Raw genomic sequence first — 131,946 nt, 5'->3', positions numbered from 1 at the left:
AAAATACAGTTTATTCCATCCACAGCCTGGCCAGCAGGTTTCCATCTAGAGATAATGAGCATTTTCCACTCATTACTTTTGTGATTCTTACAGTTTTAGACACAGGAACTAAATTTCATGTTGATCTCCTCATAACCTCTTGATCATTTTTGGATCATTTTCTGTCCCCAGTGTAACATAAACCTGTATATTGTCACATTGTGAAGTTGAAATGATGAAAATGTTAGCAAACAGACTCTGACATGACACAGTAGGTTATTAAGTAATTTAATTATATTATTTAGATTATTTTTTGGAAACAAATTTGATGAGAGTGGTGAGAGTGAACCAAAGGAGTGACGCTGTGAGCTTGAAAATCAAAACAATGAGCTGAAAGACACTAAAATGCTCCATACTGCTGTAAGGAACCGCAGAGTTGGGAGATAATTGTCTTTGAGTCCATCACTAGGAGAGGCCTCTTTCACATTACATAACATTATTTTCCATTGTTAATATAAGCACTGCAATGAGCACTGCAACATTTAATGTTTCAGCATTGTACAGCATTAGCAAAGAGCGTCTAGGCTCTGAACTCATCACTTCGCACAAGGAACAGCAAGCTCAGCACAGCAGGGAATGATGATAATAACTTCCCCCTTGGGAGAATGTAGACTCAGCTCCTACAGGTGGATGCTGGGTGGAGTGTAAGAGCAGACTTGAGCTTGCAGGCTTCATTTGACTGTTGCAGAAACAGGAAATGAGCAGTTCCTTGGTGTATTTTTATTTGTTTATTTATTTTTTTGCTCAGCAGTTTTCAAAATTGTACTTTTCTACAAACTCTGAAATTCCAAGTATACCTTTGTGCAGACTGAGAACGTAATTTAGATGAAGACAAGCCAAAGGAATATTGCCTTCTCAAATTCTTTTTGAGTTTCGTCAAAGCTGCACCTCTCCAATCTTCAACCTGTTGGTTATGAAACATCTGTGGCATGACTTTTTTTTTTTTTGGGTAGCGATTCACTCGATTATTTTTATTGTGAGCACAAACTGGCTGTGACATGTCAGTGAAGCAGCTGGTGGTAGACAAATACTCAGTGTACCTATGTGCACACTCTCTGCTTGATGATTCATTCATTTGTTTGTATTTATCTATTCATTTTCTTGCCTGCATCATTTTAATTCTCCTTCGCAAGTTCTGTCTGTGTGCATGAGAGGTGAAAACTGAAAAGTAACTTTTCATTACCTTGAAGAAACATTTCATGCAACAGCCGTCTCTTATATTATTGTTCAGCCTGGGGGAAGGAATTATCATTATGATGAAGATACAAATATAGAATGTGTCATTGTGCGCTGTGGTGCTTGTTGTGTACGTGTGTGTATGTTTGTGTGTTACACAGAGATAGCAGGGTGTCATGCTGTGTCACACCCCATGATTAGTGACATCAACAGCCAGAAAGACCCCACTCTCTCTCTCTCTCCCTGACAGCTAAGGGCCTAATGTATAATTAACATCTCTCTTTTCTCTCTCGTTCTGTCGCTCTCTTTCTTTCCCTTTTCCAAGCTAGGTGTTTCTAGAGTCACAAGATGTTTGCATTTTTTTGTTTACCACTTCTCGCCCTGCAATTCTCAAGATTGTCGTTTGTGACTTTAAAAAAAAAAAGGTGTTTGAGGAGACTTCTCAAACACTTAAATGTCATTTCCAGCATCACCCACTTTTATGTTTTATGTAACTTCCTGTCCTTGTTAGAGGTCTGGTATGTGATGGTAGATGTCCTGGACTGCCCGCTGGACTAAAAGAGTCACCACACACTGACTCTGAGCTCGCACCTTGGATGAAATTCATCTTAGGAGAATGAAATCATGTCCCCAGGTTTTAAGAGCTAGAGTAATTAGTCCTTATCTAAAATTAAATCTGGATGCGTCACCTGTCCTGGATCTTTGAGGACCAGTAAATCACATCCTAAAATTATGACGTCCTTTGAAACTATAATGTCTTCAGGACTACAATAAAGAAAAAAAAAAAGATGCCTTGGACAGTGAATTAATGAAAGTTGTCTGAAACACCTGCAGGTGTGATAGTGATGACGGTACAACAGAGATATTATGTAGGAGTGAAGAAGAAATTTTGATGAGAAAACAGAGAGCGTGCAAAACAAAAGAGATGGAGAAAAAGAAATGAAAAGAGCAAGGAGAGTATCTTGTTCCAGCCTTTAGAGTCACTGAGAGTGAATGCTGGTTAATTGTGTCCAGGTGCAGATTTCTCTCACATTTTCTGTCTCTTCATTAGAGAACTGCTGATGAGCCGTAGCAGCATCATACCTACACAAGTGGACACGCACACAGATTCTCACACTAATAAGCATATTCACAGGTTCTCTAATAGGGACAGTTGATTAGCAACAGGGCCAGCTTCCAGGACACCTAGATAAACACAGGTGTAGTCACTCACACATGCATATACACATGCATATGTTAGCCTCATAAATGAAATAAAATAAAATAATAAAGATAGTAGAAAAAAGAAAAAAAAGAAAAAGAAAATAAAAATAAAAAAAATGTCGTTTCTGTATTTAATTAACAGTTTACTAAGCCCATTTAGTTAAAGTGAGTCTACTAATGCAGGCTTTCTACTCTCATAATGGCCATATACAGTTTATATTGTAAACAGGAGATTTAAAAAGAATGAAAGCTTTAACACTAAAACCTCTTAGCAATTTATAAAACAACAAATTTTGATTCAGACTGAGGCAGACAGAAGAGGAAGCAGGGTTTCTCATTTCTAGCTGACGACCATCCAGCAGCACCATCCAGCATTTTATCACCCATAGCTAGCTAGCTAATTGAGCTAACGTTATTTACACAAGTTGCCTGCAAATGCTGTTTTACATGTAACTTCTTAATGTTTGAAGCTGATTCATTTTAGAACAACTCTAGGATGTCTTTAATATGAACTTGATGGCATCCTTATCAGATATCCTTGTATTGCAATGCAGAGCTAAATAGTAATATAGAGTATTGTAAGTATGATGACATGCCCAAATCTGATAAAGAATACTACAACACAGAGGATGTGTTATTGTGAAGGATTTTATTTTCACATAAACTGCAACACCACAAAATAACAGAGTAAATCCTCCTTGGTCTCTGAGGTAATGCTAGGTTACAGTTGTAGGTAGTAAGCTAATGTGTAAACCAGCTAGCCGGACATGCATTTGTAACATTTGTGCAACATTTGTAGTTTATATTAGAGCAGATAAACTGCAAATTGGTACCTCTTTATGATAAAACAACTCTAAAATATTTGTCAGTGTTTGTCATTTTTGGGATGCATTCTGCATATGAGTGGATACCTGGGACTGTGATTCATGAATATGCATCATGAAGGATGTTTTTATATGCTCCAATAAACTTTACTGAATCAGATGCTGCTGACAGCTCCAATTTCTGTGAATGCATCAACATTTGAATTTGAATTTTGGCATTAAGTATTTCATGAACCTCTGACCTTCTAGTCGACGCTACCTGTTGTAGCCTGTTGTAGTCTGTGTATGTGTGCTTGGGAGCCAGTGCCTGTGAGAACATTTTCATGTCAAGTCATAATTTTGATTGGTTTTACTTGCTTGTGTGTGTGTGTGTGTGTGTGTGTGTGTGTGTGTGTGTGTGTGTGTTTGTGTGCTTACTATTGATTTTTGCTGAGGGCGTTTTGTTTTCCAAATCAGGTCTGTTCCCAAACTCTCTCCTTCTCTTCCTTTGCATTTCAATAATGCTGTTATGAAGAGAGGTAGTCTAACTTTGTTGCAGTGTCTCCTGCTGGCATGTGAGCCATGTTTTTCCAAATAGAGGAGGAAAGGAAATCAATAGTGGTGAGGACGCTGCTGCCAGCTCGTGTTGGAGGGATGGAGTAAAGTCTCGCAGCCATGGGGAGGAAATGCTCGCTCCTCTTTAGAACAGCTCAGGTAAACTGCCTCAGCCTTCATGGATGTTGACTCTTCCTCATTATTTTTATCTTATAAATCACTTGCAATTCTCCCTTTCTGTCCTCCCTGATACCTGCCCCTTGTTCCCCCATGTGTGTTGTGTACACCCACAAGCAGCTGTAGGCAGCTTCTGCGCACATTTCTGAGTGGGCGTTTTCTTCCACTCACATACATGAGAAAAAAACATACGCACAGACATGGACATGGGTGCACATAAACCACAGTGCACACATATAGACACAAATTCCGCCCACAGAGATGCTGTAAGAAAGAAGCCCTGTTCAGTAGCATGTAGCACCTCTCGCCTCTCATCCATCCAGCCCTCGGGCCGTTTCTCTGGGTCTGAGCGACTGGCACTCGCAACAGGATGAGATCTAAAGACAGCATCTAACGACACGCTGACAATACACAGACATCGCCTCAGGACAGTCTTAGTGCTTGTTTGATTTCCAAACACGTCTTTTTACAACGCACACACACACACACACATACATATATATCTATATAGTATATATGGTGAGAGAGAGATGTTTTTAATTGTTTTTGGCTCTGTACTGCAGCGCACTGATTTGAGGTAAAACAATGACTGATGTTAAAGTGCTGACTTTCAAGACTTTGCTGCCTCCTCTACACAGAGATCAACAGTTTTAGGAAAACACAGCAGGATAAAGTTTTTTAGAGCCAAAGACAGTGGAGCCAATGAAGCTCTGCACACCCATGCATGTTTTTAATTACCCTGACTGATTAGACCTGTAGTCGGGTGCAAGTTGGCTGGAGCTACGCTGGGAATTACGTGATGTCTCTAAACTCTGTGTACAGATAAGAATGGTAACAGGGTCAGTTGCCCCACCATAACAGGTAAAACAAAACCAACAGGAGGGTGAGAGAAATGTCCAGTGAAGAGGTCTAATTTAATATTTAACATCAATATTTTGCATATATCATAATTTACATATGATATGAACGATGCAACAGTATGTTGTTAGAATTTGCACTCGTTTGACCATCTACAGCTGCTTATACTTTTTTATCAGTCATATATAAAAAAAAGTATCCACTATCCATCATCAGTACTTTTAACTTCTTATACTTTGAAAGAAATAGTTCAACATTTTGGGAAATATATGTTGTTGTAGACAAACCCCCCAAAAAAGTGCCACTTTCTGACCACAGTGTACAGGTGGTCAGACACAGATGCTACACTGGCCTGAGGCAGGAGTGTCTTAAATATTGCTTCAGCACCTCGGTGGTCAGTACACACATCAAAGCTCACAGTTTTAGGCTTCACTTATCCCATTAGCTGTTGATTTATAACTGGTAATGCGATTATATTGCTCTGTAAATGAAAACGTATGAGGTTGTGATGAGTTATTATCCAGTCTGAGCTTTATTGGTCCTCCCACGTCTCTGTGGTGTTGAGGGTCACCCGGGGACCGACTGAAAGGGACAGTCAATCAAGAGACAGAGCCTGCTAGTCCAATGCTCTTAAGATTAACTGCGCCCTGTTTGAGATATGTGCCTCCTCATTGTTAGGGGGAGCAGAAAAGTTGCTCTGCTGCCAGCCCTCCCGAAGTTAAGGGAAAAGCTGGCGCTCTCCGAAACCCTGCTTCTCCTCCCTCTGTTTCCCATCTGTCCATCTCAGTGGACGCAGGCAGACGACGGCTTTGAATGGAAGATGGATGGAGGTAGTAAACGGCGCACTGGAGACAGAAAGAACAGGAGAGCGGGAGAGGGAGTGAGGGAGAGATGTATGGCAGCCCACATCGCCTCAGACAGAATGACAGATGAGGGGATTATGGAGCAGGGCTACTTTCCACAGTGATCAAAGTTAGGGAGGCTCCCTGCACAAACCAGGTGGACTCCCAGCCAATCAATCTGGTGGATAGGGTCAAAATCCAAGGAGGAGGAAATACCCTCCATTTCAATGTAATATTTGCCTCAATAGGCCAGAATTCCCTACTTAAATCTCTTCACTGGAAAGCAATGCTTCAAATGTCATTTCCATTTGTTGAAAAGGAACTGTTTTTTTGACACTAGAAGACATTTTTCATCCCTACCAGTCGGTGCACAGTGGTGTGGGTGCTGGAGGCTGCAAGTGGGCAATCTCTCCACTTTTAACAGACAGTTTTTCTGCTCTCATTCTCAATGTCAGAGTTCACTTTAAAGACACTCACATCAGAGTAGAAACACCCTCAACCCGAAATTTCTGCCTCGTCCTTCCCACAGGCCCAATGCATATTTAGTAGGCACACAAATCAAATTTTCCAAGACAGTCACATTGCCTAAAATGTATTACTGCAGTAATGGCGCATTTAGTCTAATGCACTTATGAGAATGTGTGCACAACTCTGTGTGTGTGTGTGTGTGTGTGTGATTGTCTGGAAGGAGGGTGCATACATACATGAATGTATGCATACAGGAGTGCATGTGCAGGTGTGCATGCATCAGCGTGTGAAGCATGCAGGTGTGATTGTGATTTTGGTAAACACACGGTGTGAAGTAAACCCTGAATAATGGATTCAGCCCCAGTAAGAGTAATCAGTGAACCCTGAGCTCAGCCTATTGAAGTTTAATAACATTCTGAATGTCAGAACACATGACAGCAGAGAAACATAATCCCCTCTCCCTGTAGAGAGAGGGCCGCAAACTAACTCTCCCTCTCTCTCTCTCTCTTTCTATCCCTCTCCCTCATCTCACCCCCTCACTCTTTTGCTCTTACTCTCTCTCTGTCTTTCTCTGTCACAAACTGTATACACACACATCAACATTGGTAAAGCCTTTCAGATTAGCCAGCTTGATTTAAACAGCATTTAAAGAGCAGTAAATAAGGGAGAGTTCCAGCTGAACAGAGTTCACATATCCCCCCATCCCCTGCAGGGTTTTGTCACCTTATCACAACCAGGTTCTCTCTGTTTGGTAATTGGAATGAAAGTTACACAACACCCTCCATGGCATCTTTGCATTTCGGGTTGTGTAACCGTGACTGTTTGTGTGGCTTCTATCAATGTTAAACACCTTTCAACCGTGAAATCACAACTTGTTGATAACTGACACCTTCAAATTGCTCCCAGGTTTCTGCTCAGGTCTTAATGACTAACACTAAGCTAACAGAGGACAATGATATTAAAAACATCATGATTGGTTGTACAATTAGATCAGATTGGGAAAACGATAAACACATGCATATTGATGGAGGTGTAACTATATATAACAATAGAAGCTCTCAGACACCTCTTGAACTTTCTCTCCCTCACACACACACATATGGTAACAACATCATAATATTCACACAACCCACGCAAGCTCTTCAGATAAAGTGGTGAGGTGGGTTTTTTTGAGGATCTCCAGCATAGGTCCAGTTTGTTTTTGGGATCAGACCATGTTTATCCAAAGAGATAAAAATTTCCAAAGTAACATCATCATATCATTTCCTCTCTTTGTCTCTACCTTTATTTCAAGTATGGATAAGTCATTTCACATGTTAAGACTAAACATTTTTTTGATATTCATGTGTGATTTCGCTATTTACTACTTCCTAACCCCCACTAGCATCTTAACCCTAACCTGAACCAAAACGGCATTAAATGACATGCACAAGTAAAGGACATTAAATGAGACACAAAAAGCTTAAAGAGTGTAGATATGAAAATGTCCTGAAAGTGGCGCACTGTTTGTGAACAATCCAATGAGATCACATCAGAAGGAAGGATGTTAAATTCTCCTCTCACCACACATCACAATTTCACACCAACATGTTGAAGAGTGGAATTGATTTATTCTCATCTTATTCTCCTCTCAGATCTCATATAAATGTGTGAGATAGAATTAGACTGGAAATATATTTGCTTTTAACAATGTATGTGTGTGTGCACATGAGGACTCTGCGTTGGTCATGCTTATATTAGGAAATGAACACTATGAGTCCACAAGATGCGGTCAGTTCCCTGCTAGAGAGCATTTTAGTGCCTTTCAGCTCTTTGTTTTGGTTTGCCCACAATTTTGCTGCTCTGCTTTACACTTGTTTCAAGTGGTAAAGCCAGCAAACGGTGTAAAAACTTTGCATCTAAAAAGTCTGATATTTCCTTCAGGAGCTGGTGGAGAACAATACAGAGACTTATAGTCATCAGGTGGTCACAGAGATGACTGAGTCAATGATAACATTTCTCTGTATCAACTTTGTGTGAACAAGTTCACTATATCAACTTGGTGGTAGGTGATAATGTGTCAGTGTTGTTTTTACAGCTTGTTTCCACTTTCCCAAGTGACCAGTGAAAAAAAAATACACACTTGATGCAAGTTCGTCACCATGAGTGCAGTGCTTATTTGTACAAAATCTTAAGCTGATCTATCCTCCAGTGAATGCACTTACAATTGTGAAAGTAAAGAGAAAATACACAGACAAGTATATGAGCAACAGTGTGGTGTCTCAGCCAGGTGTCTGTGCAAATGTGTTGCTAAAAAGCAAGTATATAACAAATCTTAATGTCGTATTAACATGTGACATTTATAGGAAACCTAAATGAAAATTATATTTATTCTACTCACACTGCTGATTTCCATAATGCAACTCAAAGCCAGTGGCTGATTACTGACATTAAATAGGGAACGTGTAAATAAAGTTTACACAAGGGGACAGGAATACTGTCTTGATGGATAATGATGCTGCATGTATCTGAATGCCTCATTATCATGAGTTTGCATTAATTCAGTACTTGAACGCCTCTTTATTTCGATCCATCTCCCTCCCTCTCTCTCTCTCTGTCTGTGCCCCCTCACTCTCTCACATCTATCACATCTTCTCTTCACACACACACACACACACCCCCACCCCCATCTTCACGTTTTCTCACTGTCCCTCTCTAATCTGTAAAACCGCACATTTGGCTCGGCACAGAGAGTGATGAGAGGAAATGTCACATTCCACTGCAAGCAGCGGACCATCACCCTGGAATGTCAATTGGCCGACTAGTTTTGGGGTGGAGGGATGGAGAGATGAACGGGCAGAGGAGTGGAGGATGACAGGAGAAACCCTGTTCCATTGTGTGTTTTTTAAAGACATGGCGTTTTTTGATGATTATTCTAATCCCACCAAGGACCTCTCAGCCTGAACTGGGTGCCTTATCTCCCCTCCGCAGTCATTCTCTCATTAAAACACAATCACAGGCCACCAACTCTAATAAACCTTCAACTTCCTCTTTGAAAAAGGAGGGGGGGGTAAAAATGCAGATTACAGTAGGTCTGTCTGCCAGTCCCTCTGTATGTGACATGGGGAACAGGAATGCTGCTTCTAATCACGTCTAGTGCCACAAGGCCATTTAAAAATCACTGGATTGGGTGATTTTCTTTTTTAAAAAAACTACAGCGAAAAAGGTCACTCTTTAATAAAGGCTATGGGGATTATAGAGTTCCTAGTGGGATGTAGGCTGTATGTACCTTGATTGTTTTTGGTTGCCTTGGAGAAGTGACTTGGAACACACTTCTGAAGTCACTGCTCTTGGGGCTAGTTGTCCAAAGTTAACATCAATCCAAACACTTTGGAGCAAGGCTGCAGGCGCCCGTGCTACAGCCTGCAATCCTTTTTGACTACCATATCCCACCCTCTCTCTCTCTCTGTGATACACACACACATGCACATGCATACAAACACACACTCCAGACAGGGCTTTAAACCCTCTTTAATCATGAGCTCAAGTGAATATATCAACCCCTGTAGCTTGGCTTAGATTCAAACATGGTGCAGTGAACTGGGCCAGATTGTCGCCCGTCTAACAACTTCAACATTTAGGTATACACTGTGCATGTATGACAATAAAGCAAATGTACTGACACTGTGAATCTCTAACAGATCTAAATTTACTCTCATTGCAGTTTTCAATAAAATATCAGTCTGCCCATATAATGAAGTAGAGAATAGCTCAACTAATGACATCTCCCCAGACATTAAACCAAATCCAGTCGGCTCCAAATCCAGTCAAGCAATGCATAATTTTAAACTTGTCATATTGTAACTAATCCATATAAACAAAAGTGAGCTCGCATTGGAAAAGAAATGTAATTTACTGATGTACTTATCATGGGAATTATTGTTGCTAAGATAAATCCAGTGGTGGAAGATTTATTCAAATCCTTCACTTGAGTAAAAGTGTCAATACCACAGTATGAATTTATAAGTTGGTTTAACCCCTTATATGTTATAATAGGTGTCAAGCATTTAAAATTTTACTTAAGTCAACTAAAGCATCATCAGCAAACTTAACACCAATCATAAAAAGTAAAAGCTCTCATTATACAGAGTTTTATATTATTATATACAGTATATATTACATTTGTGGCAGTTCTGTTGTGCAACTTCTTACGTATTAGCTAACAAATACACAGATGAAAGTATCTGCAATATGCTCATATCAGCTGATATATCAGCCTAGCTCTAGTATATACATGCAGTATTGTAATTAAAAACTTTGCCTTGACAAATCACTGTCTGTAAAAAGTTTTGCTCAGAGTTGCATCTCCTCGCTGGCCAAATAATGACACGATAAATGAAGCTATTGTTCGCCAGTAGTGATGATTATGCAAATCTAAGTAATGATTCGACATAACTGCAGTATCAAGCTTTTTTTTTTTTTTGTCTTCACTGATGACTGTGAGAGGAGAGTGCCAAGATGATAAATTAGTACAACATCTGTATTTTGGACATCTGCTTCTTTAAAAGTTAAATCACATCACTGATGTGTAGCTTGTTTTTTGACTGATGCTGGACCTCTGCAATGCAGCATCCAGTTTTTAAGTATTTTCCACTAGCTTTGATTTTTGTGTCCTCCTCTCTCTCCTTTTCTCCTCTTCCTTCTGAAATCAACAAGTCCACTAATCACCTTCCCCCAATTATATCTGACTGGAAATTGCAAATCAATAAAGACTGTCTGCCACCCTTTGCAGAATGCTGATGATCTAAGTGTGAATCACTTAGGAATCATTTTATAATGTCCCATTTGTCATCTCCAGCAACATGGTAATAATATTTATCTCCAGTGCAGCTCCTCTACATCTCTCCCCTATAAAGTTAGCCAAGACGGTAAAGCACATTTGGTTTAATTGCTTCAAGAAAACTATGTGGGGAATCTCAGGGCGATCCCTTCTGTTGTTTTCTAATAGTCATGTTGCCTTGTCCCGAGGCCACAGCCGCTGTTCACATGTCAGAGATTCAGCACTATGCCCTCTACAACCGGACACAGCTTAAAGATGTAAGGGGAGGAATTTATGGAAATAATATGCATTAAAAAAGATGAGAGAGGAGCCGGAGTCAGAGCAGGCAGCTGTCATTGGTAGTGATTCAGAGGTCTATGAGGCCTCTCACTTTGTTCCTAAATTATTCATGCAATCTGTCAATGCTGCTGTCTAGGCAGACTCCTCTCCCCATGTGTTCCATGATGACAGAAATCCTGCGCTATGTTCACTGCTATGTTCTGCAAATCCCTCACAGGAAACACACACACACACACACACACACACTGCACTCACAAAGCCCCAGCACATGCTTTTGTGTGTGTATGAGAGTACATGTATATGTGTGTGCATGTTAGCGTATGCTCCCACTCATGTATATATATATATATATATATGTGTGTGTGTGTGTGTGTGTATATATATATATATATATGGCTAAATAGTGGAGGTGCCTTAATGTGTTCGCTTGTGTTTTTTCACTAGCTTCAGAATCATTTTGGATCTCTGTTGTTACACCTTCCAGTCTTTGTGAGTGTTGTCATATGTCTATTGAAGTGTTTCCTTATGCTAAACAGAAGCACACTGTGGCATGTGAATATTCAGACACAGATGTACTCACACACACACCCCATGCTTACAACCACAAAGACGCGCGCACATACACACACACGCACACAAAGAAAGACAGACAGAGAGCTTCCTCTTTCTCTCTCATCCCAGTGAGAAGTAGCTTTGCAGCAGTTCCACATCTCTTTGTGGGGGACTATAAAAGACAGATATTCTTTAAATGCTGGAAAGCATGTATTATTGAAGCACTCCCTCAAATAGCCTCCTAAAGTTCCCTCCACCACATGATAAAACTTGAAATATATAAATATGTATACACACACACATATATATATATACATATACATATATATAATCCCCACTAAACGAAAAGATACATTTCACACTGAGCACACTGCGGTCACCTGTTGCGACGTTTAGGTCTAACAAAGTATATCCAGCCCACTAACTATGCACCTGCTGTGTTTTGAGTGGTACCATACTGCTCAAACTGAGACAGACGTGGCCATGCGTCATGGTGATCCAGGCCACTGTCACTCAGCATTAGGGTGGATTGTGTCTCATCTGTCAGGGATGACCACATGGACTTTTCCAGTCTATAAACTTTGCATAAACTCACGACTTTAGTAAAACAGTTTTGGCCTCAGCTTGCAGTATTTTCAGCATCCTGAACAAGCTGCAAATAAATGAGTCACAATGCTCATACTAAGTGCCTTATTTAACAGAATGGGGGGACTGTTTGTTTCTATAGATGCTGACGTCAAGTGTTTGTGCAGGAGCCTCAGGGAGGCTCAGGGAGGATATAGGCTGAATACAGATGCAGAGACAGACATTAATACATTTGCATGCATGCACACACACACACACACACATACATACACACACACCCCTTTAAATATTGTCCCTGAATACACAGGATGCCTGTGTCCAACAGTGATCTAATTAAGAAATGCCCACTGAGCAGATTATCAATGTAACGGTAACCAAGGCCAACTGCTTCACTTCCATGACAACCAAACATCAAAATTGGAGAAAGTCCCTGTGCACAGTGATGCTGAGATGCTTCATATCAAAGCAGTTAGTCACTGTGCTGATGGTGCCCATATTTCATGTTTCAGGAAAACACTCTTTATGTTTTTCTTTCATCCACATCACATCTAACTTTTCACTTCTCCCTGCTGTTTTATATTGTTCCTTTGTTACAGGACTTACTGTAACGATAAGACCCCAAGGCTCAACAGTAAATATGATCTCATCCACAGCTTTGGCTTCTGCTATTTCCATTCAGACGCCTCCTTATCTTCCACCGACACCTTTGCTTTGCAACAAACTTAAATTCCAAACTCATCCGCGGTGAGGTGCGCTCTCCTGTGAGAACGCCATGATGACTTGCCGCCAGGAAAATTATGACCACCAGGTGATGAGATGAAATGGACTGATATGACTGTATTTACTGAAATGTGCATATTTGTCAAACGGAACTGCCCTCTGAATCACTCTGTCCTCTTATCTCGTTCTCCTCCCCGAATCGCTCCTCTGCCACTTCTTCTGCTTCTTCTTCACTTTCCCTCAGCTACTTATTTCCTTCTTTCATCATCTTTATCGCGATTATTATCCCCTCCACTGTCTTGGAACTTGTTGTAGATACGATCTTTCACACTGTTTTTCATTATTCAGATGGTTATTATTCAAAAGTTATCTCTCCCGTATGTCTCCTAGCATCCTGTCATCTCTTCCTTTAAACAGAAATATCCATATTTTGCCTTCTCTTCAATATGCTAAACTTTGAGAGTCTGGTTCGACTTGTTCTGCCTCCTTACATCACAGGAGTCAAAAGCTCATGTTACCAGACCCAACAAATGCTTTTGAATACAACACAGCTAGCACATGTACTCTGACTTGTCATCTGTTGGTTTAACCCCTTGACATACAGGTTTCCCCCTTTTTTCCCTTGAGGCAGTAAGAGAGCTTTTTTTTTTAACCACAGGCTGCAGAGCAAGTTGTAAACACAACGCTGACAGAACCTTACAGAGCTGTTAGGGCTAACTCATTAGCAAACATTTGGCATTTTACACATTTAGGAGACACAGAGCAATACATTAGCATTAAACTGAACTTTCTGGTGACTTTCAAGGTTGGAAAAATAACCTAAATAATAATAAATCTGATTCAGGTTGTTCCCACTCTTCACTGAAGGCCCATCATGTTTACACTGAGTGAAATATGTTCTGGTTTTCTAGCTATAGTACACCTCCATCGTGTGAAAATATTCAAGGGGTCTTATGCATCACTTCCACAGAATTCAACCTGACAAATGTGGTATCTTTGGAAACTTAAGGTTCTGCACCAGGATTCAAAATAAGCGTCTGTGGGTTTGAAAAAAGTTTGGCTGCAGGGCATGAGTTTGCAACAACTCACCCACTAGTGGGTCAGTGAGGTTTGTGCAGATTGAGGAACTTGAGAGTCGCAGTTTGAGGAATGGAAAGAGATAAATCATAAATCAATGAAACAAAGACAGAAGAAATAAAACAGTTATATGACATTGGTGACAACTTTCTGGGGATCAAAGTGGTGCTAAATTTCCTCTGGCTGCAGGCAAAGCCATCTGTGGTGCCATGTTTTTGGTCACAAAAATGTAGGAATTTCTCTGGCCTGCATGCAGCTGAGCTTGGACAAACATGAAAACACACCTTCAAACATCTATCATTCACACAACACAGCATACAGATGGAGAATCAAGAGTGCACTCAGTCACATACGCACTATCATTGCTGTGTTTTTGGGGATGGCCTGCCATTATTACATATACCTCTTTCTATCTCTCTGTCCTTCAGGTATTTAAATATATAAAAACAAGCAGCACACCATGCACAGAGACCACTTTATACAACTTTGAGGACCATAGGAACAGGAGCCCCACAGCCAGGTGTGTGTCTCAGCAGGTGGTAACTCTCCGAATCAGTGAGCCAGTTGCATGACATCATGTCTCCTGCAGCGCCCCCCCCCCCAAAACCCTCCCCGCTTCCTGTTTCTCTTGTCCTTCATCTCCCAGCAGGCGATCCCGATCTGCTTCATTTATTTTTTTTTCCTACAAAGAATCACCAGAATATAAAAGGGCACCCATGTTTTGTTTTTTTTCCTCCTCTAACCCAATCAATCTGTGCCAGTGTTGCCTCATATATTTACTTCATAGAGGGGCAAAGGAGCCAATCCATCTCCTTTGACATCTTAAACCGTCAGTCATGCAGCACGGAAGGTCAGATTCTTTTATTCGTCTCATTAATCGTAAGTTCAAAGCTTGAATCATCAAGTGTCTTCTTCGGGGGAAAAGTAGGAGCTTTCAGAGGAAGAAAAGAAGGAGTTTTGTTGCCTAATCCTGCAAACACAATGCTGCTTTCTGGGTCGAGTGTCTTTGTCTTTTATGTTTTTTTTCTCTTTTTTCTTTATATCAAGGTATTTATGATGTGTCCCATGGTGCTTACAGAGGCAGGTGGCCGATATGTTTACCTTGGCTCTCAGGGGCACTGTCACACAAGAGCATACTCACGGGTTTATCATCATGTTGACACTCGAGGGGATTATACAAAGACAGAAACAAGCAAGGTTTGTCTGCCTCAGACCCACAGGAGAACACACAAACAGCCACACATACTGACACACACACCCTGAAAAACTCTTAATCCTCCGAAGAAGAGGGGCATTGAGCACTGCAGAAAACTCTCTCTCTCTCTCTCTCTCTCTCTCTCTCTCTCACACACACACACACACACACACACGTATGCACAGATTTGGCAACTTGAGCTCTTTCCCACTATCTTCCTCTCCTCTTCACTCTGCTTCAATTCACCACACTTATATCTGCGGGAATTAGCTCCCTGTGTGTTGTCTTTCAGGCTGGGCAAGGTAAACAAAATGCTTTTCACTTCAAAGACAAAGTTTCACATTTTCCTAATTGATAATCTTGCTCTTGACGTTGAGGTTTGCCAGGCTGGGTTTTGTTCCTATGACAACAGAGCTGCATTATTCCTCTGATGCTCTCTGGGACTTTCGCTGTTGTTCTATATTGCACAGAGAGCAGGCTGGTCTATTTTCGTGGAGACCCGGGTGAGTTGTTCCATAATTATGGAGGATAATTATTAAAGATTCACACATGTGCACACACTCAGTTGTGTTAATATGCTTTTCAGGACTTAAACTGAGGCCGTTCTCTCTGTTGCATTCCTCACCTTGACCCTCACCTAACGTAAATTCAAGCTTTAATCCCTAAACCTAAATTCTAACTCCAAACTAGTCAAAATATCCCCTCAGCGAAGGATTTTCTTCATATTTCTATCCCTGTGAGGAAATTTGGTCCTCTTAACAGCAGACATACCAGAAGACACACACATCCAAACACACACACACACACACACAGCCACAGCCAGTTCCCTCCTTTGCGATAACTCCTACAAAACGCCTGTCATCCTTACTCAGTCATACACAAGCAGGGAGTCAGCGCAAGCCGATGGATCAATTTAGTACAGAAAAGCTGTGGCATTCTTCAAATGTAATGGGCTTTGATGTAGACGCTGAGCTGCATTACAGAACCCCGCTGAAGCCAGTGAAACCTCTTTTCATCTGCCTGCTTCCGATGCAGAGGACGTTGGCATGAAACGTGCCTCGCTTCTGCTACGCTGTTTTTTTTCCCCCCTTCTTCTTGTTCACAGAGGAGTGCAGCTCATGCACTCACACATCCTCTTTTAGTTTCACTAATTTCTGTTCTTTTTCAGCTGCAGGGGAAATAACCACTTCCTCTCAGCTTGTTTCATGATTGTCTTGCTCTACCCGCCAGAATCTCACTCCTGACCCAATCTGTGACACTAACATGATCGCAGGAAGCCTGTATAAAATGGAAATGCCATATTCTTATGAGATTTCCTCTTGTTTGTGAAGTATGATTCCATTTGTGCAACATGCTATTATCCTTCCACAGCTACAGACTGCCCCCTGGTGGACACTTTGCTCATAGCATGTGTTTGCATAACTGCTTTTGAGTGTAGACAGATTTGTTCACATTTTTTTCTTGTGCTGTTGCAAGAATCACACTCTGCAGTGGCTTCCTCACAGATTAGAGATTGGTCAAACTGGATGAAAAGTGGTAACGGCTTGAATCTCAACAACATAAGTGATAATGTGTCTGACGTGCCTCAAGATAGAGGAACATAACAATAAAAATAGTTAACTTGGCTTTGTGAATCTAAAAATATCATCCAATTGCATATTCACTAGGAATCCCCATTCTATCCATTCTAATTTTAATTTCTATCCACAGGAGCAAACCCAAGGCATCTTTCACTCTGCTGCAGCTGCTGCACTTCACAGTTCTCTCAGCAATTATAACTGTCTCCATGCCAAAGTGTCTTTCCATCAGTATGTGAGGCATGTTTCACTCCCATCATCCCTCCTCTGTACCAATTTCTGTCATGCTGTGAATTGCAATAGATCCCCGCCAGTTTCATCTTAGCCTGTAATGTCACCTTAATGACCAAAAAATTGGCAGCATGACATTGGAATCACTCACACACAAAACAGGCACATTAAATGAAGATAATGCAGGATTTGCTTTGAAAAGCTTTATTTATAATAACATTTAAAAAGTCATCCGGGGGGGGGGGGCAAATAAACAATAATCAGATCAAGATAATTTACTGCTCTTGGCCTTGGAGGCGGAGGAATGGATACAAATAAATCAGATAGAAATCGCTTCCGTTTTCAGTGGGTTTACTAACATGAACGTATTTGTGCAGGAGAATAACAGGCCTGTTTGTAGTTTCCACGCAGCCCACAGACCACTGACCAACAGACCACATTGGCCAACATTTCCTGCAAAGCTGCAGCACACAGCAGAAAGCAACATAGCAACTATCATGGTTTTCACAGCCTTACTGGAGTACACTCGTTTTCACAGGGAATTGCAGCCAACAACAGGTCACTTATTACCCTCCATGTTCTGTATTAGAGACAATGTGGATTCAGTGCAAAGTGTTTTAACTGTGTTGGAGGACATTTTCTGATAGCTAATTATACTGCAACTGTGGTTAATGGACGCCTGCCAGGGTATAAAAGGGGCAAGAGCTGCAGTCTAAATGAGATGAAGGCTCATGACTGCACTGCAATGCATTAAAAGTTGAACCTATTAAAGGATTATAGGCAAATTTAAGTCTAAGTTGACAAACAGTTCATCAGAAACCGGGGGCGGGGGGGTACTTGATGCAGAGATTGGGTTCTGTTTTAAACAAAGTAAACTATTATTAAACCAGTTGCTGTGATCAACATATATCACCATTTCATTCAATAACAGGTGCAGTATCTTTAAGTAATGTAAATGTGATAAGTGATAACACAGAAATATGTATCATGCATCTTGAAAAACAAGAGTATAATGTATGAGAAGCTGCAGCTAAGCATCAGGAAAAAACACATCAAACAATTTCACTGTGCAAAAAATATGGTTTTCTCTGACAGAAGTGGGACAAGGGAGTGAAATTAATCTCAGTGGCCTGTGACTTGTAGTTATGTATTGCTGTCCTGCATTTACCACAAAGGATTATGAGGTTGATCAGTCTAAAATTCTGTAAGAATTTCAATCCCTTTTTGATTTGAGTAAGCTTTAATCATATCTGGTAGCAGGAAACTGACCTTTATAATGCACGCCATTTATCAGTGAAATCAACAGCTTTGGGGCCATGTTGTGGTAACTGGCACATTAAAGACTCTGATCTTCTTCCCAGATGGCTTCAAAAAACAAAATGGTAAAAACAGTGTCTCTGGCCATCAAATAAATGTTTGAGATTAGCCTCTTATTCAGCTTACCACTGGTGCCCCAGTCTATCCAGTACTTTGTCCTTCAGTGGGACATTTTTGTGCGTATCAAGCCTTGTGATTACATAATTTTTTCAAAACTCTATATACAAACTGTACTGTATCTCAAAGTGTGTTTTTTGGACTAATTCTGACTGTTTTAAGTGATATGTTGGCCACGAAAATATGGTAGTTCACTATCCACCATACAAAAGGCATGAGGGTCAAAGCCTAAATTCAGAGTCTGTGATGCTAACTAATTAACCAGCTTACTATCCCTGCAAAACACATAACATAGAAATATCTATGGCACACTTATCATTTTTCAAAGTAAAAAAAAAAAAAAAAAAACACAAGCTCTCTTGTTTCACCCAGGTATTTGTTAGTAAATTACATAACGTAATATTGCAGCTTTAACATTCTAAGGAATGTAGCACTATATCAACAAAAATCAATGGCAAAAATCACGCAGTCCATCCTCTATGCTATAAGACTTGTAGGTCTCCAGGTAAGTTGGCGCAGGCACTCAGAGGCACCATGACTGGTGTTAGAGGGGCCAAACAGACAGGGAGACAGTAGGGGCCAGAGGTAGGTGTTGTTGCCTACACAGAGGCACCGCAGGGGGACTCAGCCCAAGTACAGGTGTCCCTACACAAGAGATGTTAAATGCTGTGTCTTGCACCTTGAGGGAGCAGACATGACACTAGCTGTTATCAGTGCTGACACCATGCCATAACTAATAAACCAAAAGCAAAAATCAGCTCATAAAGATGATGACTGACAAAAATGACTCCTTCTTTACAGCTGACACACATACATACAGTGCTGCATCTATACCTCACCGTCAACACACATAATCACACAGGTTCATACTGTAAAACAAAGCTGAATTGCCTATTCACTGACCCCATCTCCTCATTTTCCACCGAATGATGACAAACAGCATCCAGTGACAGCGGCGTTCATTCATTAAAAAAACACATCCTCTATTTTTGCTCCCACTCCAAGTGACACTATAAATTATTATTGCAATATTTACCAATACTAAATAGGGCTCTCTTAAGATTACTAAATTACTAAAGTGAGCCACAGTCAATTGCTGTCAGGGCCAATAGATGCAACTTAAATGTAAGTATTACATAGTACCCTCCAGTAAACAACAATCACCCAGAATGATAACCAGCAAAACATGAAGTTTAATCCTCTGACGTGCATAGTCCTGAAAAATTCCCTACAAACTGTTATGTTATTGTCTATCCCCACACCAAACTATGTGCTATGTTAATGGAAAGAGTCTGATTTGAATAGGCAACACATGACAGTATAGTATACTGTACTAACTTGGCTGATGCTGCATGTTCTTCATGTTTGTAATAATTGGAGAAAGAAACAGTGACACCTAGTGTTGGTTTACAGACGTATTACTTAGGAAATGAATGGATTTTGTTTATCCACAAATAATAATTAACCACTTTTGATGACCTTAAATAAGAAGTATCTTTGGTCAACCCTGCAATTCTTACTGGTAGAGCAATTTTGGCCTTGAGCTGTGACTTTAAGACAGTCTCTCTATGATAAAGAGTAGTCCAAAAAACCCAACCCCCAAACTCTGTGGTGTGAGTGGATTCATTGGTTTCACTCCATTTGTCTGTATGTGTGTAATATTTGACTCTCAGCTAGTTGTGGCCACAGTACCACTGTGTTGTGAGGTCTAGCTCTGAGAGAAGTACTCAAGAACGAGGCGAAGGTGTCCCAGGCGGTCTTTGAGTGAGGTCAGGGACAGGACAGTGGTCTGATAGGCAGGGTCCAGCTGGAGGACAGACAGCAGCCACCAGCACCAGGCTGGACCGTTGGACGAGGCCTACAAGACCATTAAAAAGGATTAGAACAGAAACATATGACCATTACCATTATTATCATTTATGCCAGCAGCTCTTTATGCAGAAATTATTTGACAGTACTGCTCTCCATTTTTCAAGCACACTGCAATGTTTTCAATTTTTTAATTGTGTTTTTCCCAACTTCCATCTAACAAGTGATTTCCATTCATTTCACTGAAAGCTTGCAGCTTGCGCAGATCCTATCGCTGTGAACATAATGTCTGTTTTTATTAGTGTCAATGTTAATGTTACCACTGTGCCATGATGGAGCTCTGAGTACAGTTTGATTGGAAAAGTCTGCAGCACATTACCACAAAACAATAATTCAACTTTGACAAAAATAAAGAAAAGAATGACCAATCTAAAAACTGTTTGAAATTCCTGCAAATTCATTTCCATTCCAAACTGAAAGTAATGGAACAGTGGCTGGGGTGAAATGGGTGAAACAAATTTATGGATTTAAAAAACAATGTTGGGCTTTGGTTTCAGTAATGTGTAGCATATATGATTTGTACCACATGGACTAAAACATGTCACTACTTTTGTTTAATGACTGTGGAAACCTAAAGTTAAAAGTTAAACCTAGTTTAACCTAAGTTAAAAAACACTTAGAGAGACCTGAATAAATCAATAAATAAAGCAATATTAATATTGATGAATGATAGAAAACCAAATAAATTATCCCTATTTTTAAGTTTACCGTAGTTAGTAAGGAAACATCATTTCTGCAGTTGACAACATCACTGACTAATATGCGACATTCATACGTACAACAGTGGACAACAAATGGGATGTTATAGAAGGGTTACAGAGCTACTGTCACAATTATGTTGCGGCCCCAACCTGAATATTTTCCTCCTTATCTGGCATGGTGCCATATTGTCTGTTGATCTGCTCACGAATGCGGCTGCCTAGGCGCTGGTACCAGTCCTGAGCCTGCTGGTACACACTGTCATGTAGGTGCTGCAAAAGCTCCAACTCACTACCATCAACCTGAGTAAGAGAGGACACAGAGGTGTGGAGAAAGATAAGAGAGAGAGAAAGAGAGGGAGGAGAGGTCTAGTAACCAAGTTGTCTAGCAGTAACATTTTCTGTGTGTGTGCATCTTTTTTAAGTGTTGGTATAGTTTGTGATTTCAAGATGCTGACCTTGAGGTCCTCCAGGTACTCTATATCAGCAGTGTGGTAGCCATCTCTCTGACCTCTCTTTAGCACCCTGAATCTGCTGCCACCCACAGTGTCCACATAGGACCGTCCATCAGGCAGCAGCTCCAGACTGAGAATCTCCAGCATACAGCCATAGTCTGCAAACCTGTGCCACATAAGACAAAACCAGGAATCTTGTGTTTATATAACAAATATATATTTGAATGCAGTTTTTAGGGGGCCATCAAAATCCACAGTTTAAGTGTAGAATTTAAGTACATACATTTTGTGTCTCATTAGATGCAAAATTCATACATAAAAACAATATAAAAATATTTAAAAAACCCTGTCTACCTATAATTGATCAAAGATTGATAATTATAATTCTTTGACACCAAGACAGACATACAGTGGGGCTAGCAAGAGATATTTGGTGGAGGATGAAGATACACAGCAGATTGGTGACCATGCTGCTATTTTCCACCCCCTCAGGGTCACATACTGTACGACTGATTTAAGGTTTGCCCGCCGTGCTGCCTGCTTGTTGCTGTACCACCAACAATCTTGTCAGGCTCCATCTAACCTGCTGTGTGCTTCACAGTTCAGGAAATGTCAAACATGGCCTCTCCATGCCCACAGAGAGTCTGGTCAAAATAACTGTAAACACCTGTATAAATGCATCTACGTCAGCACCTTATTATCTACCCACATCCACAATTTTTAAATAAGCAGGTTGCTCTGGATAATGGAACAAAATGTACATGTTAGAGATAGAAATATGAAGGGTGTGTTTCTGTGTACTGCATACCCTTTGCCGTGCTCATAGCTGCACATGCCAAATCTCTTAGTGCCAGTCTCCATGCAGCGACGCATCATCAGCCGATATCGAGGCTCAAAGATATGCAGGGGGCAGGGAACTCCAGGATAGGCCACCGTGCAAACAAATATAGGGATGTCCTTAGTGAGACTGCAAAGGTAGAGACAGAAGAGAAATCAGTGAGACAGTCTGTAGAGTTGCTATAATAAATCTAAAGTGTGGATTGTATTATGTTAAACTGAGAGGTGCCTACTTGGACAGTTCAGCCATCTCAGCATCATGGACCTGTTTCCTCTCAGCCAACTGTGAGGGGAAGAGGTGGGTCATGATGTCCTGAAGCAGAACTGTGGGGTTGTACTTCCTGTTTTTGAAATACTAGGTAGAGAAAAGTGAGAGCAGGTTATCAACAGGTATATAATATAAATAGAAAACATACACTATATAATAATAAAATGTACATATTTAAACAACTCATTGTATTCCTGCAATAAGAATAAACAGAACCATCTAAATTTGTAGTTGACGCTTGATCATTTTTGGACGTAAAATCTGTGTTCTATTTTGTGTTTGCACCAATTAAGTGTGTTAATGCGTGGTTATGAATAAGATGTTGGCCCATTGGTGTTATTGATGTTTATTCTGTGTTTTAGTATTTCCTTCACCTGCCCAGCAGCTGCAGATGGAAATTAGCTAGCAGCTAAGTCTGGTTTTAAGAGTCATGTAATTTGCACGTTCCCCAATATAAATACATACATTTATTAACTGAGTATTTTCTTTAAATGTAGTCTTGCTGCATGTGCACAGAGATACATTAATGCAAACAACTGATACAACAGTGTTATTTGTCAGAGATGTGATCATTTAGCAGAATGTAAGAATGAGGAGCCAGGAAGTTCTCTCATCCTGTAACTTGATGTGAATGTGTTAGCAGATGAGAGAATCTGTTATGAATAATAGAAAATATTTTTTACCAAGCTGTCACAAAGTTAAAACAGAAGAGTGAGATGCATCTCACCCTGCCTGAGCTAAATTTGGCATCTGAAGACCACACTGCAGTGGTAATAACAAAGCTTTAATAATTAATTAAACTTTTAAAGTGTCTGTATGTGGTTACCTCTTGCAGAGGCTGTTTGCAGAGCGGGCAGCGGAGGTTGTGGTCAAGACTCCTCTCTATGCAGTTTTTACAAAAGGTGTGACCACAGGGTGTTGTCACTGGCTCAAAGAACAACCTTCACAGAACACAGAGGTACATGAGCTTTAATGTTAACAGCGGAAGGATATTGATGCTATTTTTACAGTATATGTAAGTGGTGACTATTTGTGTACATACTCTATGTTTGCAAAACATTAACCAGAGAGAGAGAGGAGAGGGACAACAGACTCAGCCTGATATCTGACTCTACTGCAGACAAGGGAGAGGCAACAATGCATTATTGATTCGAGCAGACACTCCAGGACACTGACCTAATGCAGAGAGGGCACTCAAAGTCTGACACAGTAAGAACTCCCAGAGTTTTCTCTCTGTGGTGACCACTTTCACCTGAAAGAGAAAGATGCAGCAAAATATGGTCAGTTTCAAGTTTTAGCGCTACTGAAGAAGCCAACGTAGCAATTATTATGCAATTGTTATGCAAGTGTTATGGTGAAGCTGTTTGTAGTGGCAGTGATAGAGATGGTGAGGTCAGAGATGACGAGAATCAGTTTGGGTGTGTGTCAGCATACCCCTGCAATGCCCATCCTCCTTCCTCATCATCATCTCTTCGTCCTCTTCAGCAGCAGGGAGGAAGGAAACAGCTTGGCAGAGGCTGAGGCAGCACTCAGTACCTGTGTCATGTTTCACCTTGGAGCCCGGAACACAAGATAGTTTGATCAGTTAGGTTTATCTTTACATTCTAACTCCTCCAAAACCAAGCATTAATGTGCATCCTCCTAACCAGCTCACCTGGTGTGCCTCTCTCCTCCCTTTACTCTCTCCCTCTTCTCTGAATGGATTTTTGAGGCCCTCAGGGTGTGTTGGCCCCTGCGAGCCACTGAGGCTGGTGATGGGGTAGGGCTCTTTCAGGTACTCTGACACCATCTGCAGGATGCAGGCTGCTTCCTCTGGCACTGCCATGCCCTCTGCCTCCAGGATCTGCCATTTGAATCCATGTCATGACACATTAAGGTATTAGGATAAATATGTTTTCACCATTGCTTTCCACTATAATGAAATGAAAACAGGTGATAAAAATCACTAATATGAATTTCAAAATGTTGCATATAAAATGCATGTAAACTATTTTACATTATTTTCGATTATTTTTTCGATATTCGGATAACACAACTGTGGTAGTTGTATCAATACTTCTGCTACTACCAACACTACTAATACTACTGCAAAGAAGTATAGTGTTGATAACAATAAGATAATAAAATGGAAGAATAAATTCACATGACAAATACCCCACACAAACTAGACTGACGTGAACACAAATTTAAAGTCAAAGAAAAAAAAAAAACAGGACAATCTCTACCTATAATAACCATCGATTGCACCCACACATACTGGAAACAAGCTTTAATCAGAGCAGACGATCATGCGAAGTAAGTTTGGCTTCTGAAAATATGAATCATGATGTGACCTATAATGAAAAACATTCACACATTCATAATAAGTCATGTAGCAAACTCATTACTTATCAGTCTTCATCTCTGCCCATGTGTGATGTTCTCAAATAACCACTCAATTAAAAATTAAATTGCAAACTGCAAGTAATGTAAACAAACCTTCTTGATCTGGGTTTTTGCCTGAACAAAGTCAGCTTGAAGTTTTAGGCAATGGTGGAACTGGATGAGGGCCTCTGTCTGCTGACCCATTTCCAGCAGTACATTCCCTTTACGAAAGAAGCCCTGAACAAACAGAACAGTGAGATCAGCACATTGCCGCCTGTAAAACAAATGACACATCTAATCACAGAGAACATAAAAATTCTAAAACACAACCTAATTAAAACTGAATTATGTTGCACTATGACAATACTTGTTTTATTTTTGCCTACTTTTGCCCTGATTCTTATCTGTGCCATGTATTGCTGCTTTTATGGTGAAATGTGAAATGCATGTGAAAAGTGTGAAAAGTGATGCGACACATCTCTGGAAATAAAACAAAATGACATAAATTAATATTTACTCCAGGCATTTCTGCATCAGCAGTGAGGCACCCACTGGCATGAAGTGATTAAATGACATTATGACATAAGTAGCTGTTTGCATAATCTCATGAATGACATAACATCAACAAAAGCTGCAAAAATTGCTCTAAAGGGGTCAGCTATGCACACCAAGTTAAAATATAAAAAATTAAATAAAAAAGGAAGCACCTATTTTTCCGTGGTTACATGTCTGCTATTACATGCATGTTACAAAACCAACTGACAAAGTGCATCTGGGGTTAAATATCAGCTATAACTTGCACAGAGGAGAACTGAAGTGAAATGACAGCTTTAAATTTGGTATTACTTGTGGAAGTACAACAGATTTCTTCGTGCTGTGTCAAAAAAAGACATTATAAAAGCAAAACGTAATGTGTTTATCCAACGCTGCCCTCTCTCTCACCTCAGCCCAGCTGGGACGAAGGCAGCAGAGGTAGTCGAGGTCCATCAGAGCGTCAGAGAAACGCATCAGACCCCAGTTAGCTTCAGCTCTGTACATCCTCAAACTCTGATCATCTGGCACTGAGGAAAAAAAAAAACAAGAGAGAGTGAGAAAAGGAGAATGACACAAGACAAAATTCTTGCTGCACATGACAGAAATCCATCTAAAAGCTTGTGAGCCACAGAGCTGATGCAATATATTAGTACTGACGCTGGTACTGGCCTGATTAAACAGATCATGCAACAGCAAGATGTAACTGATCCCCATCAAATGTTCCTTCAAGTGGTGTCATTATAAATTTACAACATTTTATAAACTTTCTAGAACAATATAATTAATATTACACAGTATAAATAATGTTACTGGCATGAGATTGGTAGAGAGAGAGAGAGTATAGGTACTGGAATTGGTATTGGAGGAGAAAAAAAGAAATTGCATGCATTTTCTTCTTGGTGACGATGCATTAGGTTTCTCTGTAAACAGGGATGGCCAAACTCACAAAGTTAACACTGTGAATTGCATGTGTGCATACTGCTGCATAACTGTAGTACATGCAGAATCACTTACATACAAGACTTACCTTCTGCTTTAAACTGAAAATGATATTCAAACAGCATGTACAAACTACGTTTTATGTAAATGTTTAACTGTATTTACGTGTCAAGTAAATGGAAAATCTTTAATACATCTGCTATAACAATTATGCGTGTGAACATATTCAAGGCAGAAAGGGTAACTATTACCTAAAGCTGTTCCAGTCAAATGTTTATTTACAGTATATAAAGGCTTTAATGACAGATACAGCCACATTACGATGCCCAACCTTAAACCTCCAATGACAAATGAAAAACTGCCGTACACAAATCTGTTGGGAAGTCATTACACAAGATCCAAGAGTGCTGAAGCAAGGGAGGCAGCAGTGTTTAATTGGACTGTCAGAGATGGCAAACATGTAGGTAACACAACAGTATGTTGATTCACTGTAGCACAAACACTCCTACGATCCCCAGGACGCCAACTGACTAGATTAACGCATCTAGGGCAGGAGTTGTCCCTTTTACTTTTTGGCTGCTGCATGGGGAAAATAAGGTCAATTGCACCAACAAAGGCAAGTGCAGAAGATAAGCAACTGCACGGCAGCAGAAAAGATCTGTTTGCGAGGCTGTTTTTAGGAATATAAAGCATTTTTCACTAAGCTATGAAAGTATTGCACATTGCTCTCTTTACATTCCCTTCAATTCTGTGCATGGGTTTTGAATGCAGAAATGTATAGATGCCTGTTCCAAAAACAGAAATGGTCGAAGCCTGTGTCCAATATTTCTCCCAGGCAACAGCTGTCATAGCTGCTATTACTGTTTCTTTCACTGCGTGTGACTGACAGAGGAGAAAATGATATAACTGATCTTTCTTATTCTGCACTTAACATTAATTTCAGTGTTTTTGTTTTGCCTGCATGGTTCAATGTGCACACACCAGAAAACATGACTCTTGCTATAAACATAACAAGGAAAAAAGAGCATCTGAAGACTGATAACTGACCCAGTTATACATTCAGGTCATCAATGGCCTTCCACCGTGGATACAATCAATCATAGGGCATCAAGGACTTGAAACACTAGTTTTCTCTCTTTTCACTCATTACACCTGTATCTCACTCCTGTGCATACTGTGTTCTGTGAAAGGGATGCGCTTGGGAACTAGCCAAGACTTTGTGCAGTGCGTAAAAAGTGGAACACCAAACTAGTCTGTCCTCTTGTTTTACTTGTGTTTTTTCATACAAGCAGCTCTGTGGGGACCTTTCCAGCATATACCTAACAACACATCAGACAAACTTCTGTACAGGGTCTGTGGCTGCAGTGATGTCTTCCACGTGTCCCTTACCTATGTCTAGCCCCTCATTTGCGATGCGTGAAGCTTCCGTGAACTCGTTGGCTTTGAGCTTCTCCTGTATATGGCACTTCATTCTCGTCTCGTCCGGGCAGCACTTTTCAACGACACTGATGAGCAAGACGTTGTTCTTCATGCTTTTCACCTCTCTTTGTTTTAACCTCACTTTGCACGCCGGGCACTTGGACGGGAGGCAGCCCCCCACGCATCTCCGGCAGAACGTGTGACCGCACGACATGGTCACCGGCTCGCACATCAGGAAGAGACAGAGCGGACACTCCAGCAGATCCATGGCTTGATGGGTTATGTCACCAGAGCAACGTCCCGCGGGAAGAAATGCTGCTTTTTGCGTCGAAGCAATGTGGACGGAGGGGCTTGTCTGTGTAATAGTACTGCATGAACCATTTAAATAATACACTGACACCCATACAGTAAATGTGTCCCCTTATATCACGTCTGCTCGAACCGAACTGGTTAATACATTTGCTAGGCTAATGCTAATTTGAGCTCTTATATGCTCACCTTATAAATATCCTTTTCGTATAAAATTGACATTATCCGTTTCAGCCCTAACTTAGTCTTTGGTTTGGGTCACATAACATCTTCCCTTTCCAGGCAGGTTGAATAAAAAAAAAAAAAAAAAGTCAGCTTCCAGTCCAATGCGCCGCTCCAAACTCCATAAACGCCACGCGAACCAGTGCAGAATATTTGACAATTAATATTTCGTTTTTCGACAGTCCGTGTCCTCTTTTAAAACCTGTAGCGACGTATGCGCAGCCACAAAGCTAGGTTACTGTGTAACACCATTACATTACATAAATAAAGACCACGTGACGCAGCAACGCGCGATACCATTGGACGAAAGGATGGCTTTCCGCCCTGTTGTGAAACCCAAGGATGCCGAGTTTCATAACATCATTCCTGCGACAAAAGTTTCTGTTTTTTATTCGATTTAATCAAACCTCCCGGGAATAATTGGTTTGATGGGTTCCTGTGTCTTGTCACGGTGGTAACGATATTTCAGCTGAATTGTGCAGGGCATGGAAATCACCCTGTGACAGTGCAGGGAATCCCATCAGAAGATAATAATAACAACCAGGGGGCGGAGTGGCAGGATCATGTCATAAACCCAGTTACATTCATCCTTACATTTTACTTACATACCCTGAAAATTAAGCCACGTGCAGATGTACGTGATGTAATGCAAAAAAAGGGATAACGAGTTCCTGTGAAGGGAACAAGGAGGATGAAATAGTAGTTACTGTTCAAGGGAAAAATAGATGTCTTCTGTGGTATGACAGTGCAATGCTGCAGAACAGAGCAGTGTTCTAACAAAACCTCTGTACATCTGTTATACAAGTTGGTGCATGTCATGTGAAATCTCTGTGACATGGAAGCCATTTGGGGTCAGTGAAATGAGGCAGGACCCCCGGGTTTGCCGGGTTTGACACTTCATAGCTTCTCATTGTTGTAGCCTGTTGCTTTGAGGGGTCCAGTTAGGCAACCAGACCATCAGTATGAAATACATGCTTTATATAGCATGTGCATGAAGATTTAAGATAATAGCATTAAGTTACAAATTTGCCTCACATGGTTTTCCTCAGTGCCAAGTACCCCTCTGACGTTGGAGTAGGTTGTAGTTAAATTCTATTAAGTTAAATTTACCCCAAACGTTATTGGTTCTTTTTTAATGAAAAACTGGGGATATCTCTGCTATACAATGAGACTTAGACTTAGCACAGTTGTTTTTCTTAACTAATCAATGTACACATACCTAATTCAAACTCCCTGCCACATAGACAGACCTGATTTACCTCAATATTCAAATTTATCCCCTTAAGCTTTGGCTGTGTTGCAGTAAGAAAATTAGGATCCTTCGGAGGACATATCTGTGTGTTTAAGTTTAAAAGTTTAAAATTGCAGAAGCTTAACAGACAGCCCAATAAGAGACCTGCATTTCTTTCCAACAATCATGTAGGAATAATCTGATGAAAGAAACTGAGACAAAGAGACAAGGCAACAAAACCCTAGTTATGCAGCCAAGTGCTTTCATGGAAATCCTTGGTGAAAGGGTTTGAGGGAGGGAGGAGTGACTATGTAACTACAGGCTAAATGCACTGACCTTTCCCTGACCACTCTCACTAGATTACAGACCATGCAAGTCACAGTGACTTAAATGCTTTGCAAATGTGAACAAAGGTCAATGCATATATTGGATTCAAGCACACAGAAGTGATTTGATGCCGTTTCCCTGAAAGATTCAAATGAATACCACTGTGTGATTGTAACAGCAATGTACTCATAGTGCAACTGGAAGTTTTTTTTATTGGTTTCATTACAAAAACTGAAAGTTGACAGCCCAATTGATTGTGTAATATTTAAAGTCTTTAAACATTTTCACAGGAACTGATAATATCTATGTGATAGCTTTTAAATAAAACACCATGCCAGACAGGAATTCAGGCCCAGTGAAAACACAGCAAATGTCTGCATACTCACTAAGTACAGCATACAAACAACAAACACAATTTAGATGTACAAAAAAGAAACATGACTGCTCAGCATAAAATTTAAGCAATTTCATCAATAATACTGCACATAGCAGCATCCTTGTCCCATATTTTGTCTCTTTTCGAAGTGGGGATGCTCTTGTCTTGTTGACCCACTGCCATACAGCTGGCACCTGCTTCCTCTACATCCATAGGTTCGCTTTTCATCCTGGGGGCCTGCCCAGAGGAACAACCAATACTAGCTACTGCAGATACATTCCTTGTTCCATCACCAGCGCCATCTGGACCCTCCATTTGTGGTAAGTCATCGGGTAGAGAGGCGAGGCACCCCTGAATCATCTCCACCACCCTCTCCAAATGTTTCTGGAACCTCTCAGCTGTCTCTAGCCTCTGTCTTTTCTGCACCTCCATCATCACCCTCAGTGTCTCCCTCGCTTGATGTGGCCTGTACTCATTTATCAAGTGGTGCATGTGAACAAACAGAAGCTTTAAGTCCTCCAGCTTCTCCTCGCGCTTTATACTGCCCGGGCTCTTGATAAGGATGTCGAGCAGGTCCAGGAAGTTCACGAGAATGGACATGTTGAGCTTCTTAAGCTCCCGTTTGTGGTCAAACTGCATGGGATGGAGCCTCTCAATGCCTTGGCTCTCCAAAGGCCGGATGATGAGGTCGTCACACTGGAACTGGTTGCCAAACATCATGTAGCTGTCTCTGATGGGCGCAGGTGGCTTAGGAGCCAGACCCTTGCGGATGTTTTCATCCGTGTACTCTTTGATGTACTGCATAGGTGGAGGGGGCAGGGCACTAACCTGCTGTGGTTCACCCATGATGCTGACCTGAAACAGTGACAAACAAAATGTTGATCAGTTTTCTCTACCGTACCAAATTAGAAAAGTTCTTCTTTTAATAAAGAAGAAGTAATTCACACTCTTTTATACTGCTAGTGAATTTAAAAAGCATCCCATGCTTTCTCTGTACAACAGTAGTAACAAAAGTGTTTGTATCCTTGAAATAAAAGTAAACAGCCATACAAAAATACTGTATCACAAGTATGCAACGTGCTACACGAAAAGAGTATAGAAGTGTTACAAAAACGCACACATGTGATGTAACACTTGTGGACTATTTGTCAAATAAGGGCAGCGAAATGTAACTTTAAGAGTACTGAAAACCCACTACTGCATCAATGTCTGAGAGAGCTTAACCTTTACTGTTACATTGAGATCAGGGGTTTTATCGAAATCTCGGGGGTACTTTTAATTTAATTTAGAGTCAGTTTCCACCTCTAAAGTTGGTTAAAATATAGCTCTGTCTGTTTTAGCCGACGATCGAGCTAACATTTGGCTGCTTCTCCTCACGAACGATATATGTTCAAACTTAACCTGCTAGCCGTCCGAGCGGGTGAAGGCTAACACAAGCGAGCTACGCTAGTTACGTTAGCGGTTGCTTGTCCGAATAATTGACGAACAGATGTTAACACTAGCCTTCTAAAACCTCCACTGATATTGTTGAATATGTTGGGTCTTCAATCTGCCACCAGACGTAAACACCGACTGCGTTATAAAGACAAACAGTGTTATCTGACTAGCAACGTAGCTGCTACTGTGCTAGCAGTATTGATGCTAACCTCTGCTAGCTAGTAATATCGTTATATTAAGCTTGAAGTCGACTACACATGCAAATGAAAAGGCAATGATGATATTTCAACACACCTCTTAAACGACTCTCCAGTTGGTGACAACAAATGTTTGATGTAAAATATAATGGAGGGTTATAATCGGACAATTAGCTCATAACAAGCTTAACTCCTTACATTCACTTGACATGAACGCTCATTTGTCCCCCTATTCCATTGGCTGATCTGTGCTCGTGACGAACAAAGTAAACGCTGATTGGTCGTAAATTTGAAACTACGGCCATGGTTTGTTCATAACATCATGGCTATTTGATAAAAAGTAACGTGATTCTGGACTAGAGGTGGTAGAGATGCGACCTGAGAAGGTAAGTTTCTGTTAACACCATCATTTGCAGCTTGGTGATTAGAAAACATTTCTGTTCCCTACAAGAACTTACAGTAGCTTCTAACACTGCAGTCTTCTAACGCCTATTTTAAACCACTTTTATTGTGTGAAATGTATGTTTTACACAACAAATAATGCAGCTGTTGTCATTTTTATACCAGTAGGCTATATCAGAGATTTCCTAGATAACACTGCCATAACCAAATGCCTATAACATTAACAAAAGCAGCAACAACAGCGATGATAATAATAATAATAATAATAATAATAATAATAATAATAATAATAATAACATCAACAACAACAACAATAATAATAATAATAATAATAATAATAATAACTCTAGTTATTATCAGAATCAGAATAATAAATTAAGTATTTCTGATTCTGATAATAAGAGTTAAAGATAAGACATTTCACAGTGATTCAGAAAGATTAGCTCTGTAAAGTGAGATATTATCATAAAATAACTGAAAATGTGTTAGTGGTCAAGAAAAGACATCCTGTGAAATGGATATTAAAAGACAAATGCAAAATATTACATAACAATCCTGGTATTAAAATATATTAAGATATGTAGATTATTTAATCAGCCATATGTGATACAGCTTTAAACTGCTTACCAATCTAAATGCAAACTTTCCTTTGTTTTTATGGTACGTTACAGTTTATACTTCATTCTTCCATTTGATTTGAAAATTGATCTTTTTTGGAAACTGACTCATTATACTCATCACTTCCTTATTTTTTGGCTTTCCCACCTGATATTTAGCTTTTTGTAATTGCTCTCTGGGAACATTAGTATTACACGCACACTCACCTTATGTTTATCTGTATGAGGACACTCGTTGACATAATGTGTGCCGTGGCCTCTTGCCTTACCTCAACTATCACAACTAAAAAAACTAACCCCAATCCTCGCCTGAACCCTAACCAAAACATACTTTTAACCTGAAACCTAAAACCAAGTCTTAACCCTCAAATAGGCCTTTACGGTTTCCCAAAATATCCTCATTCAAGGTCTAAAACTCAAACTGGTCCTCATAAAGATAGAGCTACAACTACACACACACACATACACACTCACTTACAGTAAACACAGACCACTGTCAGTCTCTTCCCTCTTTTAAATACTTGACACGACTAAAAATGCATTTATATTTCCCAATTAACAATAGTGCTCTTTGATAAATCCTTGTAGTTAATTTTATTTTGGATTGCTTTATTTTGAAATTTTATCAAATGTTTGAATTAATATTTTGTATTAATTTGTTTAAAAACAGAACTCAATGAGGAATTAATCATGCAAGATAGGCTACAACGTCTGCAGAGTTCAAAATATAGAACTTTACAAGGTAATTGAGATAGAAATATGAAAGGTGAATATTTTTACCATTACTAGATTTTTTTTTCTTCAACCCTGATTTTGTGTCATTGTCCTCCTTTTCTGTTTCTTCTGACCAAAAAGTGCCTTAACAAGGGTGAAAATCCTCCCGAGCCAGATGGGATTCCAGTCTCATCCAAATCTTTAATAGTAGGAACACTTTTCCAGATGGTGGTGCTGTAGCATTCATTAAATATTTGATTCTGTGGAAGGATGAATTATTTAAGATTTGAACTCAAACCCTGTCTAATTCTACTCTATTACTCTTACCACTATTTCCAAATTTTTAAAATTGCCTTTTTGTCTTTCATTTTTACTGAAACCTAACAGTGTTGTTGCTTGAAGCTATAATCAACATAATTTTTTAACAATCCCACTACAAATAGAATCTGTGATTATTGTAAGAGAGAGCGAGAGAGATTTAAATTTAAACAGTGGGGATTGATCAAAGAATATCATAGAAACATTCAGGCAAAACAATGTTATATAATACAAAATCTTCATTATGGTGGCAAAAATGTAGAAATCACCTTACACTGCCTGAATCCTCAGTTTTGATACATACGACAAACATATTGTAGGTTAAGTACATTTGTTTTCAAGTGTTTTCAAGTGTTGTAATTGTGAAATTTGGTTTGATGATATCAGTTTTTTTTTGTTTTTTTTTCGTTTGTTGAATGAACACCCTCATTCAGTTTTACATTATTGCAAAGTTTAATCATCATCACCAGGATACAGTCATTACATTCAAGTTGCATATTTTGGTGGAAAATGTTTAAAAACTACCAAGATTAAAGAATTGCCCTCCTACTACTGCACACTCCACACACTGGCTTATTGCAACATCGCCAGTGAAAGTACCTGTGTGTGTATGTACAGTGTGTGTGTGTGTGTGTGTGCACGTGTGTGTATATGCACGGTTGTGTGTTTGCTTGCACAAGACATTTTTTGCCGTAAGGATGTGGTTTACCGAGTGCAACAACTCTATGCCGGAAGCCTATCAAGTCAAACAATCCACTGCTTTTTGCTCTCTCTCTCTGTCACAGTGAGGCACTCAGTCTCTGCCCTGTGAGCCAAAACCCTTCAGTGTTTCTCATTGTGTTGTTCGCAGCTGTTACCATGTTTCCTAGGGTGATTTTGAAGGCGACTATGATCAAAAAATCTCAGCAAAAGAAAAGAACATCACCTTGTAACTACAAGGAGAGATTGTTTGTATTGGATACCCAAGACCTGAAGTATTCTGAACGTCGTTCGGGGGTAAGTGTGCCCATACTCTGCCACTATACTCGCTTCTCATTTGAAATGATCCTAATCAGGAGGCCTTCTTTGAACTAACTATAATTTGAATCATATCTGTGTTGTGTAGATGAAACATAAAGTAAATATATTCTTTCAGAAAAAGCCTATGATGAAAGGTTGCATCGAGCTGTCCAGGATTAAGTGTGTGGAGATTGTGTGTACTGACGTCCCTATACCATGCAACTTTAAGTACCCTTTTCAGGTGATGGTCACATTTGCTTGAAGAATACATACTTAAAAATAAATACTGATTAAATATAGTGTTGTATACAATAAATGTGATGTGTGATTAAGAACGTAGTAGCACAAAAACAAAGTGGACACTTTCTAAAACACAAATGTCTCCACAGGTTTTTCATGACAACCATTACCTCTACATTTTCGCCCCAGACAATGATTGCCGTCAGAGATGGGTCAGAGCTCTCAAAGAGGGTAAGACATTTTTATGACATTTCAGTTTAGTAGCAGTGTAATAAATGATAGTGGATTTTAGGGTTAGGGTTAGTTTAAGATCAATATTTCAAACTATGTCTTTTATTATGTCTGATACAGAGACAAAGAATAACAATTTGGTGACAAAATACCACCCAAACTTCTGGATGGAAGGAAAATGGAGGTGCTGCCAGCAAACAGAGAAATTGGCGACAGGTTGTCATGTGTATGATCCAGTGGGTTATGGTTTGTATTATTTCTTCATTTCCTCTTGTTTCATACAAACTTCCATCCAATCCCTAATTTGTGTATTTTATACAGAGGTGTCGTTCCATTAAAATGTATGTGAACAGTAAAGTAGTGTGATTCTTTTTTTCCTGGTGAACATGTGGTCAGAGCAAATCTGGATATTGATCTAAATTGCAGTTTTCGTCATCTGTCACATATCAGATCTTGCTTCTGTACAGTTGGGTTTGTGAGAAACATTCTTCAGTTTCATCATTTCTGATCTTTCCACAGCTTCTAAGAAGCCACTCCCTCAACTCCCGGATCCAGAGGTAGCTCTTTCTAAAGCATAAATAACATGCTGTTGTTGAAATATTATTAATGTGCAACTCGAAAATGTTCAATGAGAGGGGGTAGAAAAAAATCATTTAAAAAATATTATTCTGTCGATTGTTTGGCCGTAAGTTGTCATTGTTTTAATTTTTTTTTTTCAGTATTTGTTTTTGCACTTTGAACATTGTTTTTAAAGATGACCTTCCTAGACATCTCTCTTTTTTTTAACCCAGTGCCCTTGTGGTTTGGGCACAGATGCTTTTGCATCTTTGCAGCAGCTTGGTTCGTTATCTTGTATTGCTCATATCAGATGACTTCTAGGCCTCTTCTACTGCTGACATTTGCTACTTGTTGTAAATATAATTATTATTCAGTCTAAAAAATCCAAGTACCATTTTGAAGAAGTTAAAGTAATTTTGTCTGTCTCTTTTGAAGAACATGTAATGTATCTTTCAGCTTCCTTGAGTGAAAATTCACTTCTGCTTTTATCAGTATTGTACTGTGGTTGCTAAAGTCCCTTCTCTCTCCAGATTTCAGTAATATCATAATCATATTTTTAAGTGAGATTTTTTTGTATTTCTGCCAGATGGAACTGCATGATGGAGGACAGAGGATGGTCATCGCTCTGCAAGACTACGCACCGCTGGGCGACGACGACTTGCCTCTTCAGAAAGACCAGGAATATGTCCTGGTTAAAAGCACTCACCCTGACTGGTGGGCTGTGCAGGACAGCCAGGGGTAAGGCACATAGAAAAATAGTAATAGTGGTTGTTTTGTTGATGATTGAGGATGATTTGTTAATGTACATTTTTTCTGATCCCTCATCAGGAACACAGGCTATGTGCCCAGTACTTACGTAGCTGAAAAATCTGGCAAGAATTTTGAGAGATTTGAGTGAGTTTTGTTTAATTTCTGTTCTCTGTGTTACAAGTTGTTGATGTATGAATACCTGCAAATCCACCCTGTCCCCTGTAGAATTGGTTTAATTGTGGTTAATTTGTCGTCTCACAGATGGTACAACAAAAACATAACCAGAGGGGAAGCAGAAGATTTGTTAATGAAAGAGGTAAAAACGGTGTCAGTGTTTAAGGATCCACTGATTATTCAATTTTCATTAATTTATGCTCCCAGCTGTGATTTGACAAAAAAATGCTCCATATAATAATTCTGATTAGAATTAGCAGTAGGATGTTGCTCCTGTATGATGCGGTGCACTTTTGCTCTGACTGCTCCACCTACAGCGTTGTTGCATTTGCAAAATTAATGCAAATGCACCTGCGAAATGAGAATCTGACATGACATAGGACTTGAACAGTGCCTCACGACCACAGTGTTTCCTCAATGTTGAATTTCCTGCTGTAAAGTGTTTTGCTGCATTTTGCAAGTGGGAGCTTAAGCAGCTATCCATCATTATCTATTAGTAAAAATAACGACTGGGCCTGTGTTGGTATTAGCTACAGATTAAACAAACAATCAATAAACATGTCAAACAAGTATATAACAAATGTATTATTTATTACGTTTTGATGATTTTATTTGGTTATAATACGTTATTTTTAGGGAAAAGAAGGTTCATTCATGGTGCGTGACTCAAGGCAGGCTGGAGTCTACACAGTGTCAGTCTTCACCAAAGCACCAGGGTAATTTTACTTCCTTCTTGTACTGTTCTTATGTAATTAACTGGTCCAGATAATGATATATGATTAATAGATAAGTGTATGTGCATGTCTTATCCTTGGTGACATTTCACTGAATCATGTTTAAATCATTTGAGCCAACAGACAACTAATAACAGCTTGATAAGCCCCATCTGAAATCAGTGGTGTTTTCCCTGTGCTATACTGTACTACTGTACTATACTGTATTTACTTTTACATTTAAAACCCTCACTCAGGAAACACTTTGGTGTGATTTGTTGCATAAAAGCACGTCTTTCTTACCTTTAGATCTAATGGGGAGAAGAATCCGAGGGTGAAACATTACCAGATCAGACAAACAGAAACGGGCGAGGGCCCATTTTACTTGGCAGAGAAGTACCTGTTCAGCACCATTCCTGAGCTCATCCATTACCATCAACACAATGCTGCCGGTAAGTGCAGATTTTCACATTCACAACAGTATTAATGACATGAGCCAAAAGGAAGTTGAACTAAAAAAACAGCTCATGCTTCACAAACATTTTGACAAAGAGCAAAAGGAATGTGCTGCTCTGAGATGCTTTATAGATAAGTAAATATTAATATGTCTCTGTGTTATTTGTGTATGCATGTGTTTACCTGGCAGGCCTGATAACGCGTCTGAGACACCCTGTCTCTCTAGATGGAGGCTGCTCCCAGGACATTGTTGATCTCTCTACAGGTTTGAGGATGTACAGTTGTGTAAATGGCTCAACTGGTTAAACATAACTTGATGCTGAATATCTAGTTTTTGCTGACCTCTAGTGGTTAATCGTGTCTTTTTCTTTTTCCTTTACATAAGTGCTCTCAGGGTGTGTTTAGTACACCAAAACACAGTTATATAATTGTTTGGTATAATGCAGTAAACCCGAAACCCTTCTTTAATTTTAAAAGTTTGAAGTTCTAATCTCTGAACTTGCACATTTGTTATATATATATTCCCTAACGGCCTGCATCTGGACTTATTTCAGTTTAACAAGATTATGGGAGCTTTTTTCACTTCTCTTTTTCCGCTCAGCAGATCAGTGGGAAGTGGACCCTGAGGAGCTGACCCTGGGTCAGGAGATAGGCAGCGGTCAGTTTGGGCTGGTGCTGGAGGGGAGATGGAGGGAGACAAAGGTGGCAGTGAAGATGATAAGAGAGGAGTGCATGTCAGACGAGGACTTTAAAGAAGAGGCAAGAGTCATGATGTGAGTGCATTTTTGTAGTAATGTTTCCTATTCTGGCAAAATGAACTGCAAGCTAGTCGACTTATGCACGTGTGCATGTGTGTGTGTTTTTTAACAGGAAATTGTGCCACTGTAAGCTGGTTCAGCTCTACGGCGTGTGCACCCAGGGTTCTCCCATGTGTCTTGTGTTTGAGTTCATGGAAAACGGCTGCCTGTCGGACTACTTGAAAGACAGGAAAGGGCGTTTGTCCCAGGACACGATGTTGGGGATGTGTCTGGATGTCAGTGAGGGGATGGCTTATCTGGAGAGCTCCAACTTCATCCACAGAGATCTGGTAAACCAACTTTTTATAGTCCCACTTTTGTATCTCTGCTGTTAGAGTAGTTAATCCTTCCTCTCTTCCTCTTCCCTCTGTAGGCTGCCAGGAACTGTCTTGTTTCAAAGAACAATGAGGTGAAGGTGTCTGATTTTGGCATGACCAGGTATGTTTTTCACAGTTGACATATTATCTTCTGAATCTTTGTGCAAAACTTTTTAATCACAGTATTTGTTATGTTTTTAACTATTGTTAAAAGTCACTTTACATGTACTGCTGTATGATGATGTGTGTCCACTCTCTGGCCTGTAGATTTGTTCTTGATGATCAGTACACAAGCTCCCAGTGCTCCAAGTTCCCTGTCAAGTGGTCAGCCCCAGAGGTCATCAAATACTGCAAGTTCAGCAGCAAGTCTGACGTCTGGTCATTCGGTGCGTTGATCTGTCTGTCTCTGTGCCTCTCTGTTATCCTGTTTTGTATGTCTGATTTGCTGTCTTTCTAGTCATAGAACATGTCTTCTTTTAGCTTTTTTTTTAACCATTGAAGTCATTGTGAAGTTCCAGATGAAAGCAGGTCCTGCGGGAGCTTTGCAGGCTTGGCGATTGCACACCACAGTCATCTGTGTTTACTTACTCTGGTTATTCAGTGCTATAGTGAGCTAAACTTGAAGTTTAATAAGAACGCAGTGGTTTGGTACAAGAAAAATCATGGGACAAGTTTCGTGCCAAAACACACAAAGCAAGAGACTGTTTTGAAAAATATCTTGTTGAAGCCACAGTTACAGAAGCAATTTCAAGACACTTTCATAACATTTCGAGAAAAAAATCATTTTAACCAATTTATTTATTTGTAGGTACTCATTTGTGCCAAACACCGTAACTATTGGTAGAAATGTTTTATGTTGTAATGCCAGCTAGTGGATTTACAGTAATCTCCAAGAAGTAAATAGTCTCAGGATTGTCTCCAAAGCAGGAGTTTAATCAGGCAGCAACATATTGACTTGGCATGAACAGTTCCCTGGGACAAGATTCTGTATTCAAAAGTTGTGACTTGCTCGTATCCAACAGATGGTAAACATAGATATGTTTAATCACAACTTCTATTAATTGATTTCAAGACAAAAATACTTTTGTTTTAATGTTAAACTTATGTACTGTAATATATGGTGTATAGTGAGTTGATATTGCTAAAATTGTGGCTAAAAAGTACAGCTCAATAGCTCTAAAAACATTTTATGATTAAAAAATCAGTCCCTTGACTTCAGATTATGCTTCTCGTGATCTTTCAAAACAGTGTATGCAAAAAAGCTAGTGTAACATGAAATTAACCAGAGACACATGAATTGAATTTGGTTTATCTGCATCATGTAAAGGTCTACAGTGGCTTTGCATATTCTATAACAATTGGAGACTCCTTGTTCACCCCTGCTCAGGCGTGCTCATGTGGGAGGTGTACAACGAGGGACGTCTTCCCTATGAGAACCGCACTAATGCTGAGGTGGTGGAGTCCCTGAACAAAGGCCTGAGGCTCCTGAAGCCCCGCTTGGCCCCAGATTCTGTCCACTTGCTGATGGAGTGGTGCTGGAAGGAGGTGGGCACAGGACATTAACATATTTATATTCCTTGTCGAACAACTGCACCATTACAAAATAAGCAAAGTATTGTGTGAAAATGCATTTTTTTCTTTTCTCACTCCCAGAAACCAGAAGATCGTCCATCCTTCGCTATCCTCCTACATGAGCTGGCCTCCCTCTCAGACCTGTGAACCAACATCAAATCTGTGGATGACAATTTTAAAAATAGCTTTATTTATTTAATTTATTAACTCAGTTACCTACTGCTTGTCAAATGTGTGTGAATTTCTTTCATCCAGTCATTATCATTAAGATGAATATAAGAGACAAGACCATTTTCAGTCCCTGGATATTGCACTTTATCTGTTTCATACTTCTATATACAAACCTGAGAATACAGCCCATTCACACAGCTACATATACTGTAACTATTCTAAAGAAATCTCAGTATATTAAACAGGGTGAGATGGTACTGTTTTGTAATTAAATGTTCAACATGTTTAATTTTTCTTGTATGTTCTCAGCAATACAGCAGTGGTACCTTGTTAACTGAAAGTAGTTGATGCATTTGTTTTGCAAAAATGAAAAGAAAAAAAAAGCTTCCTGAAGTTGCCACAGACTGTGGGATATAATCATTCAGATTTATAATTCAACTAATAATACAAATCTGTTTTTTGACAATTAGTCAGTCCCTGAAAGCTAGAAAGTAGCTGTGTTTTTTGCCTCTTTATGGAGAACAGTGGCTATATCTAGCTTGATTTTAGATTAGTTGCAATGAATTCCAATACTTTATATGTGATTATATATAACTGGAATGCAATTTTATGAATATCTGGCATGACAACATAATGAGTGAATAATACATTTCTGTTATCAAGCCATTAAGCCAGCCACTCTGCTCTTCAGGTGTAGTGGCTCACAAAAGCTTATTTACATGTGTACCGTCACAAAATACATTGAAATATCAGGTCAAGGGCACGGACTGAAAATCTACATCCTCTTCAGAAGTTACAAGAAAATTTCTTGTGTATCACACACATCTAAATGGCTCTTTCATTTATCTAAATTAGAAGCATTAGGAACACTAAAAGCAGCAAAGAGCCTCTCAAAAATTGTTTCATGTGGGCCAGCTGATATAAACTGGATTCTCACTTATTTGGCTGCTCTTTCGAGGGTTCACCTACAGTACATCTGTGTGGCCAGACAGTCTGAAAATAATCTGCCAGTCAATCTAGTAAACCATGCAGTCATTTACCAGCAAGCTGATCATTTGTGGGTAGCCTCCTCACTTATCCTCCTACAGCGTATTTACTGGATCATACATCATACAGATGGGTGACAAATTAAAGGAAAAACCTGAAAAAATGAGTAGAGAAACAATTTGACCATGGGCCCACCCAAAAGGCAGCAGGGGGTCACTGAATGGTTTGATAAGTGTGAAAATGATGTGAATTACCATTGCCTTAAATTGCCTCAAATCAAGTGAAACCCCAATTGAAGATTTTGGACTGATGTGTTAGACAGCACTCTCCACCACCATCATCAAAACACCAAATGAGGGAACACAAGCTGTTTTGGCAGCTAACCTACAACATCTTTCTAAGACAATTTGTTTGTTTTTCCTTTTATTTGTCACCTGTCTACACATTTGTTACGTCTTTAACTATATGATTAATTAATCATAAAACAAGTGGGGCAAGAGAGGCTGAAGGCATCTTGCCACCAGGGATGAAAGATGACCTTTATTTAATTTTGTCCTGTATCATTAATGCAGTTTGTTGTTTAATACAACACTGTCTTCAATATCTATATTGTTATATATATATATATATATATATATATTATATATATATATATATATATATATATATAATTCTAAAAATAAAACTTAAATTAAATGAAACTACCACCACAAGAACCACAGATACACTCCATATCCAAATGCCAGAAACATATAAACAGTCTATTTGTATTTTATTCCCCCTTTTGAGAGCAATAACCTCTGGCCTGTTTTGAGCCAAGGATCAAAGTTCATATAATCACACCTTCCCCTACTCTCCCAAACACACTTTTAATGTGAATAATTAAAAGTCTTGAAAGCCGTATGTGTTCGCCACAGATAAAATATAAAATATTCCTGTAAAGAGTAATAATAAAGGCTGGAACAGGCAGAATCAACATGTCGGGGGGCTCCTCATCACCCCCTCCATCACTCCGCTGTGACTGTCCCTTTAAGAAAATGCACTTGCAGCCATTTTCTGCTCTTTGTGTGGGGTGGATTAGCACTGGGTAGGTACTGGGCGAAACTAGAGCATCAATCGGCACAGAAGACGAGGCTAAAGAAAAAAAAACGCCAGGAAAGATTGGACCGCCGTCGCAGACCGCGACACCGTCCGCCCGTCTTCGTATATCGCCGGACGGACATGCAATTTACAGGTATGTAGTAAATGTAGCGACGGATGGAGCCGCAGCGCTAAAGATGATCGGGCTGCTGGTGATGTGCGCTGGGTAGTGATGATGGCTGAGGGACTAGAGAGCTGTTTTTTCTCTCTTTCTTTTTCTCCCTCGCGCCGTGCATCTCCCCCCGGTTTACTTTACCAGCCCGTGCGCAAACACGATAGATAACTTAATGCCGATCATTGAGGAAATCGCCCTCCGCCAGCCGCCGGGCGGATGGAGCGTCCCGGTTTTCGCGGATTATTCTGACACATGAATGGGATCCCCGTTAGCTTGTAACATCGGCAGTCGTAGCTCACACTGAGATGGGTGGGGTGAGGAGAGTGTTCCTGTGTAGCAAGTGCGCTGATGAATGATGGATCACGGAAAGCTAAACGATTTTCTGACCTGATAACAGCCTGTTTTTTTTCTCGCCGCACGAATGAAAAGAGATATCCGCTATGATAAGAAGAGGAGCGAATTGATGCTTGCGCTGACTTGATTTCACATCACCGCTTTCAGTCTCTTTCATCTTTTTTTTTTTGCACCCCCCCCTCTCTCTCCTACATCGTCCCCCCACCCACCTCCTTGATCCAACCGGCCAACAGGGCACAGCATGTAACTGCGAGCAAAGCATCGTAGAAGCTTTCACAGCTCTCACAGGCCTGTTACTGATGCACAGATGACAGGTTCACTCACTTCCGTTTCACACGAATGCCTAGACACTGTTGTTTTTTTTTTTCGGGTAACGCCGAGCTCTCCATTAGATCATCGTCTATCCATTCTGTCGCTCAGAGAGTAGAGATGTATGAATCTGCCACTGTTGCAGACTCACTGAGTTGTAAATCTGTATGCCAGCAGCCCCTCACCAACAGCCAGTGATGTAATGATGAGGCTGCTGCTGCTGCTAATACTGATCCCTGCAAAATTAAAAAGATATCCCAGTGATAGTTCTTCTCAAGTAAAGTCTATTTTAATTGTATGGCTCAAAGTCACAAATTTGCCTCAGATGGCTTTACAGTCTGCTCATCATCAAGACACCCTCTATCATCAAACCGTCAGTTTGAACGAAAAAAAAAAAAACAACCTAAAAATATCTTAAATGGAAGAATAAAGGTCAGACATACAGTGTGGATGTGGTATGTAAGAGATTGTAGATCTCTACAGAGATTATTGATTGCTCATAGCATGCTGTTAAGGTTGTTTCCATCAGTGATATCACTGTAATGTCTTGTGCCTAAAGATGCATCAATCAGTCTGTTACTACAAAACGAATCACCAAGTAATTTGATAATCAAATGATTGTTTTAAATCATGAATCAAGGCAAAATACCAAAGATTCACTAGTTCTGGGGTTTAAAATGTGAAGATTTGGGCCTTTCTCTGCATTATATCATTGTAAATTTAATATCTTTGGGTTTTTGACTGTTGGTTGGACAAAACAAGACATGTGAAGACTACATCTTGGGCTCTGAGAAATTGCAGAACACATTTTGTGACATTTTATTGGCTAAATGTGTAAAAGAAAATGGGAAAAAATACTAACATTTTAATCTGCCATGGAGCTATAGTGTCAGGCTTATGTCCACATAATATGGCTAGTATTGCGACATCTGTATCTGTATGTATATGTCTTATTATGTTATACACATTATTATAGCGATCCCCTTCAGACATCTTGACCATGAGCAGCCATTAGTGGCTGACACTACCACAGTACTCTTGCTGGGTTTGGTTTTCATCTGAGTAAATTGAGAGACAAAGGCCTGTGGACATAAATAACCAACCAGCTGGAAGAAAAGGGAAGTAGATGAGAACAATGCTGACAAACTATGGTGAACAATTGTATTTTCACAAAGCATGACTCTGTCCTTAGTGTTGCATACATTTAATGCTACTTGTCACCATGAATCTAGAAAGGGATGTTCCCACGAACCTAAAAAGAATGGTAGTTAGGTTTTTGTTTACCCTCCTCGACCTGTCAAACGTGGTCATGTGAGCCTGGCTTGTGTCATTGTTGTCGGTCTAAAAGGTGAGAGTGACATCATGGGGATCATGAGACGACAGCAGTTTTGCTCTGAAATGACAATCAGCCTGTCAAATACCTCAGCCAGTCAGCCAGCCAGCGTCCTGCACACGATGACACACTGTAGACTGCACAGATGCTGCTGGAACACACATTTCACCAGTGTCAGTGTCAGTGTATGCGTGCTGGTGAACGTGTTGTTGTAAATGATCATGTGTGTGTCTAAATGCTCGACATTCCCTTTTCCCCCCACGCTGATCGGATCTCGTCTCATTGTGTGGATGAATATATATTACAGAGCTAGCCTTGGGGGGAGATCCCGTTGAGTGGTGTGACCCTGGAGTTGACACACTTTTCTCTCGCTTTGTGTCTCTCTCTCAGACAAGATGTATTACCCAAACCCCTCACAGCACATACTGCCCATGATTTCCTTCTACATATTATGTGTCATCTGTGTCCATGCTGCTTTTTGTACCTTTCCTATTCCGTCTTCATTCTCAGTCTTCGTTTATGTTGTTATACTTGGAGCACTTCCTCAGCACCCTTGGATCCTCCTGGATTAGTGATGTCATGAGGAGATCTGACCCAAGTTTTCGATGCATAGAAGCTTTAGTTATATTGTCAGCTTGGTCAGGGGGAGGGGGATTCTGCCATGCATACCATTGATGTTCTGTGTACAACTACTGTATGGGATTTCTGAGGAGAGTTGTTGTCTCAGTCGTTCCGGTGTAACACAGGCCTGCAGCTACGTTACCAAGTGTCCAGAAGGGAATGAAGGGGCCCTTTGCTTTGTAAAGATGCACACACACGCCAACTGTTGAACAGAGTCTGGTATAGGGTGGGAAAGTTTATTCAGCCAAACCGGGCTTCAGTCTGCGCCTGTATTCTCAAGCACAGATGGGAGTTTTAGTTTAGTAGCACTGAACGTGTTTGCCTGCCTGACAGAACCGCTCTTGTAGCAAGCTGCATGTTTCATTTTCTATAAGCTGTTAGCAGTTAAAAATAACCAAGTGAGTGAAAGAATCAGTGAACGTGTGAATCCAGGTTGTAAAGTCACAGCAGTATACAGGAAACGTAGTCTTCAAGACGACTTTTAATATTCTTTGCTCAAACATTATAAGGTTCCAGGAAGCACACAGGAGCGGGGTTGGCGCTGACATTTCATCCTGAGCTTTCATTAGTGTACACAGGCATCACTGACAATCTGCAGGCCTTTATTTATTTCATTTTCATACTTGCAAAATTAGTCATATCTTCATTGTTACTCATACTGTTGAGCAGAAGTGAAAAGAACTACAACTCCCACCTTGCCAGTGGTACTACATGCTACTATGGAAAATAACATCACTCATAATCAATGACTCTATCATGAATAATGATAGAGTTCAACAATATCACTTATGAAGAGAATGATAGAAAGAGACAGTGAGCATAGATTTGATATAAAAATCTAATAAACCTCACTCTGTATTAATTTACCTCAGTACCATGTGTATGTGGTTGCCAACACACAAAAGAGGCCATTTAAAATTTCAGTGTCACATAAGTATCATTAGAAGTTTGATGACTCAGTCATTTGTCTGAATTCAGCCCTAAGACTTGTGGTTGACCTCATGCAGCTAGAGCCATGTCAACTGTAGCAGTTTGATGTGACAGGAAACTGCACCCACTTCTTTTTCACTTAATTTGTGATCATATTAATAAACCTACATACAGTGTGGGCGTGTATGTATGTAGCAGTAATGTGTCACAATCTACTTTTGATGTAGGCACCTGTCTGTATGTGTTGTGATGAAGGTGTCTCCTAACTGGCTATGGGAAGACTGGCTGTAATCGTTCACTTTGTGTGATGTTCTCAGTTTGAAAAGCTGAATGCTAACATTGCGATCAGCTGTCAGCAGCTGCAGTTTTGACATTTAGATGTGTTGACTTCCATTTGTGTGTAGAAGTATTACTGTGTTTGTATTTACGTAGGCTCACCAGTCTGTTTGATCCTCAGTCTGTGGCTGACTGCCAGGACAAATAAAAAGCTGTTTGACTACATAAGGTGCCATAGCTCTATCCCTCAAAAATTTTACAACTTGGTGCACCACTTTACCTTCTGTTGCTGTAAGCTCTTTGTCTACCTGTAACAAGGAAAAGAGCGACAGCCATGTTGAGTTTTATCTGCTTCTTTTTTGTCTTTGCTGTTTGCCCCCCCCAGCTCTAGTTTTGCTCTCTCTGGCTGTGAGTATTAAGCTGATTACCGGTGCTGTCAGCCCTGTCTGCCAGGTCAGACGTAAAACACACATTTCTGAGAGGCACATGATATACAGGGTGGGCGCATACCCACTGCTTTGGCTGGACTGGTGTTTTAGAATGAGGAGAGGGCACTACTGGGACTGTACAGTTTGAGGAGGAACTAGCCATTTAAATCAGGTAGAGTGCAGTCCATAATGATGACCTGTGCCTGAGTTGAATGTACATCTAATCTACAATCTTTAATCTATACCAATCTTAATTTTAATCTACATGAAATGTTTTCCTACAAATTTAACAGTTCTCCTACAGCTTTTGTGATTGCCAGTGGATCCACTGTCTTTGCAAGATAGCACACTTTGTGTTTGTCAAAATGTCATTCATTGCCAGACCACTCTCTGCCTCTCTCAGATCAATGAGATTTTCAGGTCTCTGCATTTCAAGAATTAAATGCTTCAAGTGTTTCTCTAGTCAAATAAGGAGTTAAGAAGGAAACAGCGAGGGGCCTCTGCCCTTTACTTCCCTTGAGCGTTACTCTGGTGTTGACATATAGTGAAATGGGAGAGGATACAGGTGCAGGGGTGAACACGCAGACACGCTGCACCGCGCAGCCTGAAAAAAGGTTTCAAGAGGAAATGAGGTTGTCTAGGCATGTCAAGACAGTGTCTGCTCTATTTTTTGTGACTAGCATATATTAAATTCATTCATTTGTATCTTCTAAAACAATAGCTCTCTACTGGTTTTGTCAGATGTCCCCCACAGCCCTGCAAGATTAACTTAAGTACCCCTTTATCAACACCACCCATTATTTTCCAAATGTGTTCATTTGAAGTGATTTTTAGACTGCATATGGTTGACCTATTGATCATATTGTGATTAGGTCCATTTGATTAAGTTTTCACTTTGTGCTACTGCCACTTGGAATGGCTAAAGCTGGATGTTTTAACCAGCTACCCATGACCTTTAGCTAACTATTCATTGAACAACTGTTCATTCATTACTTTTTGCTCACTGTTGTCTAATGATTTTTCATGCACTCTTTTAGTTGCATCCTGTGTTCAGGTTCACTCTAAGCCCGGATAAGTTGAATTTACTTTAAAATTTTCGGGAAACCGGTTGCCTTAAAAAAATTTGAGTAATGTAAGATGAAAACTTAAGTACATCTAACGTAAAAGCTTGAGGGTACTGGAATTTTTATTTTTAGTTCAATACACTAAATTCCAAGTTGATTTAACTTCAAATAGTTCATAAGGTCAGTTGTTTTGCATAGTTATTACAGTTAATATCTTTAAGTTCAATGCACTTAAGTCCAAGTTGATTTAATTCAAACTCACTTGTAATGTTCATTTATTTTCCCAGATAGTCCATGAGGACTTGCGTTGAACCATGAACGTAACGTAAAAGTGGATGGTTTTTGTTTGATGTTATCTTCTTTCTCTCTTTCTTTCTTCCTTACTTTCTTTTTGTTTATATTATCTATCTGGTTGTACATGTGTATGAATGAGTATGTGTAAGCTATAATATAGAAAGTGGGGGAAAAAAAACAAAAACGTACCTATAGTTTTAAAAGCAGATGGTCCAGTACTCTGCACCTGTGAGGGCTTCTCATAACTCAGTGGATTTGAAAAAGAGATGTGGTGTGACAAAAACATAGATATTTTAGGTCATTTGACTTAAAATTATTCATACATTCACCAATGTCTATAGATTAGTAGAATTTACTCAGGATTGTATAGTAATGGCATCTAACTTAGATTGTTTAAGTGTATTGCAATTAAATCTTTAAGTAAATATAAAATCCGGGTTAACAGTGTGTTATTGCCAATTCAAAATGTGGATATGTTTTATACATCAAATTATAATCTGTTTTATCAAATCTACCCCACAATCTTCTCACGTACTCTCTTGCAACTGCAGAAGTACCCCCCCGCAACGGAGCTTCTTCTGCCTCCTTATCTCATATTGCTCTCTCTTCCTCTATTTCTGTCAAGACTGGGGTGTTGTGTGAGTGACGCCTTGTTACCATGACGACCCACGTGACCCTGGAGGATGCTCTGTCCAACGTGGACCTGCTGGAGGAGCTGCCCCTCCCGGACCAGCAGCCATGCATCGAACCCCCTCCCTCCTCCATCATGTACCAGGTACGCGTTCACACTGGCTCCGTCATGCACCATCATCCCCCTGTTGTTCAGACATTTTTAATGTTCCCCTTTCGCTCTTTTCTCCCACCCCCCTCTTCTGCAGGCTAATTTTGACACCAACTTTGAAGACAGGAATGCATTCGTGACTGGCATTGCCCGTTATATAGAGCAAGCTACAGTCCACTCCAGCATGGTGAGGCTTGTGCTCCAGTTTTTAAAACCACATGTCATGGTTTGCCATCCTATTGCTTTTTGATATCTGATTGGTTAAATCAAGTTTTTGTTGTCTGCCTTCAATAGCTGCTGTTCCTCTTTCAGTGAACACAAAGGCGACTGTGGGAAGCAGCATCACGCCCTTAAAGAGAGCCTTGTCTTTTGTGAATTGATTATCATTTGGCTCCTTTGTTAGGATTTGGCTAGGCCTGTGGCAGGACACACACACACGAGCACACTCATATAGACACACATTCCCCTCACACACTGATGAATCAGGCAGGCAGAGGACCACTAAACCTCTTTCCCCTGATGGTGAATGAATGGAGAGTGTGATTTGACTGGCAAAGAGGGGAAGTAGCGCTTTATTTAACCCTATTTAATCAGGAAGTCCCATTGAGGTTGAAGCTGGTCTATTTGAGGATGCGCCTTGTTTAGACGGAGTGATGGAGGAATCTGTTTCACCTACTTCAGAATGGAAGAAATGTTCCCCTACTCAAATATTTATTAAGCCCCATTCATCTTAGAACAATCTTAGAACTCTGCTGAAATGTTGGGTATACTTTGAGTTGTTAAGTGCCTTTGGAGAAATTCCATCAGTAGCATACACATATTAAACAAGTAGAGATACAGAGAATTTAGACATCCGCTCAAGGCTTTTATCACAATTTTGCTATAACTTTGTATTAAAAATGAATTTTGTCTTTGTTGGGTGTTGTTTATTTGTACAGAATGAGATGCTGGAGGAAGGACATGAGTATGCTGTGATGCTTTACACCTGGAGAAGCTGCTCCAGAGCCATTCCCCAGGTAACACACAAACACACACACGTGCATTAAATAAGATGCCTAATCTCTTACTTTTTATTGCATCCCTTTCCTTTGCAATCTGATTGTTGTTCAGCACACTCAAACTTAACCAAGTAGAAGGTGAATAATTTGACTCTACTCTGTATTCTCTTGTTGTGATTTGCTACATTTACAATCAAGATCATCCTGTCTTGGAAATACATTCTATCATAGTTCACTGGATTGGAAAAAATGTACCTCAACAGTTGTGTAGTGTTACCTGGGTGACTATATAAGTTTATTGAGACATGAAAATAGGAAACCTTGGTGGTGGGAGAGAGAGAAAAAAAATACCTTAATATATATATTTTTAATCATGTTAACGTGCTGTAATGTTGTAACAACTGAAGTAAACGTTGTGCTGCTGCTGCAATATCAACCTGTATGATGGCACCCTCTTGTGTTTGCTAGGTGAAATGCAACGAGCAACCCAACAGAGTTGAGATCTATGAGAAGACAGTGGAGGTGTTAGAACCTGAGGTGACCAAGCTCATGAAGTTCATGTACTTCCAGGTAAGACTCAGCTGTCCGACAGGACCTGTAATATTTTGTAATCAGTTGAACCAGAAGATCAAGAGACCTATGTTTTACAATGTATTCTTTGTTGATGATATATCCTGGTTCACCTGTCTTTACAGCGGAAAGCCATAGAACGATTCTGTAGTGAAGTGAAGCGTCTCTGCCATGCTGAGAGAAGGAAGGACTTTGTGTCTGAGGCCTACCTGCTCACTCTGGGCAAATTCATCAACATGTTTGCAGTCCTGGATGAACTGAAGAACATGAAGTGTAGCGTCAAGAATGATCACTCTGCCTACAAAAGGTAGTGTACCATGAATAAAGAAATCCAAAGTCTGTGTTGTTGTTTTTTTTTCATCTGAAGAGCCAAGTGCACATTTTTCTCCTCCTCTTGTCTCCAGGGCGGCTCAGTTCCTGAGGAAGATGGCTGACCCTCAGTCCATCCAGGAGTCCCAGAATCTCTCCATGTTCTTAGCCAACCACAACAGGATCACTCAGGTTGGTGTGCAAACTTTGCCTGTGACTTGATGGTCACAGGCAGGCAGTTGTATTTGTAGGTCAGTTCATAGTTCAAAACATCAGATAATAGCAAAATCCTATAAGCACTGATCATTTGACTGTGAATGAAATACTGTTTAACTGAAGGTGACCTGTTGTCCCATCTCTGTCCCTGTGTAGTGCCTGCACCAACAGTTGGAGGTGATTCCTGGCTACGAGGAACTTTTGGCCGACATTGTCAACATCTGTGTAGACTATTATGAGAACAAGATGTATTTGACACCCAGTGAGAAACACATGCTGCTCAAGGTACACACCTTTGACTTCTTAGCAAGCTGCCAACCGATAACAGTCGATAGTCGGATCTCTTGCCAGCTCAATGCCGTTTGTCATTGTGAAACAAATCCTCCGTGTGTGTGTGTCAGGTGATGGGCTTTGGTCTGTACCTGATGGATGGGAACGTGAGTAATATCTACAAACTAGATGCCAAAAAGAGGATCAACCTGAGCAAGATTGACAAGTTCTTCAAAGTAAGGCTTTTGTTTTTAAGTCATCTCTTTTATCCAGAAATATATTTGTGTGTGTGTGGTCAGCAGGTGAGATGTTGGTTCCTGTGTTTTTCAGCTTCAAGTGGTGCCACTGTTTGGAGACATGCAGATCGAGTTGTCACGTTACATTGAGACAAGCGCTCACTATGAAGAAAACAAGTCCAAGTAAGAGAAGCCATCCAGGCCATCTGCATACCTAGTTAACACAAATGCTCTCAACCATAAGCAAAATTAGAAATTCTTGACCACCGTGCCATCTGCTCCCACCCACCCCTCCCTTAACCTTCCATCTCCTCCATTCTGTGCACAGGTGGACGTGCACCCAGAGCAGCATCTCACCGCAGTACAACCTGTGTGAGCAGATGGTGCAGATCAGGGAGGACCACATCCGTTTCATCTCGGAGCTGGCACGCTACAGCAACAGCGAAGTGGTGACGGGCTCGGGCCTGGACAGCCAGAAGTCTGACGAGGAGTACAGGGAGCTGTTCGACCTGGCACTGAGAGGACTGCAGCTGCTGTCCAAGTGGAGCACGCACGTCATGGAAGTTGTGAGTAAAGCGAGGGATTGATTGTGTCCGTCTGTGGGTGGGGAAAACATTTGTGTGGGTTAGGTATGAAAAGTTTGAGGTTTTGCCATTGATCGTTGTAGCTTTGGTATATTCATAGCTCTCTGTTATCTCTTTCAGTACTCGTGGAAGCTGGTCCATCCCACAGATAAATTCTGTAACAAGGACTGTCCAGGCACAGCAGAGGAATATGAACGGGCCACACGTTATAATTACACCAGTGAAGAGAAATTTGCCCTGGTGGAGGTCATTGCCATGATCAAAGGGCTGCAGGTAAAACCCTGGTGACACTGTCAGGTGTTGTTTTGAAAATATGAATAGCTCAGTCAGTGATGTTCTTGACAGCTGGTGGTCAGAGGACATTTTAAAACTTTGTGCATATATGCGTGAATGCAGACAAGTGGCTCATTTAGTCAAACAATGAGAAATTATTCAGAAGGACGATATTGATATTTTTAATCTTAAAAGAGTACTTGAACATTTGGATATGCTGAGAGTTAGATGAGAAGATCGATGCCACAGTTGTGGCTTTGCTAATTATGTAGCTACAGCCAGCAGCCAGTTAGCTTAGCTTAGCATAACAGGCGAACCTGGCTCTAGCTGGAGGTTGTTTGTTTCAAGAGGTGTTGGTTGGTAAATTTTGTTACCTTCAGACAGGTTCAGGCTAGCTGTTGTCTCTTGTTTTCTGTCTTTATGCTAAGCTAAGCTAACCGGTTGCTGGCTATAGCTTCATATAGCTAGCTCCTCCGCTCAAAGTAGTGTTCTTTATTGTTACTTTAGTTTAATGTTTGACCTTCACTTTGCTGAATGACTGTATGTCCAGAGTTTGATACTAGAAGATTGTTTTCACATCCATCGGCTGACGGGGGAAAGTTTCTCTCCTCTACCTTTTAATCTGAGTTTCAAACATACAAGCATGATTTTGGTCCAGTATCCAACACTGGATGCATTGTGGAAATGTGAAACCTCCAATGTCTTCAAACTATGTGTGGGGGAAATCTTTGTTGGATACCACTGATAGGAGAGTGGTATCGATCTTTGCATCTGACTCTCAGCACGAAAATGAATAAGGATATGTCCCAAAATGTCAAATTATTCTTTTAATACTGGATTTAGAATCAGGAGTCCTCATAACCAGTATGATGATGATGATGATGATGATGGTGCTGTGTAATGCACTGTGTAGGTTCTGATGGGCCGAATGGAGTCCGTGTTTAACCAGGCCATCAGGAATACCATCTACGCAGCGCTGCAGGACTTTGCCCAGATGACCCTGAGAGAGCCTCTGCGCCAGGCTGTACGCAAGAAGAAGAACGTCCTCATTAGGTACGCACACATACAGATGATCTGATTAAATGTGCATTAAACTCAATCTTATGGCTCTTGTGAATTTTGGCTCTTAGACCTAAGAGACCAAAAGACCTAAAGCACTTCTAAAGTATAATCCAGCTTTCTTATGTAGTGTTCTCCAGGCCATTCGAAAGACCGTCTGTGACTGGGAAGGGGCGAGGGAGCCTCCAAACGATCCGTGTCTGAGAGGAGAGAAGGACCCGAAAGGTGGATTTGACATCAAAGTGCCCCGCAGGGCTGTAGGACCCTCCAGCACACAGGTTAGTCCATGGACTAAGATCATCTTAGCCTTAAGATAGGTTTTGGGAAATGAGGCCTGGACAAATCAAAATGTTGTTGGTTCTGACTGTTGGCAACAGCACTGACATGTTTACTGATTAAAATACCAATGCAACAGCACAACAAGAAAGAAGTCATGAAAGAAGTCATGTGCTTTAGAGAATCTACCTCAGGAAAAATACAGAAGTATTTTCAGCAAAGTGTACTTAAAGTATCCACACTAAAAATACTAATAATGCAAAATGGCTCCTTTCACAGTGTTTACAAGTTCTAAAAAGTAAAACTAACTTGCGGTAGTAAATGATGTTTGACTTCACATACACCTCAGCATACACAGCTTGGCACAACTTCACCGCTGGTAAATCATCTGTGCAGGTATTTTATCAACTGGTTAAAACCACTCCTACAAAATTCACTTTTTTTTTTTTTAATCACAGTAGCTCTGTAGATGTTCACAATTATTTTTGTTGAATGAGACACAAATCTGAATTACTCCATTTTTGCCATCTGTTAGAACACATATTAAATAAGTGTCCCTACTTTTTGACTTGGCAGTGTGATAGCAGAGTGAATTAGAGTGGACGGTGTAACCAAGCAACACCTGGTTAGATTTTATAGACACCAGGATAGATTAGAGAAGGAGCAGATTAGAGACATGAGAATAAATCAAACTATAACACAGTTTGTAACTGATGAATTGTTTCTCTCTGAACTCTCTGCAGTAAATCTAAATTATTCTCTGTGTTTTGGGACTTTCTGAGCTTCTTTTACTCAAATAATAATGAATAATTATTATCTCTGTGATCCATCTCTGTACTACATGCAAAGAATATTCAGAAAATTAGTCATATTTAATACTGTGATGGAAAATTACTAATATTGTTTCACACATAGGTGTGAAAGAATCCGCCTCCTTAAACCTGCTGTGTGTAATAAGAGTTTTCCGCTTAAAATTTTTGTACCTCTGACCTCCCCGTGCAGCTGTACATGGTGCGCACCATGCTGGAGTCACTGATAGCAGATAAGAGTGGGTCTAAGAAGACTCTCCGCAGCAGTCTGGATGGACCTATAGTGGTGGCCATAGAGGACTTCCACAAACAATCCTTCTTCTTCACACACCTGCTCAACTTCAGTGGTGAGTATACTGAAGCTAAAATGATCTGATGTATTTTCAAATGAACTGAAATCCTTGTAGATCTGTAGACATTTAAATTGATTCTCCTTCCTTTTCTGCTTCCTTCTGTTGTCCAGAGGCCCTGCAGCAGTGCTGTGACCTGTCCCAGCTGTGGTTCAGAGAGTTCTTCCTGGAGCTGACCATGGGCCGCAGAATCCAGTTCCCCATTGAGATGTCCATGCCCTGGATCCTTACTGACCACATCCTGGAGACCAAAGAGCCCTCCATGATGGAGTAAGACAAAAAAAGTCCACTGAGAAACTCTGAATGTGTTTGGATCTTGAGAAAACAGACTGTATTGTAACTGCCTTTCTCCCTCCCACAGATATGTGCTATATCCTCTAGACTTGTATAATGATAGTGGATACTACGCTCTCACTAAGTTCAAGAAACAGTTCCTTTATGATGAAATCGAAGCTGAGGTAATGTCACTCGGAATAGGGTTCGTCTTTAAAGGTGCTATATGTACGTTTTTGCTATTGGTACGTAACAACTGTTTACTTGCCAGTCTAGACATAACTCTTTTTTTGCTTCTATTTTATCACTTCTTTTCTTCTACTGAAGTTAGCATGCTAACCAGCTAGCACCATCCTGGCCCTTCTCGTAAAACCACTTTGAGATAGTGAGTTACTGTAGTTTCCAGTCTGCCCTCAGTCCAACATGAGAGGATGAGGAAGTAGTGCTGCCTTGCTGTCTTATAAACACAACAGTGGCTGAAATAAACAGCTGTTGTATGTGTAGCAATAGCAAAAACATCCATATAGCACCCTTAATAAATAAAATGCATTAATCTTTACATCTTTGCTGCTCTTTAGAAATAATACCTTCATAAGATGTTTCTTTTTTTTAGGTGAACCTTTGCTTTGATCAGTTTGTCTACAAGTTAGCAGATCAGATATTTGCCTACTACAAAGCAATGGCTGGCAGGTAGGAGAAGTGACTTTATTGATTAGCACTTTTTGGCACATGGTTTAGCACTTGCTCTACTTAAGATGTATAAATCATATTATCTGTTTTTTCACAGTGTCCTCCTAGACAAGCGGTTCAGAGCGGAGTGTAAAAACTATGGTGTCATCATCCCATACCCTCCATCAAACCGCTACGAGACGCTGCTCAAACAGAGACACGTACAGGTAGGGGAAAAATAGAAACTGATATATAGATTGATATAGAATACCTTGTTGCTCTTTTCTCTTCTTAACCATTCCTGCTGTCTCTTGCAGCTGCTCGGTCGCTCCATTGACCTGAACCGTCTGATCACCCAGAGGATCTCGGCAGCAATGTACAAGTCTCTGGACCATGCAATCAGTCGCTTTGAGAGTGAGGACCTCACTTCCATAGTGGTAAGATCACATACCAGCGATGCGCACTATTAAAACTGAGCTTTCTCCTTTCATAACCTCATCAAACCAACTTTGTGTTCAAATCAAAGTCTTCATAACGCTTCTGTTTGTCTCCTCAACAGGAGTTAGAGTGGCTGCTGGAGATCAACAGACTAACCCACCGGCTCCTGTCCAAGCACATGACCCTGGACAGCTTTGACGCCATGTTCCGCGAGGCCAACCACAACGTCTCCGCTCCCTATGGACGAATCACGCTCCACGTCTTCTGGGAGCTCAACTTCGATTTCCTCCCTAACTACTGCTACAACGGATCCACAAACCGGTTAGTTTAACACTGTGTATTTGTGGAGAGACTTTGTTTTAAGTCTGTTTTTTTTCTTTGGCTTTTAACTTTTTCCTCTCTCTCCTCAGCTTTGTACGCACAGCCATTCCCTTCACCCAGGAGCCTCAAAGAGACAAGCCAGCCAATGTGCAGCCTTATTACCTGTACGGGTCCAAGGTATGGCGTCACTGATGCAGCATAGATTAAAGCCTATAACTGTATGTGGAAAGGAAACCTTTCTTCCTACTGCTCCAGATTAATACTGTTTTGTTGTTTACTCCTCTCTTCTCAGCCTCTGAACATTGCCTACTCCCACATATACAGCTCCTACAGAAACTTTGTTGGCCCGCCTCACTTCAAGACCATCTGCCGTCTCCTTGGTTACCAAGGCATTGCTGTAGTGATGGAAGAGCTCCTTAAGATTGTCAAGAGCCTGGTATTTGTCTTCATTTTCCACTGCATCCCTAACAAATGTGCTTTCCTCCCACCTCAGTGTGCCAGATTCTTACAGTCATTTTTTGTTCCCTCTTTGTGCCTCTTTCTTCCCCATCAACTGCTGTGTGCTATCTGTCTCCCTTGTCACGTTGCAGTTACAGGGCACCATCCTGCAGTATGTAAAAACACTGATAGAAGTCATGCCCAAGATCTGCCGCCTACCGCGCCATGAGTACGGTTCCCCAGGTGAGATGATAGTTCCCACTGTTACAGTGAAGAGAGTGCATGTGGGGTTATATCTACAGTATTTACAACATCAGTTTTCAGCCCATTAAAGCTGTAAATTTAGAGGTTTGTCATCATTACATCGTTGCATAGAAAAGTGGGGGAGATACTAAAAAGGATGCATTTATCATAACATTTACTGAGTGGAACTCTCATGTTTCACCGCAAATATTATGTTCAAATTCAAAATACCTTAGTTGATTGAAGATGTTTTTAATGCATCCCTCTAACAATGAAGGGAAATAGTTTTGAGTTTGAACTTACAGAAAGTTACTAACCTCTGCATTAAACAAAACCATTCCATAGTCAGTAATCATTTTCCTAAATAGTTTTGTTAGAATAGCAGTTAACACTGTGCTTGCCCTCCTCCACTGACAGTTAACAAAATGTGTGTGAAATGAACACAGAGGAGGATAAAAGCTGCCTATAATTAGAACGGTCCCTTCAGTGTAATTCATCTTACGGATTATTCCTTGAAGTGTGATCTAGGAAAGTTAAATTAGGCAGCTTTTCTGAAGAAGACAATCACAGTCATGGGTCAGGAGTCTCACTTAAACTGCAGCAAGTTAAAAGTATTCGTGGCCAAGATGTACAAATGCCTTTCTCTCTATAACTGATGTTCACCTCTGAATGATTCTGCCTCATTTTAAGCAACTTTTTCCAATAAGAAATCTGTAACAGATTGTCAGACAAGTATGACAGCCTCATACCAAGCCTGATCATGGTTGTTGTGTGGTGTTGTTCCATACGCAAGTGTATCAACACATTGATACAGTAGATGGCGGTATGCACCCAGCTGGTTTGCAGTCTGCCAGTAAACACAAAGAAGAAGAGTGCACTGCACCACACATTTTATATAGCACTCTGTTATATATATATATATATATATATATATATATATACACGAACTGTACAGGAGCCGTACTGAAGACCACAATTTCAGTGCAGTGCACAGTGTTGGCACTAATCAAACAAACTGGACTTTGGGGTCAAGTGTACATAGGGTCTTTGGTGTGAAAACCCTCTAAGATTGACATATTTTGTATTCATGCACATGAACAAATATACACAGAAACGGCTCACTTGAAAACCGACCCAGTTATTCTTCAGTTTTCACAGACAAGGCTTGGCATTTACATATTGCTGGAGGAAGAGTCATTTATAATTTGGACCAGCAGCAAAATATTTGAAGCAGAAGAAAATGCTTACAACATATAATCCACTACATCAGCAAGAATCGAGCAGCCAGCATTATAAAAACAGTTAGGAGGGGTGTAAAGGAGTCAGTTGGGGACACAGTGCAGAAAATAGCTCATTTGCAGCAACGGTTTATCTATTGTAATTAAAATAAAACAAATACAAATACATACAAGTGTAATAAATAATTTATTTGTCAATATGTAGTACAGAAAACAAAATGCTTCACAATCCCAAATCAGGCAGACAAAAGCATGAAAATACCTTACTTCTTTATCTACTTATGTTGCATTTTGGTGTTTTACCTGACCTGCCTCTGTGCATTTTGGCCGAAGCTGTGTGTGCAGATTAGAGGCCTGTCAGATGGGATATCCCTATGAGGAGGGTTTACTAATCTGTAGATTACTGATGTTCTGTACCCTGAGGTCTGTACCTGGCTTACTGCCTGTGATCTTACTGTCAGCAGTTAATGATCCTCCCATCCTCTGCTGCGAGGGCCTGACGCTCGGACCAAATGTGGGTCAGGGCAGCCGGGGCAGACCTGTTGACCCCAGCTCACCCTGGTAGCAATAGATTATCAATGACATAATGAGGCATTAGTAGGTGTTCTGCTTGACTGTAGGAATTAAAAGGTGTTATAAAGCGTGTCTTGATTGAAAATGTGAATTTAGCAGTGCATCATGGCCACATTTTTCCATTTCTGCCATTCCAGGTATCCTGGAGTTCTTTCACCATCAGCTCAAGGATATCATTGAGTATGCTGAGCTGAAGACAGATGTCTTCCAGAGCTTAAGGGAGGTGGGAAATGCCATCCTCTTCTGCCTGCTCATTGAGCAAGCCCTGGTAAAATGTTTTTCCTTTTCAAGATGTTGTATCAAGTTGTATTATACTCCTGTTCCCTTCTCCTCCTCTTCTCTTTGTTGTGTTTTTGTTGTGTGGTTGTCTCCCCTTATTCCACTTCCCTCCCAACTTTTACACTGTTATTTCTTCCTGTGGTCCCTGAGCATGATCAGTGAGCAGGGGCCGCTAATATGTAGCTGTCTGTGACTGCCATGTTTTTATGTGGGTGAGCAATAACCTGGGCGCCTGAAGGTTTCTGTCTAATTTATGGTGTTGATTCACATCCTAAATCAAAAACTCACGGTACAGAAACTGTCAGGCCCCAAGTCCGAGTGCCCCCAAGTGTATTTGATCTGTAATGGTTTTTTTTTCTGAAATACAACTCTATTTTTCATTACACGCTGGCAACTACCTCAGGTGGTAAGAATTTAGGTCTTGTCATTAGTATCAAAATAACACAGAGACAGACTGTCTCGAATGTCTTTCTCTCTCTTTTATCTCTTGTTGGTTTGGGCTGCTGTGTTTCTGTTTTTCTCTTTTTTTCACTGTGTTAGTTTGACACACACAAGTTTCACCTCCAATCAGCCATGGAAGCAAAAGGACCTGAGACCGTAGGGTTTTAAGTGAAATTTTCATTTTTGACACTAAAAGTGAAGACAGACATTTGATAAATACAATTTAAAAGATCAAACACACACACACACACACACACACACATTTGGCTGCTGCATTACAGAATCTTTATGTCCTTGTCTTCCATGGAAGAGGTGATAATACATTTCTGGTTGATTGTTGGTACAGTCTTGTGATTAACTCTGCACTTCTGCCTCCATACGCTCTTCTGATTCTGGGCGCTTGTGATGCCTGTTTACATAACACTACCTCAGCTGTCACTCTTTCTGCCATTTCTGTCTGACTGCACTGACCTCTGTATGTGTAGAGTGTTTGTGTGTACGTTGGAATGGATTGCCTGTGTGTGTGTGTGTGTGTGTGTGTGTGTTTTTAGGTGTGTGTGTCTGTGTGTTTGGGTGTGCGCGTCTTGCTTTTATCATTGCATGGCTCTCATTCATCACCCTTTAGCCGAGGTTTCAAGATGCTGCTTCTCTGCGTTTAGTTTGACTTGTAGCTTGTTGCCTTGACTAACAATTGCCATGACAACCATCAAGCTAAGTAAGCCTGACAAGTAAGAGTTACCGCGCAACTTCACACATCTAAAATACACACTGACATTTTATCCAGAGGGATGAGTGTTTATTAAGATGGATATAGACTTGACCTCTTGTTGCTAAACCAGATTAGATGGGATGTTGTACTTAGAGTGTGACAAATTATAATCTGGCTAATGTTGGCCTGTCATCATGGCTTGATAAACATAGCCCCTATGATACACACAGACACACACTAACGCAGTTATCTGCTTCTCTGCATAAGCTGGAGATAATGCTGACTAATCTATCAACATACTCCCACAGTATGATATGGAGCTCATAGCAGTTTACTCAGTGCTTTAGTCATTTCAAAATGTTTCAAACACTTTAGTTCTTAGTTTTTACACAACTGTAAAAACTGATTAAATTAAGGAATTCAGCAGAACACCATCACCTCATGGCTACTTGCATGCTCTGTCAGGGTGTCCATAAAGCAAATGGGGGTGATGTTCTCGATTAAAATGATCCGTTTTTGTGTTGTGCTTGAATCTCAGTCCCAGGAGGAAGTGTGTGATCTGCTTCATGCCGCCCCCTTCCAGAACATTCTACCCAGAGTCTACATCAAAGGTATACAAATGGCATGGGTAAAAGAAAAAAACAAATCAGATTAGTCACATCCACTCCAGTGCCTGTTGATTTATGTGTCATTTTTGTGCAGCATGTACATGTCCCTCCTTGTGTTTATGTGTTACACAGAGGGAGAGCGTCTGGAGGTGAGGATGAAAAGGCTGGAAGCGAAGTACGCCCCTCTCCACCTTGTGCCTCTAATTGAGAGGTTGGGAACCCCACAAGTGAGTTAACGCCACTCTGTCTGTAGGAGGGCCGACGGACATAAAAGCAGACAAAAGAGGAAAGATTTTACCCATTAATTAATGTATTTTATTATTATTTTTGTTTTGTCTTTCTCGCCATTCTTTTTTACCAGCAAATTGCCATTGCCCGTGAGGGAGACCTGTTGACCAAAGAACGTCTGTGCTGTGGCCTTTCCATGTTCGAGGTCATCCTGACACGCATCCGCAGCTTCCTGCAGGATGGGGTGTGGCGCGGGCCTCCGCCCACCAACGGTGTGATGCACGTTGACGAGTGTATGGAGTTCCACCGCCTGTGGAGCGCCATGCAGTTTGTCTACTGCATCCCGGTGGGCACGCACGAGTTCACAGCAGAGTAAGTAGCACCTGGCTGGTGTATGGTACAATACATGTGTGTCTGCATATGATTAAACACACATGCAGCCAAACATGATCATGTAATACAACTTACAGCAATACAAGTGGTAAGAATGAGGTGAGTCTGGTTTGCCAAAATTGAATGCAAAGACTCAGAAAAGTAGGTTACAGCGTATTTTACCCTGAGTTTGTCTTTTTTTCATGTTTGATCTGTTTTATTGGAATCATGAAAGATTTGGTGGAAAAAGAAAAACAGAATATCGCAAAAAAGTTTAGGTGGAAAAGTTGGCATATCTAAAAAGAGATGATGTGATAAAGGTTAAGGGAAACTGCTTTTTTCAATACACTTTGACATTGCGGTACCTGCCTCTGCTTTTCCTGCTGGGACAATTTCTGCATGTCACTCCTTTCTCTGTCACCATAGCAGCTGAGAAAAACACTACAGGGTACACCTGTATCAGAAAAGACGAGTTGACTTGCACAATTAATTATGTAATCTTGCCGCATCTTCTGGAATATATTTGCATAAAAGTAGTTGATGGAAACGTGCACTGAATTGGATTTTATTTTGCAGACATTTCTTAAATTTGTTGTAAGACCTGTGCCTCACTTTGATGGAAACATGTGTTGTATGTGCTTTGCCTTCCAGACAGTGCTTTGGGGATGGGCTGAACTGGGCCGGTTGTGCCATCATTGTGCTGCTGGGACAGCAGCGCCGTTTTGACCTCTTTGATTTCTGCTACCACCTGCTCAAAGTCCAAAGACAGGACGGGAAGGATGAGATCATCAAAAATGTGGTGGGTATATTATATCCTACACATTATCTCACACACATGAACATACTGGTTGGCATTTGGTTTACTTTCTCTGCAGCTGTATGATTTAAATACACGCTCTGTTGACTGTTTTCCTTGACAGCCCCTGAAGAAGATGGCAGACCGCATTAGGAAGTACCAGATCCTCAACAACGAGATCTTTGCCATCCTCAACAAGTACATGAAAGCGGTGGAGACAGACAGTTCCACTGTGGAGCATGTTCGCTGTTTCCAACCTCCTATACACCAATCCCTGGCTACCACCTGTTGAAAAAGACCCTTCACACATAGTGCACACACACACACACACACACACACACACACATTCCCCATAGCTGTGATACTTATTTCTGCCTCTTGCTGGTCTCATAGAGGTACGGATTACCACGCTGTAAGAAAGTGGACCAGACCAGAGGTGGAAGTGTATATTCACACCTTTGTCTTTTTATTTTACTATCTGTGTGGCTCTCTCACTCAGACTCATGCATGCCTTCTCTTACTCCCTCATCTGCTCACCTGTGGATCGGACCACTGACACAAATGCCAAGAGTTATGTCTATCCTATAATCTGAAGCCCTCTTTGGCTCCACATGTCTGAAGTAACAGCCATTCTGAGTCATAAAACGCCTTTAAGAATTTGCAATCAAGAGCTGAGACAAAAGTCAATCTAACAAGGTTTAAATGAAGTACTAAATAATACAACAAATAACTAATTTAAAGTTATATGAAGTTAATTTAAGTGCAACATGGTGCTCTTCAGTGCTACTAAAGCTACTAACACAGGCACCAGTACACCTGTGCTGTCATTATGCGTGCCCTCTATATGACCCAAACCTGTTTATCGTGATTCATTTCAAACTCTTCATCATTCATTTGTATAATAATCTGATCTGCCCACATCCATAGTGTCTATCATGATGCATTTGAATACTTCTCCTACACCTGCTTGCTTTCAAAGGAATGAAGGTACATTGCATTTTTTTGATTTGCTTTTATTTATCTTACCCTCCAGTCTGGTTTTCTGGCTTCTTAATAAGCACATTTTTATTCGGTACCAGTTCCACTGTAAATTTCACTGTTGAACAAAGTGAAGTGTCGAGTGTTGTAATTGTTCTTGTTTTTAATTATTAATATTTTAATTTACACATCCTTGGTATACTCGCCTCTCTACGACTGACTGGAAACCTCATCTACTGTTTTTTTCTCTCTCTCTCTCTCTCTCTTTCTTTTTTGTCTGTTGGAAAGATTTTTATATTCTGTACATGAATACAGTGATATTATTTACAATTTGGAAAAGACACATCTTCATCTGGGTAAATGTGTTTGCTTTTTCAAGAGTAAAAAAAAAAACAAAAGAAACGACTAGAAAATACCTCTAGGTTGTATAAAGACAGTGCTGTACTAGATTAACCTGTTTTGAGTGTGAATGGATGATGTTGGTCTAGCAGACCTATGAAACATAAACTCTGCACATAAAGGAACAAAAAAAATCATAACTAAAATGTCAGTCATAATTAAAGGGCAGTTTCCTAAATATAGTCAGTATTTACTATTGATGGATTTTTGCTTTAGATTTAGCAGTGTTATAAAAATATGCAAAAATTGTCCCTATTTTTTTTCATATGAAGGAAAACAAAAAGTAACCCTCCCCACACAGCCCTATGATCTTTTTCTGCTCCGTTTTGAATGAAGAAAATTTCTTTTGTAACTCCAGTGTCTTTTTATCATATTTATTCAACTCCGACTTCTTGTTCATTTAAAGGTTAATCTAGTGAAAATGAAGGTACCAATGTATCATCTCGAAACCTTAGCATGGCAAGTGTAATTTATTGTCATCAATGGCTCCATTTGTGACATGAGGCTTTGTTTATGATATTGTTGTACAAGTGACCATGTTTTCAAGTACAAAAATGGAGAAAAGAGTATAAAATGTACAACAATGGTCCTGCAAAGGATTTGAAATTATGTTGTATTTCCATGAAATAAAAAAATGTTTAACTGAAATTTTATTTTTATTTTTTATTTTTTTTGAATTTTTTGTGGTTTTCAATTGGTTCTACCCTTAAGTGCAGTATTAGTCATCAACAGACTTGGGTCTTCAGGTGCCTTCTCTGTAGCTGCACACAGGGCCATAGCTACAATTGAGGACACCGGGGTCGCATCCTGGTGTAATATTCCTGGGTGTTCTCTGCAGTTCAGTGGCATGGGGAAAACTGAAGAGGAGTTTGAATTCTGTGATTACACATATATTTTACACTTTGTGTCTTTTCAAGGCAGACTTTGATATCTTTTAAACTAAATATATTGAAAATGTGAGTGTTTTTGGGTCAAGGAAAAAAAATGTAAAAATTCAATAAATAATTTCTTTTTATTTATTGCAATTCAATAAATAATTTCAATTCAGTATTTCTAAAATGTTAGTGTTTGTAATGTTACCAGTAATATTCATCTCTTTTGGTACAGAGTTCATAAGTCTACAACTAAGAAAAACATGAAAAATATGTAACCAGACAACTCTGTATGAATTGTCATAGTTTCCTAACCCATGCGTTTATGCATTCCAACACAGATACGATCTATTTTTTAATCATTCTCAATGGAAAAAGTGAAAATTCGAGTTTGTTAATAGCCTAAGAAAGACATCATTGAGAAAGACATTATGCTGCGTAGGTATACACTGTATAAAAGGGATGGGCGTCGTCATCCAAGACTGGATGCCTATTGGCCACACGTACGTAAACGTACGTATGACGTTATTTTGAAATTTCAGCGGTGAAGCGCTTGTTGTTGTGTGTCACCGGGAGCTGCGCTGCAGCCTTGTCGATACGGCTTAAAATTCAAAGTTAGTTACATACACCGGCTTAGAAATGTCTTTTTCAAGAGCACCCTTGAAAAGGTTCAATGAGCACGTAGGTAAGTAACGTCAGAAACCTGGTGGCTAGTTGCATGTCAGCAGATTATAGTTGTTCAACGGTAAGTAGCTTATGTTAGCTCACATACGTTACGCAGGCAGCATACGATAGACTTTGTCTTTTGTATCCTGTCAGGTTCACTTAAGTTAATGGAGTAAAGTAGTAGTAAAAGTAAAAACAAAGCGAGCCAACGTAAGTTTGACATAACTATCAAAGAAGTGGCATCACTGTTTGCTTAGCGCTAACTTAGCTGATATTGTGCCTTTGGACGAAGGTTGTGCCCCTCCACCGGGCTCCTATGAAATTAAACCTGGGGACCTGAAGGGAGCCGCGTCCTTCGACAAATCCGATCGATTCAGACCAATTAAAGCAGGTGGGTAAAACTAATAAGCACAATGCGATAAGGAAAGAAGTCAAGAAATAACGTTACGTAAGACAATGTTTTGCGCCACTTACTTCCATTACTTGTGTCTCCAGCCGCTGGGGCTCCTCTGCCACCACCATCGCCTTCCAGAAATATGCTGGTGTCACCTGTCCGTAGGACTTTGTCTGTTGATGGTCTTGTAAGTTTTCCGCTACTTCAGCATGAAATAACAACACTCATATGGCTCTACAGTGAATAGACCTGCTTGTCCTACAGCTGCCTCTGTCACAAAAATATTCCGCTTTATGTTTTGGTAAAACTTAGGTTGAAGGATCAAGCGTAAAGAAAGAGAAGAATGGCATGACCTTGGAGAGGAAACAGCAGAAACTCTTAGAGAAGGAGGTACACTTCATTCTGAGTCATTGGTTAACCACAAAAAGTTATTGATATGTCTTTTCCTGTAATAATTGGTCCTGATACAGATGTTTACAATGTCATTGTTTCTGATGTGTGGGGGTCAAACATTTGGCTTTGCGTTCTTACAGATAAGGTCCCTGGTTCAGCAGCGAGGGGAGCAGGACCGTCGGTTGCTAGCCCTGGAAGAGGAACTGAAGAAGGTGGAGGCCAAGCTGCTGGCTGCGGTCAGGGAGAAGACAGGCCTTGCTGCCAGTGTTACCACACTTGAAAGGCAGCGGGCTGAGCTCAAGAAAGTCAACGAGTTCCTTAAAAACAAGGTGTGTTTGGTTTTGATGCATTAGTGTATTTAGAAATCCTCTCTGGATTATACCTGTCTTACGTGCTAAAACTTTTTTTTTCCCTACCAGTACTGTGTTAAGAGTGTTGACTGAGTACATGTTTTAAGGTTTCTGCTGACACTACAAAAAAGAGAATCAATTCACTAACAATGGAACTGATGGAGGCCAGGAACACTTTGGATGTTAAAAACAAGGTATGACTTCTTAACATGTACTCCTTCCATTATTCAGTAAAATCCTATATTTGTGATTTTATTCACAGCTAAATATAAGTACCTGTGTAGGAGCACATTTTAAGATGTATTAGTCTGTGCTGATATATAGTATGTATGCATTTGTGCCCAGGAGTTAAGTGTCCTTCAGATGGACACCGAAGGCCAGCTGAAGGTGCTAGAAACTGACCTCCAAGCTGCCAGGGCTACTGTCACAGCTCTAAAGGACAGGAACAAAGACTTGGGTAAGATTTATGTACATATAGTACTACCAGGGAGACAAATGTTTGCCAGCATGTGTTGATTAACTAATCGGGGCTTTTATCTTTTTATAGAGGACCTCCATCAAGTCACAAAAGTTCAGAACGAAGAGCTGGAGAATGAGAATGCCAGGTTACATGGTGAGTTCTGTGTATGGCATGATTTTTATTTGTTTATTTATTCTATACTTTGTTCATGTTGATCTATGGTCTAGTTACCAGATTTCCAATTGTGTTTTCTGCACATAAAGATGCACGTATGTCCCTAGTATTGCCCCTGATGTACAAATAACATAAAGGTTACAGGTAATACAACCCCTGCTTGTGTTTTTGGACTTGCTTGTTTACTGCTACCCACAATACTGCATTGTTTTCCAGCTGTGATACGGGAACTGAGAGAGGAGATCAGAGCCTTGCAAGGATACCTGGACACAGCCAATGACCAGATACAGGTTAAAAATAAAAGCTTATATGAGCAAATCATTCAGAATGTCTTTGTTTGATCTTTTTGTGAAACACTTGCTTTATCTTTGTATGTTTGTAGGATCTCCGCTTGAAGCTTCAAGAAAAGACACAGGAGATCACTGTTGCAGGTTCTCAGCAGGAGACAGTAATGTAAGCAAACACCTAACAGTTCCTCAAAGCAAGTTAGATCTCAAATGCACACCATGGCACTCATCTGTCAATTCTCCACAGGCAACTAGAAACCAAACTAGAGCAGTGCACAGCTGAGCTAGAAACCATTCAAGATCTGCTGAGACATAAAGAGGAAGAGGAACAGAAATTCCAGCAGGAGCTGCAGGTGTCAAAGGATGCTCTGTGCAAAGCGCAGAAGAGGTTGGAGATCCAAGAGCTGGAGCTGAAGTCTGGACAAAAGTCAGTGAATGACATGGAGGAACAACTGAAGCTGGCCAAGCAGGAAGTTCATGACTCTCAAGCAACAGTTCGGCAGCAGGAGGCGGAGCTTGCCAGGCTAAGGGAGGTGCTCAGACGGACAGAGAAGGAGCTGGATGAGAGAGTGGCACATCTTGAACAGCGCTGTCTTTTCTCTGAGGAAGAGAGAAGTATGTTCACCAAGATCCTGTTATTGTAGTAGTTTAAATTGCAATAATTAATTGGTAGTTGCATGATATATATATGTATTTGTTTTTTTGGCTTTTAGGCAAGACACAGGAAGAGGGGCTGAGGAGAGTGCAGGAGTTAAAGACAGAGGTCAACTTGCTGAAGGAGGTTAAAAGAGAAGAGAAAAAGAGACATATTCAGTTCCAGCAAGAACACGCTGCTCTTACTGAGGAACTAACAAAAGAAAAGGTTACACAAACGTTTTCTCTTACACAGCACATTCTGTTCAGATTAACACAGTGACACTTTAAGATGTAACTTACAGTACCCTTTCCTATTATCTTCAGGCACTTGTAGACTCCCTGTCTGTGCTTGTGGAGCAGGAGAGGGAGGAATCCGAGGAGCGGTTGAGACAGTTGAAGGAGGAGATGGAGGAAGTGCTGGGAGAGCTCGCTGTCATGGAGGAGCAGGATCAGAGGAGGCTGGAGGAGGCGGAGAAGAGTCAGGAGGCCCTCCAGCGGCTCCAGGAGGAAAACAGTGAGCTGGAGAGACAACTGAGTGATACCAGAGCGCTGCTGGAGAGGTGAGCATGCAAAGGCCAAATACACCGATAAGAAGTGTTTATAGATAAGAAAGCAAAAAGGTGAAACTTGCTTGTCCAAACACTGTCAACACAAGAACCAAGATGGAGTCTGAAAGTCATACTTACATTAAAGATATCCTGCTCGCTACTCTTGCAAAACAACACCTATTTTAGATTTGTTGTCACAGCCTGTGTTGCTATTTAGAATCAAAGGCAGATGGGAACATGTTCCAGCATACACTGAGTGTAAAGGCGAGAGAAATAATTGACAGGTTGCCAGTCCATCACAGGTTTGAGTCAGACAGTGTGGGTCACTGTCTATTTCTGTTTCTAAACCATTTCAAGTTTGCAAGTCACCTCACTGCCTCGTCTTTGGAATATGAGGCAAATCAGCGTACTTGGAGAGGAACATGGTTTTTGCTTTTATTAGACAGGTGAGAAAATAATGGTGAGAAAAAATAGTAGTCTTGACACTCGAGAAAGACCTTGTGCTAAATTTGAACAAAGGTTGGCAGTCTTTTGATATACAACTTGCAACTAGGGTTGCAACTAACAGTGATTTCATAACTGAATGTGCCAGATAATTTTATTAGTTGTGTAATCAAGTAGTTCCCATCCTTTTTTGTGTGATACACCCCTACAACCCTGTCAGATGAGCTCAAGTATCCCCTCCCTGACACCACCTGCCTAAAATATGTTATATAACACCATTAATTATAGGTGGATACTGATACATTTCATACACTTAATTGTTAGTATTTGTATTCGTACTACTACTGCTTGGAGTGGCAGAAGCTGGACGATTAACCACTACTTTGAGCAAACTATTTAAACTGTGAATCTGTTACTGTTAGCTAAGTATGTCAGCTGCTGTTTTTTTTTTTTACCTTTTAGCTTACAGTTTTAATTGTTCATCTGTTGCCAATTACTTCAGCTGTCTATTTATTGATTTCAACTGCTTGCTTGCTAAGTACTTATCACCCAGCACTCATTATGAGTTGCTACATGTGGTACAGATGCAAATTTATTGGCAGCTCACTGGTTTATAAAAATATTAGATCACATCATTTTTAATCCTGTTTGGCTGCATTTTACTCATTAACACAAATATGTGGGTAAATATTTTTTAAAACCAAATTTTGTTTACTTTATTAGTTGAGCTTTCCTTGTACCCCCCGGTAGGTGCAGACGGTACCCCCTGGGGTACATGGCTAGGAAGTTCTGGTTTAGTCTATGGAATGCAGTAAAGTAGTGAGAAATGCCCATCACTATTTATCAGAGGTCAGAATGATGCCTTCAAATGTCTTGTTTGGTCCAACCAACAGTCCAAAACCTGTTTGGCATTGTTGCTTGTAAAATTATGTAGACCAATAATTGATTATCAAAATAGCTGCAGATTCACTTCCTCTCAATGAACTATTGGAAAAGAACTAAATAAAAAGATGTAAAATAGCAGTATGATGATGAAGCTTGTATCACTTCTGTGACATTGTGAACTATGTGTTTTAGGGCATAAAAGTAAAGATACCTGCTTTAACACATCAACAATGTGTGGTTGTCACTTCTAGTGAGAGCAGTGATGTGGCAGCCTTGAAAGAAGAGCATTTAGCAGCCATGAGAGAACTCCAAGAAGCACACACAAACTCACTGAGCAAGATGGGAGACATTGTCACAGAGCTGGAGAGGTGAGCTCTTAAGTTTCACTATTTCTTCAAGTATTTCTGGAACATCAGTGTGATTTGTGTTGGCATTTAGCTTAAGATTCTGTCAATGTGTAATCCTCACAGGACTGCTTTTACTTTCAGCACTAAAAAGGCTCTGAAGGGAGCGGAGGAGAGACGGAAAGAGCTGGAGGAGGAGGTGGAGAGAGTGACCCAGCAGATGAAGGAGGAAATGGACAAAGTGGTTAAACAGAAAGAGGAGGAGATCAAGAGAGCGAAGGAGGGCTTAGAGGAGTACCAGGAGAGACAGTTAGCTGAAGCAAAAGCCAGGGAGGAGAATGCAAGGTATGCTTGAAATTCCCTTTCAGTCTGTGTTGAAATAACTGTCACTTTTCCACCTTTTTTATGTTTTCATTTTCCTTGACTTGACAGAATGTTGCTGGAGGTGCAGACTTGCCTTGCACAGAAAGATGAGGAGATGAAGGCCATGGAGGCAAACCACACTGGCCTGATTAGTCAGCTACAGCAGGAGCTACAGCTACTGACAAAGGAGAAAGAAGAGGCTGTGGGGCAACTAGAGGAACAGAGAGGTCAGAGTGTTACTCAGCTCCAAAATGAGAAAGAAAAGGCACAGAAACTACTAGAGGAGGTCAAACTGGAAAAAGGGGAAGCATTGGAACAACTCCAACAAGAAAGACAAGAGAGAGTTAAACTTCAGGCAGTCCTTCAAGAGGAAAGGGGAGCACTGGAGGTTGAAAGAAAAGACCATCAAGAGGTCAGGTCAGAAGTGCTCAGACTACAGGCCGAGCTCGAAAGAGTAGAAGAGGAAAAGAAGAATCTTCTATCTCAGGTAGAACGCAAAGATCAGTCTAAGCTATCTCTTGAAAATCAAGCAAACATGGCAGAGCAGGACAGAAATCGGCTTCAGTCTCATCTAGATGATGTTGAACAAGAGTGTGTAAGCCTCCAGGGCCAATTAGACCTTATGGAGGAGAAAACACAGGCCTTGCAGCGTGAGCTGGCTGAACAACGACAAGACAGATGGGTTCTGCAGGAGCAGGTAGAAGTATTGACTCAGGAGAAGGTTACACTGCAGTGGGAGATGGAGGAGCAGCGACAGGAACTCCAAAGACAAATAACAGAAGCACAAGAGAAGAGGTGAGTGAGATATTTTTTTTTTTTTTTTTTTTTTTTTTTTTTTTTTTTTTTGAATGTGTATGAAATTTGGGGGTTTTCTTTTTTCTTTTTTTTTCTTTTTTAAATTTATGTTTATTTTTAACAACAACAAAATTTAACTTGTCATTCCTTTCTTCAAAGCTCCCCAAGTTCAGAGATAGAACACTGGAAGACACAATATGAGGAACTGTTTGCTAAAGTCAGGCCCTTCCAGGTCAGTCATTTCCACATGAAGTAAAATGTGAAATCTCTGGATAGCCTGGAACATCTCTCATTAAAGGTGCACTAATCAATGGAAAAACATGTAATATGAAAGGTTTCACTCTGTGATGAAACCATCTGTGTCTGCTCAGCTTTAAGGATCATTTTAGTATCTGATAAACTTATAGTACATTGTATGCTCAGCATCAAACAGCAGACAGACAAACTTAGCAGCTAGCTGGTGAACATACTGGATGTCAGTGCTGTGTTTACAGTTTATTGTGTTGCCCAGCAGGTGACTAAAACAATCAATTTGTGAAGGTTTTAAGTTCAAGGAATGGGTAAGTTAAACCCTCTTCAATGTTCATGTTGGTGTGTGCTCACAGGAACAGCTCAATGCATTTGCAGCAGAGCGAAATGCACTGCTCAATGAGAATGGGGCAAACCAGGAGGAGTTAAATAAGCTGGCTGACGCGTATGCTCGCCTGCTGGGCCACCAAAACCAGAAGCAGAAGATCAAGCACGTGATGAAACTAAAAGATGAGAACATCTCCCTGAAACAGGTAAAACACGAGAGCATCTCTGTCTGCTTTCCAAACCACACACACCTTTTTGTCTCAACCTCAAGTGCCTGTACTTCATCCCCCTTTTTCCTGGCTCTGTGTGTACATGCTTGTGTGTGTAGGAGGTGTCTAAGCTTCGCTCCCAGGTGAGCCGGCAGAAGAGTGATCTGGAGCAGCTGAAGTCAAAGCTCCCCGGTGCTCCTCGCCGCAGATTCGATCCCAGCAAAGCTTTCCAACACGACAAGGAGAACAGGCAAACCGAAGCAACAGAACCTCTTAAACAAGGCAAGCAGTAAACTGACCTCTCACCTCAGCACCTTGAATGTTAAACGGTGATAACATTTTTGTTGATGATTGTCACCTTGTCTGTGTGGAAGCCTAATTCTTTGATTGTTTCAACAGGGAATCATTACATGTAATGGAGCTCCTCTATTAAACCAGAACTGACAACTAAATTTCTAAGGTTTGGTCTAACAAGTATTAAATGTGTTCCCACATGCTGATGCTTTACTGCCCTTTGTGCCAATTGTTACATAAAGAGCCTGCAGAGTTATCTGTTTTAATTTTTAAAAGAAATGTGTGTGTACATGAGCAGTGTGTGAAAATAATGAGGACATATAGAAATAGGTGGATGCAAGTCTTATTCAGAGCACAGAAGTGTAGTTGGCATAAAAATGCAAGATGCTTTTAACTCTAAAATGTATTTTGAAATTTAACCTTTGTACCTTTCTCAGCAACTCTTAGGGCAACAGATCTAGTGACCATTTTATATGGAATAGCTCTTTTTAAACCTTTCATCTTTGTAAATAAAGACAGATTTTAACTCTCCTCTTAAACAAAAGTGTTACTGAGAGTTATTTACATAAAAATGATATGAACTAAGCCTCTGTTGCTCGGATCTTCTCAGTCATGTCTGTCCTCTGCCAGTAGAGTGCACTGTAGGACTGCAGCCACAGGTTGGAGCTAAGCAAAAGGCCATTGCAGCCCATGTTTCATCCACACTGTATACCAGCCACAAAGAACACAAATTCACATCTCTGCAGAGAGGAGCCTTGGGTTATGGGTCATGAAGCTTTATTTCCTTCAGTTGATAAGACATAGCCAGCAAGTATCGGGCCAGAAATTGACTTCGGGACCTTTTTACAGGCTATGAGTGGTGCTAGTTGTGAGGTGGCAAGTCAGTCGCAGTAGCCCTCCAGGTGGTAAATGCTGCATGGCTTATGGCAGCACTGCTCCACGATGCCTCTCTTCACCTTGGGCTCTTCACGGCCAGACAGAGCCTTCCACAGCCGCTGCTCCTGTCTGGCCCTTTTAGACAGGAACCCTTTGAAGTGGAGAAAGTTTCCATAGCTGTGTTAAATCCTACTGCTGTTGCGCAAACCTCCAATTCCTCAAACTACCATTTAGACTCTTCACACTTTAATGGAGATTTAATGACTACGTAATCTGATCTCCCCAATCCATTTAGTCTTGTTAGTGTCTACTTCAAGAGGAGATATGATGGAGCACCAACAGAGGCATATCATAGCTTACACCTCTAAAGTTAACTTCAAAACATCAAACAAATGTTTGAGGCAGAAGATCCAAATAATGCATTTTGGGAATAACTTAATGGGGAAATTGGGGATTTCATAAGATTTGTGTTTATTGGATTTGTCACATCATGGATTGTTGAAAGCAACAATATGAAACCAGAAGCCTGGCTATACCACTGAATTCAAAAGAGGCCAGAGAGAGCCTTGCACACTAATGATGGTTTGAACAAACCCATAGATTTAGTTCAGTAAAGTTTTCCTGCTGTCCCTAAACATTTTTTCTCCAGCTAGCGTCTAAATTGGCATTCTCATTAGGCTGAGTCTGATCTTTTGAACATGGTGGGCAGAGACTGCAGAGAAACAAAGTCAGCCTGGGGTCTGGGGGCAATGTCATGCCGTTCTTTTCTGAACTCCCTCCATCAAGGGGACAATTAGAACTTTACGCAAGTCAAACAAAAGAAGTCACAACCATTCCCAGAGTTAACACTGCCTTACCGAGCAGATGTTCCAGATCCCTCTTGTGGGGTCGGTTTGGACTGTAGAAAAAGCCCCGCTCTCCACATACAAAGTAGAGGGCGTCCACCAGGTGGGAGCCGCAGAGGTGCTGGGCGGGGGCCGAGGACACCCCGTGGGAGTAGAGCATCAGCAGTAGCATCATTGACACTGCCCATGGTACCCTGGCCATAGGAGGGAGACCTCTTGGGCAAGCAAAAAAAAGAGAAGTTCACACAGAATAGCGCACATCTGGTCAAATTTTTATCATGTTAGGTTTCAAAGACAAAGAGTTAGACTAAAGCCATCCATTAATACTTAATACCGCTGGACCGAGTGGTTTAAAGCTAAAGAATGAAGCGATGTTCAAATTTGATCAGACCTTTCTTGATGACACTCAGGCATTACAAGACCACTTTGTTTTAATATTTCTAGATATAGATGTTTTGCAGTGTTCCTCTGAAATAGCTCCAGGCCTTGAGAGTATAATAGCACAGAGACAACACAGAAGGCACGCAGCAATACCCCAACTCAAAATAAGGGCTTTGAAGTGAGCCGAAAACTGAATAATTCATTCTTTCATTGGAAATCAAAGGCCAGGATGAAACGCCTCAGTGAAACAAGGTCTGTAGAAAAGTCATTGGATGATATCTGACTCAAAGTCTCCAAATCTTACAAATTTGCACAAGCCTAAGTAGACGAGATTATAAATTAAGAAAAGGGTCGAGTTCACAGTTACATCTTGATGACCTTGGTGTTCATTAAGCTGATCTTCACTTAAGGTGATGTGGTAATGATACTACTTTAATGTTCTGTCTGTGTCTACCCCAAAACTATGCTACCTCTGATTTCATAGTTCATATTTACAAACAGCATTTTAGAGATCTTCCATCCATCCAAGTTATGTTTAATGTTATTTCCACACAGCTCTTATAGAAGTAAATTGAAAAATGATTTAATTTTGATTTACTTTTGCTTTACTTTTATCCCCACGTGAGCCTTACTTTATCTTAGCACCATCTGTTACAAGCTAGAAAGACGGTCTATGTCTCAAAATCAGCATTGTGGATACTGTCGGGGTATCCTCAAGGTCAGTCCCCACCTCGCTGTCCATCTTAGCAGCTATGATGCTCAATACTGGGAATGATCTGTCCGAGATTACAGAATTGTTTTCAGTGTTATTAGTGAAATCCCATTTGTGATGGATATTCTCCCGGGTTTGAAGTTCAGCTCCTGTTTCAAGGTGAAAAACATATTTAGCAGTAATTTAGAAGCTATATAGAACTTTTGTGGACATCTTATAGTGTACGGCAGATTATTGGATTGAAAATGAATCATTTTAACAGTGTCTTTAACAATGCACCTGTGCCAGGCATTACAACATTGGCAGAGTGCTCTATCTGGCCTGCCACTCCTCTATCCCTCTTGGCTGTACGCCAGGCTCCTTGGCACAGTAGATTGGTTGAATTATAGATCCCTGCTTGTGCTACTCTTTACTTTCATCCTGGTTATTATACACATAAATTTAAAAAGTTGAAATCACGAGGGAATGGAGAGAAACGTGCTTACCTGTGTTTGAGGCCTCAGTGCAGCAGAGCAGCTTGTAGTTACAGATGAAAAGGGCCTAGGGACTGGGCCTGTAGGACTATACAGGTACAGAGAACATCTCCACTTGGCTACCTTTCCCCTTTATAACTCCCCATGTCCACCTGGCCTTTGTCAGCCTCAGCGGAAAACGCCAAAGTACTCTCATTAACACCCTGACCTGTCAGCATGTTGATCTGCTCCTGATTGGCACTAAGTCATTTAACTGAGTGTGGAGTGTGCAGCAGAGTTGGGATAAAGTTGAGAAGGCAGTCACTGAGGGTGATACCCATTTCAACCCCTGCTGTGTGGTGACCTGACTGGCACTGTTCTCAGGCTGACAGGCACCATATGTCACGTTCCGATCACATAGTGTAGATTAGAGGACTTCCAGGCTTATTAGTGACCACTACTGGTGTGTTTAAGGTGAGGCTCTGTGCACAAGTAAAGACTCGTGAGAAAAACGCAGTCTGTCTATCCCTTTCCTTACAAATCATAAAAAAAACAACTATATTTGTTAGGAATTTTTACAAAATAGAATAATAAAAACATACAGTCTAAAACATACCTTTAGTACAGTTTTTTACTTCATTACTGTAGTTATATGTCATTTATGCTCTGAAATTAAGCTTTTCTGTGATGTGATATCAACTCTACTGTGCTTATCTGACGTATGGACATTATGATTCTTATATATATATATATATATATATATATATATATATATATAGTAAGAGCATGCTGTGGTGGTGCTAATTCTGTACTTTTACTTTCAGTGTAGCTTTGTATGCTCTGTAAACATACAGATAATAAAGTAGCGTGTCAATACTGACTGATTAGACCCCCTCAGAAAATATCAATTTATAAAAAACTATTATTTATACATAGCTTCTGTGTTATGAATTTTAATATATCATGGATGTAATTCTTGTGAGAAAAGCTTAGTCTTTTGTCTTCTGTTACAGCTTTGTTTTATTGCCTAGGTTTTGACTCATCTCTTGTCATGTGCAGCAGCTGTTCTTTTGTAATTTTAGTGTGCCTATCTGAGGGTGGGCCAAATTTAGATGAGAGGTGACATGCTGTATAATTTTATCTAAAATGATAACTCAATTGTCAGGCTTTGAGGATGCAGGGCTGTCTGTGTTATCACCTCTTTGGCTCTCTGGTTTAATTTAACGTTAACTGGAATCAGGAATCTTAGGGTACATTGATTTTTTTAGTTCTTCTATTTCCTATTTGAACTGTTGCACTAAAAAGTACATTTTCTAATACTAACCTTGACTTTACAATCACAAACTGCAACTGTGGGGGGCAAGAATTTTTTTTAATAAAAGGACAGACTCAATGCCCATTCATTGTGTATGGAACTGTGGCAGATATGATATCTTTAAGTTCAGTACCTCTCTGGGGTAAGTTCTCCAATTTTTTAGCTTCAGGAAATAGAGGTGCATGTACATCAGAGTATCAGCTGAACTGTCCTAGGAGCAGGGATAATGTGATTTCTAAAAATGTTTCACATTCTCCTTTCAGCTGTCATTGCAGTGTTAAATTTAAATATGTTCACCAGCTGCATTCTCACCTTTTACTATAACCTCAAGAACTTTTGAAGCCAAAAAGTCTTCAGATTGATAGAGCTGTCACTTCTAACAGCCCTACTATGCGCTCCTGAAGCTCTAAAATCATGTTACATTTCTAGATTTTATTTTTGGTCCTCCACATATGACATGTGTAGTCTCTGTATCTGTATCTGTATTTGTTTTCTACTGTATCTTTCCTCACTTTTTACTGCAAGTACTGTGAGGGTTGGATACTTTTTGATACGTAGAACTTGTGATGATTGTCTTGTTTATATATATTTTTCATAGGAAACTGTCCACTACCAACAAATATGCTCCACTAACAATCTTTGGAAGAAATACCAGCAAGATTATACATGACTGTCTGAGAGAAATGTTTAAAAATCAAATTTCTATTCTGTTTTGCACAGTGGCATGCAGATACATGACATTTGAAAGAGGAAAATGCAATAAACTTGCAATCTGTCCCCTTGCTGAGATTAATATGTAATCTTATCCAAACATTACAGATATAAAAATGCAATATGAACAGCTCTGAAATATCAAACAGCACCCAACAAAGCAGCTTAAATATTACATTCAAGTAGAGACAGCTCCCGTCAGTATTAGTATATCTGATAATGTTGCTTGTCTGTACAAATCTGATTGGATTCAGTTTTGATCCAGGACAACAGAGGGAGCCAAGTCTCCTTAAGGAGATGATAAAAACATGAATATTGTCATAAATGCTAAATTAATGACTGATGTGCTGTTGAGTAGAGATATGACAAGGTTGAAACCCCTTCACATATAGTGTTGTATAAATTACTTTTTACAGTATACATTTCCATTCTGATAGACTGAGGATTTAGTTTTGGTTTCTCCTGACCACTGATTCAGTTAGTGGTCTCTCAGTATACGCTATATGTGGTCATTTGAGACAGAAACAAGTCGGTAATCCAGAGCAAGAATATTTCATGTGGAAATTTTACCCAGAACTGTCAGAGACTAATTAACTCAAAGTTCAACTTGTTCATTTGTTTTCCACGAAGGGCATAAAAGCTGATTCTAATGAGTTGACAGTAAAAATCTTTTTAGTGTGTTTGATGTATAACATTTCATCATGCTGACATGATCAAATATTCTTTTAAGTATGACATAGAACATGACATTAGGGTTCATGTGTATTTAAGTGGCTTTTGGGCCCTGCCAAAAAATTATCTGAAGCAGATGTTCATTTCCGTCAAAGGATACAGTCTAGTTAAATGATGGTAGAGAGAGGGCAGGTCTTTCAAAACACAGCTAATGAAAGGACAGTCTTTGGAGGAATGATAAAAGAGAAAGGTGGGAGGAAAGCTATCCAGCACCTTGGCACTGCGATTTGAGAAGGTGTTAAATGTAGAACCAGGAAAGGTCCAACTTTGCCACGCTTTGAAACTTGTTCCTCGAGGGAACAGAGCAAAGCGGCAAGAGCTGTGAACAACAGGCACATCCTTCTCGCCCCGGTCGCAGTGGCTGCTTCAAACACGCACATCAAATAGCAGAGGACTAGTAGACGCCCTAGACATACAGAGACAGACAGAAGTTGGGTGGAAAGTCGGCTGAGTCCCTAAGGTGGGAGTTGCGTAACTCGTCTTCTCTTCTACTGCGTTTGAGGAGATAAAAGGGAGTGAAGAGTTCAGCCTAGTGAGATGTTGTTAATCTGCTCTGATAGTGAGCCTTTTTACTCCCATAATTATCCCCGACTTTCTGAGCATGGAAACTGAGGAGACTTAGAACATCAAAAAAATCGTTGACTGACGCAGCAGACAACAGAAACAGCTTGGATCATTATGTTTTTATGTGAGAGTTTGAACCGTACGAAGGCAGAAGTAATGAGACAGATTTCCATAAGTCAACTCTGAGAACTGGATACTGACACAAGGACTCCACGAAGATTCATCTGTGCTTAGATGGAGCAAATCTCTGAATATTGAGCAACTGTCATTAAAAATCACTCCAGGCCAAGAAGAGAAAGCACCAAAAAAGTGTCAAAAAAAAGTTGAGAGCCTCCCTTTTTTTGAATCTTTAGCAAGGGCAAACAGTTTAGATTCTGGGAGGTCAAGTGGCACTGTCATATGCAAACACTGACTCCTGCATGTGTGCGCATACGTGCAAAAAAGACAGACTGGACACGTCTGCCTGTTCCAGACACTGCCCTCCATGTGTGTCACGGCCTGCTGGCTCAGATCCATGACAGAACGCTACAGAATTTCAGAAAACGCTGGTGTGCATGTGTGTGTGTGTGCATGACTGTGATTGAGAGGGAGAGGGCCGCCCTGGTGTCTGCACTCTCCTGTCCTGCCAGTGACAGTCGCTAATGCAGTACTAACCCCTGTCATGACCTACTTTGCTATGCCACCTTTGTCTGGACCTTTACAGAACACGCACACATTCACACATTAATAATGAATAAAAGGAGAGAGAGCTCCTTATAATTCTAAATGTTTTTTAAAATAACTGCACTTGATTCATTGCACGCACACATGTACACACACAGACACAGAGAGAGAGAGAGACGTTTGAGCAGATTAGAATTAGAGGTTGACAGGATGGGTTGGGTAACAGAGCTTGGTAAGAGCATGGTTTGACAGCTGAGAAAATGACTACATGTTATAAATGTGACAAGTCCCCAAGAGAGAGGTGAGGCAGGACAGAATGATGGCCAGTTTGATTTTCAGGCCAGAAAATAGATTTCTATTTAAACCCTCATGTGACCGGCCTTTTCAAGTTGAGCTCAGCGCGAGACAAGAGAATCTCATTTAGAATTGGCATTTTTCTAGTTTGTGTGAAGCGTCATTTAGTGTGATGGATTGATATGAGAGAACCTCGCTTCCTCTCCAAAGGGATTTTTTTTTTGTTCACACCACAACTGAAGGGGGCAGGATCTTGTGTCGCTTCATATTGTGACCCTCCCAGCTGGGCATTATAACCCTTCAATGCACCAATGAGAAGCAGTGGCAGCTTGAAATGTGCTTGATCTCGTACATTTCTCACTGAAAGAGGGTGTTATTTCACTTTAGCTTGGGACTGGCGTGATACAGTTTTCGTCCTGTTGATGTTGACAGCATTGGAAATCAGTTTTACAGTTGCATCCATCTTTGGTATGACTCCACAGACATGCTAGTGGCTGTGGGAGGCTGTACGTAGGCACAGATAGAGCCAAAGTGAAAACTTCCTGAACTTTTCAGTTCTGCTCCAGAGGCAAGAAAATCTCATTTAAAATCCCACTAACATTTGTAACAACTCAAAAAACTTAAAATTAAACAAAGCCTTTCTCAACATTATGTCATCTGGCTCACTTCAAATGTTTAAATAAGGACAGCGGTTTTTTGAAAGAATGTAAATGATAATGTGTAAAAGCCTGTAGTTTATTTAATATGTCTGTTATTAGTTGCCTTTTGCAAACACTATTTCCCATATACTGGAGATCTTTATGACACAGCCTGACAAAAAAGGTGAGTCCAAAAGCAACTTAAGGTGCTGTCAACAGCAGCAGGATGGGGCTAAATGCTTTACAGGTTTTTAGACAGCAGAGATTACAGTAAAAAAAAAAATCACTTTGGAGGAGAACTGTGGTGAATTTTAATGGAAATGGACAAAATAGAGTTACAATGATGCTGCAATTCTAGTCTGTTTTTTTTGGAAGCTGTAGTTTTTCTTTCTGTACTCACAAAGTAAATGTTGTTTTATTTTGTGAAAATCACAAAGGTTTGAATTCCTCATGTTCTGTAGCAGATGCCAATTTGTCTATATGGAAAGTAAACCCCAGGAACACACTTTTTTTTTTTTCAGAAGGACTTATGGATGTGATGTTATGACTGGCTCTCTATAGTGGTGCTTTATATAAATGCTAACATGAGCATAGCAGGTTTAATGTTTACCATGCGCACCATCTTAATTTAGTGCTTGGTGTTAGCATGCTAAATGTTAAAAAGGGAAATTTTGACCTGATGAGGCACTAAAAGAAAAGTTAAGGGATCCTAAAAGTGATCCCAGTCACTCCCAGTTCATCCTGTGTAGAGCAATGTCTGTTTATGGCAATACACCCATTACTCATTGAGTCATTTCACTCAAAATGACAAATGTTATCGTCGTGGTGGCCCTGGAGGAAAAGGCAGAGGATCACCAATCATCATTAGGGTTCATCCTCAGGGGATCATGAATGTCTACAAGATTTCAGGAAATCCATCAAGTAGTATGAGATATTTCATTCTGGACCAAAGTGGATCTACCAACCAAAATTGCCATCGGATATACTGCCAGCATGGTTGAAATAGCAGTATCCTTCAAAATAAGAGTATTATATGTTAGAATATAACTGGTTATCTTACTGCATGTCAGTGTATGTTATATTGATAATGAGATTGTTTTTTTTTTTTTATCATGAATCACCTTGTAGTTGTGGTGTAAGATAGATGGAGTTAAATCTTAAGGATTATAGAAAAGCTGTGCACAGCCACCTGCTATAAGGAATGCTTGTGTTTGTGTGTGTGTGTGTGTGTGTGTGTATGCAGGTGTGGGTCTGCACATGTTTGCACAAATCGATACGGCTGGTATCACCCCCCTGAGTCTGTCTCCCCCTGCTCTTAGAGATAAAGTGGAGAAAGCAGACCTACAGCCAGACATATGAGTGGGATTAACAACAGATGCTTATTTGGGAGAAGAAAAGAAGCAAAAGCTAAAGATAGAGGGATTTCAACACTTTTCATTATTTTGTTGAGAATGTGTACAGCAGGTACTGTCAGGGAAAAGGTCAGAATCAATCAATCCAATGTTCTCTGCCAACCTGCCTCAAATTGCATATTGACTCAGTGTAACGCTCTCCAAACTAGTGGATTAGATGCATGTTGACAACTTTAATGCTACAGTGGAGCTTTTCTGGAGAAGTATCTGTACACCGTTATTGGGTATCTCAGGGAATTTGACTTGATGTTACTAAACCCAAGTTGTTAATCTCACTCCTTCCTGTGCTTCCCTCTTTCCTCTAAAACTTTCTCTCATATATTGTGCAGGCGTAAGTGCGAGTGAGAGAGGGGGAGAGAGAGAGAGGTGCTGGTGGTTGTTGAGCAGAATGCCAAACATGTCCATGTTTGTGTGTAGGCGAATGTGTACCTGACACCTGAGAGTTATCTCGATCTGTAACTGTCTGTTATCTGCAGGAGCTGTCAGTGCGATATATATAAGTGGTGTGTAGTTGGACAGGAGGTCTGTACGTTGTCCTGTTGGCTTCCACTGGGTTCACATATAGCATGTTGAACAGCAGGAAGTACAGCTTTGATATGTTGATGAGAACCTTTTATGTTTTGCATGCGTGTCTGTGAGAGAATGTGTGTGTGTATCAGTGTGTGTGTCTATGCATGATTTACTCTGTTGCTCGAGAGCAGGAGGGAGATGCTTCAGATGTGTTGTCCTTTCATTCCAGGGACCTCCTTTGAGGTAAGAGGATCCCACGGAAACTTAACATTTCATTGTGACTTGCTGCAGATAAAGATTGAATTATCTGTGTTCTCCTTAAATCCCCATTCAATTTTTTTTTAACAGGGATGAAAGATTTTGTCTTTGGTGCCTGGGGAGCTGTGTACCCCGCTGTTTGGTAATATCTGAAATTAATTCCTCCACCCGTCCCAGTTGTGCCTAAACAATTCAAGGGCAGTGTTAGATCCTCAAATTGAGAATTTACTGAAAGGCCTTTGTACCACAGTCATGTGATAGCTTTTTTGTTAAGCATAATTTCATTTATCATTACTGTGTCCTAACACAAACTGGCTTGTATCGGCCAAACAACAAACTATATGTGACGCTCAATCACAGGGGTTGTTAGCCATTAATGGAAGTTGATTTTCTTTCCCCCCACTGTTAGAGAAAAAGAAAGGAGAAGATAATTCTTTGAAGTGAAAGTAGAGGACTTCCCTCTGAGTCACCAGGAAGAAGAAATTTCAAGGAACAGAAGGCAGGGTGGGAATGGAGAAAGGTGAAAACAGAAGACTCTGAGGTTTTCTTTTTCTTTTTTCTTTTCTTTTTTGAAACTGCAGAAGAATACGTAATTCTTTCCAGCTAAGGCTTGCTCCATAATTCAACAGATTCTGGACCCGAGCCTCTCATCCACACAATATTTCCACTACACACACACACACACACACACACACACACACACACGCAGGCACACAATCACCATGTACACTGTGTGATTGGCCTTTGCCCCAGCTCAGTATACGGTTGCCTTGGGATGTGAATCGTCCTGAATGCAGAATCTGCATCTTGGTCTTTATTTAATCTGCAAATATAACAAAATGTAGACATGGCTAATGGAGTTTGGCAGTTATGCTTCTGGATGAGGTTAAAAGGGCTTCTTCTCCAACTCTACATCATATTAGATAGTGATTAAACCAATAGGTCATTGCTGGGTTTGTAGAAATAAAAGTTTCACTCTTCTTTCTTACATCTCCATAAACACATGCTAACATCTTTGAGTACACTTGGGGCAGCACTACACATTAACACCAACATCCCTGTATTATCATAGAATTAGTACAGCTAACATGTTAGCAAACTATAGCTTTTTTACCCATTATGCAAACACAAGCAACATTAATGTTCATTTGGAGTCATATTTCAGGCACCCTGAATGACGTCCAGCATTTACTGTCTTTTTAGCTTTGATCAGCTGTAGCAGTTAAATATGTTCAGAAGCTAGCTGCCTACTTTATGATTCTGAGTTTTTTCTTAGATAAAAAGATAAAATGCTACCTGCTCCGGCTGAAAATTGTTGCTCATTGAAAACGTTGAACGGAACTGCAGAGTCAGGGGATAATTGTGGATTTGTTACTACAACTGACATTTCTCATTTCACATGTAGTATTTTGATCCATTGTTAATATAAAAGTATTGATTAGAGCAGCTGTAAGGTTTTAGTTAAAATATGCTAGTTTCGTCTGCATGTTGGTGTTTTCTACCAGCACATTCATTCACCCGACCCTCAAAGGATAAGTGGTATAGTTAATAGATGGATGAACATTCATTTGCTCTCATTCCTAGTAGAGTGTGTTCAGGCCTGGTATTATTAGATAGGCAGTGAATTTTGTAGTCTTACTGACAGAAATCAACAGAATAAAAGTGAGTAAAAAAAAAAAAAAAAGAACTTTGGAGGATCCTGTGTATAACATTTGCAACAGCTGCAAGATTCAGCACATTCTGCCACAGCAGATGTAAACAAGAGGAAACATCTATCAGAGGCGAGCGAGGAATCCCAAAAGTAAGCGAGACAGAGCTCACTCAGAGGCAAGGATAAATATTAGTTCAGAGGCCTTCACACTAACAACTGGCTAAAGGAAGGGAGGGGATTGAAATATGACTCAGAACGTGTGTAAAGTTTAAGATTCCAGACTTTAAGCATTAAAACGGGCAAAAAAGAGCTTTAATAAAGCAAACAGTGCAGATGATTTAGTGCGGCCAAGCTGACTTGTCAAAGAGGCAATCCTTCTAATAGAACCACTCTGATTTATCGCTGAGACTCTCCACAATAGAGACTGTAATGGACTTTATTCATATTTTTATTTTATGAAACACGATGAAAGGGGTCATGGTGGCCATTAAGTTGATTAATGGTATGTGTTGGGTAAAGAAGATGCTATAAAGCCTTAAAAGTTAATGCTGTCATCTGCAGACTGCTGTCCTGATGGAGTGGGAGGGGCCCACGTGCAGCTAATAGACATAATTCAGCCAGGTAATGTCGGATCACTGGGGGACAAGATAGATATCAACTTGGCAATGTTATGGGGTGTGTCGTGGCATGCCGGCACATTTACGCGAAGTTATTTATGGTCCATAATGAAGAGCATAATGAAAATTGGACACAACTATAAATATGAGCAGGGAAAGTGTAATGCGGAGGGATAATCATTGATGCAATTAAGGTGTCGTACACATGCAGTGCGAGCCTGGCCTCCCCTGACTTTCTCCTCTTCCTCTCACCAAGGCTGTATTTTATCCTGAAACATCACATTTAATCAGCTGGGGGATGTCAGCGTAAATCCACTGGTCTCACACAAGGAGGTTGGCATTTTAAATATGTTAATGCAAAAGCAATAAAGTCTTTGGTTAATCTCCCTCTGAGGTTATTGACAACTGTTGTTAGATTGTTAGTGGTATTTCTTCGTCTTAATTGGTGTGTGCATGTGTCTCTGTGGACACTGTTGCTCACTGTGCGCCTATCTGAGAGCACGAGGGGAAAAGAGAGAGGAGCATCGGCTGCACATTTTGGTACTCTGTCAGAACTGTCAGTCTATGAGTGAAGGAGAGAAGGGAGAGAAGGGAGGGAGGGCAAGTGGCAGAGAAAGTCGGGTCAGGAGATATGGGAGGGAGAGAGATGGAGACAGATGAGAAAGGGAGTCCGGGAGCTGAAGTGACCCTGCGGACCAGATGCTGATAAACTGCCATCACTGAGCGCTCTGTCAGCTCTGGCTCTCATCTGTCACTGTCACCCTGCTGCATTTCACCCTTTTCTCCTCCTCTTCTTATTCCTCTTACCTCACCTTCTCTGCATCATCTTGTTTCTCCACCTGCTTCTTGTGTGTTTCTTCTTCATGGCACTCACACACATCTATACATCAATACCATGTGTACCTTCATATACGCTCACTTACCTTTGCTCCTGTTCCTTTAAATACCTTGCTTTACAGTGAATGTTTCACGGTAAGCATGTTCAGCTAATGGGAAAAGGCTCACAGCTGCACCCATTATTTTGACAGACAGGGCAGGAGACAGAGGTGGAGGCTTTTCGCTGAATATTAAGAATTTCCCCCTTCCATGTTGGAAAGCGGATGCTTGAGTATAAAGCCGTCTTATCGGTGCACATTTCATCTTCCTTTGAAACAATGATCTGATATTATGTGACAAAGATGATAGAGAACAGAGAATCCCAGGTATTTCCTCCTGAGCTTGAACGTGTAATGCAATATGTGGGCGTAGTGCAGTTTAAAGATATTAAAAATCAAAGATATGACATGCCATCTGACAAAACTTTTTCGCTTTACTTTAAAGTTTCCTTTGTTCTTCTTTTTAATAATATCACACAAGTACTAAATTCAAAGACCATGAACTTGTAAATGAGTCAGTTTAATGAGGAAACTTAAACCATGCACACACATTTTGGGGCCATGTATCCTTCTCTCTAAAAGTAAAATATGTAAAAGAATAGAGAATGCTGTGTCCTTGCCTAGGCAGTAAGGGGTTGGGCCGAAATCCCTCAGGTTAGTCTGTCTAATAGCAACTATCCTGGCTGTCACAACCAGCCTGGGACAGCCACTTGCAGGCTCAGATGACTTTGTTTTGTCCCTGTCTGAGAAAGCACCAACTGATTGGGACTGTGTGTGTTTGTGTGTCTTTACAGTATGTGTGTGAGTGTGTCTTTGAAAATAGAGCCACATAGACATTGATTTGTGTTTGGTGGAACAGATCAAATTGTCCCCTCATGCTTGTATCCACTTCTCCATGGCTGAGTGTGTGTGCCATGTTGTGTGAACACACACACACACACACACACTCAACATGGCTTCCTGATTCCCGGGCCAAACCCTGTCATTTTGCGCCTGTCACATTCTGTTAAGTGTAGTTCACACTCCTTCCTTAATTCCCCTGCATTCCCTTGTCGCCTCCAACGTCAGTCCAGACGCTCATAACCAGCATCTCTCAAAATGGCATCCGATTCATTATGCCCCACACCACACACAAAGATGGGGGAAAATACCCAGACACCCACCCACCCACCCACACACACACACACACACACACACACACACACACACAGACATCCCTGGTACACTGCCAAATCTTAAGCTTAATTTCTCTAACAACCCACTCTCTTTCTAACATTATGTTTTGCTGCTGTCTGCCAGGCCTCCCACATATGCTATATGGTGGACACACACAAAATCACCTTATAATATTACACTGCGACACTGGTGATCCTTTTGGTATAAAGTGAACAGCTTATCCTGAGATTGTTACTTGTCTTAGTACTTGCTTACTCACTGAGCAACATATAGTACACACATAACACTCCAGACAGGCAAGAATAATCAGAAATGATGGTCACACACTGAAACTCTTGTTCTATGATCTACAGCCCCGATAAAGTACAGGCTCAGAAATATAAAAGCCCTGTGAAGGTTAGGGATCAGGCTACCCTCCGCTGTCTTCAACAGCTAGCTGGGTAACCTATGTGTGAGCTCTGCTTGTGTTCATAGTGTGTTATAAAATGTAACCTTTGTTCCATTTCACAGAGGGCGTGCATGGTCATGGGGGCTCTAGGTTGAGGAGGCTATGAGCCCAGGAACCACATCCTCTGTTTCACACTCACACAGCAACATAGCATCAAGGTTTACTAGTTATAGATCCAGTGTTTTAAAGTTATAATCCTTAAGCTTTCATGAAAATCATTTATGGTTGGCATTTGTTTTAGCAACAGCCATTTAATCCATTTACCTTCTGTAATCACCCCTATTATTTTTTATTGTTTGTGGCCCAGTCTGCCATCCTCCACATATTCCAGATTCATATTGTCATATGCTTGATGTATATCCAGGAAAACTAAATGGACTTCAGTTCAACATAGACCAGACATACAAACACCACACAGTCTTAAGTGAGCTGTCTCACATTAGCAGCAACAACTTGGATGTAAATAAGGTCCAGTGTTTTCTGCTCTTGTAGCAAGCTTGACACATTGGTGGAATTTTGGCAAAGCAGTCTTTAAATTTGCATCATTCAAGTTGCCAGTAATGATGAAAAATTCTTCAGCTGAACGCTGCTGCACAGCTCTCCCAGACTGCCACAACAACAACAGCCATTAACTCCCTCAGCAGAGAGTATGGCTGACACCTCATGACTGTAAATCACACCAGTGGAGAACAGTGTTTGGACACAACCACAGTGTTCCCGCACCTTTCGGCGTGGATATAAATACACAGTCCACCACCATGAGTCCCATCAGACAGCACCGATCTTTAAACCTCTCCCCACTGATAAAGCATGATTTAATACATTCATATTAATAAACCAATGTGTAATTGCTCAAAGCCCCTGTAGGTTTTAAAAGTTTCTGACTTTGGTGATTACAAGTGACAGTAAAAAAGAAAAGCAGAAAAATGGAATGCTGCTGACTGGTGTGTGAGTATGGATAAAATAATTATGTAAGTATTATTTTTTTAGCCATGAAAAATTGTTCATATTTTTTGACCAAGAAGATGTTAGTCCTCACTAACATGGTCCAGACTGTGACAGCTACAAACAGATACATGCAGGTTCTATCACCAGGTGTGGATGGTACTCTTGTAGTTAACAAGGAGCACTAACTGTGTCAGGTGCTGTGTTAACTGGGCACCCTAGAAAAGTCAAGTCAATTTCATATCCATCTGTCCGTCATCTACACCCACTTATATTTTGCAGAGTCCCACATGGCTCAAGTCTATCCCAGTTCAAATTGGGCGAGACACAAGGTCAATTTTATATATAACTCCCCAAATCAACAAATCACACATTTGCCTTAGAGGGTTTTTCAATCTGTACAACGTACGAGACCCTCTATCCTTAGATGTGGCCCATTCTTTGAACTGGGTCACAAGAATTAGGTTCCACATACGTCCTGTGGTAGCCATTGAGAAGCACTGGTAAAGCAACCTTGCTGTCTGGAAATATTACAAGTAAAGGATGAGCTATTAGTATTTTACCCTCTCCCACTGAGGAGGAGCTGTACCATTCACCACTGCAGCAGAGATAAGATTGGTGTAAATAACAATAATTTATTACAATAAGTTAAAATGCCAGTCAGGCGAGAAAATACAGAAATAAAAAGTTTAGTCCCTCCTAGCCCCTAAAAATACACACTCCTGCAGCAGGTACAGCGAGTGCACAGAGCCTTCATCCAGAGCTAAGTGGCGCTCTGCAGCCCTAAAAGAATGTGATCACAACTGACACCTTCCTCAATCAAAGTTTATTGGGGGCTCTGCCACCTCGACTAAAATCCCTCTATATCCTATAAAAGTGTCAACAATGTACGGGCCTAAATGCAAGTCATTTGTTATGGTTATTTAGTTGCAGCAAATTTTCGTTTTGTATTTAGAAGTTTTAGCTGGGCAGTCTACAAGTTTACTCATATATTTAATTTTATTTAATTTGCGGGGAAAGCCTGGGTTGCAGTGTTTCTTATTAGCCTATGATCTCGACACTGCCTCTGTATTTGATGCTGGAGAATTAACTATTGTGTGCCGGTGCATGTGTGTGAGTAGGAAAGGTACTTCACTGAGGGAAAAGTGAACTACATCCCGACTCTTCTTATATCCCTCAAGGCCCCAATTTACACTTCACACGTGGAAGTATAAGGTAGTGGCATTAGATTCTTTATGAACACTGAGTATGTGGCAGCTGTGACCTTTTGTATATTCAAACAGTCACAACAGTTATTCTCTGCAAAAGCAGTGGTTAATTTCTTGCTTCCCTACTCACAATGTCACTCTCTATTGGACCTGACAAATAATTTATATATGGCAAATGAGAAAAACTCACTTGTGCTAATCACTCTTATGTAAAGCTAGCAGAACAGGGTGCGCGTTCACCACTTAACCCTTGTTCACATGTACATGCAGACACACATACAGTACATCCTTGTCACTAAGGCTTGCTAGTAGTCTGCTAGCCAGCAAAGTAGTGTAAGAAATGGCACTATTTGCTAAGCCACAGCTGGTGGAAAAGTGGACAGAGAGCATCAAGACACACTGGGTATTTTAGTCACAGGAGCTTCAGCTCACTGCTGGGGAAAGGTATGAGACAAAACATTTATACGCCACTTACCCACCAGTGCCCTGAGACAGAAAAAATGAAGAGGGTGGACTGGCCTTGGGATATCTGGCCAGAATCATTCTTAACGGTTTCTGTCTCACCCACAGGGAAGTGGGACAGCGATTACTATGAAGCACTGCCCTTAATGATACTACAAGAAGAATGTGCTAGAAGTTTCTAAAGTTGTTCTCATGGCAGGCAGTACTCAGCAGTCATCCTAGTTTGGTCAGTCCAAAACTGGGTTGTGACAGCTATCTGTACTGGAAATACATACTGAAGTTTGTGTGTGAAGTCTTTCCTAAGTTCTTAGTGACTACTAGCTAGTTTCAAACTAATGATTTACCAAATCAAGTTGCATCATCAAAACATAAGGAGTATCTTTAGTAGTAGAGACTAGAAATGTGTAAATTGGTTGTTTGTGTCCACCTGATGAATGAAAATCCAATACCCCGTCTCCTTTAGCTCTTCTTTGGGTCTCTACCATCTCTTAAGGAAAATATCTAGCAAGCTAGGGGCCATAAAAGCAAAACTATGAGTTGAAAGACACTAAAATTCTGTTAAGAGCTGAGGGGGACTGCAGAGTTGGAAGATACTCACTACCTTTCATTTACATGTAGTCATTGGGTCCATCCTGCTGCAGGTTTGGTGTTATTGGAAAGGGCAAAAACAAAATAAGAAAAAAGACGAATTAATGAAAAATGAAAGAGCAGTATGAGAGCAAAAGAAAGAACAAAATGTAGTATGGTGCAGGAAAAGGACTGTGTTGTGACTGCAGAATAAACAAATATGAGTTAGTATACATTATAAGCAATATATAAGTGTATAAGCTGAAGTGACTTTGATTAATGAACTGAGAGTGACTTGCCATTTAGTCACTGCTACAGATGCTGTAGGACATAAATTCCTTCCAATGGTCTGTGTGCTATGATAGTGATACATGAACCAATGCCAGAACTGAGGATAAACTAAACATATTTTTGTGGTTTGTTAGTATTATGACACACAGCTGTAAACATCAACAAATGCTTTGAGCATTTGGAGTTAATCGTATCATTATTGTTGATAAAGATGCATGACATTTGCTGAAGTTCCCCCAAGCCTCGAGAAGTACGTAAAGTGCACATGAAGTTCCCACTGATCTTTAATCAATTTATTCTGCAATAAGCTGCAGAAATAGGTAGAGGATGGCACTGCATTAAAATTCAGTTTCATTTCACTTCAAAAGAGCCTATTTACCTTTGAAAATGGACCTCTTTGAATGATTCCTTTATTGGGATTTCCTGCCGAATAGTTCCTGCAAATATGTAGGAGAATACTGAGTATACTGTACTGGCAAAAGTGAACTTTTGCCATAATGTTCTGATTAGGGTCATGGAGCCCCCCAGCCCTTTTCAACAGGTAAAAAACAAACATTCTTAGCATTGTATAATCAGCTTGATACTTAAATTTATATGCAATGTCTATAAAATGTAGAATGCAAAGGTAGAAAACATGATTTAACATTTTGTCATCATAATTTTTATTATCAATAATTTAGCAATTTTATACCATGAGCATGGAACCACATAGAGCATGAGCAGCATTAATGTGATCAGTTCCAACAGATTACAGTTTCTGTTTTGTGTACAACTAGTAACTGACTAATGAGGACTGTTCAATGTTAAGTCTGAAACATATCCATATGTTCAGAATCAGATTGGTTTATATTCATATTTATTTTTCATAGGAAAAATAATAAGACAAATTTTTAATTCCACCAACAGATTGCTGTAAAGGTTGCTAGCAATTGATTCCAGCCTTACCAGCAACAGGGATTTAATCTGTGTATCCTGAATAAATCATCGCTAACCTTGAATGTTGCTCAGGCCAAACTTTCCATCTCTATTAAGTCTGTGAATTATAATTAACATTGTCGGCATGTTCTGTCTTAGTTACTGTGACCATATGCTCATCTCCCTCAGTTTCACAACAGCTGAATCAGTGGTCGTCTCTTTTAACCAGAAAACACAATATGACAGCATTTGGCAGGGCCTGTTTTCTCATCTTAATGCCACTGTGTGTGCCAAAGCTCCCCTTATTTTCTGATTAACTGGACCACAGCGGCAGTAGGTGGCAGTGTTGCTCTTCTGCAGTTCTCTGGCAGCTTTCTTGGCCTCTGCTAAGGCCCAGCATTGATTAATTAGTTTATAAAATGTTGTGTAGACTTTGGTGTATTGGCTCTCGTCTGCTTTGGCTCTCCACCTCTGGTTGCAGACAGATTAACAGATAAATGGATCACCATAGAGTATTCCAATGTGTGGTGCAGCAGGAATCAATATCTATTGTCCAGTAATGGCTTCAGAAAAGAGACAAGAATCTCTCTTTTTCTTTATTTCAAACCGTCTGTCCCTTCATCCCCTGATTTTTAAACTCTCATACACTTAGGAATGGATAATTTTTGTGAAAGGAAAAATTACTTGAATATGTGGAATAATGCTTTTTTCTGCATTAAAAAAAGCCAAATCAAGGCTTCTTCACTGTCTATAATAATCGATGAATATACACTTTAATGTGAAAAAGTCTATTGTGCCTTCAGAATATTCACACAAGAGGTGATGGAAAACCTTTCAAGCTTTTCTAAATTGCCATTGGTTGTTAAGCATACTGTTAATTTCAATGAAAATTAATTTCCTTTCATTTCAATTTTGTAAGGTCAACTAACTTTGAATAGCTTACTGAGAGTCCACCATTATCATTAAATGTGTCCTGATTGGGATTGGCCTCGACTGAACAGTTTATATGCTTGAAATAGAACAGGAAATTGTGGGTGCAAACCTTCTGGGAAAATGATAAGGAGAATCCTCTCTTTTTAATGAATCAATTGTGTTTCCAGCAAAAGAAATTAATTACATACCTAAATATCGCATATTGAAATAGACAAAGAAGTTAAACACTTGGCAATCAGTCGAGATAGAAAGGCACTTCATTTGTCATATAAATGAAATACCGAATGAAACATCATTAATTAGCAAGAACAAAAAGAGTAGTTGTTTGAAGGATGTGTTGAAGGGTAAAGGCATATGTTAGTGATCAAAGCTGTTGTGCTGGATGAAACTTTGGTCTTTCAGATCAAACAAAAACACTTAAATTAACAGCTCCATCAACAACAGATAAACAGTGCAATTATTCCCATTCATATGCAGTCATGCATTTGTCAGATAGATGAGGCCACACAGATAGGTGCACTGTGTTTATGCACATGTGCTCATGAGCTGGTAGGTGGCAATCAGATTGTCAGTCAAGTCGTTTAAATCATTTTGATAAAGGTTGAATAAATTGTTTCTTTGTCATTTTATTAAATGTTAACAGCCCTTCTCTATACCAAAGTATGTTGATGTTTTATAAATGTGTTTCTTTCCCTCCCTGTCAGAATGGGATGATATGAAGATGTTAACATTCTCTGAGTAACATGGACTGCTGAGTTTATCCTTCCTTCTCTCTCAAGGAAAAAAAAAATTATGACAGATACTATGACTGTGTTTTTCTTCTTTCCGACAACATGTAATGCACATATATATTTAATAAAAAAACTCCACAAGTGTAATAGCATGTGTCGAGATTCTACAAATCTGTTCAAATCTGGTTCTTGAGCTATATTGTTGAATAATTGCTGAAGCACCATTTGTATTAGCAGCAGAAAGTGCCCTCTTAAACCTAGGCTCCGACTTCTAGACAGCCTCTTTAAGAGAGTCACAGCATGAAGGTCATCACTAATTCAACACTCAGCACCCTGACCAAGCAACAAAAATGTCCCCGGGAAAGAAAAGAAAGCCTGTGTTTAACATATTTAATACCAACTGCATGTGTGGATCTAATCATGCCCATTCTCTTTGAAACCCTAGAAAATGGTAATTAATTTTTCATAGTGTGAATTAGAATCCTAATTTGGAAATGTGAGATCAAAAGAAACAATTTCAATAGCTGGCTAGTGGAAGTAATCCTTGGTGGCCAAGGACAAGAGGCTGGGGTGTTCAAGATATTCCCAGTGGCAGCTTCACAGCAGAATGCAAAGAGGGATTTACTGTTTTTTTTGCTGAATCACATTAATAAACCATGTACCTATTAAACCATAGCAACACTCATATGGGGACTGAGTCATGCTTATTTTTTCATTTTTATTTATTTTTAGAGCATCCCCCTGTCTTTAATAACACATATTATTCTGCATTGGTAGACTGGTCCATACACATCCCCATAGGTTGTACAGTGCATGTTTGACAAGCAGCTAAATGCGCAGCACACACATTCAGTACATTGCAGTAGGAGCAATTGCATTAGGTTGGGATCAGTTCTGCAGGCTGGATGGAAAGGTCGCTGAGGTTGTGAATCACAGAGGAATCCTAATCAGGCCTTGTTGCAACTCTAATTAATTACAGCCCAGAGGGCAGGAGATCATACAGAGACCTACAAGCTAGCACATTTGCAAACACTGACTCACACACACTCAGAAACACACACACACCACGCACAAAAAGGGAAATTGTATCCTTGGATTGTCTTACACTGCTGTGCACATATCAGTCTGTGAGTTATTTGATGAGGTGTTGTAACTTACCCTTATATTCTTCCAATTTCTCTCAGTCTGCTGCCTCAGTTAGAAATTTCCTGTATTTCCACATAATGACTTTTGACAGTCTCTAGAGCACTTGCCTAGACTTGTTGCATCCAGCTGTTTTATATGTGTCTAATAGCAAGACAGTGAGAGTTTGCACTTGAGAAACCACAAGAGTCTTGGGGGTTGCTTTATGGACAGGAATCAATTCAGAAATCAATGTTGGTTTCTTTCAGTATGATTTTCATTGGTTGAAATGGTAAGTCTAGAGAGAAACATTTCTTATCAGTTTTTAGGAACTGACACTAAAGCTTGACATTTTTCTATTTTTAGGTTAACTAATGTCACGGCTCCTGAAGAAGAATCTAAACATTATGTCACATTAAACTCTAAGAAAATATACACCACCAGACAACATTTCTTGGTGAGATTTAGATGAGGACATTAATACTTGTCTTCTTCTTCTCTTGCTAGCAGCCAGTTAGTTTAAGTTAACATAAAGGCTGGAAACAAATGAAGACAGCATAGCTAACACTGTCCAAAGATGACAAATACAGCCAGTCAGCACATCTAAAGCTCATTTTATTTTAAACATGCAAGATAAAACATGTTAAAGGTGAATTTAAGAGATGCTGGAGGTGGATATTTTTACCTTTGGACTGAGCTAAGCTTAGCATAATGATTGGAAAACAGCTCACTCTCTTTAAGGGCAACAAAATATACCAACCAGTATTCATAACGCTCACTAATTGAATAAACAAGATACGATATATTCATTTGTGAATTTAAGAGTAGTAGGAGGATATTGTTACCTCTGGACAGCACCAAGCCTTGCCCTGTTTGTACAGTTTTTTTATGAGAAAAATTCCTATGTTCCCAGGGTTCTGTGTTCCTCTGATTTATATGGCACATAATGGGAACATGACAATGGGTCCTGTGTTCTCCAGTTCTACATATTACATAATGGGCACCTGAAAAAGATTTTCCCAGCTCTGTATTCACTTAACATGCCTACACTTGAGGGAACATATCAAATGGGTTATGGTTAAGGATATGGTTGTTGGGTTTCTATAGCTGTTTTGAAGCCTTATTCAAATAAAAGACTTTTTAAAAAAAAATATTTTAACTCAAAACAGGTCAAATTTGACCCAAACACCATAGGAGGGTTAATTAATGTTAACATAATGTTGAGCTGGGGAACATAGACACGCCTCAGTTTTTATGCTAAGCTAAGCTAACCGTCTCTTGGATACAGCTTCATATTTAGCACACAGCCAAGACAGTGGTATCAAAGTGGTATCTCATCTAACTCTTGATGATAAAGTCAGTGAATGCATTACATGTTAAACCTTTTGTGTCCTTCCCTGTACTCAATAGTGAAGCATGCATACTAGCCCTGGATAAAAGACTTATCTCTGCAATATAAAATAATAGCACTATTGACCACATTCAAAAACAACTTTCCAGAAAGGTTATTGTCTGGTTTAATATTGGATATTGCACTTGTGTTTGTGGCAGGCAGCATTAGAAAGGCCAGTGTGTGGGAGCTCTGATTAGCATTGGAGAGGCCAGCCAGAGGCTTCCAGGGCAGCTCTGTTTGCAAACAGTGAGAAGAGCAAGGGCAAGCCAACGCAGGAGATCACAAGGGTGTGTGTTGTGTGTGTGAATGAGTACGTGCGCATGCATAATGGCATCTCTCTAAATTAGACAGTGATGAGTAAAACTCTGCTGACTCAAATCGTGGAAGTCACTTCCAGATCATCACTTTCTGTAAAATATCGTGATCTTTGACAGGCCCGAGATCAAAATAGACTGATCAAAAAAAAAAAATTAAGGTGATACATCATTGACTAACAGAAAGGATGGCCAATATGAATGTGTTAACCTTGAGTTTAACATTTTTGCTAATGTGCTGAGTAGGTGAAAAACAGTGACTTAACTTCAATAATGCCAAGTTCTCAAACTCATACTGATGCAGAGTACATATTTTCCTAATCGATTTGGGAACAAATCCTCCACTGAAGACAAACAGGACTTTAGTATTCATGGGGGCATGTGTGCCTCTCACTATGTTAATAATGCTGTCTTCAGACAGGCTCAGGCTATAATGAGGATTCGCGAATTCAAATCACAGTCTGCTACATATGTCAATGCCATCAATATACCACAGCTCGAGCTCTACAGTTTCTTCTCCTTTTTTGACACAGAACGACTTCTTGACCCTCCCCACCTCAACAAGGAAGCAGTAAGGAAGTTATCGGTGCTCCCATCAGATAATGACAAGATGATGACTGGCCTCTGGCCCCGGCTTCATGGTTTACAGGAGAGCTGTTGGCAAGCAAAGGGCATAAAAGGAAAAAAAATAGAGAGGAAAATGGAGAGGTCCAAGCAGCACTGCTATTTACTACTTGTCAACATATCAGCAAGTGAGATGCAGCAGAGGTTGGTGGAATTCAATTCCCTCCACTTTTTGAAAATAGACTTGCAATCTTCATTTTTTTTTTTATGTCCATTCCAGTTTCTCTGTGTGGCTTTTTAAATGTGCTCTCCCACAATGAAACACCATCTCTGCTTTAACTATGTTTAATAAATGTTTAATAGGATGGGTACATGAGAGTCAATCTACTTTAGCCTGCACGCTCTCTGTGTGTTGAACAGTAAGTGTTTATGTAAATGAGAGCTGGCTAGCAACTCTCCTTCTGGTCTGGCCTCGATGGATGCTATTTATTCACATGAAAAAGAAGTAGTTTATCAAAGGATTGTTTTTATATCTTATCAGATGCTTGCATGAGTTGTGATTTTTGAAGCTGTAACACTAGCATGAGCACGTAGGTAGCTTAAGCCCATTTCTTCATACTCCATATTAACATCATTATACAAAAGACTACCAAACTGCAGTGTTAATTTGCTACAATATCCCTAGGTCTCTCTTTAAGCTTCCCAAGCTACTCCTCTCCTTTACGCTTTTACTTCTAAATAGTTACTTTGAAGAATGAACTTCGGGTCATTATAGCCAAAGTACTTGATTAATTAAGTAGTTAAAAGAGAAAACACAGAGCAATGGTTTGCTGCCTTTCGGTCAACGCTTGTTTGCTACTGTTTATTAAAAAGGATCCTTTGGGTGAGAAGACCTCTTAAATGGGGTTAGCACTTGTTGAAAGCAGCATTTTGTGGTGAATAATTGGATTGCGGCTTTGAGCACGCGTGTGTTTAAATGCTGGGATCGAACAGCGCCTGGGGTGTGTTTACCTGAGAAGGCTCTACCCCCCTCCTATCCTTTTCTCCCTCCCACCGTCCATCGCTCCTCGCCTCTTCTCTAATCAGTCTGATAAAGGATATCCACTGCAGTCCCCCAGCCATAGCTCCGCAGCAACAGAATTAGACAGTCTGCACGCACGCACAGACACACACCGTCTGCTGCAGGGCTGCTGGAAATGGGCAGACAGAGACAGAGAGAATTACAGATGGACAAAGGTATAAACACCAGGCCAACTCCAGATGTAAACTCACACAGACACCAACACTGCAAAATTTTCCCCTCACATACAATATGATACGCATACTCAGGCAGGTGCAAGATGCATACACATTGACATGCATACACACACGTGAGGCAAGCCGGCATACACACTAGAGTTAACAAACTCTCAGACGTGAAGTACTCTGCTAACAAGCGGAAGTGAGTGGCTCTGATAAATTGGTGTGCATTGATGGATTGGTGCGTGCGTACTTTGGCTAACAACACTTGGAGTAATGAGCAGGTTGCCCCTAAAGTAACCTCTGCATGCTGAGCTACAGAGATGGATGCCGCCTCGGACGACTGCAAGAGAGCACAAGTAAAGATGTATCAGTGTGTATCTATGTGTACGCACGTAACTGTATGTGCCTTTTGAAAGTTTGTGAGAGAACTAGGAGGAGGACTGGGCTTTATATTTTGGAATGCATGACCAGAATCCTCTCGGGGTCATCACAAATGTCCCAGACTTTTTATGTGATCACTCCAGCACCAGACTATTTGTGTGCCTATAAACACAGAGTAGAGCAGAAGAGAGCTTGTTCAATGGCTTTTACTATTCTAGGGATGGTGTGTGGAGACTGTTTGCTCATCTGCAAATGGCGAGCGAGATGCCAAGTCAGAAACATTAGTAGATGGTGTTGCTGATTTCAGATGCGTTTTTATTTACTCTGAGCATGAAATTGCACCACTCAAGCTGTTTGTGGCACTAGAAAGCTTCTGATTTTGTAACCTCCTGGTGGCACTTGGAGGTCTCCAAAACCATTGTTCCCAGAATACACATACCAGTGCCTCTGTGACAAAACTGTCATGCTTTACTTGCCATGGCTTTTATAACTTCATGGAACAGGGCAGCAGAGAATAGTTTACAACAGCGTCTGTCCGAGGCTGTGTGTTCATTAAACCTGCCAGCTTGCCGGTTTATGCGATTCTTTATCAAAACTATGAATGCAGGCATAGTCTTTGTGAAGTATTTATATTGGACAATGCTTGTTCGCTCAAAATACACTGTCTCCATGTTGGCTCCCAAGTGAGACAAGACTTGCTGTGTGAATCAGCTTGTGCATCACTGTGCCCCCATTTAGCCTTCCCTGTTGCTGAATGGAAGCTGTTACAAGCTGAGTTTCACACAACCTTGATAGCCGCTCGCCTTAAATCACACACTTTTATGACCAAGCTTCCCACCCAGACACACCAGGCTGGGTAAGATGGCATGCTTTATAATTGGAGAAATGCTGTGTCTGAACCACCTCTCAGCGTTACTGTAGATGGCTTTAGATTTACAGTTGATGGGAGTTATTAAAACACGAGCCAGCGGTGCCTTTTATGCATATGGCTTGGTTTGTTTCATGTGAGGCTGCTATTACAACATGACATGGAGGACTAAACACACTGATTCACAGCACTGGCTACGTGATGGTCACATCTCTCCTTGACCGCAGGTTTATTTAAGCAATAAAAACCACACCACAACTGTTGAAAGTTAGAGGTTGTCATATTTAGAAAGTTACCTTGAATCAAAGAACAGGCAGGTTAGTTCAGCTGAACTAAATATCTGGGGACAAAGAGTGGAACCAAGCTGAGAAGGAAAGTTTGTTGATACTGTGAAAACTGAAAATGTACGATTACAGAATCATGTGGAGAAAGTTCAGAAACCTGCATTATCATCCCAGGATCATAAGGGAGTTTTCCTCATGTGAGTGTGCCAGCATTTACACATGCATGCAAAATCTCTTTAATAAGGTCCTGAACTTCATCAAGACACACAACATGGTGCCATTATCTGCACCCAGAGAGCCATGCAGGGCCCCAGTGGCTGATGGGATTAAGGAACAAAGAGAATCATGGGATTAATCGGGTACAGTTGGTAGAAGGGCTGGAGTCTGGAAGGCAACCATTTTGTTTACCTTTGTCTTTATTCTTTTATTCCATTTCCTCTATGTTATGTTGTGACTCCCTGTCGGGGGGCGGGCGGAGAGTGATATCTTGTTTGGCTCCTGACAGCACCACTTGGAGAGGAAAATGAAAAGAGATGGTGATAACACAGAGGCTCACGCATTCACACACACCTCCTGCCGGCCTGTCCACCCCACGCTGTTCATAGGGCAATTCAGGCCTGGCAATTTAGGGCCGAGTTAAAGTGGAGGGAAAAGCCTAAAATAGTGAGGCAAGGCGAGAGAGAGGGGAAGAGGAGGGGGAAAAAAGGAGACCTAGGGAGTGATTGGTGGAATGGTGGGGGACAGATGTAATTTTCAGACAACGGCAGGGAAGTGATGTAATTTTCTGGATGCAATTTGTGCGTATGAATGTGTGCATGCATGCGTATGTGTACGTGGTGTGTTAAGGTTAGACAATGCAGATGCTAAAGTAGCACTTGGGTGTAGGACTCATCAACTGAGAGAAACAAAAACATGTTATTTTGGCAAGTTTTCATGATATAATGGGCAGTTTCAGAATAAAAGGAAAGTTTTCCTCGTTGTGTATAGGCTTAACTAGTGTGGTCACAGACACATTTGTCTTCAGACAATATTAAATGAGCTTTCACTGTAAAACTGATGATTGTCAAGTGACTAATATTTTCCTTTTTTCTTCCTCCTTTTCATCTTAACAACCCAGTGATAAAACAGCAAGTGTAATCTCTAGAAAATGAGCTTTAAAATTTGGGAAGGGCACAATTGATATTCCTATCAAAGTAAATTGTGACTTTTTATTTTGCTTTCTCTGTTGGACTTGCCAAACTAATGTTGTGCCGGGACAACACTGTTTGATGCATTGTGCTCCTGGCTGTCTTGGTAGACAATTAGTCTGACAGATGAATTAAAGAATATGAGGCCATTTTCTGCAGGAGATGAATCCCTCCTGCCTAAGCATATATCCACTTCATTGGAAGGAGAAACATTAAAACTTAAGCGTTTGTAATTGAATGGTTTAATGGCAGCACTCTGAAAGTGAACCAAGGACATCTTTATTTCTGAATCTGAACTTTGAATGCAAACTTTGAATGCAATGACACTGGACAAAAAGTCAGTTTAAAGTATAAGGTTGGTGATGTTTTTCTTATTGTCAGCAAATTCCATTAAAAGACTGAAACCAATGAGCCTCATAGAAGTTTATTGCTGCAGTCTTGTCCAAAAACTATTAAAAAATGAACATGGGGATCGAGGTTCATTTTGAGTTGAGAATTAGAATTAGAGAACAAAATGTGTATTAATTCTATTTTCTAATCTAATGTCTAATATGTTAGCAAAAAGTTCAGCACATGCTGAGCAATTTGACTTATGTTGAGTCAAATACAAGTCCAGTACTCACTGTCCTTTTAGCTCTAGGGAAATATCTGACTCTTTAGCTTCTAAATGCGCCACTATGTTCACATTGTCTGTTTGCCATTTGGTGCTGAGCAGGTAGTGTACAATGGGTTTTTACACATGGGATCTGTTGGGTCTCTCTCTCTGTAAATGTTGTAAGATAAAGAGTACGGTCTAGACCTGCTCTATATGTACAGTGCCTCGAGATAACTTCTGTTGTGAATCGGCGCTATATAAATAAAATTGACTTGACTTGACTTTTTAGAGCTTTTACCACTGAAAACAGATGCCTACTGTGGTCAAAGGTGGCACTATGAGTGCAGGAAGACTGAACCAAAACAGTAAAAGCTGGGGGGCATAAAACCAAAATGAAAAAGACACAAAAATGCTTTCCAGGGCTGATGGGGGTGGGTTCATCACTATGGGTGACACCTTTTGCATTACACATAATTTTTCTAATGTTAATATAAAAATATTGATTAGTGCAAATTTAAGTAGAATTTTCTAAGAACTACAACTTGCAGTTGATTTAGGAAAAATGAAAATGAAACCATATATTGTGGCCTGTTTACGATGCCACAGACAGGGCAAGTGAAGTCAGGAAATATTGAAATTATGTTTTTTATTTATTGTTCACTTTGGTCTTTTCATTGGATTTGTTGATGTCAAGAAAATTGCTTGCAGATATATTGAATAGCTACAACTTTATATACTGTCATTTATGATTTCCAGAAATATATCCATTGCCATCACTACATTTTCAAATGTTTTAACTTTACTTCCTGGCTGGAGCCCCCTTGCTCCTCTTGATCACCCAATCCACTCTCCAACCCCTAACCGAAACCAGGATTTAGAGTGAGTGTCACATTTAACTCCTTTCTCTATAACTATGACTTATGGTGATGAATTAATCTAAATGAAACTGGTGATGTCATGCAGTCACCATAAACAGGGCAGGGCTGGCTCCTGTTGTTAAACTGTCTCCTTACCTCATCCTTCTCTCATTATGTGGACTGCAGGTCAGCCACAAGGTTAGAGGGAAAAGACAGATTCTGCCAGTTACACCTCCTGGTGGTCTGTGCATTAAATGGGCTTGATAATGATCATGTGACTGACTAGTTGATTTAGTAAATCCTGTAGCCAGAGGTTACAGTGAAAGGCAGCTATATTAAAAACCTCCTCATAATCTCCTCAGATAATTGGGTAGTTTAAAATAAGACCATATAAGCAATCAGGGATATGAACCAATTTTTAAAGGTGTAAACACACAGGTCACGACCTCATGAAATCACAGAATCTATGCGGCCGAGTAGATTTTATTTGAGCATTCACCTGAGGATAAGACGGTGTTTATTGGCTCCTCTTGTGACCTCCTCGTCCTTGTGAATCTCAGCGGGACTGTTGGCGTCTTGATGGAAGGTTACCTCCGAGTATAAAACACTCAGCCTCTGCAACAACAACTTTATAGAACACCTGTGGGAGCGGGATTTTATGAGCTCATCGGCTGCATGATTTTACATTTTCCAGTTGGCAAAGTGACATATGCTGCAGGAAACAAACACTGCGTCCTCGAGACGCCCGCATCCAAACCTGATGAGCTGTACGCAGATGGCGATAGGCTGGAGTCATGTTGGTCCATACCAAAATGCTCTGACCTTTATTGTTCCGCTGACACAAAACGCTTAAGATTTTTAAAAGGAACACACATTTGCAGCAGTAATCTTAAACCATGGGACCAGTTCTCATGAAGAATATTTGATGATTATGCACTAACCATGCATGCATCACTACAGTTTGCCATAATCAAAGTCAAAACGATGAGTCAACAACAGTTGTCCACAGTGTTAATACTCAGTTAGCACTCTATTTTAAGAGCCTCCAATAAATGCGCCCATTTGCATGCATTTTGCATAACCAAGCTGGCGGGAGCCGACTTAGAAGAGCGGTAGTTATATATTTCCTTGCAGCAGAGCACCTCGATTCTTTTGGGGACAGTTGAAATTCTGCAGAAGCTCAGTTTTCATTTTCATGGCTGCATTTACATGCTGTCCTACTGTCTGCCCCTTTGAGTTATATCAGGTGGCTTTATCACCTGAAATAAAGCAAAGATAAATGTTGCTGAGAAAGTGTAAAACACAGGCCCCTCAACTCTTATGCATGTGTGTGTGTGTGAGCGTGCGTGTGTGTGTGTGTGCGTGAGTGTACAGGCAGGCATGTGGATGTGTGTGTATGTGTTATTTAATGCTCTAAATCTTGAGCCCCCGTATGTGTGTGTAAACTATGAGCATTCTGCAGACTCGGCTTCTCACGCCGTTCTTGTGGGTTCTGCTGAGGATGCACTTTCAGCTCGGGGCTGCAGGAAGTCACTGTCTGACAGAGCACACGCACACACACACACACGTACGCACACACATACATACGGATACACATGTGCATGGTTGTACCTTTTCTGACATTTGACACAGATATGGATCGAGCTGCCACTAAAAGAAGTCCATTCCCCTGGTGACATTTACCTAGGGTTACCAGGAATCATTAGTTAAGGTCAGTTTCATAACATCTGAACAGGGAGGGGGAGAGTAGACTTGACTATCTACAGCACTTTACTGGGCTGTATAGCTTGACATACAGTATAGGCATGTGGGTGGGTGCTTGGAGCAAATTTGCCTTCTGAAAAATGATTTGGCACATTTGATGAACGCTGTGAGAGGAAGATATCTGTAGAAATACAGCTCTTATCCTCTACTAGAACCATGCTTATACTGAAGCTTGAAAACCCATTCTCACTATATTACCTCTATTAAGGCCCTAGATTCTGTTTGCTTGCACCTATGGTGCCTCTGTTATCTTGTTTGTACTTAAACAGTTTTCTCAGACTTGAGCTCCTTTGTTTGGGGATGTTTTGGTGAACTTTTGAGCTCTCCTGAGAGGCTGCCTCCACTCCCACTGAAAACACAGCTCTAGAGAATAACAGAGGAAAATCAAAGCATTGCGCTCAGAAATATATGGAAAATACAAACACATGGGGTCTTGTGTATGTGTTGTGTGTCTATATGTTTTGCAGCTCAGAGGTAATGAGTAACAGTGGAGGGATTTAGAAGAGGCTGATGCATAGAGGCCTTGCAGAATAATTATTTTTCACACCAACTTCCTATATTCATCACAGAAAGGATGAAACACTTGATATTTCCCATTTCCACCGTTTTCACTCTATATACACAAGCCTGATTTCTCACAGTATGTCTACTTCAAGCATCCACTGACTTGGGATTCATTGAGGTGTGCTATGGTGCATAGAAGTCTATGAAAAGAAAACTCAACCGTTACAGCTCACGGAGTGCAAATGGTTCATTAGAAGGCAACCTCATTGGCTCATTCAGAGTCAGTTGACAGGAAAGAGACACAAATATTCTGATCATGTACCACTGGCGTAAGTTTTATTTCTTTCTCTCTCCCTCCTCTTTTTCCTGTGATCCACGTCTCGACTGACTGGACTCAAGTGTCTGTGCAGGCTCATAAGTGGTTAACTGAGGACTGCAGAAGATCACCAATCATTTAATGGCACGACATGAAGCAACACCAGGACATAATGTAATATCGTGGCGTAATCCAATTTAATCATACCTAGGGGGTAATTGATGAGGTAGGTAGAGAAACAGTGGCACAAGTGAAATCCAATAAAGAAAACACAAGTGACAGATTTTGCAGGGTAGTGATATAACGTAAGATAAACTACCATTTTTAACAGACTTTTTACTTTCCTGTACTCTCTGCCCACACATACACACAAATGTCTGCACCTACTTGTAGCTACAACTCCATACTGCAACAACTGCTATAAAGAACACAAGTTCTTGATTATATATGCAACCCTAACTCTTCTCATCTGTTGCAGACATATTGTGCTCTGACCCAGCACTGGTGAGACAGAGGGAGACAGCATAAGAAGCTGTTCGTTTGCCAAGCTTTGCAGAGCTGAGCAGAGTGTGGACCCTTTGCCAAGCCACGCAAAGAAGGACTGGACCAGCCTGGACTGGTTTTTCCGTGTCTTGTTGCTGTGACTCCACAGGCGTTGTTTGGGGAGGGAGAAATGGATACAGGCAGGTAGGATGCTGGCTATGCATGCTTTAGGCTGTGTAGAAAGGCTGCTTCTTCTGTACTCAGCAGTTCCAGAGGCTCATGGAAAACAAACTCTGTTCCATTCCAGTCCAACACAAAAGACATTTCCTTTCTGTCAACACAGTTCTCTGTTTTTGTTGGGACTGAAATAACCTTTCAGTGGATACACACACACACACACACACACACACACACACACACATAGTGGAATTCTGTTATCTATCATGCCACCATATGGTGTACATGTCATTGTAAGTGTTCACACAGACTGATGTGAAGATGTGTTCCAGAAAATGAAACTGCATTCTCAATTGAGAAAAAAACAAGCACTGAGATTCAGGGAATCCTGCTCTTGAGGCAGAGAAACATTGGTAAAGGCTCAGGGAGGTGATGGAGAGGAGGGATTTCTGAAGATTTCTGAGGGATTTCTCAATGCGCACCCTCCCTGTGGTGAGTAGAATAAAACACACTTCCAAGTGGTGTATTTATATGATTTGATAATTATATGGCTAGACTCCTAATTAAGGTAACAAACCCCGAAGGTTAATGTCAAAATTTTACTTCACATTGGTGTGAACATTAAATGCTGTAATGTACTGTAACCCTTTCAATAGGCAGTGAGTTACAAAACACTGCTGCCAGGCCGCTGGTTCCAGAGGTGTTTTTCCCCATTCTATATTCCCATCTCCTTTTTCTTATAGCAGTATCCTTAATGTTGATACTGAACGCACAAACACGAGACTCTCCCTGAAAACACAACAACCCTATAGGTTTATGTTATGGCCACAGGTGTTAAGTATTTCAGCTTTATTTTTGAGAAATCACATTTTGTCCATAGTTCTGGCATATCGACAAACCTCAGCTGCTGTTGCCACGGAGAGGAGGCCAGTAAGTCACCAGTTGGAGAGGTAGGGAAATCAAAATGCTTAATCCTTGCGAGGTGCACATCACAGAATTAAAAATTTTTGTTTGGATACTTATTCCTGAAGTGAACCTTGGGAATTGTAGTTAATATCAGTTGACGACATATCACATATCACTCAGTGAGTCATGTAACATTCTCTATGGGAAAAATGAATGGGAATTTACTTCCAGAATCAGGGCTACCTGAATAGCTCTGTTGGCTTTGCAGCTCTCTTTAGGCTGTTTGGTGAATTCGTGCCTTACTGTGTCATACCACTGACTTTTTATGCATTGCCTTGCCTTCGGTCTGAAGACACGGTCAGAGTTTATGGCAGTGCTAGTGGTCTGTGAGGCAGTAAATAGGTGTAACTTTGAACTTAATGTTAAAACGTCAGCATGCTAACATGCTCATGATGATAATGCTAACATGCTGATTTTTAGCAGGCATAATGTAAACATTATTCACCATCTTAGTTTTAACTTATTAGCATGCTAACATTTGTTAATTAGCGCTACACATTAAAGCTCTACTAAAGCAGCTGCAAAGGATACCTGAGGCAGTTGGAGATTTTGCAGGCAGGCCTACGTAAACCAAAATATTGGACAAATTGAAATTTTGACCGGAAGATAGCACTAAATGAAAGGCAAAGGAATAATCAGTTATTACAATTCATACTGCATAGTAATTGAGATCCGTCAGCGGTGGACCCACTGACTGACATTACCATCCCTACAGAGCTGCCAGCAAGACTTGAAATTCCAACTTGTTCATATATCTCAAAATATTGTTTGTTTGCTTTTCCTCCTGCCTCTCTGTTTGTCCTATTCTATATGCATTTATCCACAGGACTTGCTGCTGTCAACATTTTGATAGCACAGAGATATCTTTATCATAAACACATAGACACACCACAGACATGAACCTTTGGAAAAACAAGTGAATTCTCTCTAAAAATTGATCCAAATAAAATGAAACAATTGTGAGGTTACTGTGAGGACACTGGAGAATGCACTGCATTTATTGTTTTAGCAGTTTATGTCAACTGCTTTGTACAGATATCCCTGCAAGTAGTTTGTCCAGGGGAGTTCTCATATTTTATTCACAACAAGACCACAATGGCTGTTTTTTTTTTCTTTTTTGTTTGTTTGTTAGTTTTTTCCTCGCACAGGAATGAGTGGGAAATGAATATGTTGCAAACTATCTTTCAGGATATCCAGAGAATTGAAGTGTCTGCATGCATTTATTAAGTTCGTCAAACTTGCCACAACACTCCGCGTGGGTAGTTTCCTTGGAGTTCTCACTGAGCTACAAAGTCACCCTGATGAATTAATTGTCTGCATTTCTTATGCAGAGAGGAGGAGAGAGAAGGGGATGAGTATAGTGAACAGTAGGGGACAGTAATTGAATCCCAGAGTTATTGATTTAGCCAGAGTATCACTGCGGGACACCTACGGCCAAACTCTGATTAGCATTTACTATGCTAATAGCAGGCTTACTGTAATTATGTTTTTGTTTCTCTCGCTATCTTTCCGTGCTCTTATTCCCAGTCTCCTCTTTTCTTTTCTTTCAATCTGTCTCGCATGATTCCCCTTTGTCAACATGATGTACAGTAAGTAATATTCACTTCTTCTTTTTGTGAGTTTCCCTGCCTCCCACCTCATTTTTGCTTTTTGTCTTGCTGTTCTCAGCTGAAGCCAACACCCCACAGAACCTTTCTGCTCTTCCACCCTGTGCGTCTGATTCCCTTGGTACCACTGAGAACATATATATATGCTTGCGAGGGTGCACACTTCTTCAAGCAGCAGTAAAGTCATGTTTCTCTTCCTGGGCCCGAAGCCAAAGGCCAGCACTGGTGTTTTACAACAAACCACCATGGAGGCACGGGCAGAACTGCAGCGATGGCACTTTCCCACCTCAGTCCCTGGCCTCCTCTCCACTCCCCTCAGTCCCTGGGGATCCGTTGGAGATAAGGATTGAACATCTCCGGATGCCACTTTGCATAAATGTTTAATAGCAGGGAGAACATTAGCATCAGTAATTAAAGCAGTAATTTAAGCCTAGACGCCATCAACAGGCAAGCTACTTCCACGCTGGAATAACACCACTGAAACACAGTAATTAGCTTTGCTTTGATTGGACGGGAGACTGGGTTCAGAGAATGTGTGTTTGTGTGTGAACGTGTGTGTGTGTGTGCACTTTTGCACATCTGCAAGCGCACTACAAAAGGAGGGCACACTTTTTGTGTTTGCCTACCATGCTAGAGAGAGTTCTGCAAATAGCTGGATTGATCTACTTCTCTCTGCAAGCCTGTACTCAAGACTGATTGCGTGAGAACATGCGCACATACACCTAGTGTGTGCATGCATGTCAAATGGCATGTGACATTGGTTTGGGCGGTGTTAAACATTGGCCTGAGGAGGTCAAATATTGTGTAGGACTTCCCTAAGGAAGCTGATGTTGTCCTATGTCATCATCCATGTCCTGTGAGCCTCTCCCTGCCTCTAATTCCCCCTAAACTCTAGACTCTAACCTTTCTATCTGTCAGGGACCTCTGGGACAGTACCCTGCATTCTTTTTCATTAAAGTGCTATGATAGCAATATGGCTGTGAGGGGGGATGATATGTTTTGCTTTTTTCCACTGGCATCAAAAATCGTTAAGAGTGCAAGGAGGTCAGCCTGGCTCGTATCTGGCTTTTAATGGCTCCTTAAAGCTAGGCCCCAGGGATGGGTGTACACGCACGCACACACACACACACACACACACATACGCACACACAAACTGCAGGGTGTCTGAAACCAAGCCAAGACCTTGCTCTCATCTCCCCTCTCTCTTTATTTCACTCTTTTTTGCTCATTCTCCCTCCCTCTCTTTCTCTAGCCAAATAGCTGCAGCCTTTGATGTATTGCAAAAGACTATTGCTGGAGCATCAGCGCTGTTCTATGATTCTAACTCATCCTTGGCTCTGGCTGAATCTGTACTCATGATAGTTTCTCTATCCCATTCAGGGCTCCCCTTGTCATTTCATATTCTGCCCTTGACCCATTCAAGGTGTATTTCTATCAGACTGGTGCCAGAAATTCTTATTCATGTATCAACACAGTTAAATTCGTGACCTTTGACCTTTCCAGAAAGAACACTTTTCACTTGTGGCGGCACCCTGCTGCTTCTTTCTCGGCATGCTGATAGAGTTTCTGCGCAGTTTAATTAAGCGTATTGAGTTTGCATCAGCAGTGGGGTGTTATATGGCCAGCTGGGTGTACACACGCAACTCGCATAAACATGCGCACGCGCTTGCAAACACACACTCCCGCGCTGCCATGCACACTCCTATCCATCCCAGCTGACAGCTTGTTAATTGCCAGGGGGTTAACTGGAAGTGCTGGTGTAATTGCATCAGAGTTTTAATTTACCCTGGCCTCTTATTTATTTACCTAGCCGTAGATTTTAAAGCAGCATTAATCGTCTGGGTGCGTCAGGACGAAGTGGAGATCGACAGGCTGGATGTCAGAGTCCAGGCTTGGTCCAGACAACCTGTAGACCGTTCAGTTAGACTCTGGTAGAAGAAATGACCTGTGCTGTAATCTAATAAAGCGCTGCATACTTTTAAGGCAGAATATTTAATGCTTATTGAAAAACAAGATAATTATTGAGTCACTGTGATGTTCTTTAAAGGCTTCAGGGTCTTTCCTTACTTAACTGCTACAGTGTTTTATAATGTGTGGCAGTGATGAATGACTAGCCTCTGCATATCCTATTATCAATGCTTTGTGCTGCTCGACTATTCTGAAAAATATGAATGAATGAATATTGCAGCATATGAGGCCTTGATGCTTGGATGCGTGGCATTTTATGACTGCATTGACTTTTTTTTTCCTCTTGCGCTTTTTTTCCCACTTGTGACCTCGGGGAAACAGCAAAGCAGGAAGGCCTTGGTAATCAAATTTATTTGACAGGGAAGCAACTTAAAAGCTCTGCTGCAGACTAGCCTTTAGTTCAAGGCTTTGAGAAAGAAAGAGGGGGAGACACTCAAATACCTATGAAACACACTTTAGAAAAATGTCATCTCCTTGATCTATCTGGCTTTGAAAAATGACTAGATTAATTGTAAAATCTGCTTTAGTTAGGACTTCTTTTTGATGTTGAGGGGCATTTTTGTATCCATGTGTGTCAGCCCTTAGTGTTTGTTCACATTCTACATCAGAATGATGCTGGGTGAGGAAGGTCGGGAAATGGGATAAATTCCCAGAAGCAATCCGAATCTGCAGCTCAGTGCCCCCTCCTCCTCCCTCAACCACACACACGCGCACACACACACACACTCACTTGTTCAGTCACTCCTATGAGCCCATCCATCCATCTCCTTGACATGATTGTTCCTCTCTTGTTACTTTATGTTCTAATCCATCAGCTATGAGTAAAACGGCAATTACACCCGGCCATCGATGCAGCCAGCAGACAGAGTCAGAATTATGGCATGGTGCATTACTGCAAATTGCTATTAAAGTTCCTTTTTTTCCCCTCTAGTGCATGAGGAGCAAGTGGAGAGTAATGGACACTCATAATATGGTGCATCATTAGGATAGATTTAGTCATCTCATGGTTTTAATTGCAGCCTGCAAATTTTCCATACATGCAAGAATATCCCGCAGAGTTTGAGTTGTGTTTTTTGCTCTTACTGCCCACTTTGCTCCTGACGTCAGAGCTCCCACTTTGTCTTAACTGACTATGCTGCTCCTGTCTGCTTTCATCACTGTTCTCTCTCTCTCTCTCTCTCTCTCTCTCTTTTTTTTTCTTGTCATTTTAACCACATATTTCCTCGGGAAGTTATTTGCAATCCACCAACACCAGCTGGGATGCATCTGATTTACAAGCTGAGTTTTCATGATCTCATCTGGGATAATGCACGCTAAAAGGTAAAACTACAAAATGAAATATAGCTTTGCTTCGTGAATGATACACAAAACTCTGGAAGAACAGTCCTGAATTCAATTACTTAATAAGCAACAGAATAGCCCTACTAGTGTCGTGCGTAGAAGGGGAACAAACAGCATACGATAAAAAAAAGGGAAGCGATAGAGGATAGATGGAAGGAAAGGTGAAGTGATGAGCGGTGTCCTATAAGCCAGTGCTCGAGGAGATGGATGGTGTGCGTGTGGGTGGAGTTGTCCTTGGTGTGGTGCTGATTGTGTATGAGGTGGAGCTCAGCAGGACAGATGGTGCTAGTGGGCAGATGAGTGAATAATGATGTTTCACCACAGTGCAGTAATTACCTGCTCCTAGGCCCTCTCTGTGGTCCGCACGACTGCATGCATGCCTGCATATGGATACCAGCACACACACACTCACACACACACACACATACATTCATGCATGCCCTCATGAATCTTCACATACTGCACATAAACACCAACATGCACAATACTGACAACACTGTTCTCTCACTCCCAGGATTGATTGAGAGATCTGATGCAAAGCTCTTTGATGTACTTAGTGACATGAAGTGTGTGAGAGATTTAAACACACATTTTACATCAGGGTAAATCTATGCACCTGCATGTGAAATCGCCTCTGTGAAATATGAGTGCATGGTGATTTTATATCTCCAGCAGTAGAAAATGCTGAGGTACTTAATGAATCTGAAAAAAATAATCTTTTTTAATGTAGTCGTGTAAATCACAGTCCTATTGTAAAGCACACTCTTTACACCTTTGGGAGCTACACAACATTTGCCAAACAGACAGAAAACATCAAAGTCACTTGACATGAATCAGGGTCTGTTAATGTTTCATTTGTGTTTACAGTGCAGTAAGTTCAGTCTCAATAAGACTGAGCAGTTTCTAATTTGAATTCTAAGTAATCCCTCTTGGACATTTGTGCATGATGGAGGGGGCAAAAAGCTAAAATACCCTAACAATCACGTTTCATAGTCTTTCCTGGTGGGAGGCCTGTGAAGGATCATGTTGTTATTGTCGCACCTTGTGACCTCTACTTGTTGTTTGGAGCAGATTAAAATGGAAAAACGTAAGTGTATTTTTAAATCATATTTAATATATGTCAAGACATTACTATATCTAATACAATGGATGGGATATAGGTTTAAGGCATGGGTCATGTCCCTTGTACTTGAAGTCACATACAATCAATGTATGCATTGCAAACCATGCAGAAAGCATATGTACTGTACATACTGAAGGTCCAGAGAACAAAATGTACACTCCATGCTAGGAGAGGAACAATCAGTGCTATCAAGGCTTACAAATTTATTTCACTCACCAAACCCAACAGTAGCAGGCATGGTTATGTTTAGACTCTCAGCAGATCACAATCTGATAATGCAGTGTCTTCACACAGAGTGTTTATTAACATGTAACCAAAACTAACTGCATTTTGTAATGCACAGCACTTTGAAGGCAGCACAATTTGTCAGGTTGACTTTATGTGCATAACAGACTTCAGTGTGTCAAAGTTAGATCGCAGAAAAGTTAAACTGGTGGAGGAAGAAAGATGGACTTGTGATATGTGATGAATTTATGACCCTGCCACCCACACACCCACACACACAGACACTGGTGCTGGCAGGCCAGTCAATGGCAAGACTACCAAACAGAGTTTTTTGTGCTGGTGGACTTATTGGGAAAACTCCCGGTGTTTCAGATGTCCAGTCGTGCCCTGCTCCTCAGTACTGCCAGTTCTCTCTCCACCCTGCGTCTCGTCCTAGGTACAGAAGAGTGGAGATTTTTCTTTCATCAAGAATAAGCTTGAATTTTTTCCTTTATTTATTTATTTGCTTGTTTACTTGCTTACTGGGGCACAACAAAATATTGCTGTTGCCCCAATAAACAAGGTCTAACAACACCCTTGGCAAAGACGCAGACACACGGGAAGGGAGGGATATTTCCCTAAATGATTAATGCTCAACTATCTGAGTTTCACATAACACTTTGTAAGAGGCACCAAAGTGTGTCAGACCACCACGGGTCACGCAGAATACAAACATCATTGTGACAAGTTGCAATACATCAAGCACTTTGTCAGCTGCAGAATCATCCTGTCCTTGAGGTGTAGAACTATTGTAAAATGTTGAAATAAGCTTGTATTCACACAGTCAAATTATTTACCCTCTGCACTAACAGAGTCTTGTGGCTACAGTATATGTCATTTTGTTTGCATTCTCCTTCTGAAATTTCAACTTGCTGTCAGCTCATTTGCATAGAGTTAGGGTCATAACTGTAGCTTGACACTCTGGGGATTTGCTGGTGGTATATTATTCTGACATGTAAACCATGGTTTATAAAATATGTATTGTACTGTATTCTAAATGGAAAAACACTGACTGAGAAAGTCTTAAAAGTTAAGTTTGAGTTTTACTTTCATCTCACGTGCTTTTTTTTATGATCAATCTTTTGGGTTTAGTGAACAAAGAAACACACCCAAACACACACACACACACACACACACACACACACACAGACACACATTACCAGACACCAGCTGACTGATTTTTATAGTTGATAAAATATTTAAGGTAGTTGCTGCAGCACTCACTACTCCCAGGTGCTATTATGTGGAATTTTTAATAAATCTCTTGGTTGAGCTGGATTTAAGAGTCATCCCCTAATCCACTCTGTTCTCATTCTGCCTCATTCACAAGATTGTGCTCAAGTGGAATACTGTTTCAGTCATTAAATATCAGTCTCTCCACTCTTTGAAGAGCACTCTGTTTCTATGTTGGTGTGACATGACTGCTGCTAGTGCTGTTCTGAATCTATGACATGCACACGGTGATTTGAAAGTAAATTCTTGCCATTCCTTTGAATTCAGGTGGAGTGTGTGGATGTGCATTTGCAGAAAAACTCAAAGTTAAAGCTGCACTAAACAAACGTGTTATATTCACAGTGGATCAAATGATGTTGCCCTAAGTGACAGACTGGCAGAGAATTATCACACAACGGCATTCCCCCCAGCTCCCAGAGCTGTTGTAGCCTCTTTTAGCTCATTGTTTTGTGGCCTGCAACTTTACCATTTTGTTTTAGTCTCACCACTCTCAATGTCCGCATCTCCAGCAGGCAATTAGTGGTGAAAAAGCCAGGAGAAACCCAATATATGGTACCTGTTGAGCACCAACTGATAGACTTAGAAAGTTAGCATTTAGCAAAGGAACATAGTGGAGCATTTAGCTGCTTAAGACGTGGATAATTTCTTCAAGAATTAATGGAGAGAAAAATATTACACTTACATTTATCAAACTGATACAAACACGACTCAAATGCTTATGCTGCTCTCAATCTTTTGGATGTGTAAGTAAGGTTTTGCTAAGATTATATCAACAACTGCATAAGGTTATATAATATATCAATGATGTATTTACAGCTGGCCAAAACTGCTAAAAATCAATTAATGCAGATTTTGAATAAAATATCTTGTTTGATTTTATTATGTAAAACAACAGTGTTTTCCTCATGTTGGCTAATGACGTGACTGCAACAGCTGCCATCCTTTAAAGCCTGTAACTACAGCACCTATTCCCAGGGCTGGTTAGTTTTAGATACTCCACATCAATTAGGAGCTGGTTTCTGGAGCTATATGTGCTATCTCATTAAATAAAGGCTTACATCTACAGTATAGTGTACTGTATATGTAAGGCAGTGTATTACTTGCAGGTCACCAGTTAGCCACTCTACATTCTGCAGCTGTTGTCCCCTGGTCCAGACAGCAACCACTTCATCAAAATCAACTGCTGGAAAGTCACACAAATTACCCACAGGAACCTACTACAGAGCTTGAAATAGCAATCAATTTCACCGCTATCACAGCTGATGTCATATGCGGTAAACAGTGCTGTGCATAGCTTATGCTAATGACTGAGAGAGGGGGAGAGGAGGAAGCGGGAGAGAGATGGTCCTTAGATGATAACATCCTTTATTGTGGTTGGTTAAGTGATGAGTACTGGTGGAACATGCCAAATAAATTTGCCCTTGGGATACAATAGTAGACTCGAAACAGTAGATCAATTGTAATAGTGATCTACACAACTGGCTGTAGATGATTATGGCTTTCTGCTGCAATGCATAGAAAATACCACAGGGATCTTTTCTTCAAGGCATCTTAAAGACAACAGAGGGGATCTTGTTAACACTTTGTAGATTTCTAACAGTAGCTGTAATTGCCATCACGTTTTTGTATGTGCAATCTGCTTCCCAAGAAAATCATAGTTTTTTTTTTTTATCTTTCATCATTATGATTAAATACTGCTGCAATCTCACATCATTAACAAGGTCTATCACTTTCATGGCTCTTTACAAGTTTGTTGGCTGCAGCAGTTCTAACAGGATTTTCAGTCTCTGCTAATTCAGGCATCGGGATATGGAAAGAGGGAAGATAAAAAATGAGAATCAGGCTTTTGTTTCTCTCACAAGATTTTTTGGAAATGAGAAAATGCAATTGGCTGTCAGGATGTTTGTGATTAGGCTTAACTTTGGATGAAACAATGTGCAACTCTGAGCCTGTCGAGGCAATGACCTGTCAATAAGCTAGGCTGGGGAGCGCAAGTACATCCTCCTCTGATCCTCCCTCTCTGTCTCCTCTCACTCTCAGGGGGGATGTATCCTCATCTCAAAGGCCATAGCGTCACTCACTCGACACATGCTATTTTCAGGAGGAAGAAAAGTTGCAAGTCTGTTCCTCCCTCTGATTTCCGCCTCTTTTCATCTTGGCTCTCTCATCCCCCCGAAGGCTATGTAGTGTTGGTGGACTTGTTGCAGATATACCATACTCTCTCGTCAACACAACAGACCCTACTTATATCTCCTAGGAGCATCATAGAGAACTCCCTGGAAGATACCTCAAAGCGGTGTGCATCTGTAGCCGCTGAGCTGTCGTGAGCTGCTTGAGTGAAGTGGTGTGTCGGATAAAAGTGAGTGTACCACCTGCATTTAAGGCAAAAGCAGGCAAAAACAGCATGTGATTTATCCACTTTTTGACAGTAATCCTAACTGTTCTTAACTACAAGTGTGTATACATTGAGGCAGTTCTCTTCAGTAAACCACACAGTCTTTTGCTACAGGTGTGAAGTACAGATGAACGAGAGTTTTAAGTGTTCTAACATTGATTCTTTTGCAGTTACCTCAAAGTAGATCTTTATTTATGCCATAAAAAATCATACAGTGGACTTCAACTGGCTTACTTTTCTTTTTTGTTAAAAAGAGAAAGACATATGAACATGGACACACACACACTAATAGGTGAGACATGCATTAGAAAATAGAGGATGGAGGGTTTTTTGGTGGTAGTGTGTGTGTCCAGGTGTGTGTGAGCAAGTGTGTGTCTGTGCCTCTTCCTGGACTGATCTGTAACTAAAGTGGCAGGTCTGATCTTCTAAAGGTCATCCATGACATCAGGACTCGGCTGCTTTAGACTTGATGCGTATTGGTGCTGATAGCTGCACCACTGGTGAAAACACTCACCTCTCTCTCTCTCTCTCTCTCTCTCTTTCCTTTACTTTTATTCCTCCGACTAACGCACACACACACAAATAAGGACACGAGTGTGTGCATAAGCAAGCCTCAGGTGTTTAGTATGTCTGAAAAGGTCAGTCCCACTCATTCGCTCTCTTTACTGCTGACCACTGGGAGTGCACGATAAAAGCTTTCATGATGTCCCGCCATGCAGGAGGAAGTGTGTGAGTGTTTGTGATTATGGCTCTGTGTGTGTGTGTGTGTGTGTGTGTGTGCACCATTCAGACTCCTTTCAGCGGAACAAGAGTAAAGAGAGGGACAAGTCAGGTCAAAGTCAACACAACAAGCACTCTTACGTTAATAGAGACTTGCACCTTTCATCAGGCACATCTTTCTTGTGGCTGACGCTTTAGTCTTGAAAGAATATAATAGACATTTTGGAAAACACATTTATTTGCTCCCCTACAGAGAGTTAGATGAGAGGACTGAGACCATTGCCAAACCACGAATTCTAAAGCAGTGGCCTTTATTTACTTCAGTGGCAGAGAGAACCAGGCCTTTATTTGGAACAGGCTACATTCCCACAACACTAATTCCGTCACAGTAACACAATTTTAAAAAGAAGAGCTGAGTTTCATAGATGGCAGCCAAACATTGATCGGGAAAAACAGAAATGTGGAAACAAGGGTTCAAGGCTCTTTATTTGTCTCGTGTAGAGAGATACACAGTAAAATATGCAGTGAAATGAAAGGGGTGCTCAGTGTATTGAATACCCGAATGAATAGGAGGATGAATCAGGTATTTCTGTTAAAAACAGAAGCTCAGAGCAGCCCTGACCCTGAGTACCTGAGCAGCTCTGGCACTTGAGTCAGGGGGGGCCCAGTACTGCAGCCTGTGTTTGAAGAGACTGTTAAAATTTATCATTGAAAAGTCAATCAAAGGACAAGAGGAAGACACAAAATGACATGTGAAATGCTTAAAAAAAGATGCAAAATGACTATACAGAGATACAATATAACTATAATTAACTATAATCCATAAATTACACAATACAATGACAAAGAGACATAAAATGACACAAAACAACCACAAACAGACTCAAAACACCATTAAAAAGATACGTAATAAGCACAAAATATTCAAAACAACCTCTGTCTCATAGTATGTCCATGTTTCCAGCCCCCTAAAGATTTTTTTTCTTTTTTATCTGACCATTTTTGTATAATATGATTTATTATGATAATTTGCGGTATCCGTCACATCAGTATTAAGCTAGAGCTAGTTGATTTATCTAGGCAAAAAGAATGGAAACCAGGGGAAACAGCTAGCCTGGCTCTGCCCAAGGGCAACCAAATCGGCTATTTGTTGCCTGCAACATTACAATGTGAGAAAGATCTCACTTGGACAGAGTCAAGCTAGCTGTTTCCATGCTAAGTGGCTGCAGTCACCTCATTAATTTTTTTTATTTATTTTAAAATGTTCAACTATTTCTTTGATGCAGATACTCTGTACATCTTTTCTATTCAATAAAGATGTATCATGCAAGGAAATGGTTTAGTGTAATGGTTTGGAATGATAAAGGAAATACAAGGAGGGATGCTGTTTCTGATTTGTTCATTCATTTTACTCTAATAGCTCAAGGGCAGGTGGCCTTCAGAGGGGACATACAAACACATGAAAATGTTTCTCTTTGTTGGCTTTAAGTACCCTTATGCATAGTCTCCCCCCCTGCCTGCCTGGTCTGTACACACTATATTTGTTCTGTGCATCTCAACAAACAGCAGAACACTACTCAGTCAAATTAAGGTGAAAAGCAGAGTGGCGAAGTCGAGGGCCTTCCGTTAATGTTAAGTAGCTTTTTACCCACCGGGGGACCCCGAAGCTCGGAGTGCTCTAATGTCAGACACAGAGACAGAACGGACTTGCTGGACGTCACTATGGCAACCACACTCATCAAGAATTACCCAGGATGCTTGTCGGTCTGGTGCGACTTTTTTCCCCTAACCCTCAGAAGTTTCCAGCCGCTGAGAGGTTTATTTCTCTTTGTTTTGTCCTCTCGTGCTTTCGCTGAGAATGATGAAATTTGGAGTCATTTTTGTTTAACCTTCATAAACTATGATGTAGGGACTGCTGCTGCTGCCACCCATTTTAGGAAAGCTGTGTGCAACCAACAACCCCCCCCCCCCCCTCCACCACACACATACACACATACATGCACACAGTCTATCTCCCTTTCCCTCACTGTCAGCCAGTGTCATGATGAAGGCTCTGTCACTCCATCCTTATTACCAGTGGAGAGGTCAGTGCAAGTTCACCCGTTACATCACTCAGACTCTGACAGCAGCAGCACTCTCTGCTAAGAGAGAAAAAGGAACAGACGTATTGAGAGAAGGAGAGACGGCAAAGAGAGAAATGATTCTGGTTTATGGGGGGCTGTATCCATCGAAGTAGCCCTGTCTCCCGCTGCCAGCCATTGTTGGTGTGAACTGAAAGAGTCAGTCAACCAGCTGAGTCTTGTCTGTGTTTGCCTGCCATTTATTGAGATGTGGAGGCGCGGAGGAAAAGAGGAATGGGAGCAGTACAGCACATATCACAAGCCTGGGCCTGAGTGCTTCTGTGTCCAGAATACCAAAAGGAAAAAAAGAAAAAAAAAACACTCAGAAAAGAAAAGAAGCAGAGAACGGAGAAAGAATGCTCTCCCATATGCTTTAACAGGAGACTGTGTACTATTTGTTGTTACCCAAACATCAGAGGACATTGATTTCCAAGGAACTGGATATGGGGAGCCATATTTTTCCACTTTACCTTTTCAAGTGTTTGTTTGAAGAGCCGGTATTGAAATTCTTCCTCTGCTGCACTATTTTCATCACACCTGGAGGGCATCCAGCACTGCTGGTGAACATATGTAAGCTGCTAACCACTTTTCCCATGCTTCCATTTTTTACTTTTTCCCATTTGATCAATCACATCTTTATTCAACATGGCCCCTATTTTGAGCATGCATTTCACTCCTCTCTCCAGGAACTGCTCTCCATCCCTCTTTACTGTTGACTTCTTTCCCTCTAAGTTACTTTGCCTCCCTGCCACTCTGTAGGAGAAAGGTAGCTCTGCTGAAATACCTACGCCCAAGTTTCTTTCTAAATTCTTTTATCTCCCCAGGTAACCACACCTTCTCCTCCTTCCCTTCCTCTGTCTTCCTCCTCCTTTTCTCTTATTCTTAAAGGTAAAAGCCACAAAGAGAGTCATAGTGCAACACAGAAGTCCTCTGCTCGCCTGAGGAGAAATGCAGGATAGAAAAAGGCCAAACTTTGTTTTATTATTGACATAATCCTAAAAGCTTGTGCCCGTGAAGCCAGATCAATTTTCTGCACCTTATCCTATTATTAAAAGCTGGCCTGAGGGCTAAGGAGACCAGATCTTACAAGGAGAAACAGAGGGAGAGGAAAACATGCAGCGAGACAGATGGAGACAAACAAACTCCAGCCCCTCTCTCCAGCCAGCTCTAGCTGATAAAACATGTATCTAGTATGAATTTGATTTTCCAATACTGTCATTAATAGATGAGCTTGCTGGGGCTGGGGTTGAGGCCTGTGGAGCGGGCAGGCCTGCTGTAATACTCATAGACAGGAGTGAAGATAGAGACAATCACGGCTGCTATGAGCAACACTTCATCACTGTCACGTTTGGGCAGAATTCAATTTGCAGATGTCGACCTCGGCCCCCTCCTCTGTCTCTGCGCCACGTCTGGATTGTGAGAAAGATACACGCATACACATGTGCATGCGCCAAACACCCCCCACCCCACGCGCTTCTTACAGTACAGAACCATGTCAGGTAGATAACTGGTGAAGGGCTCAGAATAGTCCTTGAAAAGAATGTACTCCAAACCCTTTGTGGTCCACATATATGATCAATGCACTCCTTTGTGAGCTTCATACTTTCACAGTACAGTATAATGTGAGTGGTGTATCACTTCCAATGTAGAGGAGAGAATCTAAACTAAAGGTACATGTCTGCCCCAAAGCATTAAACTAAATAAATAAATAAAACAGTTAAAACCATGGAAACTTGCTTCTTTAAAGTGCATGATGCACAATGTGTAATCAGTAATCAGAGGGATCTTTCATGCAGGCTGTGGAATTTTGAAAGCGGTTTAGTGGGCATTTTCTTAACAACAACAAAAGAAAGAATTTATGATTTTCTTAATAGTTTGATTTAGTAGTCTCCAGAAAATTGCCAACCAGGAAACAGTAGAGCATAAAAAGAAATCACCCATCCTGCAATTAACATAAATGATGGAGAGTTTAATCAACCAACAGCAAATTATGATGTGACACTAGACAAGCATCAGCGTCATTTAAAATTGTGTTGTAGCATGTAGACACGCATAGTCTGTGTTAATAATACAGCACCTGTCATCACGGTGACGTGTACACTGGATAGTGTATTGATGTTCATTGATTTTTTCTGCAAACTGACACGGTTTTCTGTGCTTTATTATTTGTGCTCGTAGTGATTATTGCTCCCTCGTGACAGTGGCTCAATTTGATATTGATATGTTCACATGCTAAGGGATAAGCTCCAGACAAACAAGTTTGTGGGTGAAATAAGAGATATGACACATTATCAACTTTAAATTTGCAACCTCTATTGACATGGACCACTAATAAATGCATGGTAACAGTTTAAATTACAGCCCTCATATGAAGGTGTACACAATTATTGTGTACTTACAGGTTATCAATGAAATGCTTACTGGGCACAAGTAGGTACAAGGAATAAATGGGTAACAAATCTGTATTTAGTGGAGACATGGAACATGATTTCTTGCCAGGACTGGCTGGTGGTGATGGTTGTTTGCCACAAGCTTCAGCCATTGTTGTGTTTAAAATACAAGAGGTTAAAATACCTCATCTGAGCAGCACTACTTGTTCAGGGCAATCTGGATGCCACAGTTGCTATCGGAAAGTTACGAGACAGGCTGGGCCAGGGCTTGCTGGTTAGCATGCCAACTTCAGTAGAAGGGAAGAAGTAACAGAACTAGAAGCAAAATATTGTTGTTTATAATATTTGTTGTCTTTCTGCTGGAGTCAGCTTGCAAGGAACAAAGTTTGATGCTGAACTTGCAACAATTCTTTTCGACTGGTAAGTAAAAAGCTGTTAATGCTAATGTTGGCTAATTAGTGATTGCAAAACATACACATAGCACCTTTAAATAATGACCGGGTGCAGAAGGCACTACTTTATTTTATAACCCACATACCTCTTGCACATTTCATCCCTGACAGGTGGAAATCTTGTATGTCCAAAACCTTTACTTCAGGAGATTAAAAAATAATAATTGAACACTGCAAGATTTAGTCACAACCTCTTGTTTATATACTGTTCTTCATGCAAAGTTGATAAAAACAAAGTTGATTTTAAAAAAGTGAAGTTGAAAAAAGTGAAATTTGTTGAATTTATGAATAGCTTTCCATATTTCTATGAATTAAACTGTATATTTGGCTCCTTAATCGTTTATATTCTGATGATATGAGAGGACATAAAGCTCATCTTCTTCTCAGCTATCAGTTTTGATTGTGAGATGGATCCTACATTGGATACCATAACTACACTGGTGTTTTATCATCATTTTAAAACATAACTATTTTACAGCTATAAAGGCTGTAATCTATTCATCCACATAAAGCCTATATATGTGGTACTTATTATGAGTGAAAATACTTCCCTTAGTGAAAAAGATTAAAGTAAGAGAACAAAGGTTTTAGAGGTATTTTTATGTCTATTTTTATGTCTTTCTCTCATCACATGAATATTAAAAGTGGCAAGTCTCTCAAAGGTTCCTGAATAAAATCAAGACAAAAAAAGAAATCAAGATATAATAATTGTAAATTACCCTGCATCTTTCCCTTTACTGCACCTTGGTTTGAGGAGCGGACTGGACAAGAAAACTCTAGGTTGTAATTCTGATATGACAGTGTACCATTTCCCTGTTAAACCAAAACACATTCTTCCCTCCAGCCTCGCTTCTCCTCTGGGATTGTAAAATCAACACGTTTAGAAAAAGTTGCTTTGTGCATGTTTATAATTTATCTTATACAATGGACTGTTTGTTCTGTCTGCAAATTGACACAATAATGGGCGCCTGTGATGTATTTGACCACTTTGCTTCTTACTTTGAAATCAGCACACATAATAGGTGGTGATGCCAGCCAAGCTGCACTGCCACATCAAATATTTCCTCTAAAGAATGGGACTGTTTGAACCCCTTTCAGCCCAACACAAATGGAATCGATTAATAATTGCCTTTTCTCCTCCCAACAATGATTAGTTATTTCATCTTGCCATTTGTGTACCATTTGATTTGTGTGACTGGTGAGGCAAAGTTTATTTGCGTGTGTATCCAGGGACTCAGGCCTGTGATTTGTTGCATTGGTACCTGGGAAATGTATTCTTAATTGCACTGAAACCTTGTTACACCCGCAGACTGGCAGGTCACAAATAACTAGCCAGCTGCTCTGTGGCTGTGGGCACGCAGGGAGAGAGGAATATAAAATGGATGGATGAGAGAATGTGATAGTAGGGAGGGGAGGAGTATTTCATCCCCTCATCAGTGAGGCTGCAGGTGTCCTGCTGTCAGGTGTGGATGGGCAGGGATGTGATGTGAATGTCTGATCTACACCCCCTTTCTGTGGTGGACTTTAGGGCATGTTAGCATGGTGTGGAGTCTGAACAATACAGTAGGTTAGTGCAGTACAATGGTTCGATGTAGTTAAACAAAATTCAAGTAACTGGAGTATTTGTTCTTGTGTCTGACTGATGTAGCCCGTAAGTGTTAGCGATTATTATTGATTTATTCATACATCTAAATATGTTTGGATGAAATAAAGCTTCCCCTCACTGTCTTGATCAGGTAGATCAAACACTACACAGGGGACACCCTGTTGAAATGTGCCATTGATTTCCAGCCCTATCCATGTCATGGTGATTATGAACAAGATTGGGGTGTTAGCTTAAATGGAAATGACTGATGTTTATTGGCTGCTAATAAGCTATTACCTCAACCTTGCTGCAAGCTAGAAGTCAATCCATGCTCATTTCACTTGTAAGGAGATGGGAGGGGTGGGAAGAAGGATGGGAAGGTGGGTGGGAGGGGGCTTTGGAAGTATTAAGGAGACAGAGGGCAGAGTGAGATAAAAAGGAGAGAACATCCGTGTTTGTATTTCAATGTGCTGAGAGTAAGCTGCAGCTTAAAGCAATTTATATACCTGTGAAAAATGTGCCAACCATTTAATGGCTGTGGAATTAGCTGGGAATGGAACAGCACCTATTTCAAGGGCAGGACTGCTTGCAGATAAGCATCACCATTTACTGTAATATTGGAGCCAGAGGATAGAGTCCTGTTACAGAGGAGATTAATGAGGCCCATGTGTGTGGGCGTGTGTGTCTGTGTGGATACTGTATTTATATCTTTCCTGGAAATGTTAAGGTTTCCAGGAGCAAAGAAATTAATATTTCCTCCTTTTTGACACAGTACACCACACATGAATTGATCGTTGTTACAGCTTTGAAAAAAAAAACAAAAAAAACAAAACTCATAACACTGCCATCCAGTGGACAGAGGTGCGCTGTGCACCTGCATGTGCAAGCACTCATGATTGAGCCAGCGTTTTTGACCGGCCCTTCTTTGGCTTGTTTGCAATATTTGTGTCTGATCACGGACATGCTCAAACATGCGTGCACTCAGACATACACACACATGCCCACACACAATTTTCCCTATAAGCCCCCCCCTCCTTTTTTTTTTTTTTTTTTCAAAAATGATAGATGAGAGTACAGTTTCTTGTGTATTGATTGCATGCTTTTATGGAATTACATCTTTGGAGCAGGTTCGGCTTTAGAGAGAAGACAAATAGGTCTGACTAAATGAGAGTAAGCACAATCCACTGTGAGCTGGCTAGAAAGATTGGGCAAGGGGGCACCTAAGGGCCAGGACCAGTTCCAACACCGCAGACAGACATCCATCCTTCCTCTCCTCCTGCATGTCATCACTCAGGAAAGAAAGATAGCGGTCCCCAAGTGGAGATCTTTGAAATGGAATCCACTCCACTTCTCCTCTCCATGCTATGCTCACTGATATGGTAACACACTGAAAGCAACGGTTCAGCTTGATGGGTTTCTCCTATTGCCACAACATTTAAATGGACCCGCTCTATTTCCTTTATTGATTATTATGAAAGCATTTCATTATACAGGAAGTTATACGGCCAACAAGCAATTATGAATTCAATACTGCAAATGTAAACTAAAATGTGTCTTCAAGGCACGTGTGAGAGGTGAAAAAGTCATTAAGCTCCAAGCACTAACCCCTCTAAACACACACACACACACACACACACACACACATTAAGTGTAGACGGAGTGGGAAATACAGCCATTTTTGGACATTAACTAATTCACTCACTTGGCTGGCAGCGTGGTGTCGGGGTAATTTGGTGATGGCAAGGCAGTCCATTATCAGAATCAGAAATATGGAAATGGTGCTTACTTAAGCTGTTTCACATGGAGCGGCTGCAAAACAAGCAATGAACCCACCCCCACCCTCCCACTACCACCTGCAGCAGGAGCAATGAAGAAGGGAAAAGCTGTGTCTTCCACTAAAGGTATAAGATACTTACACGTTATTGTCCAGTGTCTTTTTGTTGTCTACACTGCATAACCTAAAAGTATATGGACACCTGAACATTAAAACTACACACAATTATTGGACATCTCATTCCAAAACCATCAGAAATATGCTGTGCCACTCTTCTCAGAAGACTTTGGACAAGAGTTTGGAAACTTGCTGCAGGGATTTGCTCCCTTCCAGCCACATGAGCTTTACTGAGGTTGGCAACTGATGTTGGGTGAAAAGGTCTGGCTCCCAGTTGGTGTTCTGGTTTATCCCAAAGCTGTTGGATGGGGTTGAGGTCAGGGCTTTGTTCAGTCTAGTGAAGTTTGTCCACAACAAACTTGAAAATCACTTGTGCAGGGCCTTCCCCAGACTGCCACGAAGTTGAAAGCTATTTTCCCTAAAGAGTGCTTCTCAACGTTTTTGGCTTATTACTCTAGGTGGTGACTATTCCTACTCCTGACCCCTCATTAGAAGTTGTATATGTCACTGACTGTTTTAAGAGTTTAGAGTGTGCAAGGGTAAAATCATCCAGTATTTTAGAAGAAATACCATGAAAATATCAATAAATATCATAGAAAATTAACATGATTTTGCTTATCATCATATTTTTTATTTTCCTGTTATAAAATGACATCTCAGCTTAATCTTATCCATCAGGTTGAGAACTATTAGTCTAAAATATCATCTTAAACACTAAAATTTTATTTAATCAGAGCTGAGCACCAGCACCCCAGACCAAAAGTATCTGTGAGGACCAACAAGTCATCCAGCCTAAATGACCATGTAGGTAGTTTGTCCCTACCCTGTGATACGACCAATATATACATCTCCTGGAATAACAGCAGGGGCAATAGACCTTTGTCGCCATGGTTATTATACAATAATAAACAGGTGGTTAAGCTCATGGAACAGTCAGTTACATTTTTTTGGAGGGGTTAAGGAATAGTTCATGTTTTGGGTTCAAATAAGGACTTTATTAAGGTTAAAGAACATTCATTGTTGTGGTTACAATAGTAAATACACAGTTAGGGTTGTGGAGTGGTCATGGCTAAAAAACAAAAATAACTGTTGGTTTCAAGCTGGAAATAAACAGCAGTTTCCTGTGTTTTGTCAACCATCTACCTCAACCCTCCTCCTAACTCACACTCTAAATACTACATCAGCTGACTTCCTCCTTTGCTCCTGTCATAATCACTCCAGCCATAAGAAGTCACCTAACAATAAAAAGTGTGTGGACACCTCTATATAGTGCACATTCTCTCTCTCTCAGCTTCTTGCCCTACAGTTAGTGACTTCCTGTTTCATCCAAAATGTCTTTCAACAGGTATGAACTCCTTTTACCTGTGAGTTATGCACAAGTGAGGTAAAGTTACCTGTGTACTGAATATTCTGTGGTTCCATTGGTCCGCGTGGTCTAATGTTTATGAGTTACAGGTTGGAGATGGGATATTAACTGAATTTAAAGCACCAAGCTAACTTCTCTCTGCCTATTATATAGTATTGGGGAGGAAAATGCAATTAGCATCTATCACTACTTTTAACACAAAAGTCTGGCTAGTGACAACAATCCATCCTTCTTTCTCTTCTTACAGCACAAGATATAACATTTCTTGTGGCTGCCTCATGGACTACTGAGGCTACTGTCACTGGAGAAAATGGTATCTCTGCCTCTTTCATGTGGCCAATTATCCACATGGAAAAGGAAAATACATCATTAAACAAATCTGACCCACGAATGCAACTCAAATTCCCGAGAGCTGTTTTTGCCCAACTTTATTAAATGTTTTGGGTTTCCTTTCATCATACTTTTAGGTAAATTTGGGTGAATGCTGCACCCAAGCCGCGATTTCTCATGTTATCAGCAAATTCACTGCAGTCATGAATGGAAATTTAGATGAAGGAGTGGGGATGCATTGCAGAAGGATATTTAACCTTTGAGCTATTTCAGCCATGGATTATGCAAAAGCTGGAGAAACTAATGCTGGATCATACAATGAAAACTGCAATCAGTTGAATACAAAATATAATGTAATATCAAATGAGTTTAAAAAGTTTACATTTAGCAGAAAAATGGACAGGCAACTTTTCATAGGCATGAGGAGAAAAAAGGAAAGAAAAATCAGAGGTAGATGCAAGGCAAAGAAGGAAGTGAAGATTTGTGCTGTGTTTTTAGTGCTTCAATCCCCTCGAGTGATCCCGGTGAGCGAGAGCAGAGAGAAAAGGGGGAGATGTTCCTGCTGCAATTTCTCTGCCTGATTTGTAACAGGCCGATAAGCTTGGCAAGCATCCCTGCAGGACAACTGACCAATGGCGGCTCACTTCTCAAGCTGAGAGGGACAGGGGGAAAGACACGTGCCGTATCACACAGGCAGCATTCCCCATCTCTCAAAGTCTCTGATTGTCATACATGAACCGCCTCCAAGGACATTAATTTTTCACGTGCACCGTGCCAATTTTATTTGTTTGCTGTGATTTGATATTTCTCCATATGAAAGCCTGTTGGGTGGCGTGTCTGCAAGCGACATGGGGTTATCACATGCATTATATAAATATAAACAAAAGGAAATAAAGCAAAGCAAAACAAAGGAAAATGATAGCTTGTGCATGCTTTTTTCTCCAATGTAAACAGTACAGTCGGTGGTAGTTGATGCAGCAGCTAAATACGTGTATCATAATGATGCCTGTAGATATCTTGTGTAAATGAAAATGGGTTTAAATTGTACATTGTGTATTGAACAGCAATACAGAATGTAGGACTGCTGTGCTCAAAATTGTGCACTGGCTAAACCCTGTTGCTCTGCACATAATTGTATTTACCAGTAATCACTGCAAATCCCCACGGGCCACTGCTGGTAAGAATATCTATTGGAGGATAATATTGATATTCGATTTGCTTTTCTGAAGTCGCTCTTCTTAAATAACATCCGTTATATACTGCCTTGCACTCAGTGTGTAAGAGTATGCGTGTGTGTATAGGAGCTACAAGAATGATTTGAAAGGTTGGCCCTTTATCAGATATATCACCGGGAGCAAATTAAACCACGTGGAGTCAAATAGCCTCAATAAGAGGTCTGAAACGACTCAACACAATATTCTCCTTCCACCAGGAATCTATAAATGGCCCATTTAGCATCTGTGACCCCAGTGCCTGCTACTGAAGGAGAGTTATGGCCTTTCAAAAGGAAACTATCATAGATTTTAGTGAAGTAAGAAAATGTCCCCAGGTACCGCTAGAGCAAATGAAATTATGCATGACCCCCTCATTACTTGGCTTAATAAGTGATCTATGGACTGGGAACAATAAAGATCCAGATGTCATGGAGACATATGAACAGTGAAGATAAAAAAAAAAAAGATGAAAAGAAATCTGCAAAGCTACATATTCAGTACTATAGGAATGCATGAAAGTGGGAGACTAGTTCCCCCCTTCTCTCTCTTTGTCATTCACATACACACACATACACACGCTCACATACCAAGGACTGTGATATCTGTCTCTCATTGGTATTCATTGACCCTGGGATGGAGAAATGGGCATCACACTTTTCATTTAATCAGACTCTTATGGGGATCAGCTGTATGCTTGTGTGCGTGAGAGGTGTGTGTGAGCTCGGTGTGCTCGGTGGACATCGGCTGTCAGCAGATATTAACGCAGACTTGTCAAGGTGGAGGAGCAAAGAGGGTACGGAACCTGAAGCTGGGTTAAGTAATTGGATTCTTGTTCAATAAAAGTTGGGCAGACAGTGTGTTTTTGTGTGTGTATATGTGTGTATCCTTGTATGTGTACGTGGGGTTTGTGCATGCTTGCATGTGTACGCTGAAGGAGAGGTTATAATCGGTTTTGTGCGTATTGCATGTTGAGAGATATGAGCATGCTTAAAACTTGACTTTAACGCAAAGAAAGTCTTTGCAGATGCATGTGTACTATTATACCAGGGTTTTTTTTTAATCTGTGAGGGAAGAGATGTAAGGCAAAGATACTGCATGAGGCGAAAGGGAAGGATGTATGCCAATGTTCTGAAAACAACTCTACATATTTGTACATATTTGATCCACTCATTTGGCCCAGCGATATGGACAGCAATTAGGGCTGCAATTACAGCATTTTGCATCAAAATGTGTACTCTTTCTCTAAGCCATAACAGTTAAACTTAAACACACATACATGATACACATTACATGATACAATCATTGGATGATTGATTGAATTATTGTTAATCACTGAAAAAAGACACTCCTTATAGCTGCAGAACTTTAAGAATCATCATGTTTTTAAGTTTTCCTATCCAGTGATAGTTGTCTTTACATCCATGGGCACACTGCACACAGGAAGTGCAAAGAGCTAATTCAGCCTACTTATAACTGTGGTTTAAGTTATAGGCAACAGCAAGACTGTACTGTAAAAAATTACCCCCTACGTCATCTGTGCAAGTAGCTTATTACAACCCACAGTTACATTTTATTGTCAGGTGACCTCTAATGGCCGTAGTACTTATGACAGGAGCAAAGGAGGAAGTCACGTGACCTAGTAAAAAGACAAAGCTCACATCATGAGGAAGTTAAGATGGAGGCACCTTTGTGTTTATTGGTGTAACCAGGTCCTCTAAGCATAAGGAACAACTTATTTTAACCCAAACCACGATCTATGCCTAGGCCACAGTTCTACAACATTTAAAGCATGTTTATTATTGTTACCATGACAGTGGAAGTCTGGTAGACCTGTTGTTGCTACACTCCTGTGGGCTGTATTTGAGGTAGGGCATCCTATACATTTTTAGTTTGAGGACTTGTAACGACATTATATTTTCTATTAACATTCTGCAGCAGGAAATGTAATATTAATATTAACGTTTTGTCATCTTGTACTATGAATGTTTTTGTGAATGTTGGGGCACAATGTCAAACTTTGAAAAAGACCTGTTTTATACTACACAAATAGTGTATGTACAAGCTATTTGGGCTTTTTTACTTGAATTCCCTGGTGTTAGATAGGGAGTCTCCCATGTGCTAGCAAATGGTGGACAAAGCAGATAAGCGGAGTATCACTGAGGCACACTCCTGTAGGTCCCAGTCAAGCATGAGCCTGTCTCTCGCTCACTCCCTTTCTCTCTCCTTCTTTCTCTTTCTCTCTCTCTCTCACACACACATACACACCACTCTGAAACATGCAGAAAGAAAAGACACACATGTTAAATGTGTCTGTTTTCTGGCTCCATGTTCTTAACATCTGCATGATCTTCAGTTCAGTAGCAGCAGTGAAA

General features: G+C 40.6%; 6 protein-coding genes across 9 annotated transcripts; 3 read left to right on the top strand and 3 right to left on the bottom strand.

Annotated features, from left to right (window-relative positions):
• Window positions 1-17,344: 17,344 nt before the first annotated feature.
• lonrf1 (LON peptidase N-terminal domain and ring finger 1) lies at window positions 17,345-28,777 on the bottom strand. 2 transcript variants are annotated; one of them, XM_051072192.1, is made up of 12 exons: window positions 28,472-28,777; window positions 26,024-26,142; window positions 25,196-25,318; window positions 24,372-24,560; window positions 24,152-24,269; window positions 23,894-23,969; window positions 23,544-23,658; window positions 22,683-22,804; window positions 22,421-22,579; window positions 21,616-21,778; window positions 21,311-21,460; window positions 17,345-20,448 (listed from the first exon to the last, which is right to left on the bottom strand). In XM_051072192.1, exons 2-12 carry the CDS (start codon window positions 26,117-26,119, stop codon window positions 20,299-20,301), a joined length of 1,461 nt encoding a protein of 486 aa, XP_050928149.1. In that variant the 5' UTR covers window positions 26,120-26,142; window positions 28,472-28,777; the 3' UTR covers window positions 17,345-20,298. The 2 variants fall into 2 exon arrangements, with proteins under 2 accessions (XP_050928149.1, XP_018531001.1); XM_018675485.2 differs by having other exon boundaries at window positions 27,944-28,776.
• Window positions 28,778-30,254: 1,477 nt separating this feature from the next.
• med7 (mediator complex subunit 7) lies at window positions 30,255-32,329 on the bottom strand. The gene is made up of 2 exons (XM_018675483.2): window positions 32,170-32,329; window positions 30,255-31,293 (listed from the first exon to the last, which is right to left on the bottom strand). The coding sequence occupies exon 2, from the start codon at window positions 31,282-31,284 to the stop codon at window positions 30,520-30,522; it is 765 nt and encodes a 254-aa protein (XP_018530999.1). The 5' UTR covers window positions 31,285-31,293; window positions 32,170-32,329; the 3' UTR covers window positions 30,255-30,519.
• Window positions 32,330-34,592: 2,263 nt separating this feature from the next.
• itk (IL2 inducible T cell kinase) lies at window positions 34,593-41,390 on the top strand. 3 transcript variants are annotated; one of them, XM_018675481.2, is made up of 17 exons: window positions 34,593-35,119; window positions 35,259-35,363; window positions 35,512-35,593; window positions 35,714-35,839; window positions 36,113-36,150; window positions 36,738-36,889; window positions 36,980-37,045; window positions 37,163-37,217; window positions 37,712-37,791; window positions 38,098-38,240; window positions 38,435-38,509; window positions 38,846-39,017; window positions 39,115-39,331; window positions 39,415-39,479; window positions 39,626-39,744; window positions 40,746-40,903; window positions 41,012-41,390. In XM_018675481.2, exons 1-17 carry the CDS (start codon window positions 34,982-34,984, stop codon window positions 41,075-41,077), a joined length of 1,857 nt encoding a protein of 618 aa, XP_018530997.1. In that variant the 5' UTR covers window positions 34,593-34,981; the 3' UTR covers window positions 41,078-41,390. The 3 variants fall into 3 exon arrangements, with proteins under 3 accessions (XP_018530997.1, XP_018530998.1, XP_050928148.1); XM_018675482.2 differs by having other exon boundaries at window positions 34,597-35,119; window positions 38,849-39,017; XM_051072191.1 differs by lacking the exons at window positions 34,593-35,119; window positions 35,259-35,363; window positions 35,512-35,593 and having other exon boundaries at window positions 35,719-35,829.
• Window positions 41,391-43,129: 1,739 nt separating this feature from the next.
• Window positions 43,130-65,334, top strand: cyfip2 (cytoplasmic FMR1 interacting protein 2). Its single transcript, XM_018675478.2, has 30 exons — window positions 43,130-43,322; window positions 49,578-49,727; window positions 49,831-49,920; window positions 50,672-50,749; window positions 51,200-51,301; window positions 51,427-51,608; window positions 51,706-51,802; window positions 51,983-52,111; window positions 52,228-52,332; window positions 52,427-52,515; window positions 52,661-52,898; window positions 53,037-53,189; window positions 54,103-54,242; window positions 54,379-54,526; window positions 55,527-55,680; window positions 55,797-55,953; window positions 56,045-56,141; window positions 56,570-56,646; window positions 56,744-56,852; window positions 56,943-57,062; window positions 57,185-57,384; window positions 57,474-57,561; window positions 57,677-57,820; window positions 57,975-58,065; window positions 60,014-60,144; window positions 61,844-61,916; window positions 62,046-62,140; window positions 62,275-62,513; window positions 63,165-63,312; window positions 63,434-65,334. The coding sequence occupies exons 2-30, from the start codon at window positions 49,611-49,613 to the stop codon at window positions 63,599-63,601; spliced, it is 3,759 nt and encodes a 1,252-aa protein (XP_018530994.1). The 5' UTR covers window positions 43,130-43,322; window positions 49,578-49,610; the 3' UTR covers window positions 63,602-65,334.
• A 747-nt stretch (window positions 65,335-66,081) lies between these two features.
• On the top strand, window positions 66,082-73,534 carry hmmr (hyaluronan-mediated motility receptor (RHAMM)). The gene is made up of 20 exons (XM_018675476.2): window positions 66,082-66,243; window positions 66,517-66,615; window positions 66,720-66,805; window positions 66,931-67,008; window positions 67,152-67,340; window positions 67,469-67,555; window positions 67,707-67,818; window positions 67,909-67,974; window positions 68,212-68,285; window positions 68,378-68,448; window positions 68,530-68,897; window positions 68,996-69,144; window positions 69,243-69,478; window positions 71,047-71,163; window positions 71,284-71,484; window positions 71,572-72,297; window positions 72,457-72,529; window positions 72,903-73,079; window positions 73,202-73,364; window positions 73,482-73,534. Exons 1-20 carry the CDS (start codon window positions 66,198-66,200, stop codon window positions 73,496-73,498), a joined length of 3,135 nt encoding a protein of 1,044 aa, XP_018530992.1. The 5' UTR covers window positions 66,082-66,197; the 3' UTR covers window positions 73,499-73,534.
• A 142-nt stretch (window positions 73,535-73,676) lies between these two features.
• LOC108882783 (insulin-like) lies at window positions 73,677-77,294 on the bottom strand. Its single transcript, XM_018675477.2, has 2 exons — window positions 75,110-77,294; window positions 73,677-74,403 (listed from the first exon to the last, which is right to left on the bottom strand). Exons 1-2 carry the CDS (start codon window positions 75,297-75,299, stop codon window positions 74,258-74,260), a joined length of 336 nt encoding a protein of 111 aa, XP_018530993.1. The 5' UTR covers window positions 75,300-77,294; the 3' UTR covers window positions 73,677-74,257.
• Between the last annotated feature and the right edge of the window lie 54,652 nt (window positions 77,295-131,946).

This window comes from Lates calcarifer, linkage group LG8 (assembly GCF_001640805.2).
Source record: "Lates calcarifer isolate ASB-BC8 linkage group LG8, TLL_Latcal_v3, whole genome shotgun sequence".
NCBI classification, from domain to species: domain Eukaryota; kingdom Metazoa; phylum Chordata; class Actinopteri; family Centropomidae; genus Lates; species Lates calcarifer.
The sequence above is the reverse complement of the archived record's forward strand: the minus strand, read 5'-3'. Positions and strand labels throughout refer to the sequence as shown.

Excerpts from the sequence above, each read along its gene's own strand:
- hmmr (XM_018675476.2), top strand. The coding sequence starts at position 66,198 with ATGTCTTTTTCAAGAGCACCCTTGAAAAGGTTCAATGAGCACGTAG. Across the intron at positions 67,819-67,908 it reads GGACAGGAACAAAGACTTGG|AGGACCTCCATCAAGTCACA; the intron begins GTAAGATTTATG and ends ATCTTTTTATAG. Across the intron at positions 71,485-71,571 it reads GCCAGGGAGGAGAATGCAAG|AATGTTGCTGGAGGTGCAGA; the intron begins GTATGCTTGAAA and ends TTGACTTGACAG.
- itk (XM_018675481.2), top strand. The coding sequence starts at position 34,982 with ATGTTTCCTAGGGTGATTTTGAAGGCGACTATGATCAAAAAATCTCAG. Across the intron at positions 37,792-38,097 it reads GTCTTCACCAAAGCACCAGG|ATCTAATGGGGAGAAGAATC; the intron begins GTAATTTTACTT and ends TCTTACCTTTAG. Across the intron at positions 38,241-38,434 it reads CCATCAACACAATGCTGCCG|GCCTGATAACGCGTCTGAGA; the intron begins GTAAGTGCAGAT and ends TTTACCTGGCAG.
- cyfip2 (XM_018675478.2), top strand. The coding sequence starts at position 49,611 with ATGACGACCCACGTGACCCTGGAGGATGCTCTGTCCAACGTGGACCTG. Across the intron at positions 57,821-57,974 it reads TTAAGATTGTCAAGAGCCTG|TTACAGGGCACCATCCTGCA; the intron begins GTATTTGTCTTC and ends GTCACGTTGCAG. Across the intron at positions 62,514-63,164 it reads ACGCACGAGTTCACAGCAGA|ACAGTGCTTTGGGGATGGGC; the intron begins GTAAGTAGCACC and ends TTTGCCTTCCAG.
- med7 (XM_018675483.2), bottom strand. The coding sequence starts at position 31,284 with ATGGGTGAACCACAGCAGGTTAGTGCCCTGCCCCCTCCACCTATGCAG.
- LOC108882783 (XM_018675477.2), bottom strand. The coding sequence starts at position 75,299 with ATGGCCAGGGTACCATGGGCAGTGTCAATGATGCTACTGCTGATGCTC. Across the intron at positions 74,404-75,109 it reads GGATCTGGAACATCTGCTCG|GGTTCCTGTCTAAAAGGGCC; the intron begins GTAAGGCAGTGT and ends TCCACTTCAAAG.
- lonrf1 (XM_018675485.2), bottom strand. The coding sequence starts at position 28,241 with ATGGATCTGCTGGAGTGTCCGCTCTGTCTCTTCCTGATGTGCGAGCCG. Across the intron at positions 23,659-23,893 it reads GAGTGCCCTCTCTGCATTAG|GTTGTTCTTTGAGCCAGTGA; the intron begins GTCAGTGTCCTG and ends TGTTCTGTGAAG. Across the intron at positions 21,779-22,420 it reads AGCTATGAGCACGGCAAAGG|GTTTGCAGACTATGGCTGTA; the intron begins GTATGCAGTACA and ends TATGTGGCACAG.